This window comes from Chionomys nivalis, chromosome 11 (assembly GCF_950005125.1).
Source record: "Chionomys nivalis chromosome 11, mChiNiv1.1, whole genome shotgun sequence".
In the NCBI taxonomy this organism is placed as follows: Eukaryota; Metazoa; Chordata; class Mammalia; order Rodentia; family Cricetidae; genus Chionomys; species Chionomys nivalis.
In genome coordinates, this window is record NC_080096.1 from 19,331,882 (window position 1) to 19,475,047 (window position 143,166).

The 143,166-nt window shown below is 47.3% G+C and overlaps 3 protein-coding genes across 4 annotated transcripts; 1 reads left to right on the forward strand and 2 right to left on the reverse strand.

Annotated features, from left to right (window-relative positions):
* Positions 1-432: 432 nt before the first annotated feature.
* On the reverse strand, positions 433-3,344 carry Cd164l2 (CD164 molecule like 2). The gene is made up of 5 exons (XM_057785535.1): positions 3,257-3,344; positions 2,724-2,885; positions 2,551-2,622; positions 2,108-2,156; positions 433-577 (listed from the first exon to the last, which is right to left on the reverse strand). Exons 1-5 carry the CDS (start codon positions 3,342-3,344, stop codon positions 433-435), a joined length of 516 nt encoding a protein of 171 aa, XP_057641518.1.
* A 9,788-nt stretch (positions 3,345-13,132) lies between these two features.
* Positions 13,133-16,263, forward strand: Gpr3 (G protein-coupled receptor 3). Its single transcript, XM_057784897.1, has 2 exons — positions 13,133-13,238; positions 14,301-16,263. The coding sequence occupies exon 2, from the start codon at positions 14,306-14,308 to the stop codon at positions 15,296-15,298; it is 993 nt and encodes a 330-aa protein (XP_057640880.1). The 5' UTR covers positions 13,133-13,238; positions 14,301-14,305; the 3' UTR covers positions 15,299-16,263.
* A 10,409-nt stretch (positions 16,264-26,672) lies between these two features.
* Wasf2 (WASP family member 2) lies at positions 26,673-115,321 on the reverse strand. Of its 2 annotated transcripts, none has more exons than XM_057784740.1 (9): positions 115,301-115,321; positions 54,258-54,430; positions 42,200-42,334; positions 41,568-41,721; positions 38,816-38,933; positions 37,690-37,820; positions 33,949-34,104; positions 31,453-31,964; positions 26,673-30,797 (listed from the first exon to the last, which is right to left on the reverse strand). In XM_057784740.1, exons 2-9 carry the CDS (start codon positions 54,385-54,387, stop codon positions 30,640-30,642), a joined length of 1,494 nt encoding a protein of 497 aa, XP_057640723.1. In that variant the 5' UTR covers positions 54,388-54,430; positions 115,301-115,321; the 3' UTR covers positions 26,673-30,639. The 2 variants fall into 2 exon arrangements, with proteins under 2 accessions (XP_057640723.1, XP_057640722.1); XM_057784739.1 differs by lacking the exon at positions 115,301-115,321 and adding an exon at positions 103,794-103,962.
* Positions 115,322-143,166: the final 27,845 nt, after the last annotated feature.

Sequence of the window (143,166 nt, forward strand, 5' to 3'; positions counted from 1 at the left end):
AACACTTTAATGCAAGCTTCACAACTGGCCCCAGAACACAAGCAGGCACACCAAAGCCTGGCAAGGCCCCTTCCTCTGAGAAAACCACACTGTGCACACGGCCCTGGCTGCTGCTCATGGCTGCAGGGGGCTGAGGACTGGCCTGGGACTGGGACTGTCGCCTACTGGTTCTCTTCCCTTCTGGCCGCATGAGGAGGCAAAAACACAAAGGCTTAGCCGGACCCTCAGACACTGAACTCTGAGGGCTGAGTCCAGGTCCCACCCAGCATCTGGCAGGGAGAAGCTCAGTTAGAGAAAGAAGGGGTATTGCTCCCATGGGGGATGTTAGGAGGGTAGTCACTGTCTTTGTGACCTCCTCATAGAGAATGGTTGCCAGGTTGCCAGGCAGGAGGGAATAGGGAAGGTGGCTGGATTCCGCTGCTGGCCAGGTACTCACAATGTTTGGAAATTGTTGTTCTTGATCTTGAAGAAGCGCACCACAAAGAAGGCTGTGGCTTGCAGGCTCAGCACCAGTACAACACCCCCAGTGAAGCTGGCTGGGTCAAAACTTGGGTTGTGGGCTTCAGGGACTAGGGGACTCTCTGTAGGGTGAGGCAGAGTGGAGGTTACAACAGGCCTCCATAGACCCAGATCCCACATCTGACACCCCAAGGCGCCCTTCAGTCCTCAAGATCTCAAGATGGGGCCCATACTACTGGGCTCCATCGTCCAGTTGAGGGCTGTAGTTACAGTTCGGGCGTGGAGACCTTGCCACAGAGAGAGAGAGAGAGACAGAGACAGAGACACAGAGAGAGAGAGGAGGTCAGTCCATTTCAAGCTCTTTAAATCCTGCAAGCTGGTGGAAGGGATAGCTGAGGCTGGGCAGGGTGACCCTTGCCCAGCCCTGTTCCTGACTTGCTCCATAGCTTTGTCATGCACCCTCTCTGGGCCTCCTGGTCCAGAACCAACAGTGACCAAGTGCCACTGCACCCTTCCTGTCCCTCATTAGCCCAGTAGAGGAAGGATGACCTGGAACTCAGCCACCAGACCTCCTTGCAGCTAAGGCCACGGCTTGGGGCAGACTAAATTCACAGTCCCTCAGAACCTCTAGCCTGGAGTTCTCGCCAAGAGAGGAAGGAACAGGAGAGATGGCGGCCCAGGGATAGCAGCCTATAGAGGGGACAATGAAGACTAAATCATGAGCCAGACCTGGCTTGTCACCTCCCAGGCTCCCCTGATCCTTCCCTCTGCCCTTCCCCCTTTGCAGGGAAGGTCTTAGGACTGAGTTACTAGTCCAGGCTTTGGTAGCTACCAGCTAGACCACGTTACCCATTGATTCTGACCAGAGATCTGATTTCAGGCCCTGGGCCAGGTGCCCAGGGCAGGAAAACACTGGTAAGCGGAGGATCACTCTGGGACAATGGACAAGGGGCCCAACTGGGAACGGGGTCTCCATCCCAGAGGACGTGGACAGTGCAGAATCCAAGGACACAGAAGTGGGAGGGGTGGCCCCCCCACTGCGGCTGAAGCTGAGAGCTGCAGAGAAGGATGCTGGGAGAGAGGACAGAAAGGGAAGAACTGAGCTGGGCACAGCAGATCTGGGGCTCGAGTCGAGGGAGCTGAACCATCAATAATTTATCCTTTAAGATCAGTTTCCGGCTTTAATTAACCAAGAGCCTCTTCAGCCATCCTGGCTAAGTGTAGTGACCTCTAGGCCTTGGAAGGGGAGAGGAGACCTAGAGGTGGAGGGGTTCCTCCCCTGCTCTTCTGAGAACCCGCTTTGGGGCCCTCAGCCTGCAGCAGATGGTCTCCAAGGGCATCTCTTAGCACCTGGAGCCACACCTCCTCAGCTCCAAGCAGGGATCTGGAGGGGTCACCCTGAGTTCCCAGAACCTGTGACAGAAGCTGCCATTTCCTGACTGCTTTTGATCCTGCTGCATCAGACTGTGAAGTGGGCCTTACACAGCCTCATAAACCCTCACGGCTCTGTGAGGCAAGTGTCTGCCCAAACCCATCTCACAGGCCTGGAGAACTCAGAGGACTGAGGTCATAGAGCATGCCAGTGCCTGGGCCCCCAGGCTGCCTGCCCCACTGCCACCATCCTCGCCCCCATTCCCCACGGAGGAGCCTACCTGTTGTGCTTGTTTTCGGCTCATGGGTGGGATGGTGGTGGGATGCTGAGGAGACAGGGGGTCCAGGATGAAACAGCTCTGCCTGGGATCAGGAAGCCTAGTCCCACCTCCCACTCAGACTGCACCCCTGCCCATTCACGCCTGCTCATCCAGTCTCCTCCCCCAGCTGGGCCCCATCTCTGATGCCACTTGTTTGAGGAAGACCCCTCCATCCCAAACACCTCACTGTGCCTGACTCGCTCAACTCCTGGGCACACCTGGACCAATTTATAGGCTAGGACACCAGCCAGGGCAAGGTACAACTGATCGTGGACAAGGGCCCAGCTGTTCGTGGGTGCAGTCCGCTCCCTGAAATAAATTAGTGCCTCCTGGAAGTAGTCCGTGGCTGGGGACACCTGACTCCCCTTCCTTCCTGTGGGCTTAGAGTGAACACCCTTACCTGGGCATGACTCTGACCGGTTATAGACAGGGCAACCCTCCTTGTCCACTTCAGCTTGGACCACACAATGTCCTGGTGGGAGAAGGAACAGGGAAGAGGTTTGGGGAGAAAGCTGGGAGGTTAGGGTGCCATATAGACAGGAGGGTGGGCTCGGGAAGGGCCCAGCGACGAACCTGGCTCCTCTGGCCCGCATTGCTGCCAGACGCAATTGGAGAGGTTGTGGGCTCTGTCCACACAGCGTTCACACTGTGACAGGTGTTTGCAGCCCCCACGGACAGTCGACCAGAAGTTCAGGCCGATCAAGGCTCTCCGCCCAAAGCCTGGGGCTCCTTTACCTGGGAGTGGGGGTGGAAATGGGAGGAAAACCGCAGAGTGCTAGGTACCACGTTGCCCCACCTCCCCCACTGCTACTTGCCCCTCTGCAGAGGCCTGGAGCTTCCCTTGCCTCCCCCCAACTTCTTCCTTTATGTACTCCTCAAATCCCCAGGGGCATTTGGAATCACCTCCTCCACACATCCGCCCTCTCCTAGCCCCCCACACCTAGAGCCTGTAAATACGCACAGTGGTCTCAACACACTCCTGGAGCCCTAAAGACGTCGAAAAAGGTTCCCTCCCCCAAGCCTAGATGTGCATGAACAGGAAACCAAAATGTACTTGTTCCACCTGCTCCTGCCTTGCCCCCTCATCAGGCCCTGCCCAGCTTTACCAGCTATAACCAGCTGGGCACACAGGAGGAGGCAACAACAACCGCTGCAGAGCGCAGCACGCAAGGCGCGGGGTCCGGGTGAGGCCATGGGCGCCGGGGGCCGGGATTGGGGGTCGGCGGACCGGACAGCTGCTGTGGTGCGTCCTTTCTTGACTCCACTCGCCGAGCATGCCAGAGTAAGAACTGGACAACGGGGGCGTGGTCAGACAGGGGCGTGGTTAGTGGGTATGGCCGGTAGGCGTGGCTGTGTTCGACGATTTAGGGCGGGACTGAACAAAAGGGGTGGGGATCTGCCGGGTCACTAAGGGCAGCCGGACGCTGGTGGTACACAAATTTAATCCCAGCACTCGGAGGCTGAGGCAGGAGAATCTGTGAGTTCGAGGCCAGCCTGGTCTCCAGAGTAAGTTCCAGGACACCCACGGCTACACAGAGAACCCTCTCTTGAAAAGCAAAACAACAAGAAAGGAGTAGAGAGGCTCAATGTTGTGGTGCACTCCTTAATCCCAGCACTTGAGAGGCAGAGACTGGTGGATCACTGTGAGAACCAGGCCAGGCTTGTCAACATAGCAACTGTGTTTTGTTGAGTTTTTCGGGAATCACAATGTAGCCCTGGCTGTTCTAGAACTCACTATTGTAGACCAGTGCTGGGGTTAAAGGCATATGCCGTTGCCTAGAGACAGTCTTTAACCCTGCTTGGCAGGTGAGGCTCAGAATAGGTGAGTGACCAGTTTGAACCCACAGTTGTAAAATCTGGACTTGATTCGGGCCAGACCACACAGCACGCGCACTCTGGTCTTTTGACAGATCACCCAGGACTCAGCTACCCCACACCTTTAGCTGACTATTCCCACGGACCATGGTGTGTTCTGCCTCAACCTCATCACACTTCTGGGTATTGGTGATGCCATCACTAGGTCACTGGGCCTTTTGGGATCTTCCTGGTGGCTCTCTCCTGCCCTGGAACACATTCTTGGGGAGTACCTCTTCCTCCCCTGACTCCTCCTCAATCAGTTGTGGCTGTCTTAGCCCAGAGCCTGGATCTGTCCTCTCCTGGGATCATCTTCCTTGTTCTGCTGTCAGGTCCCACTTAAAAGCCAGCAAGTAGGACCAGGAATATGGCTGGTTTTGTAGAATGCTTAACTAGTGAGCATGAAGCCCTGGGCTGGACCCCAGCACTGCCTAAACTACTTATGGTAGTCCATAAGTGTAACCCCAGCACTTGGGTGGTGGAAACAGAAAGATCAGAAGTTCAAAACCACCCTTTGCTACAGAGGGACTTAGAGGCGCCAGTCTAACTAAAGCCCCCTGCCTTAAAAAGCACAGGGTCAACCCTGCATAGTGGCACTTGCCTTTAATCCCAGAGCTCTAGAGGCAGAGGGAGTCAGATCTCTCTGAGTTTGGGGACAGCCTGATCTACATAGAAAGTTCCAGGACAGTCAGGGTGACACAGAGAGACCCTGTGTCAAAACAACACACACACACACACACACACACACACACACACACACACACGGCAGGGGGTGAGGATGGTGCTGAAGAGATGGCTTAGTAATTAAGAGCACTGACTGCTCTTCCAGAGAATCTGGCTTTGATTCCCAGCTCCAAAATGGTGGCCCACGACCATCTGTAACTCCAGTTCCAGGGAATCCAGCGCCACCTTCTGGCCTATACAGGCATCAGGCATGAAAGTGGTGCATATTCAGGCAAGATATCCACCATATACCTTAAAAAAAAAAAAAAAAGAAAAAGCAGGGGCTGGAGAGATGGCTCAATGGTTAAGAGCACTAGCTGCTCTTCCAAGGGACCTGGGTTCAATCCCCAGCACCCCTGTGGCAGTTTATAACTGTCTGTAACTCCAGTTTCAGAGAATCCAATATCTTCTGGCTTCCAAGGACACTGCACATGTGGTGCACAGACATGCATGCAGGCAAAACATTCATACAAAGAAAAAGTAAATAAATAATTGGATTAGTTGGGCACACCTATAATCCTAGTACTTTGGAGGCTGAGGCAGGCATGCTGAAAGTTTGAGGTCAGCCTGGGCCAAATAGGAAACTTAAGGCCAGTCTGGGCTATGTGGTCAAACTTGTTTTTAAAAAAAAATAAGAAAAGAAGTACATGTCTGTGACCCTGTCACTTGGGAAGCTGGGGTAGGAGGGTTGTGGGTTTTAGGCCAATTTGGGCTATGTCACAAGACCCCATCCAAAGGGGGGGGGTGCCAGAGATGTAGCTCAACAATAAAACACTTACTTAAAATTGCATGTCCCTGAGTTTGAACCCCCCAACAACAATAACCGACAAATCTCTAATCTCCACCTCCACACATATCTGGGCTCTTCAGCTCTGACACACCTATATCTGAAAAACAGCTTGAATGACGAGTGACCCCCTTTTTAATCAAAAAAATAGGGGCTAGAGAGATGGCTCAGTGTTTAAAAACATTGACTGCTCTTCCAGAGGACCTGAGTTCAATTCCAACCCACCCGCATGCCAGCTCACAACTGTCTTTAATTCCCATTCCAGAGAACTGGCACCCTCACACAAACATCAATGCATAAAAAATAAATCTCTAAAAAAATTTTTTAAAATAAAACTAATTGCCGGGCAGTGGTGGTGCACGCCTTTAATCCCAGCACTCGGGAGGCAGAGGCAGGCGGATCTCTGTGAGTTCGAGACCAGCCTGGTCTATATAATGAGTTCCAAGATAGCCAGAGCTACATAAAGAGATTGTCTCAAAATAAAACAACAAAAGATGTAAAATATATTCTAATCAGAGTGACTCAGCTAATGTCCACCACTGCCTCATGGCATGGCTCTGCCATGTTCAGTTGGCAGCTTCTCAGAGGAAGTTACAACTCGGCTGGGCCTCCTGGGAGGGGGTCACTGATTCCTGTGCACCTCCGTCTGAGTGTCATTAAGCCTCTGTCTCCTGTCCTCCACTCAGGAGATCCCTATTGTCTCTGCTCGACTCGCTGCCTCCAATCACCCAGATTGGATCTCACTGTTGTTTCTACCACCACCAGTCAAAATCCTCAGACCCCCAGCTCCCCATGTCGCCTGGGCCCTGTCCCCCCTGAGCTGGCCCAGCTCCCCATGTCGCCTGGACCCTGTCCCCCCTGAGCTGGCCCTCACACAGATGTCATCATCTCTTTCAGTTAGCAACTTGTCGACATAACTTGTCCTCCACATGGAACCCTCCGACTCCTGACTCTGGGTTCATGTTGCTTGTCTCAGGCTTTCCCCATCATGTCTCCTGTCTTCGATAGCAAAGCATTCGTCTTGCTTTTTATTCATTCTTTCATTCATTCATTCATTCATTGGTTTTTTTGAGGCAGGGTTTCTCTGTGTAATAGCCCTGGCTGTCTTGGAACTAGCTCTGTAGACCAGGCTGGCCTCAAACTCACAGAGATCTGCCTGCCTCTGCCTCCCAAGTGCGGGGATTAAAGGTGTACGCCACCCTGGTCCAGTATTCTTCTTTATCCTGGCTCTCTACCCTTGGCTCCATCTAGCTAAGTAACCCACTTCTTAAAAGCCACCACTGAGGAGGAGTCTTGAAAAAGAAACACCCCAGGTCCTACCGCCCCCCAAGCCCACCAGCGCCTCCCAGCTCATGGCTCTCCATCACCCCCTGGAGTGTCTCCTGATGCGTTCAGGGCTCAGCCCAGGGCTCCCTTGGCTCCTCTGTTCATCCAGCAGCCTCTCTGGTCCTCATGCTCTTCCCCATTGCTGGGCCCTGTCCTGGAAAGTCCGACTCATCTGTTCCCTCTTTAAGTGACTCATTTCCTGCTGGAAAGACCTCTCCTAATCACTCTACGTGCCGGCACGTGCCTTCCTCTGGCGCATGTCCCCACTGCATAATTAACTGCCTGTTTGTTTCCTGGGCGACATGCTTCACGATGGCAGGAGTCACGGCTCTCTTCTTCGCGGGCGAATCCCCTGCACACAGGATGAAGTAGGGCTCATTAGCCCTCCTGTCCCGTTGTCTGTGTGTGTTTGCCCAGCCCACTGCTCTAGGAGACCCCAAGGACTCCCCATATACTTGATGTCCTATTTGGTATCTCTTTGTACATTGTCTGTTCTTCTCTACCAAGATAGTAATTCCTAGCCGGGCAGTAGTGGCACACGTCTTTAATCCTAGCACTCACTCAGGAGGCAAAAGCAGGTGGATCTCTGTAAATTCAAGGCCAGCCTGGTCTATAAGAGCTAGTTCCAGGACAGGCTCCAAAACTACAGAGAAACCCTGTCTCGAAAAACAAAACAAAGAAAGAAAGAAAGATAAATAGAAATTCCTGGAAGACGACAATGTTTTTTTGTTCACTGCCGTGTTTCCTCTGTGCTTGGCAAATAGCAGACACTCGGCATAAATGAAGGGGGAAACGCAGGAGTGTGGCCTGAGCATTGCTCTGTCCCCCAGCCCACCCAAGACCGGGGCACTGTTTCTGGAGATTGCTTGAATGAGGCTGGAGAGATGGTTCAGAGGTTAAGTGCATGTGTTGCTTTTTCAGGGGACTTGGTTTAATTCCTAACACCTACAGCTAGAACCTTCGATAATAGCTCCCGTTCCAGAGGCCTCAGAGGGTACCAGACAAACTAGTGGCACACAGGCATACGTGCAGATAAAAAAACCTACTCACGTAACATAAAAATAAATAAAAATTTTAGCAGGGCAGTGGTGGCGCAGGCCTTTAACCCCAGCATTAAGGGAGGCAGGGGCAGGGGGATCTCTGTGAGTTAAAGACCAGCCTGGTCTACAAGAGCTAGTTCCAGGACAACCAGAGCTCCACAGAGCAAAACACAAACAAACAAAAATTTAAAAAGAACATTGGCTCAGTGACTGGGCCTATACAAAAAAAATTAAAATGTGTTAACTGTCCAGACTCCTGAATTTTGGAGAAAGTCAGAATGGAGACTGATTCTCTGTGCTTCTCATACAAGCATGGGCAGACACACGTCCCTCTCCTTGGATGTAGGCCAAAGGTCTCTAGGCTGGTGGAGAAGAGACAAGTAAGGAAAGTTTTACCCCGGGTCCACGTGTGTAAGCTCACATGGTAGAGTGCCTGCTTGGCAAGCAGGAAGTCTGGGTTTGGTCCCCTGCACCACATAGAAGCATGTGTGATGGTGCCTGCCTGTGACACCAGCTCTCTGAACTTGGAGGAGGACGATCAGAAGTTCAAGTCTGAGCTCAGCTTTGGCTGCTTGAGATTCTGATCTCAAAAAAAAAAAAAAAAAAAAAGTTTTCACCTGGTCAGGAATGCCCGTAGCCATCTGGTGGTCACCTGAGGAACTGCAGGCTTGTCAGTGAGATGACTTCATTCAGTCCCTTTCTGGGAGAGGGTGCCTGCCACCTATGCTAGAGTGGGAAGCATCCTGGGCTTGGTCACAGCTTCACAGTCCAGTTTTACCTCACACGGTGTAGTTTGGGGAAAGTCCCTTGGCTTCTATGAAATGTGGGTTCTGTCTCTTTGTAGGGTTGTTGGTGGGAAAGAAGGGCACATCAGTCGGTGGTGGGGAAGAAGTAGCCGATAGGGGCAAGAAGGGTCGCCTTTCCCCTGGACAGAAGGTCTCAGGGAGGGGACAGCACATAGGAGTGACCTCAGCCAGGTATGGTGGCTCACCTCTAATCCCAGCTGAGGAGGATTCCCACAAGTCTGAGGCCAGACTGGCCTACAGATGAGACACACACATGCACACTTGTATGCACAAGTGGACACACATGCACACATATGTACACGCACAGATACACACACACACAATGCTCTCTCTCCAGAATGAGAAACACAAACACACACACACTTTGGTGCCTGAGAGAGCACACACGTGAAAGTCTATAGCTTCACGCAGTCTTTGAGTCCCCAAATGTTCTCAAGTTAGAAACACCCTCACGCTTTCCCTCCCTGGCAGCCAGATAGGCAACCTTCGCCTTAAAGCACGCAGTGACAGGCAGATGAGGAAGTTCACGACCATCTGCCTGCTTCAGCAGAAACAAACGGTCGTTAATGTCTTCACCTGGGATGACTGTCACCAAGACAGAAATTTGAAGAGGAAAACTAGCCCGAATGTCCAGGTCCATACAGGATGTCATCTTCATATTTAGATTCATAATCTATTTTGGTGGCAGGATGTTGGGGGCACTGTGGAGGGGCACACACAACTTGCTTAGATGGAGTTCATGATTATTCTATAAAGAAAAATCAATCCAAATACAAATTGTAGGATATGACCTGTAAGAACTGAAGATCTCAAGAGAAGGGATTAGGATGGGAATGGTGGGGTCGGGGTTAGGATGGGGTGTTGGAGTTGGGGTTGGGATGGGGATGATGGGGTCGGGGGTTGGGATGGGAATGGTGGAGTCGGGGTTAGGATGGGGATGTTGGGGTTGGGGTTGGGATGGGGATGATGGGGTCGGGGGTTGGGATGGGGATGGTGGGGTCGGGGGTTGGGATGGGGATGGTGTGGTTGGGGTTGGGATGGGGAGGGGGAGATGGCTCAGCAGTTATAAATAAATACTTGCTGCTCTTCTAAAGGACCCAATGCCCATCCAGACAGCTCACAATCACCTATTACTCCAGCTCCAAGGGATTTGATACTATCTTCTGGTCTCTGTGAATACCTACACTCAACCTAGAAACACACACATACACACAAATAAGAATCACAATCCTTTTGTGACATGTTTTCTCTGTGAAACAGCCCTGGCTTTCCTGGGTTTAGTTCCCAGCACCCACATGGCAGCTCACAACAGTCTGTAACTCCACTTCCAGGGGATCTGACCCCTTCACATCAATTAACATAAAATAAAGCTAAATAAATTTTAAAAATAAGTTTAATTTTTTTTAATTTATAAAAAAAGAGGAAGAAAATATCTGTAGGGACAGGTGGACAGAATGGAGAGGCCAAAGGTCAGTTTTGGAACGTAACAAACAGGAGCACCTTTGAGGACTTGACTCTTGACTTATAGGGACAAGAGTTTGTTTTTATTTTGGTATAGGGTCTCATGTAGTCCAGGTTGACTCTATAGCTTAGGAAGACCTCAAACTCCTGATCCTCTACCTCCCAAGAGCTGAGATTATGGGCGTGTATGTGTATGTGTGTGTCCATTACCAGCGCCGAGTCTCACTAGCCAGCGCACCGGTGAGCTCCAAATCAGCCACTCAGAAGGGCAAGTGTTTCTCAAATGCCGTTTCCATCCCAGCGCTGCCCTAGCCCTAGCACCTCGTTCCTGCCCCCTGTTCTGGGACCAGAACTCTGTGGGGGACTTGGCTCAAAATGGGGAGGAGTTGATGTCCAAGTCTTCTTTCTTGGACACACCCCCACAAGGACTATCGGTCTCCCTGTGTTTCTCTCTCTCTGAGTTTGTTTCTTTGTAATTTGCTTAGATATTTATTATTTTATCTACATATGAGTGGTTTGTTGTTGGTTTGTTTTAGTTTTCGAGACAGGGCTTCTCTGTGTAGTCCTGGCTGTCCTGGAACTCGCTCTGTAGACCAGGCTGTCCTGGAATTTGCTCTGTAGACCAGGCTGTCCTGGAATTTGCTCTGTAGACCAGGCTGTCCTGGAATTCGCTCTGTAGACCAGGCTGTCCTGGAATTTGCTCTGTAGACCAGGCTGTCCTGGAATTTGCTCTGTAGACCAGGCTATCCTGGAATTCGCTCTGTAGACCAGGCTGGCCTCGTCACTGCTCCATTTGTTTCTCCTTTTGACTGTTCTGTTGCCTGATGAAGGCAACAGACAATAGTTACTGACTGCCATTGTACGTCAGGCACTGTCCCAGCACAAACTAGACACAATCGCTGTTTGCCGATAGTGGGATGGACTCAGACTCCCAGCAAGCAGAAAGAAAAACCTGGATGAATATTGTAAGAGTTCCGCACACTTTAGCCAGGCGGTGGTGGCGCACACATTTAGTCCCAGCACTGGGAGGCAGAGGCAGGCGGATCTCTGTGAGTTTGAGACCAGCCTGGTCTACAGAGCTAGTTCCAGGACAGCCTCCAAAGTTAAATAGAGGAGAGGAGAGACAGGGACAGGATTAGTTGGCCATCTGTGACAAGGGTTCCCAGGAAGCCTGTTTGGGAAGAGGCTAAAAGCAGAGCTCTGGAGGGAGCAGAGGATTTGACACACAAGACCAGCCCACACTAAGAGCCTGCAACAGGAGGGTCTCATCTACCTGGTCTCTCAAAGGCAGAGATTCCTGTCACCACTCCTCACTTTCTGCCTTTTTTTCTTTCAATTTAATTAATTGATTTGTTTATTTTTTTATCACTTTTAATTTCCTTAGTGCCCACCTATGCTTCCCTGGTGTCCTCCACTGACCAAATATACCATTGACAGTCAATACAAAGCCAGTGTATTTGCCTCCCACTATTTTAGAAGTGAAAAACACAACAAAAAATTAAAATAAAAAAAAAGGCTCAGAGAGTTGAGAGATTCACTCCTCAAAATCACACAACTAGGAAATGGATCAGGGCTTGAAGCTGGCCTACTCCTACCAACTGAACTCACCATATCCGACCCAAAATATGCAATATGCTGTTGTCTTCAGCCCTGATTCCAACGGATCTAAGAGGGTTTGATGTTATATGCCTGTTGGCCTTCCTTCCCTCAGCCTCCTACCCTAACCTAACTCCTAATTCCCATCACCCTCCTTACAGTCTTGAACATTCCTGAGAAGATCAAAGGTAGAGGGGGCAGGTGTGGGTACTAGGGTCACAGGGGTCACTGATGGGGCTTTCTCTAGGGCTGGGGCAAGCAGGGCTGGGAAAGTTTTCCCCCTGCCCCACCCACTGGGGTACCTAAGCTGGGCTCTCAGAGAGGCTGCTCTGAGCATGGAGCTGCCCGGTCCTTCCCTTTCCAAGTTCTTCCCGGCTCCCTATCTCCTGCTGCTTCGGGGAAGTGACCCCCACCCCATCTCCTCGCACTGGCTTTCCAGATCTTTCAATAAATAATTCAGATTTTGAAATCTTGCCAGACGCACCCTCCCGTGCTGAGAGGACGCTATTGGGCCCACATAAGTGACGTCACCGAGTTCCTTATCCCAACCCCAACATCACGGGACCTGTCCTGGCAGCAACTTACCTGCTGGGTCACCGTCCTCCTACCCTATCCCCTCGCTCTGGGGGCCCACTCATAAGTCATTTGATCTTCATTCCAGGACCCCACAGTCCTCATCTAGCCTTGTCCCCTCGGTCCTTTAGCACTTGACAGGGTCACAGTGACCTGAAGTTCCTTCACCGGAATACTCATCTCCAAAGCCTTGTCACCACTTCCAAGACCCTGGGGTCCCGAGCTTCATCATGCTGCAGTCACCCTGACACTGCTCTGGCTGCCCTGACGAGCCCTACCCCTACCCCCACCATCAACATCCCACAGCCACCGTCCTCCAAGATCCTGTCACCACGCTCATATCGTCACAGCCACCCACCTCCCTACTCCCTCGTGCTCCTGTCACTGTCACCTCAGGGCCCTATCAGACGCAAAGCCTGTCATCCTCACCGGGGACGCCCATTCAGCTCCATCACCCGTCTTGTGTCAGCTTATTTCTGACACCCGAGGGAGCTCGTCACCCCCGCAGACTCTCCTGGTCCCTTGTCCTCTTCCCTCATCCTCAGTGGCTTCCCTGAGTTTTTTCTGAGGTCCTCACTAAGCTCCCCAAAAGCCCCCGACCCGCAGAGGGCGCCGCGTCAAGGACAGCGCGGGCCGGCTCCGGAGGGGGCGGGGCCGCGGCCACGGTCACTTTTTATGAATGGGGGAGCGGGCGGCGCGAGACCTCATTACTATGCCGCGCAGCGCGCGTTGCGCTCCAGCGCGCCGCGCCCATTGGTCGACTGGGCTTCTGACGTCACCAAACTGGTGGCCGGGGGCGGGGCGGGGTGACTCACGCCGCGTCTCCCGCGGCCGCGGGGGCTTCTTGGGGTCCGCGTACACCTTGCTCTGCCAGGACCTGAGTGGAGGTTCCCCGCGGCCCGGCCGCGCCCGGTCCTGAGCGGTGAGTAGCGGGCTTTGCCGCAGGTACCCAGAGTCTGGGAAGACACGCAGGGTTCGGGGCGCTGGGCCGGCGGATGGCTGCGTGTGGCTGCTCGGGGTCGGGAGGTCGAAGCTGGGATTCTGCATTAGCAGATTCTGCATTAGCATGCAGCTCCCCCAAGTGTTAAGGTGCTCGAGCGGTGTGATGGGGTGACCCGGCAAAGGGTGAACATTCATTCCTGCGGGACCCGAGGCCCTGGAGGGACGGGCAGTCATCTGATATTGAGGGGGCAGGACGCGTCTGGGGCGAGCACCTGGGCGTCCGAGTAGTGGGAGGTGTCTTCTTTAGGGATTCAACTCTCCAAGGCAGGAGGCGGAGTCAGGCCCAAGATCCAGGTGTCCCGGCAGAAGGAGGGGTCTGTCGGACTCAGGAATCCAGACTTCTACCATGGGGTGTCTGCGATGGAGACCCAGGGGTTAAGTGGAGAAAGGGGGGCGGGGGGGCAGTCTGTCCGGAGACAGAAGTCTGGAAGAGAGTGTGGGGGAAATGAGGAACACGAGTTCCCAGGTGTTACCCTGGGAATGTCGATTGAGGGCTGGCAAGGAGCTGCACCGGCTCTGCCCGGGGGCGGAGCCTGAGGCTGGCAGCGCTGCGAATCGTGAGGGGTCTGGGAGCTTCAGGAACCGAGTCATCTCTGACGGCAGGGAGCTGACTGCCGTCCTTCCTGACGTGTTTCCCTCCTCAGTCATGAGCCTTTAAGGTTCACCTTGAATCTCTGTGGTTCCCCATTCACTTACGGCAAGTTTTGATCCACTTCTCTGACCACATGTGGCAAAGAGGTCTTTAAGACTTAACAGGAATGGAAAGGAGGGTGAAGAGACACAGGGGAGAAATGGCCAGGAAAGGGGGCCCGTGTTTAGAGGCCCCAGGGCATCAGAGGACAAAGCATAGGACAAGAGCCTCAGGACATGAATTGGGGGACAGAGCAATGGTACCCTACTTGTTATCCAGAGAGGTATCTCTTCCAAGGACCTCTATCAGGACACAGGCCTGCCGGCATCTCATAGGACCTTTCTTCTACAGGTACCATGATTTGGGGTACAGGCAGCTCCATGGCCTGGCTCTCGGCTGGCTCAGGCAGCCTGAACGTGAGTGGTGTGGACCCTGCAGAGGAACCCACAGGCCCAGCTACACTGCTGCCCTCTCCCAAGGCCTGGGACGTGGTGCTCTGCATCTCGGGCACCCTCGTGTCCTGCGAGAACGCACTGGTGGTGGCCATCATCGTAGGCACGCCTGCCTTCCGTGCCCCCATGTTCCTGCTGGTGGGTAGCTTGGCCGTGGCAGACCTGCTGGCAGGCCTGGGCCTGGTCCTGTACTTTGCAGCTGTCTTCTGCATTGGCTCACAAGAGATGACCCTGGTGCTGGTTGGCGTGCTAGCCATGGCCTTTACTGCCAGCATTGGCAGCCTGCTGGCCATCACCGTTGACCGCTACCTTTCCCTGTACAACGCTCTCACCTATTACTCGGAGACGACAGTAACTCGGACCTATGTGATGCTGGCCCTGGTGTGGGTGGGTGCCCTGGGCCTGGGGCTGGTTCCTGTGCTGGCCTGGAACTGCCAGGATGGCCTGACCACGTGTGGTGTGGTATATCCACTCTCCAAGAACCATCTGGTGGTCCTGGCTGTTGCCTTCTTCATGGTGTTTGGCATCATGCTGCAGCTCTATGCCCAGATCTGTCGCATCGTCTGCCGCCATGCCCAACAGATTGCCCTCCAACGACACCTGCTGCCTGCCTCTCACTACGTGGCCACCCGCAAGGGCATCGCCACACTGGCCGTGGTGCTTGGCGCCTTTGCTGCCTGCTGGTTGCCCTTCACTGTCTACTGCCTCCTGGGAGATGCCAACTCTCCGTATCTCTACACCTATCTCACCCTGCTCCCGGCCACCTACAACTCCATGATCAACCCCGTCATCTACGCCTTCCGCAACCAAGACGTGCAGAAGGTCTTGTGGGCCATCTGCTGCTGCTGTTCTACTTCCAAGAGTCCATTCCGGTCCCGGTCCCCTAGTGACGTCTAGTTCCATCCTGGTGGTTCTGTGGCCTTGACTCCTACAGAATTCCAGAATGTTAGGCTCACCGGGGCTTAGTTCTAACCCCCCCAGCTCCGCACCCTTAAGACCCAGCTGGTTCTGGAGTTCTAAGACATTGGGTGTTTTCGGATTTTGTTCAAGATTCTTTCAGGGATCCAGCCCAGCTGGCTGCATGGTTCTAGAATGTTCCAGACGGTGGTTCCAAGTGGTTTGCAATTCCAGAATGCTGGGAATTTTACAGTACCATTCCAAGTCCTTGATCTTCCTTCCCTGAGTCTTGACCTTGACTACATCACTTTACTTTTGAATTTCGAAGCTCCAGAGTCAGAGAGGATAATCACTTAGTTGCCTAGATGAAAGATTTATTGCTATATATGTGAACATACAAAAAAGTATATTTATTTATTTATTATGTATTTATTTATAAATTTACTTATGGGGGGAAGGGGGAAAAAGAGACCCACACTATGAAATCTAGTATGCACCAGGGTGTCCCCAGCCAGCCTCCTTGTCCCCATTTCTGACCTCAGTTCCCGGAGCGGGAGGATGGAGAAAGAAAAACCACGTATTTTGTTATTTTTGCTTATTTTTTATCAGAGAGATCATAGAAACCAGAGCTTCCTCTCCAGGCCCGCACTGCTCGGGTTTGCAGGAGGAACACACCAGCCTCTGGTTTTTTTTATTTTTTTAAGAAGCCATCACCTGAGTAACCGAGAATTCCTCTGCGCTGAGGCCCGGCTTCCCTCTGGTGGCCATTTTGGGGAATTGCAACCCGGCGGGGCAGTCGGGACTATAAAACGCACCCCCATCTCCACTTCAGCCTGGCTTTCAGCGCCACAGCCATGGCCTGGGGGCCAGGCCTTACCCTGAGGTGCCCTAGAGGAGGCAGGGCAAGAGCCAATACCCCACCCCTCTGCCAATCGGGGTATGGTCCCCAGTGCACTCCTGTCCAATCCCCAAACCCTAGTCAATAAAAAACGATTTTTTGATAAATATTTGTGTTTGTGCATTATGCATGGTGTGGAGTGGAGCCAAGAGAGTGGGCTCCCTAAGGAATCCGGGAAACTGGAGACCCAGAGAAGAGTGTGTTTGGCACTACAAGATGTCACTGCCCCTCGGACCAGACCCTGGACACCAAGTTGCAAGAACCTCAGTACCCAGGGCCAGGAAGCAGGATATTAGACTCTTAGTGTGAGGACACCCACAGTCTGGCCACAGTAGCTAGTTCTTGGTTCAGGCATGCAGAGTGCTTCTAACATGGAAGTTCCCTACAGTGATGGTTTCCCTCTACCAGTGTTTCCTCTGGGCATGGCATTGTACCAAGGGTGCTGCACATGCCTCACCAACATCCCGGCACGGGTCACATCGTCCTCATCTTACAGTCACGAGGAAACTGAGGCTGAGGTCATAGAGCTAGGAAATACAAGACAATACTCGAACCTGGAACACCTGTTTCCCAAATCTGTGTTCAGTCCCCTGGGCAATGACTTCTCATTTCCATTTTTTCTTCTTTTTTAACTGACCCTGGAACTTAGAACTTTCCAGACCTTGCCTTAGATCCTCAGAGCCAGTGGCCCGCATTTGGGAGCTGGTCACGTGGGGTTTGGTCACTGTGGAGCTGGTAAAGCTGCTGCTTCTCCATGTAACGGTGTGTGCAACTGGGGTGGAGACTTGAACTTGGGGCTTAGGAAGGAAGGCCTGTGCTCACCCCAAGGGCAAAGGCAGCTTAGGAGGAAGCTCTGGGCTGGTGGGGTACATGCCTGTTGTAATCCTCGTGTTGGAGAGGCAGAGGATGGAGGACGGTGGGTTGTAGGCCAGCCTCGGCTACACACGTTCAATACCGGCTTGAGTTGTGTAGTGAGAGTCTGTTTCAAAACACCTAAGGGCTAGAGAGACGGCTCAGTGGTTAAGAGCATTGGCTGCTTCCCCAGAGAGCCTGGGTTCAATTCCCAACACTCACAGTGGTTCACAACCATCTCTAACTCCAGTTCCGGGAGACATGGCTCCCTCTACTGGCCTCTGCCGGCACCAGGCACAGATACACATGCAGATAAAATACCCATTCACATAAAATGGAAAAACGAAAGGAAGCAACAGTCAAGTGTAGCAGTACCTGTCTGTAATCGCAACACCTGGGGAGGAAGGAAGGGCAGGAAGATCAGGAGTTAAAGGCCAGCCTCGGCTCAGAGCAAGTTTGAGGCCAGCTACATAGGCTCTCTTTCAAAAAAAAAAAAAAAAACTAAATATATAAATAAGGAAGTTGGCCAGTTGGCCAAAGTCTGAAGGCGCCGTTAGAGTACTTCTGTCCACAATTCATTTCTATCATCACATAGATATAAAAACTGAGGCCCCAAGCTGGGTGGTTGATGGTGGCACCTGCCTTTAATCCCAGGCCAGAGAGTGGGGAACAGATCTGTAGTTCAAGACCAGCCTGTTCTATAGAGAGAGTTCCAGGACAGACACGGCTACACAGAGAAACCCTGTCTCAAAAATAAATAAATGAAAGAAGAAAAAGAAAATTGAGGCCCCAAGCAGCAACTTGGACAAGTAGGCCTGACTTGTTCAAACTCAGTTGTGTCGGGCCTGCTGGGCCTGTTCCGTACCCGTTTCTCAGGCTCCCATTCCTTTTCCTGGAGGTCAAGACCTCCCCACCCCAACAGTGACCACAGGAGTTCCAGGCTCAGGCAGGGGATGCTTCCCAGCTCAGGCCTTGGCTGTCCTCACCCTTTCGGAAGGTCACCTGGACGAGAGCTTCGCCGCACAAGCGCCTGCGCACCAGAAGTCAAACATTTCATATTCTAGCGCCATGGCGGCATCAGTCGGGCAGATGCTCTAAGGCTGGAGATGGATACTGGAGGTGGTAGTGCATCGATTCCCAGCACTGGGAGGTCAAAGCAGGAAGTCCAGGAGTTCAAGACCAGTCTCAGCTTTATTGAGTGTTCCAGGAGAGCCTGAGCAACATCAGACCCCATTTCAAACAGAGGCTTCAAGAGTTAAGTTGAGCGTGATGACACATACCCGTAAATCCTAAAGCATTGTGTAATCCCTGTTACCGAGGCAGGAGAATTTAAGTTGAAGGCTTCCCTGGACTACAGAAACTCTGAGAGTAATGGGTCATCTGCACCACGAATTCAAATTGTCCTAATAATAAAAACCTGGAGTCAGCCGGGCGGTGGTGGCGCACGCCTTTAATCCCAGCACTTGGGAGGCAGAGGCAGGTGGATCTCTGTGAGTTCGAGGACAGCTTGGTCTATAAAGGGAGTTCCAGGACAGGCTCCAAAGCTACAGAGAAACCCTGTCTCGAAAAAAACAAAAAAGTAAAAAAATAAATAAATAAATAAATAAATAAATAAATAAAAACAAACCCGGAGTCAGATATCAGGGGGTGAAAGCTGAGAGATCAGAGAAGCAGTGCAGCCAGCCACTAGAGAGACTTCTTCCCTCTACCAATGCTCAGGCCAAAGGGCCATCCTGTCCTCTGACTGAGTCCTCAGACCACTTCAGACTGCACTGAGCTCCCGGCTCCTCCTCCGGCCTTATTTTGCTCTCTCTGCCCAGCCACATCACTTCCGGGCTCCACCACTTCCCTGGTGCTGGGATTAAAGGTGTGGGCCACCACTGCCTGTTCTGCTTTGAGACTGTGTTGACCCAGTTTAGCCCAGGGTGGCCTTGAACTCACAGAGATCCCTTGGTCCGAGTCCTGGGATTAGAGGTGTGTGGCACCACTGCCTGGCCTAGTGGCTTAGCTCTGCACTCTGATCTCAAGCAAGCTTTATTTGTTAAAACACAAACAAACTCTTGCCTGACGTTCTTGCAGAGAGCTCAATGTCTAGTGGGGGAACTAGCAGTAGCAGAAAAGGTTCTCAATGGCTGGGCGGTGGTGGCGCACGCCTTTAATCCCAGCACTCGGGAGGCAGAGGCAGGCGGATCTCTGTGAGTTCGAGACCAGCCTGGTCTACAGAGCTAGTTCCAGGACAGGCTCCAAAGCCACAGAGAAACCCTGTCTTGAAAAACCAAAAAAAAAAAAAAAAAAAAAAAAAAAACCAGAAAAGGTTCTCAATGATTGCAGTTAGGGCTGAAAAATGGCTTAAGCAGTTAGGAGCACAGGCTGCTCTTCTGAAGGAACTGCTGGGCGTGGCAGTGCGGGTCTTCATCCCAGCAGTCTCGAAAGACCTAAAACAAGCAAGCAAGCAAACAAACAAACAACCATAGGCACTGAGTTCTCTTCTCAGGGCCCCCACACTGGGCAGCTCTTAACTGCCCATAACTTGCACTCTCTTGTTTCTAACTCCCTCCTCGGCCTCCACAGACACCTACACTCGCACATGTGCGTACCCACGCAAGACACTCATTCATACAAACACAAAGATAAAATATTTTAAAATATAAAGCAGCAGTTAATAAACAAAACAAAAACAGCCATGCAGTGTTAATGACTGGATCCTCAAATAAAAATAAAATAGGCAAAGAGAGACTATATGAGTAACCGTTAGATGGAAGTAGACAAAAGAAAGGCCTTTCTGCTGGGCGGTGGTGGCGCACGCCTTTAATCCCAGCAGTAGGGAGGCAGAGGCAGACGGATCTCTGTGAGTTTGAGACCAACCTGGTCTACAGAGTGAGTTCCAGGACAGGCTCCATAGCTATTAAGAAACCCTGTCTCAGTAAAAAGAAAAAAAGGAAGGGAAGGAGGGAGGGAGGGAGGGAGGGAGGGAGGGAGGGAGAGAGAGAGAGAGAGAGAGAGAGAGAGAGAGAGAGAGAGAGAGAGAGAGAGAGAGAGAGAGAAAGGCAGGCCTTCCCGGGGATGGGGATACATTTCAGTTGGTGGAGTGCTTGCCCAGCATGCATGCACACGAAGCTCTAGGTTCGATGCCCAGTGTGTGTGCTCACGCCTATGCGTGTCTGGGGAGGAGCACTCCGCCTCCTAGCCGTGCTGTCTCTGCCAGCTCTTGTAGCCTGTGTCTGTTTCTTCCATCACAGTAAACGGTGTGGTGACCACACCTGTAATAGAGGGACCGAGAAGGTGGAGGTCAGAGGGCTTCACCAAGTCACCCACAGCTACCAGGGGGTTTGAGGCCAGCCTGAGCTATATGAAACTCTCTCTCAACCAATTTAAAAAAGAAAAGGACAGCCTACCAGAAAAGCTACACTTACTGCCAGTTGAGCTGGGATTTGAACCCATGTCAGATCTGCTTCCAAAGGTGTTGTTTTATTTACTGGTTTAGGGAGTATCTGTTTGGGAACAGATCAAGAGAATCTGGCCAGAAAAGTGGGGCAGGAAGGCCGGTGCCCATGCTAGGGTGAAGCCTGGGCATCCAGGTTATAGTTCACCCTCTGAAGAGGCACGGTGAGGAAGCATCCCCTTCCCTACTCCTGAGCATCCCTAGGCAGCCCCAACCCAGGTAGTTTCCTGTTCTAACTGGGTGCAGCTGGACCCCATCCGTCCTCATTCTAGCTTCCTACCCTAGGGTCCACACAGGAGTCCACCAACTGCCATCTGAGTTGAACCTCAGCTGAGGTTCTTGCCCTGTCTGGGCAGTGTGCAGTGGTCTGGGCATCTGGAGCCTACATGTGTGGTGGGCTGGCAGAGTCTTCCTTTCTTTGGACATTTTTTTTTTTTTTTTTTTTTTGGTTTTTCGAGACAGGGTTTCTCTGTAGCTTTTGGAGCCTATCCTGGAAACTAGCTCTTGTAGACCAGGCTGGCCTCGAACTCACAGAGATCCACCTGCCTCTGCCTCCCGAGTGCTGGGATTAAAGGTGTGCGCCACCACCATCCAGCTTTTTTTTTTTTCTTATTATGTATACAATATTCTGTCTGTGTGTTTGCCTGAAGGCCAGAAGAGGGCACCAGACCCCATTACGGATGGTTGTGAGCCACCATGTGGTTGCTGGGAATTGAACTCAGGACCTTTGGAAGAGCAGGCAATGCTCTTAACCTCTGAGCTATCTCTCCAGTCCCATCCAGCTTTTTTTAATCTTTTACAGAGACAGGTCAGTCCCCCCCACAGCCCAACCAGTCTTCCCCAGGAAATCCCATAGAGCACTACTGGGTTTAGAAGCGACTTCTACAACAAACCATCTTCCTCCCCTGAGCCACAATGCAGAAGGTCCAATCAGACCCAGGATCCTTGAGACAGTACTATAGCCTGGTCTCCAACTGAGGGTCCCTGAAAGAAGGGACATGTCCCTTCAAATTGAAGGCTTATCAGAGCATATTTCTTTGTCTCCTCCTCAGAGCTAGAGGCTGCTGAAGACAAGATTCTACTCAGACCAGGAACTCGGCAAACTGAGCTTCCCCTTCAGCAGAGGGCCTCTAAGAGCCCTGGAGAGCGGGGCTGAATCTTTCTTATTGAGCCTTCTGTCTCTCTCAGCCTCCTCTGGTAATCAGCCCTGGGCTGCTCAGCCTGTGTGTCTGAGGGATATTAAACCCCCCCAGCCACTCTGTCTTGGCCAGCTTTCTTAGCTCCATGCTTGAGTCTACCATCATACAGGCCAGGAGAGGGTGCTGGGCAGTGGTCTCCCTGAACTGAAGGAGTCAGGGGCTCTCTTCTTGCTGGGCTGAGCCCTCGTACTTGTGGGAGGTGGAGCAGCCCTGAGTGCTGTGCCCCGCAGGGGCCATGACCGTCTCTCCCTGCAATAAGGGAAGAGACAGCAGCTATTAATATAAGATGAGTTCACGGGCTCACAGCTTCCGCAGGCTGGAAAACAGGCTCTCGGGGCCGGGGGCTGCAGCAAGGCTCGTCTGTCAGATTCTCTTCTGCAGCCTGGAGCCCACCATCCCCCAGCTCTTTCCATGCCAAGATCTCTGCAATCACAGACACATACACATAGGCACACACACGCGTGCATGCGCGCACACAGACACACACACAGACACACACACATGGGAATCAGGCACCTGGCTGTTCAGAGAGACACATACAAGCATGCACACATCCATCCCTGGATGCATGTGCACACTTGTGCAGGCACACTTGATCTACATACTAGATACACCATTCTACACATGAGCTTTATGTTTATGGGTACATGCTGGAACACCCACCAAATGTATATATTCTTGCACACGTGTATACAGACTTAACCTTGTATATACATAGATACACACAGATCTAGGTATGTTGTAGAAGCAAACCCATTTGTACACCACTGCAGCTATAAACACACATATAAAAACCTATATCAGTGTATAGAGGTGGCATTCACAGTCATGTAAACGCAACTGCATGCAGGACCACATTCAAGGACTTGAATGCATCTACATGCTACTTCACACACAGCCAGCACACACTCACACGTGCTCCCTGCTGTGAGCGCTGAGCAATCATGAATCCATGGCCCCACCTCTGGTTCTGCAGCACCTACAGGCCTCCCCTTCCTCTTTCCCCTCCCCCCCGCCTTTTGACAGGCAGCTCCTGCTCCTGTCAACCCCATGGTTGCCTTCAGCTTCCCAGCCCCTAGGGGTCCCCAGAACCCTGATTAACCCTCTCACTAATTGGCCACCAGCCCCTTGACTTTGCTGCAGGGCCTTCTTGGGAGCTGAGAGCAAGACTGCAAATTGGCTGAGCAGGCTGGGTCCAGGGAATTGTGTGCATGTTGTGGGGAGGGCGCCATGAGCCAGGGATCTGGCTGGAGCCCATCAGGGCTGCCCACATACCAGGGCTGGGGAGTGCTGGCATCATACTTTTCTCACAAGGGATTCCTGTTTTACATGGACTGTCATTTGTCACATATAAGCTATCCCTGTACACACACACACACACACACACACACACACACACACTGGCAGGCATATGCAGGCATGTCCCACCCAGTTCTATACACCAAGACAGGTGAAATGAACACTTGCACATTCCCAGGGTGCTCAGGGCACCTAGGGATCACACACCCAAGCAACACCTTACTTGTGCATTACCTGTCAGGCACACAGAAATCACTTGATCCTAGACAGGGTCTCAGGTAGCCCAAGCTGGCCTTGAACTCATTATGCAGCCAAGGATGACATCCAACTTCGGATCCTCGCCGGGCGGTGGTGGCGCACGCCTTTAATCCCAGCACTTGGGAGGCAGAGGCAGGTGAATCTCTGTGAGTTCGAGACCAGCCTGGTCTACAAGAGCTAGTTCCAGGACAGGCTCCAAAACCACAGAGAAACCCTGTCTCGAAAAAAACAAAAACAAAAACAACTTCGGATCCTCTTGCCTCTATCTACCAGGGCTGGAACTGCAGGCATGGATCGCCAACCCTGGCTTAATATGCTGCTAGGGATTGGTACTCAAGGAGTGGTACAATCTAGGCAAGCACTTTACCTGAGCGCAAGTGCTCGGATTCCCTGCAGCTGGAATTACAGGTATTTGCGAGCTGCCCAACCCGGGTGCCAGGAATCAAACTCTGGTCCTCTGCAAGAGTAGCAAATGCTCTTACCTGCTGAGCCGTCCTTCCAGCCCACAGACACTATTTACATATGGAAACTCATACAGAGGGCCAGAGGCCACAGCAAAGCCTTGGGTTCAATCCCCATTTGAAAAAAGAAAAGCCGGACATTGTGACACAGTGGCTTATATCTAGAATTTTAACACTTAGGAGGCTGAGGCAGGGGGATCACCAGTAGGTTGAGGCCAGCCTGGGCCATAGTGTGAGACTCTGCATCAAAATAAATAATAAATCTCCACGTAAACACAACTAATCACAGCCATGTGTAATGTGTGCAAGCTTATATGCACTACCTATAGGCACGCATAAACTAACTCAGGGGAGGGCGAACACTGATATTCCAGGCCTGTGTGCACATGTCACTCATGTGTGCATATTTTGATGACCAAGCAAGCAGCCATGGGCTAGGGAGAGGCGCCCTAGCTTGCTTCCTGCCTTTGCATAAAAGCAAGGCAGAGGTTTACCCTGTGCAGTAGGAAACGGAATCCACACAGATTCCAACTCCCAGCCTCCCTGCTGAATGCCTAAGCGGAGAACTTCCTTTGGGCTTCCCCTAAGTCTTCAGATAGCCATAGGGACCCAGTCAATATTTTCTGGGGGTGAGGTGGGGTGGGGAGAACAAAGCTTCCGGCTTTACCCCTCAGCACCAATCTCCTTAGCTCTGGGCCCCAGCTTACAAGGTGCTGTGTTCTCTGGAGCAAGTTACTATTTCAGCATCTGATGCCAGTTTGCTGTGTGACCCTGGGCAAGTTGCTACGCCTTTCTGTGCTTTCCACATCTGTGCAATAGGAATCAAAGCTTTCAGTGGGCAGTCCTTTCAAGTCCCTCCAGAGAAGCCCACCGAATCCTGCACGGATGTGCTCTACTCAGGCACATATCTGGGAGCGTTAACGTTTTGCAGAGACGGTGAAACACCATAGTGGAGCTGCCGTACCCAATACCGGGCTCAACCCCTTGCTGAACAGAGGAAGTGCAGGCCCAGACAGAAAACAGGGAGCTTTGAGCTCTGCTTGGTCAGCAAGGAAGTCCGCACCTCTGTGCCTCCTGTGAGCATGAGTGCAGCTCCCTAGGGTAGGGCGGGGGTGGCTGCTTGCCTGAGTGGGAGAGCATGGACCTCCTGTCACACAGGACTGCAATCCGACTGACTTCTCGGGATGTTCAGGCCCTTTGTGTCTTTAGGCTTCAGGAGCCTCCTCTGGTGCTCCCCCAACCCCCGGCCTTAGGGGTGGGCAGAAATTGTTCTTGACCCCCCCCCCATAATCTAGGTGGGAACTGGTTGCCAATCCCCCCACCCCAGCAGAACTTCAGGAAATGGTGCCAGGTTGCCCGGGTGGAAAGGTGGCCAGGAGGGGGCAGTGAACAACTGGCCCAGGCAGCCAGCCAGTACCGTGACTCTGGAGGACTGCTAGATGTGCCTGCAATTATGCCAGCTCCTGAGCTGGCTGGGTGCTGACTTGTGTCCTTGTTTTGCACAAGAGCAGAGCTCTGCACACAATGTGCACGGGTTCCTGGGTCTGAATTGTGTGCCACTCATGGAAAATGTGTGTAAATGAACACACGCACGTGTGAACAGGGCAGGGTACGCCCACATGGAGCCCATACCTGGGGAACCCGTGTTGTTCCTAAGTAGCCAAGGGCACAGGCTACTTCCCCTCCAAAGGTCGAAGACCGCTGGGCCCTCAGTCAAGCTTGCTTGACTTCAAAGAGCAAAAATAACCCTCACCTGTTATTGCACCTGTAAAACCCGAGCATGGGAGGAGTGGGTGAGACAGATCAGAGATGAGACCTTAGCCACGGGCACTCCCCGGCCTGCTACTAGCTGGCCATCGTAAAGCGGTGTAAATTGCATGGCAGGCAGGTGTAGACAACTCACTTCACCTCTCTCGTCAAACGGGTGACTCTTTAAAGATCAAAACTAAGCACATGCCGCCGATAGCAGGTAGTGGGCGCTCAGTAAATGCCCATTTTCCCTAGGATGAACAGTCCAGGAGGTAAAACGATTCGCACAGGGTCAGAGCTTCCGAGTGGTAGCAGCAGAGCCGGCATCCAGGCGCGGGCCTCCAGCTTCCCAGAACACTCCTTCCCTCCCTGTCTCTCCAAGGGCGGCTCCGACACCATTTTGTCTTCTGCCAGGGCAGGCGTCTGGCTGCCTGTCAGTCACCAGCTCTAGCAGCCAAGTGCTGACTAAACACAGGCCGCACGGGAGGGGAGCGAGGGGCTCCGCGCCCCCTCCCCGGCACCCCACCTCCAGCGATGAGCTCAGAGCGGCTGGCGCAGCACTTGCTGACAATTCAAAACTTCTGCCCCCTCTCCCGGGACGCCCGTGGGTGACTCTCTGTGAACAGCAGGCGTGGTGACCCACTGTGCCACCGACCCTTCTCCCTCTCATCTCCCCGGGGCCACCCCGCTGTGTCTGCTGGGCCTGGAACTGGGTGTCTGTTCATAAATTAGCCCAAGGGACAGTAACCCACAGCAGCTGTGCTCCAAACAACCCTTGCTTCCTGGGTAGGTCATTTTGGGGGGTCAGAATGCAAACTCAGCCCCCTCATTCTTCCTCAGGCAAGCAAGGGAGGGGGCATGGAGCAGTCTAAACCTTTTTTTTTTTTAATTGGATTCCATTGTATACCGTGCTATTTAAGGTAAGTTGCTCGGGTCTGTGAGGCAGACAAGATGCCCGCCAGATGTTGGGAGACAGCATCAGCATTCAGTGTGTGCACCTCTCCTGCCTGGTGCACAGAGCTGTGGGCAGCCAGCTCTGAAGCTGTCCTCACAGAAGGGCCCTGTGTCCACAAACCAACTGGAAGCCTCCTGCCCGTGAAGCCCACCCATGCCAGAGCCTCACAGAGCTCCCTCACCCACCTGCGGCCCTCAGGGCTGCCTCTTCTGATCCCTCTTTCCCATGAAACACACACAAACATATAGCAGAGGTGACTGAGTGGCTATGAAGAATTTATCAAATTATTGAAAATGCTGACATTTAAACTATTCATGTGCATACATAGAAGTTACATGGAACTTTCAGGTCACTGGAGCACAAACATGGCTCACACAATGAGCCCAACAGAAGCAAATGAAACCAGACTTGGAAAAAAACCTGGTTGTCCTGGCCAGGCATGACAGGCCTACAATTCCTGCATGCAGGAGGTTGAGGCAAGAGGATCAGGAGTTCAAGGCCAGTTTCAGCTACTTAGCAAGCCCAAGGCCAGCCTGATCTACCTGAAACATTGTCATACACATCCTTTTTTTTTTTTTTTTTTTTTTTGGTGGCTGTTCTTTTTGTTTGTTTAGAGACAGGGCTTCCCTGTGTAACAATAGTCCTGGCTGTTCTGGAATTCGCTCTGTAGACCACACTGGGCTTGAATTCACAGGCCTGCCTGCCTCTGCCTCCCAAGTGCTGGGATGAAAGGCGTGCACCCAGTGCACGGCTTGTGGATGCTCTTCCACCACTGTGACGGTGGCTTTATTCCACCACTCAGATCCCCTTCCCTACCTTTAGGGGAAAGGGGTCTATTTTCAGACAGTATCCCCACTATATATTAGTTCACAAAATCTTGATGTGGGAAACACACCCAAGAACCTATTGGAGTATGTCCTTATAAATATATTTATATCAGAGAAAACAAGGCACTTTGGGAGCATGACAGCTTTCTCTCCTATGTGTACATTGTTCTAGGCAGAAAGTAAAATTGGTTAGTTTCTCAAGTGAATTAACTGAGCAAAGTTCAGTAACAAAACTGTTCCCAGCCTTCGCTGAGGCCCTATTAAAGTGGACATGGCAGGAAGCACAGAAGGCACTTCCTGAGCGACACCTGGTCCCAGGTCGGATGGGCACTGGCCAAGCTCGAAGCTTGCTGCCCCAAGAGGGCTGACGTGTCTCCTGAATTGGAGCGCCTGGCCCTGGCAACTGCCTCCCTCCCCAGGCCCTGGGGTCAAGTAAGGGGCTGCAGCAGGAGGTAGTCCTAGCGCAGAGCAGGGACACGGTGGGAATGCTTAAGCAGGGTCACCAAAGCCACAGAGACCTCAATCTGTCCAAGCTGGCGCTGCACAGTCGGAGCATCGGCGCCACGGGAAGAGATTTCACATTAGCCCTGACAGCACTGCCTCAGCTCTGCGGTGACATTGGCCAGGGTCGTTTCTGAGGGCGCTCGAGCTTCCACTGGAGGAGCGCCGGAGCTTGGGCCAGCTGCTCTGAGCCTCCAAGGGATCCCCTCCCTGCCGGAATGAAATCATCTCAGGACCAAGGCAGCAAAGCCACAAGTCACTTCTGACACTACCGATTGCAAGCTGGGCCCCTGGGCCCCAGGAATGGGGGCAGGCCCCCTGGGCCAGGCAGACCAGGAAGGGAGGTGGCTCCCTGGCTTCAGCACTGAGTCCTTATGGGACACTGCTTTATATGCTTACCAGCCGCAGCCCAGCCTAAATAATCACCAAACTGTATTCCACAATTGCAGGATTCCATGAACACACCTATTTGCAATGGGTCCTTTCTTATTTGAAAGGGCTCTGGGCTTAAAGAAGCATGTTTTAATTTTCTGTAGACATACGCCTAAGTAGAGCCTAGAGGGCTTCTCAGCTGACTGGGTCCCCAGCCCCCCAAGCTGAGGAGGCTCCGCAAGGCCGGCTGCTACAAAGCGCAGAGCTTGGCTGCATGGATTTTAATGAGAGCGTCAGGCAGAGCTGTGCTGTTGCTCTCCGGGACTTGCAGATCATTACCAAACCAGCTGTAGGATGAGAACACAGCACATCGAAACCCTAGGAGGTCACTGAGCTAATGATCTAATCCTACCTTCCGCAGACAGGGCCCCTCCCCATCTCCTCCCGCCCCCAGTCTTTCCTGGTGGACTCTGTCCATTCCAGAAGCCAGGCCAATACCGCCCCTTCAAGGTCGGAACAGAACCATACTGAGTGGCTCTGGCTCCCCTTTCCCGGAGAGCAGGGGGAGGGAGTAATTTAGTCAAAACCATTAGGCACAGACCCTGCTCTGGCCGGGCCCCAGGACTTCTATCTGGAAGGACCACTGCCCTCCCCTGCCTCCCCGGCCCCTGCTGGGCTGCAGCGGGGTCAACAGCCATTTTAAGGTTCTGATGGAAACCCCTTTCAGCTTCTAAGACACAGGGTGGGAAACATGCACAGCATGGAGTGCCAAGCCCTGTGCCAGACACTGGCTGGGGGAGGGGACAGGGATGGACAGGGCACCCTGGAGGAGCCACAGCAGGGGGCCTGCTGGCACCTGCAGGCTCACCACCTCAGAGTTCAAGAAAGGAGGCAGAGGGGAGGTCCTCAGCAAGTGCAGGCGGCAATGCCTGTGATTGCACTCTCCTCAAGCCAGAGGGGTTTATGAGGGCTTTGGCAATTACTACAACCATTTGCTGTGCTGGGTAGAGACAGATCCTGTTTCTCTTTGTTTCAGGCTCTGAAGCCAGAGAAGGTGATTTCAGCACAAGAGCCACACAACAGTTGGAGCAGAGAGAAGAAAGCTTGCTTTTGGCCAGAGCTGTCCAGTGTTTTCCTGAATAACAGCACCTGTGTATTAGTTCTGGGAAGGGGGGTATACGGGGCGTCAACATCACCATGCAGTGAGGCGGGAGGCAGGAAGAAGACCCCTGTTCTCCTGCCTTTCAGCCTTCATGGCTGCCAAGCCCCCCCCAAGCAGGTACCTGCTGCGGCTGCCAGCCTGAGGGACTGAAGTTTCTACAGCTGGCAGAACCTATGCTTAAACTGGGGAAACAAAAGGGGAAGGGAGCGGCAGCACCTGCTAAGGCTGGCCGCCCCACTCCTCTCTACTCTGGTTCCCCAGCACAGCTCCTATGCCACACGACTGGCTGGAGATAGAAGGGGGAAATAAACGGTTACAAGAGAGGCTGTGAGTGTCAAAGTTGTACTAGTGGGGCTGGCACAGACTGTGAGCCCTGCATTCGGGAGGTCTGGAGTAGAATGGAGCCAGGGCTGCTTTGCCCACACTCCAGCAGGTGCTCATTATTTGGTCCCAGAAAACACAGGTGACTTGGAAACAGGAAGCCTGGGCTCTGCTCTATCACTATCTGTGTGACCTTGAGAGGGCAGGAGCCAAGGTATTCCAGCCTCTCCCAGTCCTGCGGTGCTCCCGACGGTCGGCAGAGGCCCAGGCCCGTGTCAGGGTTAGTTTGGTCATGAGTACCAGAGGTTAGAACTGGGCAGTGCAGTCTAAAGGCACATGGGGTGAGGAAGGGGCATGCAAAGGACACCTGAACACCACGCTCACCAAGGAGCATGGGAGGAAGGCAGCAGCCCAGCCTCCAGGAAGGCATCACTTCTGGGCAAAGGAGCGAGACATTCTTTAGGGGCCTGATGCCTTCTGGAACAAAGGCATCCAGACAAGGCTGAACAGAAGCAGCCCTACCTGCTTCAGAGGGCTGAGTGTGGGGCGGGGGAGGGGTGACAGTCTAGTTGCCAGGGCATGTGGCCTGCCCTATACTCTCAGGTATAGAAAAGGGACCAGGTGTGTCCACACAGGCCGCACCTATTGCTTTAAGACCAGGAGGCGGCATTATCTGAAGTAGCCAGGTGGAAGGGTTCTGAGGAAGGCCATGGGGTAAAAGGGTTCTTAGGAGAAGGCACTATCTCCAATTGAAACCCAACCAAAGGGATCTGTTGTAGGATTTTCCTTCCTTTCAATAGTTAATAGTCACTTGAGGAGAAGAGGGGTCAGCTCAGCTATGGACCCTCAGGAGTCCACAGCCAAGCAAGAGGGGAAGGCGTACATAGGGACTTGGAGGAAGCACTTGGCTAGATCTTTGGTTGCTCCAGGGAAGGCTTTGGCCCTTGCAATTCTCTGTCCTCCTTTGCTCCCCCATGAGACTGTTATGACATCAAGAAGGCAGGTAGGAAGGACAGAAAAAGGAATGTGGGCAGCAGGCAGAAAGTTAATCCGACCAGTCGTCTTCATCAAATTCAGAGGAATCGTCTTCCGAGTCGCTGTACTCAACAGCAATCCGACGTGACAGGATGGTGGCCACATCATTGCCCACCACATCACGCTTCTCTTGTTCCCGTTGCTCTTCAACCTTTCGAAGCTGAAAGCCTGGTGGGAGACGGAGCAGAGTTAAAAACCACAGCCCTAGCCTAGAAATCCTCATGAATGAGTCTGAGTAAGGCCCAGTGATCAGGACTGTAAAGAACAGAAAGAAGGAAAGACAGGGTTCAGGAAATCCACACCCTGGCTGCGGACATGTTCCTTTTCTCACCAGGCTTCTGAAGGTGGACGACCACCCTACCCCGTCAGGCAAATGTTCTGACTGCTCAAAGTCCCTAGCTACAGCAGGGCTCAGAGGGCCACCAACAGGACAAACCACACCAAACCCTTGGGACCAACTCCGGCCTCAAAGAGAAGGAGAAAGAGGAAGAAGGACATAGACAGTGGGGCAGAGAAGACGGCTGCAGCTGACTGGCTGAAAAGTCGCCCACAGTGACAGTGATTCATTTTCTTCTGGGGATCTTCCCCCAAGAAAAGGCATGTACGTAAACACACTCAACATGCTCATTTCAAGGAATCCCAGAGTCCCAGCTTAAAAATAATTCACGTTCAACAAATGTAGGAAGAACTCTCAATCTCACTATCTTAGGGAAGCCCCACCCCCACCTCCAAGGTCCCAATCGCTCAGCTGTTCAGGAAAGATCCTGTACCCTATCCAGCTTCAGAAAGGGTGCGCGTCCTCAGACCCACCACCGGGATTTACCTTGGCGGATGGCGGAAAGCAGGTCACTACGTGCATCGCTCACAGCAGGCAAAGAGGACTTGGGCTTGGTGGCATCGGAAAGAGGTGGTGGTGGTGGTGCAGCAGGCTGGGCATCAGCACCACTAAAGGGGAGAGGTGGGGGCCCTGGAGGGGGAGGGGGAGGGGGAGGGGGAGGAGCACCTCCAGCTGGTTGGGACAAGGGAGGTGGTGGCATTGGGTAGTCAGTTGCTGGTGGGGGGGGAGGTGGCGGAGGGGCAGCGAAATCAGGGTGAGGTGGAAAAGATGGAGGTGATGGTGGCGGAGGGGTCCCAGGAGACCCAAATCCTATAGGTGGTAGTGGAGGCGGCACACCCATTGGAGGTGGAGGTGGAGGAGCAGGTGGTGGAGAAAAGCCAGGTTTGGGGCCTGGTGGAGAGCTCAGAGGAGGAGCTGGGGGTGGATGGCTTGGGCTGACCACGCTGGTTCTTTTGGGTCCAGCCAAGACAGATCCTCTTTGGTTGTCTGCAGGGTAGCTAAAAGGCCAAGGAGACAAGACTCACCATCATTCTCACAACGCCAACCTGCCCAGAGGCAGGCCTATCTATAAACTCAGGCCCTCCTTAGCTGACTCATTTCACTGTGGCTCAAACAGAGGGAAAGGAACAGCACTGTGGGGAAAGAACTTTCTAGAAACTGAAGCAGACTATCAGAGGGCTGCCCTGGCAGGTAGGGCCAACGGATATCTCTTAGGTCCCTTTAGCCTTAGCTTTCCAGGAGATGGCCCCATTCTGAACCCTCTTAGAGAGAGGGGCCCATGGGTGGTTGCCAGTTTACGCCTAGAGCTAGACCTAAATACATACAGGAAAGAGCTAGAACAAAAATTCAAAGCTGGGCGGTGGGAGTGCACATCTTTAATCCATGCACTTGGGGGACAGAGAATCTGAATTCAAGGCCAGCCTGGACTGCAGAATGAGTTCCAGGACAGCCAGGACTACACAGCGAAACCTTGTCTAGAAAAACAAAAACAAACAAAAACCAAACAAACAACCAACCGGGCGGGCGATGGTGGCGCACGCCTTTAATCCCAGCACTTGGGAGGCAGAGGCAGGCGGATCTCTGTGAGTTCGAGACCAGCCTGGTCTACAGAGCTAGTTCCAGGACAGGCTCCAAAGCCACAGAGAAACCCTGTCTCGAAAAACCAAAAAAAAAAAAAAAAAAAAAAAACCAAACAAACAAAAAAATTCAAGCCCTATCCGTCTACTGGGTTCTGTTTCTTAGGCTCTGAATACTCACTGGATTTGGTGGATGCAAAAATCTATTTGAAGCTGGCCAAATGGAGGTAGGATATTATGTAGTCCAGGCTGGCCTAGAACACACGACAATCTTCTGTCTTGGCCTTCCATGTGCTAAAATTATGGGTTTTGTTTATTTGGAACAGTGTCTCACTATGTATGTTATCTCTGGCTGGCCTAAAACTTGCTATGTAGACCAGGTTGGCCTCAAATTGAAAGAGATCTCCGCCTCCTGAATGCTGGGATTAAAGCACATACCACCACCACACTACCAGGAATGCTGACTCAAGCCCTTAATCCTAGAGACAGGTGAATCTCTGTCCTTTGAGTTTGAGGCCAGCCAGGTCTACAGAGCAGGTTCCAGGACAGCCAGAGCTGTTACCCAGAGAACCCCTGTCTCAGGGGGAAAAAAAAAACACCAAAAACCCAGAAAGAAAATTATGCCTTTGGAGGGAGAAGACTTGGGTTTTAGCAATGTGAGGGCCCAGAACGGGGAAAGAGGAAGAGGCCAGCACTGTTTGAGGTCGCCATCTGATCCTTCACATATCCAGCCACAAATTAAGCAGAATCCAGGGAAAAAAATAGCACCTTTGCAGACCTAGTTCTCAGGCATAGGGAAGAAAAAGAACTAAGAGAACAGAGGAGCCTAAAGGACCCTCAGACCCGTCTAGCCACATGGGCAATCCTTTGTGAGACACCAGCAAACAAATAAGTGAAGGAACAGACCGCAAGTCGCTTGGTCGTGTCTCCCTTTCCAGTGTGCTGTTCCCCTTCCCCTGCGATATGTAGTCCAGGCTAGCCTTGAATTCTGCTGGGCTGACAGAAGTGAGATAAAGGTCTATTAGGTCCCCCATCCTGCTATTTCATCAAAGTTGATGAGTGTGGGTGGTGGCACGCCTTTACTCCTAGCACTTGGGAGGCAGAAGCAGGAAGATCTTTTTGCTACTTTGAGGCCAGCCTGGTCTATAAAATGAGTTCCAGAACAACAGGGCTACACAGAGAAACCTTGTCTTGAAATAATAAAGAAAAAGAAAAAAGAAAAAAAGTCATCACTCCTGTCCGTGAGGTAACAACAACACTGCTAACAGTTGACAAATGATATTCCTATTATCTTACACACGCTTGCCTCAAGTCACCTTAGTGGTCCTGGCCTAGACTCTGAACTCTTTACTTTGTTCTTGAGTGTTCTACTATCCAGGATGGACGCAGAGGTTCTGCCATTTACCTGAATTCTGCTGGTGGGGGAGGCAAGTTGTCTTCAGAGAAGGAAGGAGAAGGTGAGGAGGTGGAGTCTGATTGTGGTGGTGGTGGGTAGCTCCCTGTATCCACATTTTCAACAGAGCCAATGCTGCCATTCTGGTAGACCAAGGTGGATGAGTATCTGATAACATAACCAATGTCAGAGTGGTCGTTTAGAGTCTATTTCCATCCAAAGCATCAAACACAGTAACCCTCTTTTTTTTTTTTTTTTAAGATTTATTATGTATACAGTGTTTTTTTGTTTTTTTGTTTTGTTTTGCCTGCACACCAGAAGAGGGCACCAGATCTCATTACAGATGGTTGTGAGCCACCATGTGATTGTTGGGAATTGAACTCATGACCTCTGGAAGAGCAGTCAGTCAGTGCTCTTAACCACTGAGCCGCCAGGCGGTGGTGGCGCACGCCTTTAATCCCAGCACTTAGGAGGCAGAGGCAGGCGGATCTCTGTGAGTTCGAGACCAGCCTGGTCTACAAGAGCTAGTTCCAGGACAGGCTCCAAAACCACAGAGAAACCCTGTCTCGAAAAACAAAACAAAACAAAACAAAACAAAACAAAAAAACCACTGAGCCATCTCTCCAGTCCCAGGCTCTCTCTTTTCTTACTAAAAGATACCACATAAATACATTTAACACAAAAGTTACTAAGGGAGGAGCCAGGCAGTGGTGGCGCATGCACATGCCTTTTTCTACAGAGCGAGTTCCAGGACAGAGAAACCCTGTCTCAAACAAACAAACAAAAAAAACCCAATAACACAACAACAACAAAAAGTTATTAGGGAGGAACAAAATAAGGAGATTCTCCATGTATTTCTTGTTACACCAAAATCATATTTTAGGCTAGGTGTGGCAGCCTTTAGGTCCAGCACTGGGGAGGCAAAGACAGGTGATCTCTGTGATTATGAGGCCAGCGCGGTAGACACACCAAGTTCCACGCCAGCCAGGATCACAAATGAGACTTTGTCTCTCTATTTCGCTATCTCTCTATGTGTACATACATGTACATGCATACATACATATATATGTGTGTATATGTATATAAATATATAAGATAGATAGATAGATAGATAGATAGATAGATAGATAGATAGATAGATGATAGATCAAACCCAGCAGTTCTTTTAAATGCTCTCCCAAATATTAGGTACAGCTAAACCTGAATCCCAAAACCTTAAGGCAAAGAATGAAGCCAAATTCTAGAGGTTAGCTGCAAACATGTGACTGGCATGCAGCCTGATTTTGAAGTAGGCAAGTCCATGGAGTGTTCAAAGGCTAAGGACGCATTTGATTGCAAAATCAAATCAAAGATGAATGCAGGTTGCCATGTGGTAGCACATGACGAGTGGCTGCTTACGCAGGGTGCTAGAGCTAGCTGCATGAAAATCCGTTTCTCTGAGTGCTGGGCCCTGGGCGAGTTGGCTCTGGACAAACATCAAAACCTCATACAAGAGCCGGGCGGTGGTGGCGCATGCCTTTAATCCCAGCACTTGGGAGGCAGAGGCAGGCGGATCTCTATGAGTTCGAGACCAGCCTGGTCTACAAGAGCTAGTTAGTTCCAGGACAGGCTCCAAAACCACAGAGAAACCCTGTCTCGAAAAACCAAAAAAAAAAAAAAAAAAAAAACAATAAAAACTTCATACAAGCATGGACACACCAAGCAAGAAGCCGGCGTATTAGCATAAGTACACTGGACACCAGCTAGCAAAGCTGGCAACTCTGCCTCCTCTTCCTCTCCTCTCTAGCACTGCTGAGCTCTACAGAGCTTATCCAACAGGTCCCAGGAAGAGTTGTAGGGATGTAATTAAGGTAGACAATGCTCTACTGCGAAAACCCCCAAACCTGGGCACATTTCTTTGACAACTTCACCCACAAGCATGTTCTTACAGAGCGGCCAAACAGCCAATTCTAAACCTCCTGGATAACAGGAAAATGGGGGCGGGGAGAGCACTCCTAGTCCTTACTACCTAAGTCTCAAAAGGAAACATTTTTTTGTTTTGTTCTTTGAGACAGTTTCTTTGTCACAGCCCTGGCTGTCCTGGAACTAGCTCCGTACACCAGATTGGGAGACACACATTTTTGACAGTTGGCATTATGGCCTCAGAGTCAGTAATCCTGTGCTGCGTGACTGTCAGAATGGGGTGGGACTGGGGAACAAAACGGCCTGTTACTGGGTAGTGAGATCAGTGAAGGCACCCATAGTACTGGTTTCCTCCCACTGTCGTCATCGTGCTTATAAAACAAATCTCTGAATCCAGGAAGAATAAGTGTCACAGTGTCAAGATTTTTAAAAGTCGCCGGGCGGTGGTGGCGCACGCCTTTAATCCCAGCACTCGGGAGGCAGAGGCAGGCGGATCTCTGTGAGTTCGAGACCAGCCTGGTCTACAAGAGCTAGTTCCAGGACAGGCTCCAAAGCCACAGAGAAACCCTGTCTCAAAAAACCAAAAAAAAAAAAAAAAAAAAGATTTTTAAAAGTCAAGATTTTCATGGTAGAGTTATTCCTAAAAGCAAGAACAACTCAATTCTTTCTTTTTATCACTCCTCAACACCCAGTATGGGCTGGCATGGTTCTTTGACAGTCAGAATGAAATGACTTTAGAGGAAAAGCCAGGGTAACACTCATGCCAAGCAGTCATGGTGACTTGGCTTTGAATGTCACAGGGGTCAGACATCAGGATAAGCATCAAACCAAGCTTTAAATCCATTCTCCCCTTTAAACCTCCAGTGTGATTTGGTATTGGGAAATGGGTCAGGACGACATCCCCCACTTCCCACAGAGATACATAGCCTCCACAGTAGCCCAGCAACCTTTTCCGCACTGACTCTGAGGTCTGCGTTCAGTCCCTTTGGCTAGCCTCTCTCCCAAGACTGACAAAAACCAGTTGAAAATCTGTTTTGGTAACGAGCACAGCTTACCTACCCCCGCCCCTCTCGTACTCAACTCTTCAGCACAACCCTCTTGTGTGCTCTGGAAGCAAAGGACTCCCAAGACCATTTTTCCTGCTCTTTCAGTCTTCCCTCTGAGGCCTTACATATACTGGTTTCTGGCAGAATAACAGCACTAAAGCATGGGCCTTCCCTTTCAGCCCACTTTAGTCACCTCATCTAAATCGCTAAGTCTCTTGCCTTACTTAGAAATTTCATTAGCCGGGCGGTGGTGGCGCACGCCTTTAATCCCAGCACTTGGGAGGCAGAGGCAGGTGGATCTCTGTGAGTTCGAGACCAGCCTGGTCTACAAGAGCTAGTTCCGGGACAAGCTCCAAAACCACAGAGAAACCCTGTCTCGAAAAACCAAAAAAAAAAAAAAAAAAAAAAATTTCATCACCAGATGGACACTCTGAGTAGTAGGCTACGGCTGGTCTAAAGGCGGTGAGTTACTGCCATCGACTGCTCACAGTCACAGACTGACTCCTGCTCCACACGCCCCTCTCACTACCACACTTGACTAGTCAAAAAAAAAAAAGAAAAAAAAAAAGTGGTATTGGCCTAAACCCTACAGCTGGATTTTAAAGGGTGTGGAAGGTATCATGCCAGGCTGTGGTGGCGCACACCTTTAATCTCAGCACTTGGGAGGTAGAGGCAGGCGGATCTCTGTGAGTTCAAGGCCAGCCTGGTCTACAAGAGCTAGTTCCAGGACAGCCAAGGCTGTTACTCAGAGAAACTCTGTCTTGAAAAACCAAAACCAAAACCAAACAGAAAACCCATCACCTACCCAGAAGGTCCCAGTTTTTCTTTGGATTCGACAAATTCTTGTCCCATCTTCATTTTCTCCCACTCTTCCTTACGCGTCTTGATTTTGCGTGGGTTTACATTCCCTCTATTCGGATTATCTTTCTTTTCTTTCTATGATGAAAAAGGACAGAAAGCCTTTGTGAGACACTTTCTAAAGGGCTTCATTACAATTCTACCCATCTCCGTGGACACACTCATGAGATGTTTTGCCTAGACAACACATGATAACAGCAGAATTTACAGAATCACCAGGTTTGCAGTGACCTGAGGCCGTCTAATTCAAACCACCTCCCAGGCAAAACATTTGCTCAGTTTCACAGACAGGAACCCCGAGCAGAAAGGGGGGCTAGCCAGCCACCTCTCCGGTAGCTGCCCCACCTTGTTAGGCACTCTAGTAAACACTTATTTGTTATTTGCTGTGCCACAAAGGTCAGTCAAGGGACGAGGATTGACCGCTCTAGAGTTCTAGGGCAGACAGAAGGAAACAGTTAAAAAACAAAACAAAACTAAAACCAATGAAGGATTTTCCAGCTCCCACAGCTGCACTAGCCTCCAGTACTCTCTTGGGCCTGCTGACAGCCATGCTAATGGGATTGTGAGGTCTGTGCTGGCAGGTCACAAAGCACCAGGAGCCTAAAGAGAGAGAAGCATCTCTACAAACCAGGCAGCCCCTGGCTTCATCCACACAGTAGTGAAGGGGTTAATCTTCTGCTGTAAACCAAACATTGCAGAACCTGGGGCTTGTCACTGAGAAATGAGCTGCAAAACCGGCAGGGATGGGACCAGGCTAGCAGAGTGTCCAGCAGAGTCAGGTGCAAATTGCAAGAAAAATAAATGATGAATAGAAAAGTCAATTTCTAAAACTCAGTTCAAATATACTCAATTGTTAATAGTACTAGGGGAACGAGCACATTTTTGGTGTGATTTATACTTTCTCATCCTGCTGGTGTTTGGTGTGGACACATTCTTTTTCTTTTTTAAGAGTTTTAACTGGCATCCAAGCAAGCAGCCACTTGGAATTACTTCACATAAGACTGGCTTCCTTTTCATCCCCCCTCCACAATCGTGCCTACTGATGTGTAGAACAGAGGCCCCTTTCCCCTCACCCTATGCTTTCTCTTCTCTTTCATGATATCCTTGGTGTCCTGCAGCATCTTCTCCTTCCAAAGATCAAAGAAGTAGGAAGGGTTGGTGTAGAATTTGAGTGCCTCTTTTCCATCATCCCTGGATAGAAACGAAGACAAGTGGCTGTCAGTAGAGAGATGAGCTCCCACCTGAATCCAATATTCTAACACCAACCAGTTAGCAGTTTTTACGCTACGGAACCATGAAACCATTCACACTGATTGCATATCTCCTCTCCCGCACAGATTCTCAATGGCCCTGAATGGTGTCCCTCAACTCCTCACAGACCTTTGCCACACCTTCAATTCCCATACAGGAATGTGCATGGTCAGAGCGAGAACAGGCTAGAGCAGCAGGAACTCTGATTATTTTGATCATCTGCAAGGTCACAGACAGCTCCCTACATATATCTGGATACTGTGTACCTCTAAGGAGATTTCTATCACTGGTTCCCCTTTCCTATTCATTCCCCAGAACTCTGTAGGAAGCACTGAGGTCTTCTCCACCAACCTGAAACCTGTGCTCTCTACACACAGATAAGGAGCACACTGCTAGTTCTTGCTCCCTTCCAGAGCAGCTCAGTGCCCAATACCAATCCAAGGGGACCCACTGAGCACAATCGCCAACTCTTTAAAAACCACAAGGTCTACTCGGAGGCAGAGGCAGGTGGATCTCTTGAGTTCAAGGCTAGCCTGGTCCACGGAGTGAGTTCCAAGACAGCCAGGGCTACATAGAGAAACCTTGTCTCAAAAAACCAAACCAAAACCAAACCAAACAAACAGACAAACAACAATAACAAAAACAAAGTTGGAATCCAGGACTGGTGGTACACATCTATAATCCTGGCCCTCAGGAGGCAGGGAGAGATGTGTCAGGAGTTCAAGCCCAACCTAGACTGCAGAGAGAACCTGTTACAAAGAGATTATCCAAAAAACAAACAACAACAACAACAACAAACCACAAGAGGCTGATTCCGAGGCCAGCCTGGTATATATAACAAGTTCCAAGACAGCCAGGACTACATAGGGAGATTCTGTCACAAAAATAAAATACAAACAAACAAAAACTCCTAAAGGCAATTCTACTTGTCTCTCAAAATACACAGAATGCAGTTCTAAATCAAACATTAATAATTCCTTTTAAAAAAATGCCTGAGATTTATTTTATTTTCATTTATGTGTACACGTATCTCTATGAATGTATACACACGTGTGTAGGTGCCCACAAAGGCCAGAATCAGATCCCCTGAAGCTATAGTTACAGGCATTTTGAGCTGCCTGATGCAGTGCTGGGAACTGAACTTGGTCTTCTGCAAGAACAGTAAATTGTTTTTTTTTTAAAGATTTTATTTATCATGTATACAGAGTTTTGCCTGCACATATACATGCAGGCCAGCAGAGGGCACCAGATCTCATTACAGATGGTTGTGAGCCACCATGTGGTTGCTGGGAATTGAACTCAGAACCTCTGGAAGAGCAGCCAGTGCTCTTAACTGCTAAGTTATCTCTCCAGCTCCGCAGCAAATGTCGAGCTATCTCTCCAGGCTCTGACACTAATAATTTCTTTATGAACCAAATCTTGTGAGTTAGTGAGACCACTGTTTGTTTCTGTTAGGCTAAATCTAAATAACTAAAACGAGATACTAATTCTGGTATTTTGTGTCTAAAAAAAGAAAATACTGTTTTCAGAAGGATGAAATATCTCAATATTATCTATTTATCCTATCCCACCATACAAATGCTATATCATATCCCTTTCAGTATTATGAGGTATGTCAATCTTTTCTGTCATACAACTCTATCCAAACTCAATCAGACTAAGACATGGCAGCCACAGGGGCAAGCAAGACTTCATATAAGAGTAACAAAGGGCAGATACTCTGAGCCTCTTCTCTATCTGCGTTGAGAAGCTACCAAGTTCCTATCTGATGCTCTCTGAACAGGCCAATGTCCTTGATTCACAGAGGTCTCTCTCTCTCTCACACGCACACACGCACGCACGCACACACACGCACACACACGCATGCTGTTTTGCAGTGTACCCATGTCTGACAGACAACATCCACCTCCAGCTACTTGTAATTACTTTTACCTGTTCCAGAGTTATTTATGGATACAAGCAAAATAAATATTCACTTTCTACTTCTGTTTAGTTGGTCTGTCTTAAAGCCATGTTTAAGGCTACCTTCCTTTTCCCGTGTCTATCTACAGCAAGGTAGGTCCTTGCAGAAATATCGAAAGGGCGTACAAAATGAAGGACTGACACTCACATGGACGGACGCCACCTACTCCCCACGCTCTGGAAGGCCCTCTCTAGCCTAGAGCAGCCAGTCTGAGGCTGCTTCCACCAACTTGCCCAAACATCTGGGAATCTAGAGTTTTCCCAGTAAGTAGAAGCCCTGCTAGAATGTAGCCCTTGGGAATCCATGCTGCAGGACTGCCTGCTAACAAGTCCTTTTGCTTCTGGGATAACTAACTTCCTTGGATGGAATCCAGATGGAATAGCTTTTCCCAAATGAAAGTCTGCAGCCTGCACCACAACGGCGAACTCTCAGTCTACGCAGACGCAGCATGGCTTTCAGAGGGCAAGCGAGGGAACTCTGTCTCTGCCGTGAGCACCACCGGGGCAGACACCAAGCTCAGTAAGATTCTCTGATATAAACATTCTGATTAGATATGTTAGACAATGTAGTGTTTTTAATCACAGACACCCCCAACAAGGGAGAGCTATTACCTGTAAGGACTTAGATTGTTGAGAGGCGGGGGAGCGTCACAGCTGTTATAGGTTTCTAAAACAGGCACTGGTAGAGAATTTCTGTCAAAAAGCTTCTGGTCTTGGGTGGTAGAGCTTCTGAAGGCCTTCCGGGTGTTGATGCCTTGTAGTGACACTGAGAGAAGATGGAAGGCATTAGAAAATGGACGACAGGCTGTTTGAGCAAACCCTGAGTCACACCAGCCGGAGAGGCTTCAGCTGCTGCGTTTCTTGGCTGCAGCCAGGTTTTTCCCTCCCCCTCTGGGGAAGCCCCACAGGCTGTCAGCAGCCCAGCCATTTCACGACTGAACAGAATGAAGCAACACAAAGGTTTACTATGTGGCCAGATCTCGCAGGCCTCGCTTTAGGTGAACGAATCCTCCACGTACTTTTAAGGTAGCAAACAGTACTGAGGGAAAGGGGGTTAGAGAACAAGGGAACTGGGGAATGGGAGAAAGGGAGTGTGGCAGAGTTAAAAAGGTCTCTTTACACCATCTAGGCTGATGTCACTTCAAAGCAGAACTGTACCAGTCTCTCTGATTTCGCTCCTTGTGTTTTAACAAACCAGGGGCAGAATTCTCAGACACTGCTCAGCTCTGGCTCAGCCTCCTTACCTTCTTCTTCCTTGGGATCCAGCTGAGTGACTTTAACTTGTACTCGGTCAACTCGCTCAGCAAGGGAGTTTACCCGGGAGGCAAAGGCACTTGCCTGAGTACAAATCTCTCCGAAAATGTCCTCTGCATATTTACCTAGAAGAGCAAAGAGACCAAGTCACCTAGTGCACAGGAATGACAGAAACACAAACCAGTGACCAAAGAGTGTACCATCCACCAAACAGACACGCGAGACATTCGCCATGGCCTTGGCAGTCTGCGTGTATATTATAGTCCATAACTAACAGAACCTTCTTGGCAAATTCTCAACAAACACAAATTCAAAGCAGGCTGAACAAAATCAAAAGGTATAATGTCAACAAATTAGTCCTGGAAGAGCAGACAGTATATGCAAACATTTGTCCCCAGCTCTTAGCCCCTCCTATTCTGCAAAGTACCTTGTGAAATGGCTCGAGAACAGACTGAGAGTTAAGAGGAGCTACCAGGTGTCCATGATTAATACACTAGATAAGAAATTACTTCCTCAGTAGGATTTCAAAAGTCCACTGAAAACCAGGATGAGGGTATCTCTAAGGAGCCTGAACTTATCTGCACCCCACACAGAAATGCAGAACCGCTTCTAAGGGTGCAAAGGTCACCATACGTCCTCTAACCCACAACTTTCAAAGTCTTTGCTCTAGGTTACAATCCTTCAAATCTACACCCCAGGGAACAAGTGAAAAGCTGAAATGTTCAAGTCCTCCCTAAAAAACAACATACCACAGGTCTTTTTCCACAACGTATCGCTTTTTAAAACAAGAAAGAGTTCTGTACTTTCAACCCTGAATGCAAGGAGAATTTGCAGCCAAAGAAATAGCAATTTGGTACTACCTCCATATCGTTATTCCGAGCCACGAGGTCCTTTCTCAATAGGAATGGAAAGAGGCAGCAATGGACAAATTATCATCTCAGGTTTTTTTTTTTTACTCACAAAGCAAAGGCAGACATAAGTGACTGCCCAACCTAAAGATATTCAAAGACCTATTTAAAGTAAGATCTCACTTTTTGCTAAACTTCTAAGCTCAGTATATATTTGAGGGGGGAATTAGGCTAACTCAGTCTGAAAGGCCAAAACCACACCCTCAGGGTGAACTACAGCCAACCTTCCCAGTGGAGCCCAGAGAACAAGGCATGGGGAACTGGTGGTGAATTTGAGTTGATGAGGAGTTTCTAACCCTGTGTACTGCACGGTCCCATGCAGCAACAACAAAGGCAAATTCCTGCGCTCAAAGGACTCAGAATGGCCAACAAGCTGCATTTCTGCTCTGCGCGTAGAGAATCCTATTTGATCTCCATTGTTGATACGGCAGTGTTCCTGCTCCACCAAGTAATGAAAAGTGTATTTGGAAAAAAAAAAAAGCAAAGAAATATACAACATTATGCATAGAAAATAGACCAGCCTTAAAAATACCCAATGATGGTGGCTTACACCTGTAACCTGAGCACTTGAGAAGCCAAGGAAGATTGCTGTTAGTTCAAGGCCAGCCAGGGCTACATAGTAAAACCCTGTCTCAAAACAAAACAAAAGCAAAAATTCAACTGCTCTGGCAGAAAAGAAAAAACAAGTCAAATTGTCTTTCTGTCTCCAAGAGAGGACTCAGAATTTCTGTTCCTCAGTAGAGAGGGACATCAAATAAAATCTCAAAAAGGACTTCAATATACAAAATTGGCATTCTTTTTTTCCTCTTTTTGAGATGGGGGGGGTCCTCACTGTGTAGCCCTGGCTAGCCCAGAACTTGCTGTGTAGAACAGAACTTTGAAAGCCTGAGTTAGAGAACAGAAAGTGGCCTTTTCACCACTAGAAGCAGCTCTGCATCTGTGTCAGAAGTGGGTAAGTTCAGGCCCCTGAGAGATGTCCTATCTTGGTTTGAAATTCTACTAAGCAATTTCTCATCTAGTGTATTAATCACGGACAACACAAGATTGTTCCTCTCCGGAGCCATCGTACAAGGTCTTCTTGAACTCAAGAGATCTGTCTGTCTGTCTTTGCTTTCCAAGTGGGAAGATTGAAGGTGCGTGCCCAGTTCTCTTCTTCCTGTTCCCCACTCATCCATCCGCAGACAGGGTTTCTCTATGTAGCCCTGGCTATCACAGAACTCACAGTGTAGACCAGGCTGGCCTTGAACTCAGAGATCTACCTGCCTCTGCTACCTGGGTGCTGAGATTAAAGGTGTGTGGTACCAACCCCAGTGCTCCTCTTCCCGTTTTTAAAGAGCAAGTGAGGTAAGTAAGGTGAAGACTTTCCCACTGAAACATCAGGTCAGGCCCTGGGCAGACTCAGAATCACACTCTGAGAAATGGAAAGAGTAGTGGGATTCAAATCAGAAGACCTGGATTGTTATGTCTCAGAATTTTATTTTTAGACAGTGTCTCTCTGCATTCCACTGGTTGGTTTTTTTTTTTTTTTTTTTTTTTTTTGGTTTTTCCGAGACAGGGTTTCTCTGTAGCTTTGGTGCCTGTCCCAGAACTAGCTCTTGTAGACCAGGCTGGCCTCGAACTCACAGAGATCCGCCTGCCTCTGCCTCCCGAGTGCTGGGATTAAAGGCGTGCGCCACCATCGCCCGGCCCCCTGGTTGGTTTCAAATTCACATAACAGACCAGGCTGGCCTCAAACTTGCCAAGAGCTCATCCTTTTCTTCCCCAGTGTCCGATCACTAGTGCACACCACTATACCTGGCCTATGCCAGCGTACTTCCTTTTAATATCTATTTTTATTCATGTGTATGTGTTTCGACATGTTAGTATGCACATGGGCATGTGGGTACCCACAGAGGCCAGATGAGGGTGCCAGCTCTCTTGGAACTGGAGCTACAGGAGGTTGTAAGCCACCACATGGGTGCAGGGAAGCAACTCTGGTTTTCAGTAAGAACTGCAACTGCAGGCTAGGTGGTGATGGCACACACGTTTAGTCCCCAACTGCAGGCTAGGTGGTGATGGCACACACCTATAGTTCCTGCAGAGGCAGGTGGATCTCTGTGAGCTCAAGGCCAACATGGTTTACAGAATGAGTTCCAGGAAAGCTACTCAGAGAAATTCTGTCTCAAAAAACAAAAACAGAACCAGAAGTGTTCTATTTTGTTCATTCTTTTGTAGCTTTCTTGTGTAGCTTTGGTTGGCCTCAAATTCACAAAGACTCACTTGCCTCTACTTTGAGGGTGCTGGGATTAAAGGGGTACACCACCAGATTTGGGTGCAACAAACACTCCTAAGAGCCAAGCCATCTCTCCAGCCCCTGTGTACTTTGTAGGAAGTCACAATCTCTCAAATTTGGTCTCACCTGTGTACTGGGGACTGTGAAGTTACTAGAAAGATTAAATAAGCTGTTACAATGAACTTCTTTCTTATATCATTCAGCCACGGAGGCAATTTTTAAGAGTTCAACTATCTAAGCCAGCATGAATCCCTGTGAGTTTGACCTGGTCTGTGGGATATGTTGGGAGTTACTGGGGCATGTGGGAGGGGGAATCTGGGGCATAGTCGATGTGATCAAGATACACTGTTTACATACATGAAATTGTATAAGATAATTAAGACTTTTTTTGTTGCTTTTTCCTTGTTTTTTGTTTATTTATTTTATTGATATTTATTGAGTTCTACATTTTTCTCTGCTCCCCTCCCTGCCTCTTCCCTACTCCCTTCAATTCTCCCCCAAGGTCCCCATGCTCCCAATTTATCCAGGAGATCTTGTATTTTTCTACTTTCTACTCCCCATGTAGATTAGATCTATGTAAGTCTCTCTTAATGTCTGCATTGTTGTCTAAGTTCTCTGGGATTGTGGTTTGTAGGCTGGCTTTCTTTGCTTTCTGTTTAAAAACCACCTATGAGTGAGTACATGTGATAATTGTCTTTCTGTGTCTGGGTTACCTCACTCAAAATAATGTTTTCTAGCTCCATCCATTTGCCTGCAAAATTCAAGCTGTCGTTATTTTTTTCTGCTGTGTAGTACTCCATTGTGTAAATATAGCACATTTTTCTTATCCATTCTTTGGTTGGGGGGCATTTAGGTTGCTTCCAGGTTCTGGCTATGACAAATAAAGCTGCTATGAACATAGTTGAGCACATGTCCTTGTGGCACAATTGAGTATCCTTTGGATATATACCCAAAAGTGGTATTACTGGGTCTTTTTTTTTTTTTGGTTTTTCGAGACAGGGTTTCTCTGTGGTTTTGGAGCCTGTCCTGGAACTAGCTCTTGTAGACCAGGCTGGTCTCGAACTCACAGAGATCCACCTGCCTCTGCCTCCCAAGTGCTGGGATTAAAGGCGTGCGCCACCACCGCCCGGCCCCTTACTGGGTCTTAAGGAAGGTTGTTTCCTAATTTTCTGAGAAATCACCACACTGACATCCAAAGGGGTTGTACCAGCTTGCATTCCCACCAGCAATGCAGAAGTGTTCCCTTTACCCCACAACCTCTCCAGCATAAGTTGTCATCAGTGTTTTTGATCTTGGCCATTCTTACAGGTACAAAATGAAATCTCAGAGTTGTTTTGATTTGCATTTCTCTGATGACTAAGGACGTTGTTGTTTTTTTCAAGACAGGGTTTCTCTGTGTAGCTTTGGGACCTGTTCTGGAACCCACTCTGTAGACCAGGCTGACCTCAAATTCAGAGATCCGCCTGCCTCTGCCTCTGAAGTGCTGACATTAAAGGTATGTGCCACCACTACCCAGTCAATTAAAAGACATTCTAGTAAAAAACTGTAATTTAGTAAAAGAAACAGATAATTTGTATTATGGGGAGTGTAATGCTTTTATTTGTAAGAACAAGAGCATCTAGTACTCAGATAGGGACCAATACCACACCGATGACAACGGGGTGGACGTATCAAAGGATGTGGTCTAGAAGCCAGGCATGGTGGCACACGCTTTTAATCCCAGCACTAGGAGGCAAAGACAGAGAATTCTTGTCTGTGGAGGTCACAGGAAAACCTTTGAGCTGGTTCTCTCCTATTATGAGGGTTCCAGGAACTAGACTCAGGCTGCTGGTCTTGGCAGCAACCACCTTTACCCATACAGTCATCTCATTTGTCCTCCCTTCTCTACTTTAAAAAGAATTTTATTTGAATATTATAAAATGGGAGATGGATACAGAAGAATGGAAAGGAAGACAGGACTTGAAAAAGCCTTTACACAAGGCCAAAGAATTTACACACTATCCTATTTGGGAGATGAAGGCCAAGGTAAACCTGGGCAACTTAACAAGACCCTGTCTCAAAATCAAAAAGGTAAAAAATAAAAGAGCTATGTATGGATACAGCTCATGTATGTATGTATGTATGTATGTATGTATGTATGTATATATGTATGTATGTATGTATACAGCTCAGTGGTAGTAGGAGAGCAAGAGGAGGAGGATGAAGATGAGCAGGGAAAATTTTGTTTACATATTAATGGACAACTTTGTTTAAATTCCAAGGCTAGGTTTGGCACAGTGGTTTGCCTGCAGTCTTGGCACTTAGGAGGTGAAGGCAGGAAGATCCGGAGTATAATGTTATCTGTGGCTACACATCTAGATGACGGACAACCTGAAGACCTGCGCTGTCACAGATCCCAACTGTCAACGGATCAGAATGCCTGGCTGCTGGGAGGGTTTCTAAGTTTTCCCCCATTGTTAAATAAACGAGTCTGATGTATGTCTTCTACCTGACTCCCAGTGTCTGAGAAGTTGACTCTGCGCCTTCTCATCCCCTCCCCCAAGGAAGACGTTAGGACCCAGCAACATCTGGCACACGGAACAGGGACTTCTAACATAGGTTGTGAGCTCGCCTGGTCAGAGTCCTTTTTCATTCCAGCTATAATTTTTGTTTTGCCCAGAACAGGGTCTAGTCATCTTCCTCTCCTCACTCGCAGTTCTGCACAGTGACCCCAAGACAGTGTGTTTTGGGGAAAAGGTCCCTTCAGCAAGTAAGCACTGGGACCCCCATCCTTCCCTTCTTTTGTGTTGTCTGTCATGTTTGTCTGCCCATTCAGTTAGGAAGGCACATTTTTTTCTGTTTTGGTTCACTCGGTGTCTCCAAATAAGGGCTGACCCCTAGGATGCAGAAGCAAGGCTTGGCTCCCGAACACTGTCCCTCATTTGGAGACAGTGTGGGCATTCGGCTGTGGCCTAAAGAACCACAGAAGTCCCCTACTATCACTAGATATAAAAGTCTGATACAGTTTCCCACCCCTGTTCACTGTTGACTGTCTGCTGTCCCCCTCAGAGGGATGCTGACACGCAGGACAGAGTGACCTGTTATCTGTGGAAGTGCCACATTCACCACAGTGGGGAGAAGTGATCTGCGGAACACCATGGGAAATGAGGGCCCAGAGGCCGGTGCTAGCCAGGCTTGAGGTCTCAGGGGTGCTGTCTGAGCCGTGGGTGTAGGTGACACTCCTAGGTGTGGCCTCAGAGGTAATAGGCGACCTTCTGGTGCCTGGCGTCCCACATGTGAGCAGCACGGGCATCCTCCCTGGCGCAGGCCACAGCACACAGGCCACAGCACACAGGCCATAGTGAAGGCTCTCGCCCCTCTTGGACCTCGGCTGAGCTGTGTGCCTGACATCTGAGCCGCTGCTTCTTCCAGTGCTTCTGTGCTTCCAGATGGTCCTGACAGGTCTGTGACCCAGCAGACCTCACAGCAGTGCATGGAGGGAGGCCTCGGGCCGGCCTTGGGTTTCAGCAGCCTGTCCAAGAACAGTAGTGTATTGCTGGTAAAGTTGGGTCCCAGAGCCTGAGGCCTGAATCACCCCAGGGGTCTGAACCCACTGGAACCATCCCAGGTGCCTGCTGCTTCTGTGGGGCCTGCTGGGATTTCAGTGGGTAGTAGGAGAGGTGGCAGCTTGTGCCTGGTCGTCAGAGAGAAGGCTGCTCTGGTGTGTCCTCATAGCTCCTATCCCCTTTGACTCTCAGCAGCTGGTAGGTGGATGCAGCAGTGGTCACAGCTTTGTGCTGCTGCTGCTGCTGGTCTATGCCCTTGGCTACCAGGGGCTAATCTTCAGTTAGGTGCTTCTCATCTGACGCTGCGAGAGTCGTGGCCTAAAGGGCAGCCTCCTGAGTCGTGTGCTGGCACTTTGGATGACGAGGAGCAAGCCGAATGCTTTGGGGTGCATGCCTGCAATCTGCCTGCCTGGGTTCATTTTCCAGACACCGAAAGAGTAGAATGGCTAAGACGGTAAAGCACATGTGGCCTTTATTGGTCAATTTATAGAGACGTTCTTCCGAGAAACCATAGAGCCAGAGTTCAATGATTTAAGGTTTATATTGAAATGTAGACAAAGGAAAAATTATTTTTGACCTTCAGATTAGTATTGTAGGAAATTGTGAAATTGATTTGGAGATCAAATGATATTTTTGTAGAGCTGGGGTGAAAAGTGTTTGGATTCATGGGGCAATGTTGGTGATCCTAGAGCCCTTGACTGGTGACACGCCTTTAGTCGGAGTACCGTCCATCTCCTTCACATTCCTGGACTGGATGGTTTATCAGATACTAGCATTTTGGATATAATATCAAACTGACAATCACTTGCCAAAAAACAAGATCTTACCAGGGCTCCCTGCACTTCCAATAAAGATACAGCCCCATGCAGCCCCCTCCTCCACTCCCATCCCTCAAGCCACCCTGGCCTTTTCAAATTCTAACAAACACTCAGAGGACTGAGCTCAGGTACCTGTCACATATTAGATCTCACTAAACATCTATATCTCTTCTCAGAAAAGTCGTAGTCCCGACTCAATTAAAAATCAAAGCTGGCTTTAGATTTGGAGCATGGCTCTCTCCTTCTCTAAACCCAACATGTTGTTAGAAGAAAAATTCAGAGTTTCTATCTCACATCAGAAGAGCCACATGCTGTGGGACAAAAGAAAACCAAAAGTCTAGGGACTATTGTTGTCAAAACTGTTATCTCCCAAAATTCTATTTCTCTTTTTGACTCTTTAGTACCTTTCTTTGGTTAAGCAACTTAAGTATATATTAACAGACTGATAGGTAGGTAGGTGGGTAAGTAGGTAGATATGACATGTATATTTAGTAGAATATTATTACATTTTTAATATGTCTATGCATCTACATGTATGGCTCTGCCTATGCCTCTCAACAATTCAATAACTTTCTGGGTTCCTGGAAGACTTCCCATACCACTGGCAAACCCTACAATCCACAGGCACAAGCCACTGTGGAGAGACCAACAGAGCTCTCAAGGAGCTATTGGCCAGGACTAGGAGAGATCCTCATCTGTTCTTAACAGAGGTCCTTTTCTATATGAACTTTTTTAGATTTGATGACAAGGAGCTCAGCCCAGCTTACAAGCACTGGGCATCTCTGCCAAGGAACACACCCTAGCCCCTGGGGAGATGGAGAGATCCTATCTCCCTCCAATGGCAGCTGCCAACCCCCCTAACCCATAGGAGAGGGTGTGCTTATGTTTTTCCTCAAACTGCCACAACAGGTCCCAGTAAGAGATATACAACCAGTCATGGATCAGCACGCTTCTACCAAGGAGGGAATAACCCAGAATGGGTAATGCAGATACTCCCCTCTCTTGCTCTCATTGCCCCCCCCCAAATTGATTATTTTTAATAATAATTAAATAATAATTAAAAATAATTCCTCATTTTTTTAAAAAAAGTTTGGCGTAATATAGAAAGGCTATTGTGAGCTATTAATGCTCACATATGCATTAATTGGTGGGTGTTATTGTTAATTCTTATTCTCTTTAAATGTCTCATGCAGATCCAACATCAGGGGACAGAAACTAAGGTGACTTTTCAGGTGTTAATGGCTCTCTTGCAGTCCTCTACAGGAGGTTATGCATGCCTGGTGTGTGTGTGTGTGTTTTGTTTTAGTTTTTTGGTGTTTTGTTTATTTGTTTGTTTTTCGAGACAGAGTTACTCTGTGTAGCTTTGGTGCCTGTCCAGGAACTAGCTCTTGTAGAACAGGCTGGCCTTGAGCTCACAGAGATCTGCCTGCCTCTGCTTTCTGCATGCTGGGATTAAAGGCGTGCGATACCTCCACCCAGCATCATGCCTGGTCATTTGTAATTCAAACAGTTACTGCCTACTCCCCTAATCCTGACAGCTCTCCAGGAATGTATGCTCTTCTAGGGATGGCGGTCAAAGACTGGTAAGAGCTTGTTTGGCAGGACAGCCTAAGTAAGACAGGCACAGTTCAGTTGCTGAGCCCTCCTGAGACAGGGTCAACAAGACCTGAGCGAAGAACTATGACTCCACTGAGCACCTGTGTAATAAATAGAAAGGGTGGATATGTAGGAAGTTAAGGCCTATCAGACCAAAAGGAGAAACCCAGAGACCTCCTGTGCGCTCAAGAGGTCCTGATCACGTGGAGCCACAGGCACTGTCAGAGGTCCTGATCATTCCTAGCCATGCGATGTCAACTGTCAACAGGTCAGAATGCCTAGGTGTAAGATTCCCCCCCCCCCAAAAAAAAAAAAGAAAAGATTTTTTTCCCCCATTGTTGGTTGAGTCTGCTGTGTACCTTCTACCTGATTCCTAGCTCTTGAGAAGTTGACATTGCACCTTATATCTGCCCCCCCCTCCCGAGGAAGACATTATCTTCCTTATCTCAATAATAAACAAAAAAATCCAAATTAGAAACAGGAATGGTGGCAGCATTTGGGAGGCTCAAGGCCAGTCTGGGTTACACAGTAAATTCTAAACCAGCCTATCTCTAAACAAAAAAATTTCAAAGTTCAGAATTACAGAAGGAAACAGTGAGATGTATGTTTTAGGCACATCACTGCTGGTTACAGGACAGATCTAAGCAGACACTGAAAAAAGGAGGCCAGAGGGAGACTTGGGCAGTAGTTCACCTGAGACTTCACATGGCAGCTATAATGTTAGCACTCCAGAGCTGAGGCTGGAGGGTCACAAATTTGAAGCTAGTCTGAGCTACATAGTGAAACCCTGTCTCAAAAAATAAGTTAAATAATTAATTCAATTTAATTAAAAATATTTTAGGCTAAGTCAACAAAGTCCCGAACCAGGACACAACTGGTAGGAACAGAATTAGTGACAGAGCAAATAACTCTTTGCTAAGTTTAAATATTCACTTTTAGGGCTGGCGATGTAACTGTGCTAGAGCATTACCCAGCATGCGCAAGGCTCTGGGTTTGAGCCTTAAGATAAGTAAATACAAAAATAAGTAATAAATGAGTACTTTGAGTCTTACTGATTTTTCTTCAGGAAAGTTATTTCCTGTCTCTGCGCTTTCATTTGTTCATCTGAAAAATGGGACTATAACTTCCTAGACGTGTACAAGTATTTGGTGATATTAAATGAAATTATTCAACATTTCACTGAGAACTGGCATAAAACAGGTAATCAACAAGTATGAGTTCCCCTCTCAGGCTTTCTCCACTGTCCACTCAAAACTTAGTTCTTCTTATCTCTTTTGGTAGATTATCAGCTCCTGGAAATCAGGGGCCTTCTCCTCTTGTTTCTGTATCTTCACAATATCCAGCATATAAAATATATTCAATCCATGTTCGTTGGATGAATAAAGGGTCAGTTAGCACCCTAATGTGATGAACTCTTGTTTCCTTGGGTAAAAGCTGACCCTGGCCCTCAGATCAGCCTCCAAGATAGGAGTGGTTTAATCACAAGTGGGAAAGTTCACAAAAGCCTCCACCAGTGCTGGAAACCATCTGAGAGGGGGCAGGACTCCCGCTGAGTGGTTGACCTCCATGCTGTGCAGAAGGAAGCAGTGAGGCTCTGCAGCTTTCCTGTGCTACAGTGCTCCTGCAGTGCTCCCGCAGTGCTCCTGCACTGCTCCTGCAGTGCTGGTGGTGTCTTTGTGTAAGGCAGGCAGTGGCAACAGGTTCCTTCTCCATGATGTCCCATCCAGGGTTCACTAAGCCTTGGGTCAACTGAGACAGGCCCTCTCTGTGCTAGCTTAAGGTTCAGGGGTCTCAGACTCCATACATCATCTGATCACAGAGCTGTGTCTCCTTGGGTTCCTACTTTAAAGGTAGGCAATATCACTATCCAGGGGAATCCAGGCTTTCTGATATTTCTTTGCTGTCACTAGGAGCAGTGAGTGTTGGAAATAATTCATAAGAAATGCCTTTGCTAAAGAAGATCACTAAAGTGGCATTTCGACAGAGGTGCTTACAAGAGCTGGGATAGCACTAGACAAATGCAGGGCTAGTCCAAGCATCTGCCTTTTCCATACCTCAGCTTCAAGCAAATGTCAGCTTGACTCAGAATGGAATCATCCAAACTACATGCAAATACCCCACTCAAGGTAGTCTCATTAATTTAGCCTCTATCTATCTATCTATCTATCTATCTATCTATCTATCTATCTATCTATCTATCTATCTATCTATCTATGGATTTAGCTCAACTCTGAACAGACTGGACAGACTGGGCTAACTCCTGTTTTCCTCCTAGAGAAGAGTGGCTCCAGCTACCATTTGTGTCACTGTGTGTTCACACAGCTTGCAGAACTCTTAATACTCCAGAGACTGCAGAAGCAATTTGTACCCTGATCTTGGACCTGGGGGCTTGCAGCACAATTAGATGTGTACCAGGGTAGACACGCCAGCCAGAATCTCTATGAGTGCCCCCTTTGGGAAGATCACGGTGGGGTGTTGGGTAGACAGACTACTGGCACGTGTGAGGCTTCAACAAAGTCAGGCTCTGCGGAACAGATCGTCTAATTACAGGAGCATTCCTCGACCCAAGATGCTGCTCGGAACCTCCCACTGCACACAGAGAATTTCTGCTCTGTCACTGCATCTGCAGTTTCTGCTGCAGCCCCTGCATGCCACCCTTCCCTCACAAGCTTTTGAAGCAGGTGGAGGGGAAGATAGGACCTAGAAGGTGGTGGTAGATGACAAGATGGTTGAGGGGAAGAAGATGAACCAAAAAGAGAGGCTTTCTTTGAGAAGAGAGCAGGGGATACATTTTCACATCACCTAGGGAAGGCAGATGGGGGAGAAATAGGAACATGGAGGAGAGGGAAACTAAATAAAGAGCACCAACGACCCCTGAGGGCAAAGCACAGGCTCTCCAAGGCACTCACTCAGGCTGCCCAGCTGTCGGATGACATTTGCCAGGGTGATGTTGGTCCTGCATTCCAGCTCGCTTGTATCGCTAGGCAACGTCTGACGGCACAGGTGCCTTGGCTCGATGTTCCTGGTTACTAACGGCATGGTGGACCTGCTTCAGGCAATGTTCTCAATGATGAAAAACAACCTTAAAAAGAAATAACAGGAAAACAGTACTCAACCACAGATCCCAGGCACATTGGACCGTGTTGAGTCTTCTTTCCCTTTTCAGTACTGTTCTGATCTAAACAGTTTTGCTGTTGTTTTGTTTGTTAAATCTTTACTCCCCTGTCTGCCTTCTAGTTTAAGCATCTCACCTTCTTTTCAAGGGTTACTAAAGAGTCTTACTATATAAGTTTAGAAATTCTGAACTGGTGATGTCATGGAGGCAACAAAAACCTTCAAGCAGCAATTACTGCTCTAACCAATAAGAGCCCTCCAGACAAAGAGGCTCGGTCAGAAAATAGCAGGTACAAGACAGTGAGTGGTACAGATGCTATCCTTGGGGTATCCGCAACCAATACAGATCAGATCGTAGGCCACCAGTTACAAGGTTCAAGGCAAGGGATGCAACCATGGTACTTACCTAGCACGCATGAGACCCCAGGTTTGAGCCCTAACCCCAACATGGCCTGAACTAGACATGGTGGTGCACATAAGAAGCAGGAGTATGAAAGTTCAGTCATTCTCAGCTAAATAGAGAGTCCAAGGCCAGACTGAACTACGTGAGTTCCTTTTCTAAAGGAAAAATTTAAAAGGGGGGAAAGAAAAAAAAAGGCAGCCTTCCTCACCTTCACCTGATACTCTCCACATCCACAGATAAGCCTCTGTGTGTGACTTCTCTAGATCTTCCTGGATGATGACTGGTAACATACAACTAAATACTGGCTGCCAGGATCTATGAACACTACCAAAGTTTAGTCTGTAAATTGACAGAACGAAGGAAAATCAAGAAAAAATTTACATGTTCAATACGTCAACCAGGATGTTGAACCATCTGTGTTTTAAGACTCCCTGGCCCTCTCTTCCACTCAATTTTCCTCTACTGAATTCTATACACCTGGGCCAAGACCTGCAGCGTGTGTCTGGAACAGATGCAGAAACCTTCCCATTACTGTTTCTCATCCTGGTAGCTGAGCCTTTCCCAAGGTGTCCACCTGACAGGCCGGCACCTCAGCTCACATGGAGCTATTATTTAGATTTATCAAATTCCTACATTACTAATTCAAGGAGAAAATGGTTATGATCAGAGCAGTCAAGTCACAGCAGACAGGCCTTGTTTTCATATCTTAGGAAAATATAAAGAAATCTAAAATGTCTTTAACAGCATTTGTGCAAGGGGAAATGGAAAATTCACATCAAATGAAAAGGCACAAAGACAGGCAACTACAGAAACTCCTCAACCATAAATTCCTAAGAAGAAGAGGAGGAAAAGGAAGAGTCAGGTTTACTCACTTCAAATCCTAATACACCAGCTCATCACCAGACAGTTGTTTGCGAACACAAAATGCTTACGGCAAGCTAATTACTGCAGAGATTAAAAGAAAACCCACATTTTGTTTCACCCAAAACAAAAACCCCAAACTAACAAGTACACGGAGGCAGTGGAACCCTCTGGAACAGGCTGCTCCTTGTTATGGACATTTTGGTCTTCTACAAGTAAAAATAAAACAGGAAGCCAGCAGCCTGGGGAACAAGATTTCCTGTCACCAGCAGCAACAGCCTAGGGACTAAAAGAACCAGCTGTTTGCTTCTAACTTTGAACCTCCCTAACGGTCACTGTGTGGCAGCTGTGCCTATCTTTGGGGTGCAGAGGTGTTTCCTGAATACTTGTCCACTGCCTTAGGAAATGACTTCACTCCATATCTCTATTAAGACCCACCAGGTTTTTAACCCAAACTCCAGACTTTCGAGTTTAACTCTTTCCATCTTTTACTTAAAGCAAATGGTATCAGGTACAAAGAGAGATGCACACTTACACTTAATAACACATGTTGATTAATGAATCTAAACCATGGTAAAAAGAATCTAGAACAGGAAAGGAGGTGGGAGTTAAACACAGCTGAGCCAGTGCAATGGCTGAGTGAGTGAATACGTGCTGCCAAGCGTGACAGCCTAAATTCAACCCCAGGATCCGATCCACATGCTGCAAAGAACCAACTTCTGGGGCTAGAGAGTGGTGCCAGGGCTAAGAGCACTTAGTGCGGTTGTGGCGCACACCTTTAATCCCAGCACTCAGGAGGCAGAGGCAGGCGGATCTCTGAATTCGAGGCCAGGGTGAGTTCCAGGACAGCCAGGGATATAGAGAGAAACCTTTGTCTCGAAAAAAACAAAAGTAAATAAGTAAATATAAAAAGGACAGAGTAAGAGAAAATTATGTTAATATCCATCAAACAATCAGAAGAGCAGGTCTGCTATTTCTTTTAAATGATGGTTCTTCAGACTGGGTGTTCCAGGCCTTTAATCTCAGCACTTCGGAGGCAAGGCAGCTAACATCTGGGTTGGGGTCTGCCTGATCTGTAGACAAGTTCAGGATAGGCAAAGCTACACAGAAAAACAAACAGAAAAAACATTTTTTGTGCTTGCAATAAGGTTCAGCAGTTAAGAGCACTGGCTGCTCTTCCGGAGGACACGGGTTCTAACCCCAGCACACAGTGATTTACAACCATCTGTGCACTAGCTTTCAGGTGATCTGATGCTCTCTTTGCCCTTTGAGGACACTGTACTCAAATAGTGCACAGACACACATGCAGGCAAAACACCCACATACTTAAAATAAAAATAAATCTGGGATCCTAAAAAAATAAATAAATAAATAAATAAAAAATCTGGGAGCAGGGGGGGGAGCCTTTTTCAAAGACATCAAAAAGAGACAAGATTGTCTGCTATATGGAATTACCTATACCAACTCTATACCAACTGCTGATTTTTCTTCTAGATAATCAAGGATTGGTTGTCTTCTATATAAGAAGCATGAAATTACACATACCCTGAACCACACTAATAATTTGACAAAAGAAAAAAATCCTATATTTGAATGACGATAAATGTAGAAATGGTAAACAGATTTCAGCCTTTAGAAAATACAGGGAGCCCGGGAGGCGGTGGCGCACGCCTTTAATCCCAGACTCGGGAGGCAGAAGCAGGTGGATCTCTGTGAGTTCAAGGCTAGCCTGGTCTACAAAATGAGTTCCAGGACAGCAAGGATGGTTATACGGAGAAACACTGTCTCGAAAAGAACCAAAAAAGAGGAAAAGAAAAAAAAATACATGGGTTTTGGAGTTAGGGCATACATGAGTTGGTCTCTTGACTTTGTTATTTCATAATTGTGATCTTCAATGATTTTTCTTTTTCTTTTTTTTCTATTTTTGGTTTTTTGAGACAGGGTTTCTCTGTAGCTTTGAAGCCTGTCCTAGAACTAGCTCTTGTAGCCCAGGCTGGTCTCAAACTCATAGAGATCCACCTGCCTCTACCTCTTGAGTGCTGGGATTAAAGGCATGCACCACCACCGCCTGGCTAAACTTTTTTTTGAGGCGGGGAGGGGTTTTGAGACAGGGTTTCTTCTCTGTAGCTTCAATGATTTTTCTATAGACACTGAAAAATCTATCTAAAATTCCCTCTATAGAGCTTAAAGCAAGGGGACAGTTATTTGTAGTTCCACAGATCCTAGGCAAATCTTCCTACTGAATGAATTCTATTCATTGATAAATATTTAAAAACACTTTAAACCATAGACATATTACATAGTTGAATGCAGCATTCACATAAAAAATTTAAAGATGAAACTCTAGACTTCAATGAACTTGATGGGTTTTCCCCTGAAGCTGCCCCTAGCTATACTCTCAGACCTCCTGACATACAGTGCTCTCCTCCAGTCTCTCACAACTGTGCTCCTCATCTGAACCACAGAACAAAAGAAATGATTAGAGCGACTGTTTCTCAACTTCCCTCAAGACTGTACATAAGGAGCGCCACTGTAGATGCCCCAGAGAAGCTAACAGCTCACACACAACAGGTGCCCACAGCATCAGGTTTTCCAGTCTCCCTTCTCCTGTGGATACGGAGGCTCCTCTGTCATAGAAGTCCTGCTCTACTGGGGAACTGGGAGAACACTGGGTTTTGAAGAACCTCTGAGACGAAGGTTCTAATCTGCATTTTAGACAGATCATTCAACTATAAGGACAAAGGCTACGCAGGCAGAAGGCTGGAGGTAGAAGATGAACGGAGAAACCTCACAGCATCAGGAGGGTAGACTCAGAGACCCATCACACCCCAGCTAGCACTTATGAACTGAGAAGCCAGAGAGATTGCAGGAGTGAGTCTAGCCCATCAGTCCCACCTGTTGCTCTTTCTGTACTGTTCCATACAGTTATAGTAACAGAGTGATAACATGTATGCTCCTTCAGTAAAGGTGTCATTAAAACCTTAAATGCTAGTGCTAGAGAGAAATGTAAACAAAATAAGGAGAACCAAAAAAGTGGTTCTTGGTCAGGAAAAAGATATGAGGGCTAGGGATACAGCTCAGAGGCGGAACACTTGACCAGCATGCACTAGACCCTGGGTTTTAACCCCAATATCACTTAAAAAAAAAAAAAAAGGCTAAAGTTCTAAATACAGGAAAGAGTAAAATACCCTGTTTTTAATGGAAACAGTAAATGTCCTTTCCAGTCATATTTGATTTTTTTCTTTATTGTGGAGGTGTTTGTGTGATGCACAAGTAAGTGTACAAGTGTATACACAGATGCTAAAGGAGGGTACCGGGTATCCTCCCTTATTGCTCTCCTCTATTTCTTAGTACCTGGAGACAGGGTTTCATCAAACCTGAAGCCTGCTGTTGTGACTAGACTGGTTGGCCAGTGAGCATCCCAGGATCCTGTCCCCACCCCACATCACTGGGGTTATAGGTATACATGATCATATCTTAGCTCTTACATAGGTGCTGGAGATTTGAACTTGGGTCCTTACGCCTGCACAGCAAGAGCTCTTACCCACTGAGGCCTCTCTCCAGGCCTCTGTCATATAGTACTTTTGATTAGGAAAAGTTCATGATATAGCAGTGTTGCTAATCTGGGGATTTGAGGAGGTCTTATCTTGAGAGCTGTTACATAAAAAGTGAATTAGAACTGTCAAAAATATACAAAGTTACAGAGAAGTAAATTTCAATTTATCTAGTTCTTTATAACTAGAGCTGCTCTATATATGAGTACTCTTTTGATAAAATTATGATCTTTGAGCCTTCGAATGACCAGCTGTCGGGCATGCTGAGGGAGGAATTCCTAGACTATGAGAAGGAACTGGGAGGAGATTGGAATAAGGCGTCCAAGGCTGGGCTGGAGAGACTGCTTAGAGGTTGAGTGCATGTACTGCTCATGTGTGGTCTTTGAATTGTTCTCAGCATCCACATCAGGGGACTCAAAATCACCTGCAACTCCAGATCCAGGAGATCTAACACCCTTTTCTAGACTTTGTGGGCATCTATATGCACATATATACATATGCACATACCCACCTACACCCTCATACATAATTAAAAACAAAAACTTAGGGGCTGGAGAGATGGCTCAGCAGCTAAGAGCACACTGGCTGCTCTTCCAGAGGACTTGAGTTCAGCTCCCAGCACCCACATGGCGGCTCCTAATCATCTGTAACTCTGGTTCTAAGGGATCTGATGCTTTCTTCTGTCCTCTAAGGGCACCAGGCACACATGAAGGGCACAGACATTGCAGGCAAAACCCCCATACACATACTTTTTTTTCAATTAAAATATGGTTCATCCCCAGCTTCACAAAAGGGAAGGAGGAAAGGGAACTGAGAGGTCAAACTAGATAACATCTATGGTGCATCTAAGTCAGGGATGCAGGATGTGAGGGGGGTCTGGCTTAGACATCTGTCGGTCTCCCCACTGACTGCCAGGGTGATCTGGCTGATCAGGCTGGCTGGGCAGGTGTCCCCTTACTCCATCACAGCCTCATGCCTGTCCCTCCCAAAGCTGTATGCTCCCTCCTACCACACAGATAAACACCAGGACTATATGAGCTGCACTTCCCTGCTAGAAAGCCCAAAAACACTCTCAAAGATGTGGTTGGGGATATATCTCAGTGGTAAAGTGTTAAAGCACTTGTATAGCACGTACCTAAGGCACTCGGTTTAATCCCCATCACCACACACACACACACACGTTGTAATTCTGTAGGCTTCAGTCTCCTCTTCAACTACAAAATAAAGAACTAAGACAAATGATCTTTGAGAAATTTTCAAGGCCAGACATGTACACGCCAATTTCCAGGGGAGATGGAGGCGGCAAGGATAAACGGGAGCTCAAGGTCAGCCTGGGCAACAATGTAATAGTAGACCTGCCAGGGCTATATCACAAGACCCTGTCCCACCAACCCCTGCTCCCCATAGATCTCTGACTTTGAGAATGTCTGGATTTGCTTCTCAGTTGTTCTCACCCCCATACCTGGTCAACATCCACTTGTGCTCTAAACCAGGTAAGACGAGTCTAGCTGCCGTGACCAGGACCTATGAGATACACAACTGGTGCGGTGTATTCTAAAGAGAATACAGGGGTTAGGCTACTTATACTCTAGGAGGGTCCCAGACCAGTCTGAGAGAACAAAATAATACCTGAAGAAGTCCAAAAGAAAAAGGTAGCTCTGACCAGTTCTAGATATTCGGGACGGATCTAGAAGCTATCTCTATATCTACCCCTAGCAAGTTTCAGCCTAGGGGAATAAGTCCAACCACAAATAAAAAAAATCTCACCCATCCATCCATCCATCCCTCCCTAGCCAGGACTGGCAGTATACCAAAAGCAGTCCAGATATTGACACCATGATAGAATTTATATTTTGAAAGTTAAACTGGAGAGAAAGGCTTCCAGATCTCCCTCAAACAGAGAGACACTTCAAGTGTGCACACTAGAGAATACCATGGAATATTTACATATCACATTTGGTCAGGAAAATGTGCAGATCTGCTTTCTGATCTTCCACAATTCTGTCGGCAACACCACTGGGTAGTTGTGGGGAGATGCAGTGGTTAGGGGCAGAAGAACACTACGCTCTATGTGAGAGGAAGAGGAAGCAATAGTGTGTATTCCATACTCTGAACTCCTGTTAATTACTGCCAGTCCTTTTGAGCTGATATGATAAATAAACAAACAATGCTGCTCCGAGAGCCAAGGTCACTGACAACACCTACAGATTTCTACAGGCATATCCAAAAGTCAAGTATGTGTGAGCCACAACCATAACCATCACAAGGAAACGCTTCTCAAGGCAGTTCCTCTTTGAATCAGTCCTTGGTCCTGGTCAGCAGTCAGGGGACAAGACATGTGGAGATGCTGTGTGAGGCAACCAGGACTTCTGCTTTCACTTCTACTTTCCCACAGTCCACAGTTAACAGTGCTCTGAAAGGGGCAAACAAGACATTTACTTTGTATAGTTACCTCTCGCAAAAGGCAAATTTCCTTGTTTAAAATGTTTAAATCTGTTCAATCAGAATTACTATGTTTTATTAGCTGACTGTACTCTCAGCACTCAGAAGATGGAGGTAAGAATTCAAGGCTGGGACTGGAGAGATGGCTCAGAGGTTAAGAGCATTGCCTGCTCTTCCAAAGGTCCTGAGTTCAATTCCCAGCAACCACATGGTGGCTCACAACCATCTGTAATGACGTCTGGTGCCCTCTTCTGGCCTGCAGGCATACACAGACAGAATATTGTATACGTAATAAATGAATAAATATTAAAAAAAAATAATTCAAGGCTGTCCTTGGCTATCTAAGGCCTTGTTACAACACTTCAACATTATTATTATTTTTTTTTTTTTTTGGATTTTCGAGACAGGGGTTCTCCGTAGCTTTTTGGTTCCTGTCCTGGAACTAGCTCTTGTAGACCAGGCTGACCTCGAACTCACAGAGATTCGCAAACATTTCAACATTATTGAAAAAACAAATAATCATCAGACTTTAAGACAGTAGTCTTATGATAGTACATAGCTGGTACAATAAAACATCTAAAATATGACAATGGGCTGGAGAGATGGCTTAGTGGTTAAGTCTTCCAAAAGACCTAAGTTTGATTCCCAGCACCCACATGAGATGATTCACAACTGCCTGTAACTGCATGTGTGCACACACACACACACACACACACAATCTTAAAAGCACAACTGTTGACACAGCAGTCCTCTCTATCACGCAGCAAGGACAAGGAAGAAAGCTTCCTCAAAGGCTTAAGCATACACCCACTTCCTGCTGAAACACAGGGCGGAGCTGAACTGACAAATATAACCACTCTTTCCAAACACGAGGCATTACTGACAAATCAGGTTAGGTCACTAAAACAACGTCCAAAAGAGACAGCAGAACAGAGAAAACATGACTGTAAACACAAAGCAAGGGAGCTTGTGATCCAAAACTAAGAGAAATCTCCCACTTGATAGAGGAATGACCTCTGGCCTACATGCAGTCAATGTAAAGAAGTTTCCTGTCTTTTAACTTGGCTGAGACACCACCTAGGAAACAACTCCTAAATTTCACTAGCATATGCCTGAGCACACTGTAAACCCACCAAAGATCATCTTTGGTAATTCCAGAACTTCCCACCAGTCTCGGGGTGAGTCCACCTCTCAGCCTCACCTTCATCATAGCTGTATTCTCAAAACTAAAACTGGGGATTACCTTCTTCTTCAAAATTAATTTCATCTAGTAGCCGGGCGGTGGTGGCGCACGCCTTTAATCCCAGCACTCGGGAGGCAGAGGCAGGCGGATCTCTGTAAGTTCGAGGCCAGCCTGGTCTACAAAGGGAGTTCCAGGACAGGCTCCAAAGCTACAGAGAAACCCTGTCTCAAAAAACCAAAAAAAAAAAAAAAATTAATTTCATCTAGAAATTTTCTCATAAGTGAATTTTCTCATAATAAAATTAGACTTTATTTTCAGAAAAATAGAATTCACCTTGTATCCCAAAAGATAATGCATTGAAATTGTGAGTTAGAAACCTGGATCCCAGTTCTTAATCTAATGATGACTGGAAATTAGGAATAAAATTTTAGTTTGTCTGGTTAGTTTAGTTGTAGTGTACACTAAAAAAAATGTTCAGGAGAGGCTATATGGGATGGAGACTTGTATTCTCAGCTCTGGAAAAAGAATCTCTCTCACTTCTTTTATTTTTTATTAATTGTAAAAGGTTCTGATCATAGAACATTTCTCATATCCCCATTTTGGCCCAGTTCCCTTTTACAGAGCCACTGAACATCAAAATGATTCTCTGTTACAAAGTTCAGTTTACTTTCCTAACTAATGTTAATTTCCAGTAAAATCCATATTGTCAAATGGTATGGTCTGAAATACTTAAAGCTACCCATCACCTAAATTAGCACCTTTTTTTGCTTTGTGTGAGACCCTTAGGTGCTGGCCTTGACTGGCCTGGAACCCACTACGTCGACCAGGCTTACCTGAACTCACAGACATCCACCTGCCTCTGCCCTGAGTGCTAGGATTAAAGTTATGCACTACTATGCCAGGCCACAAATCAGTTTTAATTAAATAAATACATATTATAAATAATTTCCCTCATTATAATGAAGTCTTTTTCCTAACATTCGTAGTGATCAGATTTCTTTCATCACTTAAACATTAAATCACATGAGACTCCCATCAAGGCTCAGGGAACACTGTTTAAGAAAGAAAGCACCGAGCAGTAGTGGCACATGCCTTTAAGCCCAGCACCCAGAGAGCAGAAACAGGCAGATTTCTGTGAGTTTAAGGCCAGCTTGGTCTACAGACAGTTCCAGGACAGTCAGAACTACATAGAGAAATTCTGTCTCAAAAATCAAGTTTAAAAAAAAAAAAAAAAAAAGGAAAAAAGAAAGAATGTTTCCAGAGGTAGAAGGAAATGGTATGGAATGCTGACTTCCAAGAATAATCTGTCCAATGCACTCTGAACACACAGCAACTGAAATTGGACCAGCATATCTACTATCTGAGCTGGAGGCTAAACCCGCAGACACTTCCACATGTGTGCCATGGCACGCACAAGTCCCCACCCACTCACCCATCCAATATAAATAAATGCAAAAAAAAAAAAATATTTTTTTTTGAAACAGGGTTTCTCTCTACATAATTCCTGGCTGGCCTGAAGCTCACTATATAGACGAAGCTAACCTCAAACTCATGGAGATCCTCCTGCTTCTACCTTCCGAATGCTAGGGTTAAAGAAATTTGACGTCATGCTTCAGTTGGGGGAAAAAAGTAAGACATTAAAACAATAGGAGAACTAATTAAAAACAAGAAGACAATCAATTCAAGTGGGAGAGGAATAAGAAAGGGTACAGGGAGGTGAATATGATCAAAATCCATCACATGCATGTAGGGAGAAAAGTGGGAAGATGGCTTAGTTATAAAGCTCAAGCCTGAGGATCTGAGTTCCCTGACAGCCAAGAGCTCTTGCAATCTCAGCACTGGGGAGATAGAAGTGAGGATAACCCCAAACTTCTAATCTTCCTGCCTCCACCTCCCAAATTCCTGGATTGCAAGCATGTCACTGGGTCTGGTTTATGTGGTGCTGGGGATCGAACCCAGGGTCTTGTGCATATTAAGCAGACACTCTACCAACCTTGTGACATCTCCAGTCCACAGCCAGTGTTTACACAGGACTCATCTCACTTCCCACTTCAGAGCTAGAGAGAGTGCGGCTAAATATAACCTTTCTACCTCGGCTCACACAAGTGGCAGGGATAGTAGGGGCCAAACTCCCGACAGACAAGATGCTGAAGTGCCCACTGGTGGGTAAGGTGTGGAGACATGCAAAACTAGAGGGAAGGAGCTAATCAGGGCGGAACTGCTCATCAGGTACTGAGTGTCATCTCACCCACTGTCTAAGCACTCACTTTAACCTCCGTCTCACTTTGTATTTCAAACTTCTCTAATGCAGTAACTACTCCCTCTCTGGACATGAACAGCCAAAAAAGTAACTGACTTGACACAACTGAGAAAGGCCACGGAAAAGGTTGCAGAGCAACAACCAAAAAGGAAATTCAGCAAAATGTTTTGCTGACAGCTCAGGCAATACACAAACACACCGTGGTCATGGAGCAAGCAGATGCAGCAGTCTTGAGATGTGACTGTACACCAGGAGAGAGGGGGAGACCTAGCAATCACAGCTACAGCTGAGCAACAGGGAGCAGAACTATGAAGCAAACCGCCACGCAAGTCCATATCAATGATTCCATTCTGCCAGCTGCAACAAGAACTCATTCCTGCAGAAGTGTCACATACTCATCTGTCACAGACAGCTAAGCTGCCAGCAACTGACTAAGGGTCAGCAAAGGGCAGCTGTACATCTACTTCCCCTCATAAGGTCTAGTCACCATTCAAAGCATAGCGATTCTAAGAGCAGAGGAAAGTTTACTAGGAAGTAACCAAACATAATAACACTGGGGCAAAGCTGCAAGAACAAGAATCTTAAGAGTCAGGTGTGTGCATGCATGTGTGCATGTGCGTGTGTGTGTCTGTGGTGATTCACTTCATTCCCACCACACTCCACCACATTTTAGCCTTGGCTAAAATGGCAAGTTGGTCTAACCTCTCACTCTATTTCCTAACCTGATAAATTCGTATTCTCTAAGATTTTCATGAAAAATTTTAGCTGTCCTGGAACTCACTATGGAAATCAGGCTGGCCTCAAACTCACAGAGATCCAAACTGCTTCTGCCTCCAGGGTTCTGGGATTAAAGGCTTCTTAACTAGTTTCTTATATACCCAGAACCACATGCCCAGGGATGGCATCACCCACAGTGGGCTGGCTGGGCCCTTCTACATCATTTAACAATCAAAAAAATGTCCCACAGACAGGCCCACAGGTCAATCTGATAGAGGCAGTTCCTCAAGTGAGGCGTCCACTTCCCAGATGACTCCAGCTTGTGTTGAGTTAACATAAAAGTACTACAAGAATGCATTTGTACACACACACACACACACACATATATATATATACACATACAAATAAATGCACTTGTACACACACACATAAACATACACAAATAAAATGCGGTAAGTGTATTTAGAAAGAAAGAAAGAAAGAAAGAAAGAAAGAAAGAAAGAAAGAAAGAAAGAAAGAAAGAAAGAAAGAGAAAACAGTTATACAACACATGAAGCGGGGCTAGGGAGAGAGCTCAGTCACCAGCACGCACATAGAAGCCTGGTGTTACAGTGCAGCCTGCACCCCAGTGATAGCCCAGTGATGGGAAGGTAGAAACAGCAGAATTCCCTGGGGCTAACTGGCCAGCCAGTCTGGCCTAATGGTGAGCTCCAAGGAAAGAGAGAAGGAACAAGGAAAGAGAGAAGGGTAGTATACTTGAGGCTGTCCTTTGGCCTCTACGTGCACACAAGTGCACATATACCTTCCCACATGAATATAAATGCACGCACATACACAATTATAGCCAGATGGAGTGGTGCATGCCTTTGATCCTCACATTCAGGAGGCAGAGTAAGGTAGATCTCGGAGTTTTTGGCCAGAAATCTACACAGAGAATTCCAAGCCAGCCAGGACTCCACAATGAGAACTTATCTCAAAAAAACAAAACAAACAAAACATAATGTATGACACGGAATAGGCCACTGAAATGACAGCAGTAGTAGACAGGAGTAACCAGGGCAGTGTAAGAACGGTTAGCTTCTGTGGCTAAAGAGATAGCTCAGTGGTTAAGAGCACTCACTGTTCTTGCAGAGGACCCATGTTTGGTTCCCAACACCCACACTTGGCAGCTCGCAACTCCCTGTAATTCCAGCTCCAAAGGACCAAACAACATTTTCTAGTTTGTGAGGGTACCTGTACTCACATGCACATACATACACACAGGCACATAATTAATTAATTAATTGAGACCAACAATATGGCTCATCTGGTAATGACTCTTATCACCAAGTCTGATGATGTGAATTTGAACCCTGGAATCACCATGAAAGGAGATACCCAAGTACCAAAAGTTATTCTCTGACCTCTACATGTGTGCCCAAACACAAAGACAATTATGAACGAATAAGTATAAAAATCTTAAAGAAATAAGAATTAAAAAGAGGGAACTGGATAGACATAGTAGTGTGTTTCTGTAGTGATAGCACATGAGAGGCTGACCCTGACTTAGGAAGCAAAAACAAACAAGTAGAGGTAATACATTAGAAAACACCTTTGAACTTCATACTAAAATTAATTATGAAAAATATGGGAAGTAACTATTTCAGGGAACTTCAAATCTGAAGCTACTTATGGCAATATGCATCATGAGTCAACAAACAATAAAATGTGGTCAAAAGTACACATAAAAGAATGCATGAGATATGGCACTGGAAAGAAAAATATGGCTGCTGTTCTAGAGAACCCAACACTCATGTAAGAAGGCTCACAACCTCCCATAAAATCTAGCTCCAGGGGATTCTATACCCTTTTCTGGCCTTCATGGGCTCTGCCGCACATAGAGGATACACACACATAAATACATACATTAAAAAACTTTTTAAAATGCTTCATTTGGGGCTGGAGAGATGACTCAGTGATTAAGAGCACTGGCTGCTCTTTCTAGAGGACCTGGGTTCAATTCCCAGAACCCATACAGCAGCTCACAACTGTTTTTACTCTAGTTCCAGGGGATCCGACACCCTCAAACAGATATACATGCAGGCAAAATACCAATGCACATAAAATAAGCAAATAAATCTTTAAAAAAAAATAATCACTGACACATTTATTATAGATAAGAAGATAGAGAAGATTCCTCTGTGTAACAGACCTAGATTTCCTGGAAATTGTTCTGTAGACCAGGCTGACCTCAAACTCACAGGTATCCACCTGCCTCTGCCTCTCAAATGCTGGTAGTAAAGGTGTGCGGCACTACTGTTCGGTTATGAAATGACATCTAAAAGTTCTCCATTCAGAAGCTGCTATATGGGCTGGAGAGATGGCCCAGCAGTTAAAAGCACTGGCTGCACTTTCAGAGGACCTTAGTTTTGAGTCCTAGCACCCATACGGCATTTCATACTCATCTGTAATTCCAATTACAAGGAATCCAATACCCTATTCTAGCCTCTAAGGGCACCAGGCATGTACATGGTGCACAGAAATACATGTAGGCACAACACCCATACACATAAAAATAAAGGTTTGAAGGATTTTGTTTTTGAGACAGGACTTTACGTAATCCAGGGTGGCCTTGAACTCTCTATGTAACTAAACGTGACTTTTAAACTCCTGATCTTCCTGCCTGCACCTCCCAAGTGCTAGGATTAATAATAGCTGTCTTAATATTATTGTTTGCTAATTTATCATTTCTCCTCTGTTTTTTCTCTTGGTGGTACTGGGGATGGAACCTAGGAGCATTTGCATGCTAGGCAAGAGTACTACCACTAAATTATATACCTAGTCTTCTTGTTACTTTTTAATTTGACTTTTTAGGTATTCTTGGTTTTTTTCCCCCTGAGATGGTTTCTCTGCTTAAGAGCTCTGGCTGTCCTGGAACTAGCTCTGCAGACCAGACTGGCCTCTAACTCAAAGAGATTCACCTGCCTCTGCCTCCCAAGTGCTGGGATTAAAGACGTGCATCACCACTGTCCGGCTGATTTTTGTTTGTTTTGAGACAGGATCTTGCTTAGTAGATCCTTATGAGATCCAGGCTGGCCTGGAACTCCCTATGCAGACAAAACTGACCTCAAATTCATAAAGAACTGCCAGTCTCTGCCTCCCAAGTGCCGACTTAAAAGCACCACCTGCTCAGCTTACCTTTTATTATGAAACAGGGTCTTACTCAGTGCCATCAAACTAAACCATCTTTGTTTGAGTCCTGGAACTCACTGTGTAGATCAGGCTGGCCTCAAAGTCTGAGATCCGCCTGTCTCTGCTTCCTGAGTGCTGGGATTAAAGGCGTGTACCACTACCACAAGGCTTTTTAACTGTGTTGCCCGGGGTGGCCTCCTGCCTCCTTGAGCAAATCCTACGAGCATGTGCCATCACAACTGGCCGGCCACTTTTTTTTAAACTTTATTTTTTATCTAATTTATCCCAGGCTGGCATTGAATTTGCATAGGTTAAGAATGCAGAGAATGGGGCTGGAGAGTTAATCAGTTGAGCACTGACTGTTCTCCCAGGACTCGTATTCAATTCCCAACACCCACATGGTAGTTAGCAACTATCTGTAATTCCAAGATCTGATACCCTCACACAGACATACATATAGGCAAAACAAAAATGCATATAAGATAAAAATAAATAATTTTTTAAAGGATGCTGAGAATGTTTAGGGCTGAGAACTGAAACCAGGATTTCATGCAAACTCTCTACCAATTAAACTATGCTACACACACATACTTTAAATCTAGATTCTACATATGAGAGAAAATATCACATGTCTTTCTGAATTGACTTGTTTAACATGATAACCTACAGTTTCATCCATTTTCTACAATGTGTGTATTGCAACTTATTTTTAAAACATATTTGTGTGGGCCGGGCGTGGTGGCGCACGCCTTTAATCCCAGCACTTGGGAGGCAGAGGCAGGCGGATCTCTGTGAGTTCGAGACCAGCGTGGTCTACAAGAGCTAGTTCCAGGACAGGCTCCAAAACCACAGAGAAACCCTGTCTCGAAAAACCAAAAAAAAACAACAACAACAACAACAACAAAAAACAAACAAAACATATTTGTGTGTATGTTTTTAAATTTTATTTTGAGTTCTTGCAATGTGTGTCTGTGCACCACATGGGTCTAGTGCCCAAGCAGGCCCAAGGGTACCAGATACCCTGGAGCTGGGGTTACAGGAGGCTGTGAGCCATCATGTAGGTCCTGGGCATTGAACTTAAAGCCTCTGGAAAGTAGCCAACCAGTGCTCTTAAGCACAGACCTCCAGCCCCTTCATAACTTTGGTTGGACACTGGACATTGTGGTTTTTCAATGATGAGAGCCCAACATGGCAGTCTTTTTCAGAGTGTTGGCCTTTTAGCTAATTAAGTTTTTATTCTGAAGAATATCTTTCAACTTGGTTAGGCTACGACTAGGGTAGTCTTTCAAGATATTCCATCCTCAGTACTAAGACAGGGCCCTTCTGGGAGCTCCACTTCATGCCCCCAGTAGGTCACATGGACTGTACACTGGCTAATAAGTCTGAGAACAATTTTGTTTATAGCTTCCTGGTTACTATTTCACAAATGGCCTCACATAAGCATATATATGAACCCTACAAAGTGAACCCTACAAAGATTGTTCTAACTTGGCAGTGATGGTGCACTCCTTTAATCCCAGCACTTGGGAGGCAGAGGCAGCCATATCTCTGGGTTTGAGGACAGTTTGGTCTACAGAGCTAGTTCTAGTACAGTCAACCCTGTCTCGAGAAAAAAAAAGAAGAAACAAAAAAAGCTGTTTTAACAGATCCTGTGCATGGCTCCCAGCTACCTTAACTTCCCTTAAACTACAGTCCCTGTCTCTTTAGTACAGCAAAACCTTGTTTTGCTTTAGATCTCTCACTGCTCCAGGGTTCAGAAAATGCATCTGAATTTACAGAATAATCAGAATTTGTTGGGGAATATTATTTTAACGTGCGTTGCTTTTGTTTATGCTGCATTTGTTTAACTCTGTGAATCTGTGATTCTTTGCCTGTCTAAAACACCTGATGAACCGAGCTATGGTGGCCTTTAATCCCAACACTCAGGAGGCAGAGGCAGGTAGATCTCTGTGAGTTGAGGCCAGCCTGGTCTACAAAGAGAGTTCTAGGACAGGTTCCAAAGCTACACAAAGAAACCCTGTCTTGAAAAAATGGAAGGAAGGAAGGAAGGAAGGAAGGAAGGAAGGAAGGAAGGAAGGAAGGAAGGAAGGAAGGAAGGAAGGAAGGAAGGAAGGAAGGAAGGAAGGAAACATAAGTAAGACACCTAATGGTCTAGTAAAGAGCTGAACAGCCAATAGTGAGGTAGGAGCAAGGATAGGCGGGGCTGGCAGACAGAATAAACAGAAGGAGAAACAGGGAAAAGAAGAGGAGAATATTAGGGGCAGCCACCCAGCCAGTCATGGAGAAAAAAGTAAAGAAATGTATACAGAAATAGAGAAAGATAAAAGCCCAGAGGCAAAAGGTAGTTGGGATAATTTAAACTAAGAAAAGCTGGCAAGAAACAAGACAAGCTAAGGCCAGGCAATTATAAAAAAGAACAAGAATCTATGTGTGATTTATTTGGGAGCTGGGTGGTGGGCCCCTCAAAAAGCCAAAAGAGTAAAACATCAGACAACAAGGGTTCATCTTTATTTCCCTTTTCTCAGTATCATAGCCGTGTGCTTCCTGTTTAAGGCATGAATGATTTCCACTCTAGTTCTGGAATGCTCCCATCATAAAGAGGTACTGTTAAAGAGAATTTAGGAGCAAGATATATTCATGCGTATATATTATGCCCTGGAATTTTGAGTATTGCAACTGAAAAACAAAACACCTCTAAACCTGACAGCCAACTGAAGGCAAGAATGGGATCTCTCCTCCATTTGCAGACAGTCTCTCTGTAGCCCAGGCTGATCTGGAATCCACAGCCCTATGACCTCAGTTTATTTAGTGGTAGGGTTACAGGTATGCACATAAACCCAGCAGATGTGCTTGCTTCTATTAGGCGCGGGGTTTTGTTTTTTTTTTTTTTTTTTTTTGGTTTTTCGAGACAGGGTTTCTCTGTGGTTTTGGAGCCTGTCCTGGAACTAGCTCTTGTAGACCAGGCTGGTCTCGAACTCACAGAGATCCGCCTGCCTCTGCCTCCCGAGTGCTGGGATTAAAGGCGTGCGCCACCACCGCCCGGCTGTTTTGTTTGTTTAAGAGAGAGAGTTTTGCTTTATAGACCAGGCTAGCTATGAATTCATAACAATACTCCTGACTCGGCCACTTGCTGCTGGGATTGCAGGGATTACAAGTTCAGTATATGGTGTTTGAACAATAAAAATTTGTTAGATCTATAAAATGTGCCATATATTAAGGTACATCTTTTTTTCCTTTTTCTTTTCTTTTGCTTTTGCTTTAGGGTCAAGGTCTGATACTAAAGCTCAGTTAGCCTTCAAATTTGCAACAATCTAGGCCTCCCAACTTACTACAAGCATGAGAACCCAACCTGACTCACATTTTCTTGAGTATCTCAAACTCTCAAAAATAATCCTACAAGGAAAATAATAGTATTCAGATTTTAAAGATAAGAAAACTAAAATTGTGAGTAGTTTTATAACTTAAAAGCATACAAACATTTTAATTTAAATTAATTATTTGTTTTTGATTTTGAGACAGGGTTTCTCTGTGTAGCCCTGGCTATCCTGAACTTGCTCCATAGACCAGATCTCAAACTCAGAAATCTGCCTGTTTCTGCCTCCCACCGTGTGCCACCATTGCTGGGCTAAGCATTTTCACGATGGATAGATTCAGTCAGCATGCAAGCCAAGAGGCTTCACTATTAACATTCGCGCATGCATGTTATTGTGCATTGCTCACACTTGCCACTCATGTCTCCCAAGAGAGACAGAATTTTGGTTTTTTTTGTTTTTTAAATATTTATTTATTTATTATGTAGACAATATTCTGTCTGTGTGTATGACTGCAGGCCAGAAGAGGGCACCAGACCCCGTTACAAATGGTTGTGAGCCACCATGTGGTTGCTGGGAATTGAACTCAGGACCTTTGGAAGGGCAGGCAATGCTCTTAACCTCTGAGCCATCTCTCCAGCCCAGAATTTTGGTTTTTTGATTGTTTTTTGGTGTTGGACACGGTCTCACTGTGTAGCCTTGACTGGCCTGGAACTCACAGATTTGCCCAGCTCTGCCCTCCAGCCTCAAATGCTAAGACTAAAGGACTGACCACCATACCCAGTCCAGGCAGACAGCTTTTAACCTCAAATCTAGAGCCAGCCACATGGCTTACGACTATAATCCCAGTACGGAAAGCTACAGGTAGGAGGATCTGCAGCTGTCACCAGCCTGGGTTAAAAACAAAAACAGAGGGGGAAAAATAAATAAAAAATTCCAGGTCCACCAGAGGGTGGTGGTGCACACCTTTAATTCAGAACTTGGGAGGCAGAGGCAGAGGCAAGTGACTCTCTGAATTTGAGGCCAGACTGATCTACAGAGCAGGTTCTAGGATAGCCAGGACTACACAAAGAAACCCTGTCTTGAGAAACCAAAAAATAATGAAAAAAAAAAATTCATGTCCACCTGGGAACAAAGTTCACGTTCTTCTGCTAACACATCGCTAACCCCCTCACAAACTACATATAACCAACAGCTAGACAAACATGCTCAAGTTTCTCATTGCAGAGCATAAGTGCCCCAAGCCCAGACTAGAATCTTCTCCTTTAAAACTCAGACTGCATGCTGGCACAGGAGAGCTTCCTGACATTCTCATCCTAGAACGAAAGCAGTGCTGATGAGAATTACACACACCCAATTTTAGCCAGCTGCTCAGGGCTTCCCATCTTCCACTCTCGACACCGTGAACACTGGCTCATTTACAGTGCCAGCCTCAGACGACACGTTCAGATGCACTGCTTTTCAAAATACGTAAATAAAAATAATAATAATAAAAAACCGTAAATAATAACAGTCCCCTGTTTCAGACAGCGAGGCACTCGGGCCCTGTCGCTGCTGCTGGTTACTTTTATCTGCGGGTCCCAGAGAGTCACTTTAGGCTTCCGTCTTTGTCCACTGCTCAACTTGTCACATCTTTTCACCAGGAACTTCTAAAAAGCATCTAATCTCTCATCTTCTTTTAAAACAATGAATAAAAACATATTCCTGTGGGTAATTCTTAAACTACATATGTATATTTTAAAATAATATTCTTGCAACTTTCCTAAAAAACAGTTGTTTTAGCCCAAGTCAAAACACTAATATCAGAAAAGAGTTTTCCCTGATCTCTTATAGGGCATACTAAAAGATGTCTTTTTAAATTACTAAATGTAAATAGCTCATTAAATATAATCCAATTACTTTAATTGTAAAAAAGGAAGTAATCACAGTATGTACATGTATTCCTGCCTAGTACATTTAATATCTTAAATCAATCTTTTCAGCATTAATATTTTAAATTAACCTTTGACTCTGGAAAAATGTAAAAAGTTGTCTCTCTCTCTAAGCACATCTGTGTGTGTGTAAAGCTGTACTTTACTGGGTTTTGTTAGTTTTACCCACAAACAGTTTTGTCAGGAACAATTCACTCCCTCAGACAGGCCTAATTATACCTGCCCAAACTTAACTGGTATTTCCTATCTGCCATGAATTATGTCTGCGCAAAATTCCAATGTATAAGTGGGACCAACAGCCAAAAGATAAACTGTATAGTATTCCAATCATCACAAAACTTTTACTTGAAAAGATAATCCAAATCAGAATCTCTTATCAGAATGTGACAGCACAGTGCTCCACGCTTTCTCTGTCTGAATTCCTACTCTGTGCTCACCAGCTTTCTGGGACTACCCCCAGGCACTCTTCTTACGCTCTGGGCTCTAGACCCTCGGGTTTGCCATTATCACGTTTTCTCTGAGCAGCCATCTGCTTCTTGGTTTTTACTCTTTTCCAAAAAATAAATTGTATAGCTAAGCCTCTATGAACTGTTTTGAAAGTGGGCTCCGATACTGTCAAAGAACATCAATTAGAACAGAGGAAAGAAGATCATACATACACAAAAAAAGAAACTAACAAGTCTAATCCTGGGTCAAATGTTGTGTCTCACACCTGTAATCCAGGCATCCAGAAAGCTAAGGAGGGATGATCAGGAGTTTGAGGCCAGCCTGAGCTATATGACCCTATTTTAAAAAGTTTGAGGGCTGGAGAGATGGATCAGTAGATGAAGATGGCTTGCTACCAAACCTGATAATCTGACCCCCCACATGGTAGGAGAAAATAACCAACTCTCTCTCTTTTTTTTAAATTTCCTGTATATGAGTATATTACCTTCATGTATGTGTGTGTACCATGTATGTGCCTGGTGCTTGCAGAGGCCAGAAGAAGGCTTCAGATCTGTTGGAATCCTACAACAGACAGCTGTAAACCACTGTGTGGGTGTTAAGAATTGAACCCAGATCCTCCAAAAGAACAGCAAGAGCTATTAACTGATGAATCACCTTCCCAGCCACAAAAACTGACTTGCAAATTGTCCTCTGACCCCTACACATGGACTCAGTTAAATTACCATAATAGTTTTTTTTAATGCATATGAGAGCTCCATCAACTTCACGCCAGAAGAGGGCATTATAGATGGTTGTGAGCCACCATGTGGTTGTTGGGAATTGAACTCAGGATCTCTGCAAGAGCAGCCAGTGTTCTTAACTGCTGAGCCATCGCTCTGGTCCCTATAATAGAATCTTAACAGTTACTGAAAGTTAGTGGGTGTAAAGGGGTCTTGATATCTGATGATGACCACAGTGCTCCAGAGGACAGCATCATTAAAACACTACAAAAAGTCATTTCAGGGGCTGGAGAGATGGCTCAGAGGTTAAGAGCACTGACTGCTCTTCCAGAGGTCTTGAGTTCAATTCCCAGCAACCACATGGTGGCTCACAACCATCTGTAATGGGGTCTGGTGCCCTCTTCTGGCCTGCAGGCATGGAGGCTGAACACTGTGTACATAATAAATAAATAAATAAATAAATAAATAAATAAATAAATAAATAAAAGTCATTTCACAGAGAAAAGGTGCATCAGCAGCTAAAACTAAGCCCCATTCAAAATGTCAATGACTCAAGTTTCATCTTGATAACACTGGTCCAAAATATATCTTATTAGGCAGCTCTTGAAAGTTAAAAAGGTGTCTTTAAATGCCTGCTGACCTAAAATTGCCATGTTGCATACTTTAAAGGGATTGATTCTGTGCAGGACAATAAGATGCCAAATTCTGTTCAATGGAGATCAGAACACTGTTTGGTGAGCCTATTCTGCACCTGTAGAAGTAAAATAAGACTGGCTCGCACATCGCTAAGGGAGGGTGGTATTTATGTGGGCTCTCCCTATGACCTCTTGGCAGGAAATGTTAAGAAAGCCCTTTTCTGAGGCTAAGGGGCGGACCCAGGACTTCCAACTACCCATTCAAGCAGGGCTACAATTCCCCTCCTCCATAATTAAGTTCCCTTTTCACTCTCCATGCATGCATGAGTTGCCGTGACACTGACATGGAGGCCTGACATTAGCCTTTGAAGGTCATTTAAGTCTTTCCAAGCAGCCCTAAAAGCTATGCATCATCCATTCTACAATGCCTGAGTGTACGATCTGACAGTGCTCAGAGAGAATCACCTAAAGAATAAGAGGGCTCCAAATATACGAATTATAAATGAACAAATTATAAAAAGAACAAACTGAAGAAATAAAATATCATAGAACACAGTTACTAAAGAGACAATAGTAGGCTAGTTGAAATGGCTCATGCCTTTTATCCTGCACTTGGAAGACACAGGCTAGAGGGTCAATGCCAAGTGCAAGCCTAGCTTGGTCTACTCAGCAAGCTCTAGGCAGCCCGGGTTATGCAGTGAGACATAGGGAGAATGAACTTATCGATAAGACCAGCTTCACCCGACAGCAGAAACTATCACAGTACAGCTGCTCTACACGGCTCACACAGACCAGGCCACTGTTCACCCAGCTGCACCATTTCCTCACACTTGTGCTTACACCTGACCACCTCCCACACCATTGCCACCAGCTTCTGAGGTCTGCTGAGGCTGAGCACCAGTGAAACATCTCCACAGGCCTTGACAAGGACACTGATGTCCTTTTCTCCTCATATCCTACTGGTTCTCTTTTTCTTAGAATTAGAGGTTAAACCTAGGGCCTTCTAAGCACATGGCAAGTACTCTATCTCTGGCTACACTCTCAGCCATTTTTTTTCTTTTAAGATAGGGTCAAGGGCCAGGCGGTGGAGGTGCACACCTTTAATCCCAGCACAGAGGCAGGTGGATTTCTGTGAGTTCAAGGCCAGCCTGGTCTATAAGAGCTAGTTCCAGGACAGGCTCTAAAAACTACAGAGAGCCGGGCGGTGGTGGCGCACGCCTTTAATCCCAGCACTTGGGAGGCAGAGGTAGGCGGATCTCTGTGAGTTCGAGACCAGCGTGGTCTACAAGAGCTAGTTCCAGGACAGGCTCCAAAGCCACAGAGAAACCCTGTCTCGAAAAACCAAAAAAAATAAAAAAATAAAAAAATAAAAACTACAGAGAACCCTTTTTTTTTGGGGGGAGGGTCAAGTTGCCCAGGCTAGTTTGAATTCCATCTATCAATCTGACCTCAGCTCTCTGGGTAAGTATGATTACAGGCTTGTAGCACCAGGCTTAGGTCCACCTTGGCTCTCTAAATTTCACTATCCTTGTCCTAATCAGACCATCACTAAGTCACAACACTGACTTTCTTACTTGCTGTCCTGATAACACAAGAGGTTCTCTGAGGCTGACAATATGACTCATCTAAGTACCTGCAACCATGTTAGAAAGCAAGAGACTGCAGGAATTGAACAAATGAATGAAGCTCCCACAAAGATAAGGAAGTGGATAATATCTGGACATCTGCTCCTGTAACACTATGACAGAAGAGAGCCAATTTTTATAACCCAAAGTGTACAGCCTGCTCTAGGTTTTTTTGTTTTTGTTTTTTTGAAACAAGGCCTCCTCTTCTCTCCTCTTTTCTCCCCTTCCCTCCCCTCTTCTCTCTCACTCTCTTTAGACAAAGTCTCACTATGTGGCTCTGGCTGTCCTACAAATCCCTCTGTAGGCCAGGTTGGCCTCAAACTCGTAGAGACTCACTTGCCTCTGTCTCCTGAGTGCTGGGATTAAAGGCTTGTGCACCATACACAGCATCTGTTTTAGTTTTTTGTGGGCATTTATGTTGTTGGGAAAGGATCTCCTGTAGTAACCCAGGGCTGATCTAGAATTTGCTAAACAGCCAAGGATGGCCTGGAATCTTTCTATCTCCACATCCAAGATAACAAGTCCCATTTAAAGTGGTGCTAGGGATCAAACCCAGCAGCTTGCAGCACACGGGGTCTCACTGTGTATCCAAATGGTCGAGACTTACTATGTAGATTGCCTACCTACCTGACTCTGCCTCTGAGTGCTAGGATTACAGACACATGCCACCATGCCTAATTCAAGCTTTAAATTCAGATTCTCCCTCTTCCTTTCTTGTTTGCCTGTTTTCTGAGACAGGGACAATTATGTAGCTTTTAGCTGTCCTGGACTCATTATGTAGACCAGGCTGGCCTTGAACTCAGAGATCCATCTGCCTCTGCCTCAAGTGCTAGGATTAAAGGTATACACCACCAAACCCACCCTAAACCTCAAATTCCTGAAGCTTCCACCTCAACCTCTAGAATTCTGAGATTATGGGGATGGGAGGGAAAGGAAAGGTATCTTCAATAACAAGTAAGTTTAGCTTTGAGAGTTTCAGATGGACAGAGCAGCAAGTGCAGAAGCAATGTTCCAGGAACAGCAAGCAGCTTGGAGGGGCTGAAGTACAGAAATAATGAGTGATGAGCGAAACAAGGCAGACAGAAACAGAGACACGAAGGCCTTACATGTGAGGCTACAGCACTTGGAGTCTGCTAAAGGCTACTGGGAGCTATCTAAAATTGAGGGCAGAGAGTGACATGATGAGATTTGCATTTAGAAAGCTCTCCTTGGCAGCAGTGTGGAGAGTGCACATGAAGGGGTGAAAGACTGAAGCAGAAGTACTTCTAATTGACTGATAGGATCTACATAACCTAACAGGAAAACTTCAGCACACTTAGTAGGAAGCCAGCTTCGGCCACTGATAAGCCTCTTCCTTCCACAGTTAAAGTACACTGCTCCGAGTAGTAATTTTTAGGTGTTTTTTGTTTGTCTTCACACTGCCAGGCTGGCCTCAAACTCTTGGCGCAGTGGAGGATGACCTGAATTCTTTATCCTCTTGCCTCCACCTCCCCGAAGACTGGAATTACAGGCAGTGCCACTGTCCCCGTTTGTTTATGCAGTGCTGGGAATCAAACCCAGGTTTTTATGTAAGCTAGGCAAGCACTCCACCAACTGAACTACATCGCCAGCCATAGGTATGTATGCTTTTATGTATGTCAGTTTTTATATTCTGAAAAACTTACTAATGTATAAAAGCAGAATGAGAAAGAATATTGAGTATTGTCAAGAGTCACGGCTCTTTCTTTTCTTTTTTTCCGAGAGTTTTTCTGTGGAGCCTTAGCTGGCCCTGCCTCTGCCTGCCTTCTGAGTGCTGAGACTAAAGGTGTTCACCAATATTGCTCGGCAAGTTCTGGCTTTTTTTAATGACTTGCAACTATTTATCGATAATCTTTTTAAAGGGCCAGCAACCACTGTGGTGGCACACACCTTTAATCCCAGCACTCAGGAGATGGAGGCAAGAGGATCTCTGCATTCTAGACCAGTCTGGTCTACAGAATGAGTTCCAGGTCAGCCAGGGCTACATGGAGACACTGTCTCAAAAATAAATCAATAAATATAAATAAAAATAATTTAAAAAGCAAGCAAATAAAAGATGGACCAGATGGCATACACCTGTAATCCAAGCACTCAGAAGGCAAAGGTAAGCAGATCTCTTTGAGTTTAAGACAGCCTGTTCTACAAAGAATTCCAGACTAAACAGAGCTATACAGTGAAACTGTGTCTCAAAAACAAAACAAACAAACAAAATGACAGGTAGCTGGGCAGTGGTTGGTGGCACACGCCTTTAATCCCAGCACTTGGGAGGCAAACAGGTGGATCTCTTTGAGTTCAAGGCCAGCAGAATTCCAGGACAGGCTCCAAAGTTACAGAAAAACCCATCTCCATGAGTAAAATACACTAACAACCTTGATGACCTGAGCTCAGTCCACAGAGAAAGGAAAGCAATGACTCCTCAAAGCTGTCCTCTGACCTCTGCACACCATGGTTTGAGTGTGAGCATGCACATGCACATATAGACAAAATTTGCCTGTGTTTGTGTGTGTGTGTGTGCCTTGCCCTAAGGAAACCACCTTCGTGATCATGATATCTACCCTGCCAGGTAAAGTATATATATTTGTATACACACACACATACATACAAATATACATCATTTTTTTTAATAAAGGGGCTAGCGAGGTGGCTTAGCAATCAAAAGGGCACACTGTCCTTACAGGACTCAAGCTGGGTTCCCAGCACCCACAGACAGCTCACAACCACCTGTGACTCTAGTTCCAGTGGGACCCAATGCCTATGTCCTACACAGGCAGCTGTAGTCATGTGCATATTCTCCCAGATACTCATATACATAATTAAAATAAACCATAGGAAATGAATAAATACATACACACGGTATAAAGAACCATGATATATAGTAAATAGTGCTTCTATCCCTGCATGCCTTTTCCAAATCCTTTTACCCTAGAATAATAATTATCCTGAGATGTTTTCTTTTCTTGCTTTTTTTATGGCTTTATCATATTTCTGTGTCTAAACATTACTGATTTTACATTCCTGAATTTCAAGTATTTCTAATTTTAATTATATATATTCCTTTATTCTTTTGAGACAGGGTCTCATTTTTGTAGCCCAGACTGGCCTCTAGCTCCCTACACAGCCAGCAGGCAAAGACGATCTTGAACTTCTCATCTTCTTGCCTCTCCTCCTAAACACAAGGATCACAGGTGTGTACCATGATACTCAGTTTGTGTAGTAATGGGAATCAAATCAAGTTTCCTGCATGCTGAGCCACATCCCTAGTCCTAAATGAATGCACTCTTAGTAGCTTTTTCACTCTGTCATTTTTCTTGAGATAAGGTTGCTATAATTTATATAATTTATACTTGTTTCTTCTGATATATAGTATCCCATTATATGACCATACCATGATTTACTTACCAATCTCAATATACAGTTTTTTTTTCTTCCAATTTTTACTAGTTTTGTTAGTTTATTGCCAATATGGACGCTTCTGTAAATATGTCCTGGTACAATTGTATAATATAAGAATTCTTGCCGGGCGGTGGTGGCGCACGCCTTTAATCCCAGCACTGGGGAGGCAGAGGCTGGTGGATCTCTGGGAGTTCGAGGCCAGTCTGGTCTACCACCAAAGCTACAGAGAAACCTTGTCTCGAAAAACAAAAAAACAAAAACAAACAAACAAACAAACAAAAAAGAATTCTTTAAGACAAGGCTGGCAAGGTGGCTCAGCAAGTAAAGGCACCTGCTGCCTAGCCTGATGAACCGCATTCAATATCAAGGACCCGTGTGATGGAGGAAGAAAACCCCCTCATGAGTTACCCTCTGACCTCATGTCCACACTCAAATACACATGAAATAAGTTTTTAAAGAAAAAATTCCTTAAGGTAGACACCTAGGAATGGAATGCCAAGGTGCAAACCCAGTGTGCTGCACAGGTTAAGGAGATGTTTTAACACTGAGCTACATCTCTGAGCGCCACACTCCTATTTCTAAGGTTCTAGATGGTTTGCCAGCTTTTATTCATCTATTTATTTAGGCAGGATCATAAATAGCCAAAGCTGGTCTTGAATTCACTATATAACTTAGTGAGAACAACCTTAAATTTTTAATCCTCCTGCTTATGCCCACTTTTTCAGACAACAATTTTTGTTTTTATTTTTTGCCAATATGATTGACCAACATTTCCATGGTTTTATTCTGTACTTCCCTAGTAACTAATGATGCATGATATCCCCAATTCTTTTTTTAATAATTTATTTAACTTTCCTTTATGTGCTTTGGTGTGAAGGTGTCAGATCCCCTGAAACTGGGGTTGCAGACAGTTGTGAGCTGCCATGTAGGTCCTGGGAATTGAACCCGGGTCTTCTGGAAGAGCAGCCAGTGTTCTTAACCACTGAATCATCATCTCTCCAGTCTCCCCCCATTCTTTTTCAATGACTAACTTTTTAAATTTTCCAAAATGCTGAGACTGAAATGCAAGCACCCTTGAAAACCCAGAAAGTCATGGACTATGACAATGTGGCAGCAGCTGCCTCCCAATTAGCCAGAAATCCGGTCTGAACCATATGATCAAATCTAAACCTTGTTGAAATCCAACAAAAGGGCAAACCTGAAAATGTTTCACTGTGGTGGGTCAGGATAGTAAAGAACTGAAACAATTATTAGGCATATATGAGGAGGCAGGAAGAGCAAGAACTCAAGGACATCCTCGACCACTCAGAGACTAGAAGCTAGCTTGGGCTATACTAGACCCTGGCTCAAAATACCAAAACTGGTTGACCATGGTGACACATGGCTTTAGTCCCAATGCAGGAGGCAATACTATGCAGATTTCTGAGTTTGAGGCCAGCCTCTTCTACATACAGATTTCCAGGCCAGCCTGGTCACTGGGTAATGAGAGCATTTCTTTAAAAAACAAAAACAAAAACTGGAGCTGGAAAGATGGCTCAGCAGTTAATAGTAAGTATTTTTTTCCCTTGCAGAGGACCCAAGTTAGTCCCAGCACCCACACTGCAGTTCATCACAGTCTGACTCTAGTTCCAGAGATCCAACACTTCTGGCCTCCAAGGGCTCCTGAATATATATGGTGCGTAAGTATAAACCCAGGCACACACTTAAAATAAAATAAAATTTAAAAAATTATCTGGGGGGCTGGAGAAATGGCTCAGTGGTTAAGAGCACTGACTGCTCTTCCAGAGGTCGTGAGTTCAATTCCCAGCAACCACATGGTGGCTCACAACCATCTGTAATGAGATCTGGCGCCCTCTTCTGGCATGTGTGCATACATGGAGGCAGAATGTTGTATACATAATAAATAAATCTTTAAAAAAAAAATTATCTGGGAGGCAGCAAAAGAATTAATGACAAGGCATGGTGGCACAAGAGACAATGGCAGGTAGATGTCTAAGAACTCACAGTCAGCTTGTCTAGGTAGTGTATAGCCCTAGCTGTCCTGGAACTCGCTCTATAGACTGTACATCTTGTTCTGCCCTCAAACTTAAGAGATCCGCCTGCCTCAGCCTCCCAAGTGCTGGAATTCAAAGTGTGTGCCACCACTGCCCAGCTTATTTTAGCCTTTTTTTATGGCCGCACTTTTCATGAGCCATACCCTGCAGCCACTACCCATCACATATACTCTACCACATCTGTGATTTCACACAAAACATTTTCTATTTCCTGAACATTAACCTTTTTGTGGTGTGTTGTAACCTCGTTTCTTGAAAATTTTCAGCCCTTCCTTGTCTACTCCAAATGTAATGACTCCCACGAGGATCAGATGGCCCAAGTTCCCCTCTGCTATGCACTGAGTTTAAGGCCGATCTGGGCTACATGAGACTCTGTCTCAAAGTGAAGTGGGGCTTGGGAGGGTGCTGGAGAGATGGCTCAGCACTTACTGCTCTTCCAGAGGACCTAGGTTCAGCTCCCAGGACCCACAAGGCCTCTGTAACTCCAGGTTGAGGGAATCAGACATCCTCTTCTGGCCTCCTTGGGTAACAGATGCACATACATACAGACATGCAGAAAAACACTCGTATACCTAAGGTAATATTTTTTAATTCAGTGTACTTTGTACTAGAGTAATTTTCAAAGTTTGTTTAGTGATTGACCAAAACACAATATTCCACTCTTAGTGAGGGTCAACATCTAATTGGATTCAATTTTTGCAGAGTACTATTACAAATAACTAGGATTAGAAGAATAGCAGTGGACACCACTAGGCTGACAGATCAATGGGACCACACACATACCAGATTCCCGACTGGTATCTTCCTCCCTCCCTTCCTTTCTTTAAAGACTTATTTATCATGTACACAATGTTCCTCCTGCATTGTACACCTCCAGGCCAGAAGAGGGCACCAGATCTCATTACAGATGGTTGTGAGCCATCGTGTGGGTGCTGGGAATTGAACTCTGGACCTCTAGAAGAGCAGCCAGTGCTCTTAACCTCTGAGCCATCTCTCCAGCCTGGTATAATCCTTTCTAACAAACATTTACACAGTCTCAGGACCATACAATAAGGCTATTTCCAAATATCTATGAGAAGTTGACAATAGCACTAATTCTCTAACAATCTAGTGATAAAGATGATTTTCCCAGCTCCATTACTTGTACAAATCAGGTTAATAAAGATGTTTTGGGATTTATAGTTTTAAATGCCAATATTTTAAAAAACGGAACAAGTGTTACAAAAATTCCTACTGGTATTTTTTCAGACTTGGAGGAAATAGAGTTTGACAAAGAGTATTTCCCAAGTGGTCTGATAGGCAGCAAATGAATTAACAAAATTGAGAAAAGAAAATATGAAATGTATCAGGTAAAGGCCTGACTTCTATTGGCAGGAGAAAAACAAAAGCATCTGTACTGTATCAGCAAGAATCTATGGCAAACAAAATTCAATTATAATTAAAACTTATCGTGTCTTGTCAAATACATTAAAACTGAACTTTCCCAACAGGTATCCTTCTAGGGTATCCACTCATCTTGGTTCACATCAATGGTTCCAGTAGGATTCCTAATAGTATTCTCTCTGGCTTTTTTAATCAAAGAATTGTTTGCTGGACAGTCGTGGCGCCTTTAATCCCAGCACTTGGGAGGCAGAGGCAGGTGGATCTATGTGAGTTTGAGGCCAGTCTGGTCTACAGAGTGAGTTCCAGGATAGACATGGCAACGCAGAGAAACCCTGTCTCAAAAACAAACAAAAACAAAAACAAACAAAAAAGTTTTAGATTTATGTTTGGGAACCTGGCACAGTGCGTCACCCCTTTGAGCATGGTAAGCAGTACCCTGACTGTATGCAGGTACAAGTTCCCTTTAAGAGACAAGCTCCCTTCCTACTGTTCTTCTGAGGAGGCAAGCAGGTCTTTACCCCTCTCTCCCTCCCTCCTTTCTCCTCTGCTTCTCCCTGCCCTTTACCCCTCTCTCAATAAACTCCGCACTCAATCTTTGTCTGCATGGCTGGCATATTGGTTTTTCACCTTCCATGGGACCAGTTAAAGGTCCCAAATCAGCCATATTCATAAAAGGTTCCAGACAGGGTTTCTCAGTGTAGCTTTGGAGTCTGTCTTGGAACTTGCACTGTAGACCAGGTTGGCCTTGAACTCACAGGATCTGCCTGTGTCTGCCTCCAGAGTGCTTGGATTAAAGGTATGCACCACCATTGCCTGACATGTATGAGTGTTTTACATGCATGTATGTGTGTATACCATGTGCATATCTGTTGCCCGAGGAGGTCAGAAGAAAACATTTTATAGAAAGTTGTGTGATGGAGGAAGGTCATTGGTTAATTAAAAAAGAAACTGCTTGGCCCTCATAGGTTAGAACATAGGTGGGTGGAGTAAACAGAACAGAATGCTGGGAGGAAGAGGAAGTGAGCTCAGATGCAGGGCAGCTCCTCTCAGAGACAGATGCAATGCAGCTCATCTCCAGAGCAGACACGATGAAGCTCCAACCCAGGATGGACTTAGGCTAGAATCTTCCCGGTAAGCGCACCTTGGGGTGCTACACACATTATTAGAAATGGGCTAGTCCAGGTGCGAGAGTTAGTCAAGAAGAGGCTAGATATAATGGGCCAAGCAGTGTTTAAAAGAATACAGTTTGTGTGTTGTTATTTCGGGGCATAAGCTAGCCAGGCTACCAAGAGCTGCGGCAGCAGGAACACAGCCCGCAGCTCCCACTACAGTTGTGAGCCACCACATGGTGCTGGGAAAGAAAAACAGGTCTTCTGCTAGAGCAACCAGTGCTCTTAGCGGCTAAGCAATCTTTCCAGCCCTTTCTCTCTTGCCTTTAAAAGTGAACCAAGGGGGCTGGAGAGATGGCTCAGAGGTTAAGAGCATTGTCTGCTCTTCCAAAGGTCCTGAGTTCAATTCCCAGCAACCACATGGTGGCTCCACAACCATCTGAAATGAGGTCTGGTGCCCTCTTCTGGCCTTCAGGCATACACACAAACAGAATATTGTATACGTAATAAATAAATAAATAAATAAATGAATGAATGAATAAATAAATAAATATTTTTTTTAGGGAAGTGAACTAAGGGCTGGAGAGATGGCTCAGCAGCTGAAAGCACTTGTTGCTCTTCCAGAGCACCTGGGTTTCAGTCCCAGCACCCACACAGTGGTTAACAATCCCCTGCAATTCCAGTTCCAGGGGATCCCAAGCATTCTTCTGACCTCTGAAGGCACCAGTATATCTACTGGTGCACAAACATGCATGTAGGAAAGATACCCATAAACATAAAATAAAGGTAAATTAATTGTTTTAAATAAAATTTTAAAGTGAACAAGTCTTAGAACTAGAGAGTTGGCTCATTATGTAAGGACACTTGCAACACCCATCCCTCGGATCAAAATGGTGGAAGAAGCAACTCCTACAAGTTTGTCCTCTGACCTCTATACATATATCATGCTGCGTGCACACACACAGTGAATGAATGAACTGAATGAATAGTGCCTCTGGCTATGCTCTCCTTTCACCTACAATGAGCTTTCTCCTCCACCATACCTAGGAGCGGTCATGTCTTTTCCTTTCCTTTTTATTTATTTATTTTTTCATTCAACGTGGATTCTGGAAACAAATGGTCTGGGTTCAAATCACAGTTGTGTGACATAAAGAAAGTTGTTTTGTTTTTTTTTTTTTTTTTTTTTTTTGGTTTTTCGAGACAGGGTTTCTCTGTAGCTTTGGAGCCTGTCCTGGAACTCCCTTTGTAGACCAGGCTGGCCTCGAACTCACAGAGATCCGCCTGCCTCTGCCTCCCGAGTGCTGGGATTAAAGGCGTGCGCCACCACCGCCCGGCTGTATAAAGAAAGTTTTTATTTGGTCTTTTTTTTTTTTTTTTTTTAATACATTCTGTTTACTCTGTTTTTTGAAACAGGGTCTCACATAGCCAGGGTTGGCTTCAATCTTGCTGTGGACATGAAACCTTGCATGCCTGGTCCTCCTGCCTCTCTCTGCCTCAGGAGTAATGGGATATTAGGTTTGAGTATAAAAAGATTGGGTTAACAGATTGACTTTTCATTTTAATGTAATTCCAAATTTAGAGAAAAGTTCCAAACAGTACAAAAATCTCCCATCATCCTTTCCTAGGTTCACTAATTAGTACTAAGTCACACTTGTTTTCTACACACACACACACACACACACACAATTTTATTACTTTCAACAGTTTGATAATAGGCTGAAATACTACTCTTTTCTCTAACTTGGTGGGCCTTGAACTTGCAGGAATCTTCCTGTCTCACGGTCTCTATGCTTGGTAACTCAACAGGACAGCTGCTCATAAAACCAAACACTGCTGGACAAGGTGTTGCACACCTATTATAAGGCACCTGAGGGGTAGAGGTCAATGCATTAATTCAGTAAATACATATTAGGAGTTCATGGCTAGGCTAACATGAAAGCTTTTCTTATTTCTGTAACTTTTTATGTTATGTGTAGGGTATTTCCCCGTATGTCTGTCTGGGCATCGTGTCTGTGCCTACTCAGAAGTCAAGACTAAGAATCCCTGGAACTGAAGCTTGAAATCTACAGTACTAGAGAGATATGAAGGTCCAAAGTTGGATGTATTTGGAATTGTGGAAAATAGCCTCCATGTAGATAAAAATAAGGTAATGTAGTAATGGGAAAATAGTCTAAACTATAATTATCAGAAGATGAGCTCTAAAGCTAGCTGCTGAACACAGGAAGGGATTCAAAGCCCCCAATCTCAACCCTGAATACAGCTACGAAAGGTCAGCAAAATGCTGGATGTTATTACGGAAGCCTAGGAAACACAGGACACATTATTCTTCCTGTACAATCCACAGTGTGTCTGTACCTAGAATAGGACGTGCAGTGGTGGTCGCCACACAGAAAAGGTAAAATAAAAACAGTTTAGGAAGACAACTGAAAAGAACAGAGGACAGAAAGCTTCTGTAGACAGGAAGACTTTTTCCTGAAAAGAATAGACACATCTACAAGCAACTTTAATATGAAGTCATAAATGGAAGATATTTCTATATCAAATCTTTTTTTAGGGGTTTTCACTATGTACTGCTGGATGTCCTAGAACTCACTACGTAGACCAAGTAGCCTTGAATCCAGAGATCCTCAGGACCCTGCTGCGGCCTCCCAAGTGCTGAGATTAAAGGTATGTGCCACCGCTGCCTACCTCAATATCAAATCACAAAAGTTACAAAACAGAAGTCAAGAAACAATGTTTTTACATTTTTATCATTGCTGGTTAAGCCCAGACCCAACAGGTTTTTGAGGTAAAGTCTTATTATGTAGCCCAGCCCAGCCTAGAATCCACAATCCTCTAGCTTTAGAATTAATCCTGGAATTATCAGGATACAAGTATGTACCACCATGCTCAATTATGCAGAATTTCCAAACTCTGTTCTTTTCTTCTCTCTCTCCCTTTCTCTTTCTGTGTGTCTGAAGCAGGATGCCATTCACACAGTTTAAACTATCCTTGAGCCCACTACGTAGCCAAGGATAGCCTGGAACTCCTGATTCTGTTTAAGATACCACACTCAATGCCTGGTTTTTGATCCTTATCTATGGTACTCTGAAGTACTGCTGTGGGAACACAAAAATTCTACGATAACATCTTAGTATTTAATAGCTATTGCTTTTACTAAACCGAAAAAAAAAAAAAAAACAGTTCGGCCAGGCAGTGGTGATGCACGCCTTTAATCACAGCACTTAGGCTTTCTGGGACCCAGAGAAAAGTGGCGCAGCCCAGGTACCCTCTCTTTGTGGTTCCCTCGCAGCACAGCTGAACATGAACTTCTGAGGTTTCCCCTTATAATAAATAAAAATATAATTGTTTTATATTTTAGCTATTCACACTAATAATAATAGTGGGTAAGAGTAAATACTTGTGAACTATTATTTATGGATAATTTACATTGGTATAGCTTTTTGTATATTAATACAAGTTCAAATTATATTTGTTATTTCTGTTTACAATATTTGTATACCTATGCACAGTTATTCTGTCAGACTGTATACATGCATGCTTCTACTTCTATTTAGGATATTTTGTATATTGATACAACTTTTAGGATATATTTTCATATTGCATTATATATTATTCTTACCTCTATCAAGATACTTATACATTGTTTACATTTTGAGGTCAGTGTCCTCATTTGCTGCACATTTGTTTACCGATTATTTAATATTCTGACATGAAGTCTTAGTCTTTTAAGTTATATGTGTATTAAATATTATAGGTCAATAGTTGTTCATGTTTGTTATACATATACTCAGATTAATTAGGTTCTTTAAAAACATAGAGATTGTATTCTGCCTGGATAGGTAATCTTTTTTCTTAAAGATTATTATGTATACAGTATTCTGTCTGCATGTATGCCTGTAGGCCATACATGAGGGTACCAGGTCTCATGTGGATAGTTGTGAGCTACCATATGGTTTCTGGAAACTGAACTCAGGACCTCTGGAAGAACAGCTAATGCTCTTAACCTCTGAGCCATCTCTCCAGCCCCTGGATAGGTAATCTTCAACCACTTCAAGGATCTGTAGAACATGGCATTTAAATAACTTAGGGTTCTGTTGACATGAGACATGATTGTTCCTGACACCACCAATCTATTCCCGATAGGATGTTGAGCACTGAAGACAATCCACTTGGAGTTTGTTTTCTTCTTGGCACAACTGGCCTTTGGGCAAGGAACTGCTCATGCCTCAACCACTGACAAAGTACATGGTATCTGGACTGGATAAACAGGACACAAAGAAAAGGATTGCCAAACCTTGCCAAGACAGGGTAAGACAGTTCTAAAAAAATTTCCTGCCTCGATTATTATTGAAAATATGTTCTATTCCTCAAATAATATATTATGGTTATGTTTCTCCTCCTCTATATTTCCCATTCCGTTCAGGTCTACTCCCCTTCTCTAGTTAGAAAAGGCTTCTAAGAGATAATAAAATGTAACAAAATAAAATATAAAACAAAAAATTTCCTGCCTCTAAAAATGGTCTGTCAGTTACGCTAGATCTTAACCAAAGTTGGTTGCTTCAACATTGCAAATGAGACTTCAGGCAGCCAGTTGTCTGTTTTATACTGCTCACTTTAGAAACTGCCTGACTGCACTTCCTGCCTACTCAAGTAATATTATCTCAATTCTCAGGCCTAGGGTTAAAGATTGATTAGCTAGTCGAAGCACGCCTTTAATCCCAGCACTAGGGAGGCAGAGGCAGGCGAATCTCTGTGAGTTCGAGGCCAGCCTGGTCTACAAGAGCTAGTTCCAGGACAGGCTCCAAAACCACAGAGAAACCCTGTCTCGAAAAACAAAACAAAACAAAAAATTAAAAAAAAGAGCTAGTTCCAGGAAAGGCCCCAAATCTACAGAGAAACCCTGTCTTGAAAAAACAAAAACAAAAAAAAAGAAAGGAAAAAAGATTAAGTAGTCGTAGTTACCATCCTCTTATGGTTTAGCCAAGCTTATTTCTGATGCAAGACTTAGACTCTTTGGAATAAAATGTCTATTAAAACATTTGTCACTGGGCAGTGGTGGCACATGCCTTTAATCCCAGCATTCGGGAGGCAGAGGCAGGCGGATCTCTGGGAGTTCGAAGCCAGCCTGCTCTACAAGAGCTAGTTCCGGGACGGGCACCAAAGCTACAGAGAAACCCTGTCTCGAAAAACCAAAAAAAAAAAAAAAAAAAAAATTTGTCATGTGTTCCTTGGTTAATATTGTTTATATTGGTTGTAATTTTATACTTGATATCTGTTCCTATTGTATATAGTTTTGTATTGGGTTTGGATTGCTCTTATTTAGACAAAAGGGGGAGGTGATGGGGAATCTTTGCCAACCAATTATCCTTAAGAGGTGGGACCAAGTTAGGATGCGGCTTTCTGGGACCCAGAGGAAAAAACAGCACAACCCAGGTGCCCTCTCTCTGTATGGTTCCCTCATAGCACAGCTGAGCGTGGACTTCTCATTCTTGTTTCATGAGTTTTCCCCTTATAATAAATTAAAATGTAATTATTTTATTTTTTAGCTAGCCTGGTTATTTCCCAAATGAAGCTAGCTTCTACAAGGAAAAGCAGAGAATAGTCACCTGCCAGATGCAGAGGAAGCAAGATGAGAATACTGCACTGAAAAAAGATATCAAGCCACATGGCTAAACATAGACAAGAAATATGGGTTAATTTAAGTTGTAAGAGCTAGTTAATAATAAGCTTGAGCTAATAGACTAAACAATTTATAATTAATATAAGGTTCTGTGTGTTTCTTTGAAACTGAACAGTTATGGGGTTGGGCAGAACAGAAACTTCTGTCTATAAGAATGTAAGAAAAATATAATTCAAAGGTGACATAAATTCATAGGTAACATTTCCAAAAGAAATTCCGATGGGCAGTGGCAGTGCATAACTTTAATCTCAGCACGCTTTTAATCCCAGTACTTGGGAGGCAGAGCCAGGTGGATCTTTGTGAGTTTGAGGCCAGGTCTGGTCAACAAAGCTAGTTCCAGGACAGCCAGGGCTACATACAGAAACCTTGTCTCAAAAGACAAAAAATAAAACAACAACAAAAAAAAAAAGAAAGAAAAAGAAACTCCTAGAGAAATTATGAACTTTAGGCAACAAAGCCTTAATTTTGGAAATTGGCATTTTCATGCCTTCCCTAAAGTGAGTGAGCATTAAGTGGAAGTCTTCCTTTTTTTACCGAAATGGTGCCAAAGGAAAGTAAGGAAACTTCTGCCACTCCCACCCTCACCCTAAAGCAGACAAAAATAGTAAATGCAAGGAAGATATACTCCAAGGCATTGAATGCCACATCCACATTAAAGATCTGGACATCACCCACTTCCGGCAGCCCAAGGCAATGAGGCTCCAAATATCCTCAGAAGACCAAACTCAGAAGAAAAAAACTTGACCACGACGCCATCAAGTGCACTCTGACCACACAGTCTTTTACAGAGCAGACATGAGAGCGACACTTGGATGTCAAGGTCAACAAGCAGGCTGTAAAGAAACTGAACATTGCTCAAGTAGTCAATCAGGCCTGGTGGAAAGGTACAATCGGTGAATTCCTGACTACAGCACTTTGGATGTTACCAGCAAAACAAGGATCATATAAGTTGAGTCTAGCTGGTTAATAGTAACTATACTTTCTACATTAAAAAAAAAAAAATGAGGGGCTGGAGAGATAGCTCAAGCAGTTAAGAACACTGGCTGCTCTTCCAAAGGACCTACGTTCAATTCGCAGCAACCACATGGCAGCTCACAACTGTTTCTCTTTTTTTTTTTTTTTTTTTGTTTTGTTTTGTTTTTTTGAGACAGGGTTTCTTTGTGGTTTTGGAGCCTGTCCTGGAACTAGCTCTTGTAGACCAGGCTGGTCTCGAACTCACAGAGATCCGCCTGCCTCTGCCTCCCGAGTGCTGGGATTAAAGGCGTGCGCCACCAACGCCCGGCTTTCTCTTTTTTTAAAAAAAAGCAAAACAAAACAAAAAAACTAAAACTAAAGCCGGGCGTTGGTGGCGCACGCCTTTAATCCCAGCACTCGGGAGGCAGAGGCAGGCGAATCTCTGTGAGTTCAAGTCCAGCCTGGTCTACAAGAGCTAGTTCCAGGACAGGCTCCAAAACCACAGAGAAACCCTGTCTCGAAAAACCAAAAAAAAAAAAAAAAAAAAAAAAAAAACTAAAACTAAAGAACCAGGAGCCAGGTGGTGGTGTACACCTTTAATCTCAGCACTTGGTAGGCAGAGGCAGGCAGATCTCAGTGAGTTCGAGGCCAGCCTGATCTACAAAGTGCATTCCAGAACAGCCAGGACAGAGCAGAAACCCTGTCTCAGGGGGGAAAAAAGATCCAGCATGGTGAAACATACCTTTAACCCCAGCACTCAGGAAGCAGAGCCAGGCAAAAAGCCCTTGAATTCAATGCCAGCTTGGTCTACATAGTAAGATTCTGTCTTTAGGAAAAAAAAATCCAAATAATAATGATGATAATAGATAAATATGGTAGAAAATGCTAATAACCTTAGCTGCTCAGGATGCTCACAGGAAAATGAGAGTTAAGGCCACAGAGCCACAGAGCCACCAAGTTCCAGGACAGCACTGAGCCACACAGTGAGTTCTAAGCCAGCCTGGTTACATGAGGCCCAAAGGTCAGGAAAGAAAAAAATAAAAAGGGAGGAGGGGCATTTCAGTCTGAAGTTTGCTATTCATGAATAGAGTGGTTTTTGAAAAACGTATTTTGTGCCTGGAAAGATGATGTAGTGGTTAAGAGCACTCACTGCTCTTCCAGAAGACCCAGGTTCAATTTCTAGCACCCATATGGCGGCTCACAACTGTCCAGGTCCAGAGGATCCAACACCCTCACACAGATATACATTCAGGCAAAACACCAATGTACATGAAATAAATAAAAATTTTTAAAAAGTTTATCTCTGAACCATATACTTTATTCATAAAATATAAAAGGTAGCTACTAACATAATTTATCTCAAATGCTGGGGACTGACCATAACAAAATTTATCAAAGTAGGAGCTCAGTGAACCTAAGCTAGAAAGGGGCAAAGTGGATCTTCTAATCAAAATTCAATTTTGATTTTAGGAATCTATAGTTCTCAATGTGAATGGAAGGGGGTATCAACAAGTATGACCCAAGATCTTCTACACAGACACTTTCTGAAGATTTGTTTGGAGGCCGAGTGGTGGTGGCACACACCTTTAATCCCAGCACTTGGGAGGCAGAGGCAGGCGGATGTCTGTTGAGTTTGAGGTCAGTCTGGTCTACAAAGTGAGTTTCAGGACAGGTTCCAAAGTTACACAGAGGAACCCTGTCTTGAAAAAATTTTTTAAAAAAAGAAAGAAAAAGAAAAAGATTTGCTTTGAAGCCAGGCCTGATGGTACAGGCCTTAACCCTAACTCTGGAAATCTGAGGCAGGAGAACTGCAAGTTCAAGGCCAAACTGGGCTAACACAGTGGATTCAAGGCCAGCCTAGGATACTCAAGTGACTCCTTGCAAAATGAAAAAGCAAAAAGAGGGCTGGGTTCAGTTCAGTAGTGAAGCTCTTACCTAACATAAATGAGGTTCTAGGTCAATCCCAGTACCACAAAGAGAGAAGAAAAAAATCTGTTTGAGAAGAGTTGCTGATACTTGCTAGAACAATGGCATCGTGGGGAGAGGGGATAATTCTAAGTACTGGAGAGCAAAAGAATTGCTCTTGTTATTCAATTGTGTCAACTACCGAGCTTAAATTAGTTTAAGCTATACGAGATATATGTGTGTAATAAACAGGTGTGCATACACCCAAATTGAAACTAAAATCAACCATAACTCTCTCTGAAAAAAGACATCTATATCCTAAAATAAGAAACTTAATTTTATTCAACTGGAATTAATCTTACAACTAAGAGAATACACTTCAGATTTTCCTATATTTCACCAGAGAAGGAAAATCAGAGCTCAAAAATAAATATCATAAGCAAAGCTAATAGCCTCGTCCATCAATCTCCAACTGTTTATTTTTAGGTATCTAGAAATCATTACGAAAAGCAGATTTGCTCTAAGATATGCCTGTATCTGAACAGCATTCCCTCTGTACAATCCTTGTTTCTATTCTTCTCTTTTCTAATTCAATTCTGTTTGGTTTCTAAGTTAAGAAGTGTGTTTCATTTGCATAAATGGTAACTATTCTGAGATACTATTCATGACTATACATTTGAATTCTCTAGAGTACCATTCATAACTTCAAATGAAACAGGAAAAAAAAAAACATTCATTCAACTTTACCTTAATGGTGACTAAGACATGAGAGATGTAATGCTACCCTGCTGTAGAGCAAGGAGTGCGGTCCACAGCCCCAGGACAGCTATGGAAGCACTCCAGCACAAGATCACAGACATAACTAAACATCAGAGAAAATGCACACGCGCGCGCGTGTGTGTGTGTGTGTGAGAGAGAGAGAGAGAGAGAGAGAGAGAGAGAGAGAGAGAGAGAGAGATTGAGATCTATTACTCAGTGTTTCGGGTTTTTTCCTTAAGATGTTTGATTTTTAGCCAGGCGGTGGTGGCGCCGCCTTTAATCCCAGCACTCCGGAGGCAGAGGCAGACAGAGCTAGTTCCAGGACAGGCTTTAAAAAGCTACAAAAACAAAAAACAGAAACAAAAAAAAAACCCTGTCTTGAAAAACAAAAACAAACAAAAAAAGGGTTTTAATTTTTATTATTCACATGTATGTATGTATGTGTCTATAATTGTGTGTAAATACCCAAGACACTTAAGGCAGGTAACAGATTCTTTGGAGCTAGAGTTACAGGCAGTATGAACTCCGGATATGGGTGATGGGAATTAAACTGTGTTCTCCATCCTGTCGAAGAGCAATGAGTACTTTTTTGTTTTTTTATTTTCCGAGACTGGGTTTTTCTGTATAGCCTTGGCTGTCCTGGGAGGCAGAGGCAGGTGGATGTCTGTAAGTTTGAGGCCCAGTCTGGTCTACAGGACAGCCAGAGCTAATTATATTCTTTGTGTGTGTGGAGGTCAAAGGACAACTTGCAGGAGTTAATTCTCTCCCACCAAGTGGGTCCCTGTGATAATCAGTTTTCATTGTCAATTTAACACAATGTACAATCACCTCAGAAGAAAATCTCAATGAAAGACGATCTAGATTAGGATGGCCTGTAGGCACGTCTGTGAGGGACTATCTGTGGTGTGGGAGGTGCTTCTATGTGTTGCTTTTATTGGTTAATGAATAAAGAACTGCTTTGAGCCTATGGCAGGAAAGAACAGAACTAGGCAGGGGGAAAGTTAGGCTGTATGCTGGGAGAAAGGAGGCGGAGATAGAGGTCGGAACTTTAGCTGGTAAACCATAGCCACGTGGCCACACACAGATTAATAGAAATGGGCTAAATTGAAATGTAAAAGTTAGCCAATAAGAAGCTAGAGCTAATGGGTCAAGCAGTGATTTAATTAATACAGTTTCTGTGTGATTATTTCGGGGCTAAGCGGCTGGGTACCAACAAGTGGCCTCTCTCCTTCTACAGTTCTGATTACATTAATTAATGTGGAAAGCTCAGCCCACTGTGGGTGACAACATTCCCTTGGCTTTGGGTCCTGGACTGTATGAGAAAGTAGAGACTATGAGCTAAGCAACAGAAGCATGAATGCATTCATTCTCTCTACTCTTGACTATGTATGTGACTAGCTGCTTCAAATTCCCGCCCAGTGAATTATGACCTGGGATTGTGAGAGGAATTTAAACCTTTTCTCCCCTAAGTCACTTTCTGTCAGGGTATTTCATTGGAGCAACAGAAATGAAACATTTTCATTCAGAGGCTGAACTCCGGTCTTCAGACATGGTAGCAAGAGCCTTTCCCCAGGAAGGCCCTAAACCTGTGACTTTAAAGTTATAAAGTACTTAAGTAGGGACAGCAAAGATACATTTTAGCCATAAAGCTCAAACTTCAGTTAAGAGAAACCTAACAGGTTCCAGCAAGTTCTATAAAGGAACAATGCAGGTTGATCTGTAGGCCTAAAGCTTTTCTGTGAGTCTTCCATTCGGGAAAGTAATAGTCTACTAGCTCTTTACTCCATCTAATCTTAATCAGTGATAAGAAATTGAATTTACGTAGATCTGCATAAATAATTCAGCTATCTGTACTGCTCCAATATATTTTAACTTGATAAAATAAAATCTGAACAGAATAAAGATAACATGGCTATTTTAAAGTTGTCATTTCCTGATTCCCCACAATTTCTTTTCTCCTCAAAGACAGGAGACCTATAACCAGAAAGAACAGAAGCCAAGCATCCATCTCAGAACATCTGCACTCACTTCCTTCCATGCTAAATCAGTGGTTTTCGACTGGGGTAATCCAGCTCCTCAATGTCCATGTAACGATGTCTAGAGATATTTCTGGGTGTCACATTTCTGGGAGGATGTCACACTGCTATTGGCACCTAATGGACAGCAAACAAACAGGGGGCTGTTTAAATTTCTAATCTGACTATGGAATGGAATTAAGAGAAACCCACACAAATGAACCTAGAAAAGTCAGACATGGCAGTACAGGATGTCAAGAGGATGAGGTAAAAAAAAAAAAAAAAAATCAAGAATTCAAGACTGGCCTGGGCAACAGAGTGAGATTCTATTTCAAAAACAAAACCACAAGAACAGTATAGAACAGAGGCATTGTTACCATTTATTAAGCCTATATGGTACATTGTACATTGACCATACAAAAATCAACCAAAAAAGGCAGGGAATGCCAAGTGTGGTGGTGCATGCCTTTAAATCCCAACACTTGGGAGGCAGAGGCAGGTGAATCTGTGGGTTCGAGGTCAGCCTTGGTGAATAGTGAGTTCCAGGACAGCTAGAGAGTTAGGGCTATATAGTGAGACCCTGTCTCACAGTAAGGAAAAAAAAAAAAAAAAAAGGCTGGGAATAAGGCTCCATGGCATGACACTTGCCTAGCACGTATGGTTTAATCTCCATTAAAAAAAAATTTAAGGGGGCTGGAGAGATGGCTCAGAGGTTAAGAGCACTGCCTGCTCTTCCAAAGGTTCTGAGTTCAATTCCCAGCAACCACATGGTGGTTCACAACCATCTGTAATGGGATCTGGTGCCCTCTTCTGCCCTGCAGGCATACGCACAGACAGAATATTGTATTGTATACAAAATAAATAAATATTTTAAAAAAAATTTAAAAAAGAACAGCATTAAGGTCTGTCTTTAAGAAACACAGAGTGGGGGGGGCTAGAAAGATGGCTCAGTGGTTAAGAGCACTGACTGCTCTTCCAAGGGACCTGGGTTCAATTCCCAGCACCCTCAGAGCAGCTCAAAACTGTCCATAACTCCAGGATCCAACACCCTCACACAGACATACATACAGGCAAAACACCAATAAAATAAAATATAAATTTAAAAAAAGAAAAAGGACAGTAAACCAGGCATGGTGATGCATGACTTTTTTTTTTTTTTTTTTTTTTTTTTTTTTTTTTTTTTTGGATTTTTCGAGACAGGGTTTCTCTGTAGCTTTGGTGCCTGTCCTGGAACTAGCTCTTGTAGACCAGGCTGGCCTCGAACTCACAGAGATCCGCCTGCCTCTGCCTCCCGAGTGCTGGGATTAAAGGCGTGCGCCACCACCGCCCAGCTGATGCATGTCTTTAAACCTAGTGCTTGGTAGGCAGAATCAGTTGAATCTCCAAGTTCTACAACAGCCAAAGGCTACAGAGAAACCCTATATCAGGTGGGGAAAAAAAAAGGAGGAGGAGGAGGAGGAGGAGGAGGAGGAGGAGGAGGAGGAGGAGGAAGAAGAAGAAGAAGAAGAAGAAGAAGAAGAAGAAGAAGCAGCAGCAGCAGCAGCAGCAGCAGCAGCAGCAGCAGCAGCAGCAGCACAAAGTCAGGAAAAGCATTTTCTAACTTGTCTGACTTTGTGGGAATTTTTAAGAATTTCTTGATATTATAATTATATCATTTCCCCTTTCATTTCTTCCCTCCAAACTCTCTGAGGTACCCACCCCTATTATGTTCCCTTTTTTCTCTATTGCCTTTATATGTGTGATATGTATGTCTGTGTTGTGTTCCTAACTATAAAAATACAAGCGGCTCAGTCTGCATGTTACTTGTCTCTGCGTGTTTTCAGAGCTGACCACTTGGCACTGGATAACCAACTGGTGTGCTCCTCCCTGGGGAAGACATTTCCCCTGCTCTCAGTGTTCCTTAGTTTCTGTTGTCTGACTTAGTTTTGACTCTCTGACTAGTGCTTTAACAAAAAGGGGGGAGGAACAGGTGATGTTCCACCTTTTATCTCAGCACTCGGGAGGCAGAGGCAGGGGAAATCTCTGAGTTTGAGGCCAGCCTGGTCTATAGAGCGAGTTCCAGGACAACCAGGACTATTATAAACAGAAACCCTGTCTTGGAAAACAAAAAACAAAAAAACAAGAGGAGTAGTCAATGAGCCTTTCCCAAAGCAAAAATGACATCTTTTTCTTTTTTTCTTTTTTTTTTTTGGTTTTTCGAGACAAAAATGACATCTTAGATCTGCTCTAAAGGATAAGCAAAAAGCAAGTCGGGCTTAAGCCCAGCACTCGGGAGGCAGAGGCAGGTGGATCTCTGTTAGTTCGAGGCCAGCCTGGTCTACAAGAGCTAGTTCCAGGACAGCAGTTGTTTCTCATGTCATGCTGGAGACCCATTCAAACTACAACTTCCTTTCATTTTTTTTAATTTTATTTTTATTATTTAACTATGTGTATGTGTGTCTATCTGCACAAGAGAACAGGTGCGCACAGAGACCAGATGTGTCAGATTCCCCTGGAGCTGGTGTGAGCCACTTGACATGGGTATTAGGAATTGAACTTGGGTCCTCTGGAAGAAAAGTACATATTCTTAACCTCTGAGTCATCTCTGCGGCCCCTCAAACTACAACTTTCCGTGTCTTCTTCTGCCATCACTAGTGCCCAGAAGTCTGCCTCCTTTACCCAAATCCCCAAAAATTATGCATTTCTACCTATTCCCAAATTATCAATTGTCAGCCCACTCAATTTTAGTAAGACTAGTACTCAAGGAATAAACATAACTTTCAGTTGGCCAAAGCATGGTGGTGCACACCTTTAATCCCAGCACTGGGAAGGTAAAGGCAGGTGGATCTCTGTGAGTTTAAGGCCAGTCTGATCTACTGAGTGAGATCCAGGACAGGCTCTAAAGCTCACAGTGAAGCCCTGTTCCTCTACTCTCCACACCTTCTGTGGTGTGCGCGCGCGAGCACACACACACACACACACACGTGAGAGATATAAACAAATCTATGTAGTGACATCCGGGCTCCTGTGCCACTTAATAAGCGCATTTTTCATGAAGAATCCTGATACGATCAATTTGAAGCTCTGGTCTTTAGGAATTACAAACACCAAAGAAATATAAGACATAGTTACCCAACTTGAATTTTTTGTTGTTTGTTTTTTCAAACCAGGGTCTCATTATGTCACTCTGGCTGTCCTGGAACTTCTCTGTAGACCAGGCTGGCCTTGAATTCACAAAGATCCACCTGCCTCTGCCTCCAGAGTGCTGGGATTAGCAGTGTTTGCCATTACTCCTGACTCAGAATCCCAAGCATATGTTATGTTAGACTGTATCATGCTAGGTTGCTATTTTGCAGTTATTTTCAATAGTGGTCTAGGCAGGAATCACTTCTATTTCCTGGTCCAATCCCACCCACTACTCCACTTGCAACTTCTAGCCCACCATTCACACCCTCCCAGAGAAAGGGCTATTATCAGACACTGTGGAGCCATTCAAATAGAATGACCTGAAGTCTTTAAACACAGTGGTCCCATAGTCTTCTGAAGGACAAAATTCTTAAAATTTATGTTGCCATGGGTGTTCTTAGAAAGAGAAGAAATTCTTCACTGTCAAACAATGAACTTCATTCTATACTAGAGGTAGCTCAGAAAAGCTATAGCCTGTCTGAAAGTGTAGTTTAATTGGAAGAGTGCTTGCCTAGCATGCACTGAAGTCCTGGGTTCAATCCTCAGCACCACAAAACCTGGGTATAGGGCACAAGCCTCTAGACCCAGCACCTGGGAGGTACAGAGATCAAGAGTTCAAGGTCATCCTCAGTTAGTTTCCGGCAAACCTATGGAAAAGAGATCTTGTCTCAAAGGACTGGAAAAAATAAAAGGAAAATTTGACCCAAATTCCTCCTACTAGTGATTATCCCATATTACACTAAGCACTACCCTGAGGAAAAAAATCAGCTCTAAAATCCTGCAAGCAAATCTTTCTCTCCTGTGTACAGAAAAAGGTAGTGTTTCTCTCAATAGCTGTAGAAAACAAAGAGAGCAGAGAACCTATAAACTATTATTTATAAAAGGAGGGCAAAAAGGGCTGGTGATGTAACTCAGCTGTAAAGTGCACCTGCTTAGCAGACATTATTAGCACCATGAATAAAGAAAAGGTGGAGGGGTCATTTTAGCATCTAAAAACAAGTACAGAGAGAGTACTAAGAGATATTCTGGTACCCAGGAGAAAACGCATTATCAGCTATATTTTAACTGACGTAAAAGTTTTATAAAACAGAAAAGTTTCCCATAGAGCACGATTTCCGGATTCTGAAATCCACTCTGCTAGACAATGTTGATTGTATGAATGCTTTGCTTACATGTGTGCATATGCACCATGTGCGTGCCTGCTGCCTGAGGTCAGAAGAGGGAATCAGATTCCTTGGAACTGGAGTTATACACACTCACACACAGATATACACACACACTGGTAACTTAAAAAAAAAAAAAAAAAAAAAAAAGGCTAACGGGCCGGGATCGACGAGATTACTCAGCAGTTAAAGGCACTTGTTGCTCATACAGAGGACCCAAGTTACTAACACCCATATGGTGATTCACAGCCATTAAAAAAAAAAAAATTAAAAAAAAGAAAACCTTAAATGTCAAAAAACAAGCGGGACATGGTAGTGCCCAATGTCTGTAATCCTAACATTGGAGAATCAGATGCAGGAAGATACTGAGTTCAACTAAGTCTGAGTTACATAAGAAGACTCAGACTCGAGGGAGGGGGAGGGGAGTGGGAGAGGGGGAGGGAAATGGAAGGTAGGGAGGAGGCGGAAATTTTTAATAATAAAAAGAAAAGAAGACTCAGACTCGTCCGACAGAAAATAAGTAACAACATTAAAGAGACAATAATAACAGATATAAATAAATGTCCAAACATATCATATTTTTTCATGTGATGATGGCTCTGCATCCTCTAATAACAAAGTCAGATTATGTTAAAACGCGGAGTTAAATCATAGTTAAAACTTGGCCAAAGACTGGAAAGTACTGTGGGAACAATGACTCAACAGTGATAACTCACTAAAATGTTCTTTAAACAGTCTTCTGAGAGGACTTAAGACTTAAAGTTATTTCACTCTCCATTCTAGAAACTACAAGATCATTCTCAAAGTCCAGACAATTCAATTGCCTTTTCCTGGGCACGCAGTGCCTCCCACACCGCCGGGACAGCCCTCAAAGCTCCCTGACAGGAAGCAGCATTTAGAAGTTCTTTCCTTCCTTCCTCCTTTAGCTGCTGCTTTTCTGGTTTTAGAATTTCAAACAAAGAAAATAGATATTGGCTCCACAGTGAAGAAACGCCCTCCTTCTCAGCGACTTCCTCCTGTGATTTTCCTCCCTACCACTGACAGAGGAGGACAATACCCACAGCTGGACCGACTACTTTGATTAACCCAAGCTCAAGGGCTATGGTACCCAACTCCCTCCAAAGTCCACTGACTTCACTAACCTGATAGATAAGGAACTACAAAGAGAGACATGCTGTTGGAACCTCACCCTCAGGAACCCAAAGAAATTCGGAGGAACAGATGTGTGCCTCCCAATAAAAGGCAGCCTTCTTCCAGAGAGACGGGACTGGGATGGTACCACCCTGAACCAGAAGTCAAGTCTACACACCGAAAGCTGGTGAACTTTCTTCTGCATGAACTCAACCTGAATTCTCTGCTGTAGTGACATGAAGTGACACTCGGGAATGGCCCTTTCTAAGTCCCAGAGTGAGAAGGGGGGGGCTTAAAATAAACAACCCTAAGCTCAAAACCTAGCCTGTCCCCACACCAGAAGTGAAATCAAATCTCCGGGTTACACCCCTCCCTCCGTTTCCTACAGAGCAAAGTTCCCTTCGAAGCGAGCAGTGACTTACCCCTGCCCCCTCTGCCCCGGTGCTTCCCAGAGGAAACACCCTCACGCTGGTAAGCGCCACATATTACTGTGTCGACCCGAGCAAGTTACTCAACTTCTGAGACTTGCCTTCCTCACCCGTAAACTGGCAAGGGCAGCTGGAAAAACTAAACAAGAATGTATTCCTAAAATCTGGCACACAGTAGGACAACCATCAACGTTTCTCTTGGCTTTCCGCCTCCTCTTCAGTGCTGGGCTTAAATGCCAACAGTAGCCCCGAAGACTCCAAGGATTTATTTCCTCGTCATCTCTCAATCTCTGAACGACTGGATAAAACTTCCTCATCTCCGAGGACCAAAGGGACCTGGCCCTACCCCATCACGATCTGGTGGCTCCCACGCTCTGGGACAAGTGGTCCCCGTAAGCCAACCCTCCTCTCTCTACTGCTCATTCTGTGCACACGTGCGCGCACACACTTACACACACAGTGCCCAACCCACTCCCCAGCTTCACAGGCCAGGGGCCTCCAAGAGTTAGCTCAATCACTTCATGGCCCAAATATGGAAACTGAGGCTCAGGCTGGAGAAGAACTTGTCCCAAGAGCTCGGGAAACTGCTGAGACCCAATCCGCACACTTCTGCCAAGTCTTTTGACAAATGGTAAACTGAGGCCCAAAGATGGACGTGACTTGCCCAAGAGCACACGGGGTGCGGGTGGCAGGGCCACAGGTCGTAACACTTTCGCCGGGCCCTCCCAAGTGTCCGAAGGACACTCTGGGTCACCACCACCCCCGAAGTGTCGCCACGGCGCTGACAGCACGCGAACCGTGGCAGCGGCAGCCAGAGCGGGCACCGGCTGTCCCCCGGGACCCTTGCAGGGGCCGCCGGGCCGGCGCTGGCGCCTCACAGCCGGGCGCGCCCAGGGGGGACCTGTTGCTCACCTGACCTCGCGCAGTCGCCCTCAGAAACAAGGGCTGGCCGGCCGGTCCGTGTCCCCACGGAGTGTGCTCCAGCCCACAGCTTCGCGGGCTGCCACACAGTCGGAACCCCACTTCAGCGCGCTACGCCCCTAAGCCGCACTCCACCGGCCCGAGTCCGCCATTACGTGATTCCCCGCCCCGGGACGCAGCCACACCCCGCCAACCGTTCTGATTGGCTCCTTGTCCCACCCGCCCTGGGCTTCCGGCTATGCCATTGGTTCGAATCCAATGCCAATTAAATAAGTACGCAAAAGACGTATTCAAAGGTAGTGTCCCGGGAACTCCACCCGAGCGACTTCCGCAATCGGAGTAAACAGAGGCTAGGGCAAACCAAGTGAAGTGGAGGTGGAAATAAAGGGAAATTGACGCCCATGTTCGAAGAGAAAAATATCAGCTGAGAAAGTGCAAGACCTCGCCAAACACGTGCTGAAAGAGGAATTCTTTTTATTAGAGTCCAGAAACCCAGGCTTTTTGGTGGATGGAACAGGCCGAGCCTATAAACTTTCTAAGAACACCCCTCAAGTCGCAAATAGTTACGTCCCTTCACGCCTTGTCCCGGGTGGGGACTGTGAGTCATAGGCTGCAGCTCACCCCAAAGGCTAGGTGTCCTGGTGAAGCTTGGGTGCTGGTATTGGAAGCTAGTTCTGAGCGGCCACTGACACCTGTCACTTCGCTCTGCAACTTCAGACAACTCCTTCCTGCCTAGTTTCCAATTTGTTCTTCAAAGTAGGGGCAGTAGACCCAGCAGATCTTCCAGCCCATTTAGGTGGGAGCTGTGGGACGCACGCCCAGTGGCTTAGTGACTACAAAATGCTGCAGCTGGGTGACAATGTGACGGATCCAGTTTAGCTCATTTGGTGTTCTAGAGCAAGTCCGTGTAACAGGTATAGGCCTCTTACGGAAGAATGGATCTTAGACAGGTAGTCGCTCTGTTACTGGCGTGTCCGCTGTGCTCTTGGCAGTGTGCTGAACTTAAACTTTTTAAAAAGAGAGTCTTGACCCGGCGATGGTGGCGCACGCCTTTAATCCCAGAAGCAGAGGCAGGTAGATCTGTGTGAGTTCCAGGCCAGCCTGGTCTACAGAGCGAGTGCCAGGACAGGAACCAAAGCTACACAAAGAAACCCTGTCTCTCACGGCGGTGGTGGCGCACGTCTTTAATCCCAGCACTCGGGAGGCAGAGGCAAGCGTATCTCTGTGAGTTCGAGGCTAGCCTGCTCTACCAATACAGACTAATACTATAGTGAAACCCTGTCTCAAAAAACCAAAAGGAAGGAAGGAAAGGGAGTTGTGGGGGGACGACAACACAGCTGTCAGAAAAGCACAAGGACCTGCATTCTAGAACTCAGATCCAAAACAAAAAATATAACAGATACAGGTCTGTAAACCAGCTCTGGGGAAGCAGTGACAAGCAGATCTCCAGAGCTCACAGTCCCAGGCATCCTTGTCCAAGCTAGGCCAATAAGAGAACCAGGTCACAAAAAAAAAAAAAAAGAAGCAAGTTGCCAGAACAGCCCCTGAGATGATTCTCCGGCCAGCCTGCATGTATACACCCAGACACACAACATACACAACACCCCGAATTCATGAAATAAGTCTTCCCCATAGTCACCAGGTACTTAGAAATGACCCCAGGACTGAACCTATATCACTTAGCAGCTATCCCTGTTTTCCTACTCTTAGACAGCTTGTCACCTGACGGCTTTCCTCCCCCACCCCTAGCAGGCCAGGATAGCCCTAAGGGTGTCAGGTCAAAGCTCTTTCCACTCTGGCCACCGTAAACTTGGGCCCCCTTCTACCCACCAGCTAGAACAATATACTTATGGGAAAGTGACCCCAGGGATGTGGCCAATATTTTCCTAGCATTCTAGGGGTCAAGAGAGAAGAGATGACAAGATAAAGAGAAGCCAAATGAGATCACAACAGGGGGCCGTCCTTGTTGTTTGTTTGTTTGTTTTGAGAGAAGGTCTCTCTCTATGTAGCCGTTGGCTATCCTGGAACACTGTGTGAGCCAAACTGGCCTGAATTTACAGAGATATCCCCCTGCCCCTACCTCCCCAGTGCTGGAATTAAAGGCATTTGCCACCACACCTGGTGTTTCCAGGTCAGGTCTGTCCGCTCTTGCGAGCAGAGGTCTGGCCATCAAGGACTACTTTGGGTGTATTCCCAAGTCCTTTTCCCTCCCCGAAGCTTAAGACTTCAGAAAGGCCAACACTGCCAAGTAAGCAATGCCAACAGGGCCCCAGTGATCACTGGTGGCTCCCAGGCTTGGATTGGGTCACTCAGTCTGACATGTGACTGTTCAAATCCCACTATGACCAGAAAGTGAAGGAAGGCTGACGCGTGACTCTGCCACGTTCAGGCTGCCTGTGCCCCATGGACCAGTTCTCTACTGCACCACGTTCAGGCTGCCTGTGCCTCACGGACCAGAACCATGGACAACAGGCGGGAGCTAGAGAGATGACTCAGTCGTTAAGAGCACTTGCTGCTCTTATAGAGGATCCAGATTCAGTTCCAGCACCCACAAAGTGGCTCACAACCACCCATAACTCCAGTTGCAAGGGATCTGATGCCCTCTTCCGACCGCCAATGGCACTGCATATACATGGCGCACACGTATACACTGAAGAAAACACACAGATAAAATAAGACGAAAAGATGTTTTGATGTAGACAATGGAGCATTTGTGAGAGTTCAGAGTTAATGATGGAATTAATGAGCTCACAAAGCTCCCAGCAGCAAGTTATTCACTAGTATAGAAACTACTGAAACGGTTCGACAGGTAAAAATGCTTGCCGCCAAGCCTGCTGACCTCAGTTCAATCCCCAGAACCCACTTGGTCGAAGAAGAGAACCACAGTCCTTTGACTTTCACACGTGGGCCTTGGTATGTCCATGTTCTTTTACATGGTCACACACGCACACGCACTCAATAAATAAATATTTTTAGAAAAAAATGCTAAGCACCTACAATATGTAGAGCACCCTGGAAACGGACAGCTGCAGTGGTGAGCAAAGGAGCCGGGATCCTCACGGAGCTTAGAGTTAAAGTTAAATAGACAAGCAAAAGGGCAAGGAGCAATGTGTTTACCAGAATGAATGTCGGGACAGTGGGTCAGAGGTCGCATCCTGAACAGCTGGTATCCACGGTGAATTGATGAAAACTAGAGGGGAGAACGTCTGTCCAAAAATGAGTTCGCAGTTGGAAAAAGTGGTACAAGTCAAAAGATGGGCGCAGAAGGAGCAAAGCCAATGAGGTTACTGGCAGGGGGAGGCAGGGAAGAACATACAGGACCTTCAGATCCTGTTATTGCGAAATAAATAAGGATATTTATTCCAGGGGAGGGAATCTGGCATTGAAAGTGGAACTGTTCTCCAAGGATCGCTGCACTGTTTGGAGAGAACAGTCTCAATGTAGACTCTCTTGGGTCTGAACCTTAAGTTTACCATATCGCACGGTATGTACCACCTACGCGTGTACCACTTCAGCCCATCAAGGGTGATGATTTAATGAGGAAAAGTTGATTTGGCACCTAACAGAAACAGTATAAACGGTGCTTGATGGGCCCGGCATCCAGGGAGGTAGTCTGACGCAGCAGAGCCCGTCAATGGAGGTCTAGAACTCATACAGACATCTATACCATGGTCATGTTGCCGACTGCTCTTAAGACTTCGGAACTAGGGCAGTGGTGGTGTGCACTTTTAAATTCCAACACTCTCAAGAGGCAGAGGTGGGAGGATCTCTGTGAGTTCAAGGACAGCCGGGACTAGGTACAGAGAAACCCTGTGCTGGAGAAAGAAAAAAAAAAGCAAAACAACAACAAAAAGCAAACAAACAAGCAAACAAAGACTTTGGAGACAGACAAATCATTAAATCATTCTTTGACACCTTTCTCAATGTGTGATTTTTGTTTTTTGTTTTGTTTTTGGGCTTTTTGTTTGTTTGCTTATTTTTGGTTTTTGAGACTTTGGAACCTTTTGTGGCTTTGGAGCCTTCCTGGAACTTGCTCTGTAGACCAGGCTGGCCTTGAACTCACTAAGATTCACCTGCCTCTGCCTCCCAAGTGCTGGGATTAAAAGCCTGTGCCATTACTGTGATTTTGTTATTGTTGTTTGAGAGTATTGTCATTTATTTTGTTTGGCCTCAAACTCAAGGCAATCTTGCTGCCTGAGCTTTCTGAGTCCTAGAATTACCAATATGTACCACCAAGTCTAGCTATGGGCAAGGTATTTCACCTCTCTTCAGTTTGTTTGCTCATTTGAAAGATATAGATCACAGCTGGGCTTAGTAGTCCACACTGTTGTGTGTGTGTGTGTGTGTGTGTGTGTGTGTGTGTGTACCTGCATAGGACAGAAAATAGCAACAATGGTATTGTATCCCCTGCAACTGGAGTTATAGGCAGTCTTATGATGATTCGCCTTTCTAGCCAATGTAAGTCTAGTCATGGAACTCAGGTTCTCTGGAAGAACAGGAAACCTTTTTAACTGAGAAGTCATCTCCCCAGCCTGATACTTGCTACGTAGCCTACAGTAGCCTCAAACTCCTAGTAATTCTCCTGCCTCAGTCTCCTGAGTGTTGACATTACCAGTGTGAGATACTGTCCCTGGTTTGGTGGTGCACACATTATCCCAGTACTAATATAGTGTGTTCAAGGCCAACCTGGACTATATAGCAAGTTTGAATCTAGTTTGGCCTACAAACGGAGACCTTGTTTCCAAATAAACAGAAAGCAAGGGTTAGAATTGGTTTTGGCCTTGTGAGCAAGGAGAGGCAGGTGGGTCTCTCTCGGAGTTTGGGATCTCTCTGGTCTACATAGTGAATTCTCAGCTAGCCAGGCTACATAATGAGACTGTGTCTCAAAAAACAATTGGGGGGGCTGGAGAGATGGTTCAGAGGTTAAGAGCATTGCCTGCCCTTCCAAAGGTCCTGAGTTCAATTCCCAGCAACCCCACCGTGGCTCATAACCATCTGTAATGGGGTCTGGTGCCCTCTTCTGGCCAGCAGGCATACACACAGATAGAATATTGTATACATAATAAATAAATAAATATTTTTAAAAATTGGGTAAATTGTTTTAAATTGTTGTTTACAATTGTATCAAAAAACTGAGTAAAAAAAATAATTCCTATTCTGTTTCCCAGAGATGTAAAGGCCAACCAAATGAGGTTAAACTAGGTTTGAAATTGCAGCACTCAGAAGGTTGGAGCTGGAAGATCAGTAGTTTGAGGCCAGCCTGGGCTACACTGTAAGACAGTGTCTAGCCGAGCGGTAGTGACGCACACACGCCTTTAATCCCAGCACTCGGGAGGCAGAGGCAGGCAGATCTCTGTGAGTTCGAAGCCAGCCTGGTCTACAAGAGCTAGTTCCAGGACAGGCTCCAAAAGCTACAGAGAAACCCTGTCTTGAAACCCCACCCCCCAAAAAAGACAATGTCTAAAATCAATAAAAATAAATAAGTAAATAAATAAATTTAAGTAGACGTGGGGGTACCTCTGTGATCCAAGCACTCAGGAAGTGAAGGTAAAGGGATGAGAAATCTAAGGTCTCCGTCAACTACAGAGCAAATTTGAGACCACCATGGATGTCACAGGATCCTGTCTCAAAAAACTTTCCAGTAGGGCTGGAAAGATGGCTCAGTGGTTAAGAGCATTGCCTGCTCTTCCAAAGGTCCTGAGTTCAATTCCCAGCAACCACATGGTGGCTCACAACCATCTGTAATGAGGTCTGGTGCCCTCTTCTAGGCTGCAGGCATACACACAGGTAGAATACTGTATACATAATAAATAAATAAATAAATATTAAAAAAAAAAAACTTTCCAGTGCCACTGTAGATGTGAAGCACTTGGCACAGCGAGTGGCATCCACCAGCAGCTACTGGGGACAAAGATGGATGTAACAAGGATTCTGGTTACTAAGCCCAGTGCGGCGGTTTATTATTGCAACCCCTGTACTCGGGAGACAAGAGCACCATCTGGGCTACAGAATGAATTCAAGGACAACCTGGGCAAGACTTTGTGAGCCTGGTGTGGCTGGCCTTTGATCCCAGAACTCAGTCAGAGACAGGCAGTCTGGTGTCTGTCAGAGGAGGGCAACAGGCTGATGTCTGTGAGTTTGAGTCTTGCCTGGTCTACCTAGAGAATTCCAGGACAGTGCGGACTCCACAATGAGACACTGCCTCAGACACACGTAAAAATTATTGTTAACATGCTGATATCCTCAGTTTCTACCTGCATTAGAAATTAAGATTTGGGGGCTAGGGAGATGGCTCAGAGGTTAAGAGCACTGACTGCTCTTCCAGAGGTCCTGAGTTCAATTCCCAGCAACCACATGGTGGCTCGTGGCCATCTATGGTGAGATCTGGTGCCCTCTTCTGGCATGCAAGCATACATGGAAGGAATGTTGTGTACATAATAAATAAATAAATCTTTAAAAAAAAAAAAAAGAAATTAAGATTTGGGGCTTTGCTGACAGGTAATCCAATAACAAACTTAATATCTCCCGTGAGGGCGACGTGGTGAGACAACTTGCTTTCTGAGAGGATAATGTTGCATACATTAAAAATATTAATAATCACCAATTTAATGAGCACTTACTGTATGCTGGGCATGTGCTAATGCTCTCCATGTATGTATTCACTCAACCCTGACAACAAGCCTATGGGCTTGTTCCTGTTAGCTTCCTGTGACCCATGAGGTCAAGAAAGAACAGGAGAGCTAAAGGCCTGGCTCCAGGACATCCAGTCAGGAAGCACAGGCTAGAATTGAACCCAGCCTGGGCTAGCCTAGCCTTTCCTCTTCTACCCAGGGAATCAGTTTGAAAGTCTGCGGTGCCTGAGGCAGATCCCCGGGTTGCAAAGGCTGTGCCCTAAGCCTTTCTGGCTGGGAGTGGTGGCACTAGCTAGGATATCTAATGAGACCCTGTTTCCAAAACAACAGAGTCAACTGTCCATTTCCTGAGAACAGGAAACAGACCCTCTTCCTCGGGAGGGTGGGGGAGCGGGACGGGTCTCTAACCATACTCCTACGTTTGAACGTCAGTTTTGCAGTTTAATGAGTCTGTAATCTTAGCTGGGCAGCGACACCCATTCTCTCAGTCTCAGTTTCCTTATCTCTGAAAGAGGGGGGGGGATGATAAAGCTTCAAGGCACACAAGCAACAAGGCCTGCACAAACTCTAAAGTGCAGTCCACCCGGGGAGTTCCTGTCATCGTTGCTATGGGGACAGGAACCCTCTGGGAGAACAGCCCATCAGGCTGACAAGCAAAATTGCCACCTGTAGAAACAGACCAGGGATCAATTCCTAGATGTGCCTCTTCCAACAGTCCTGAGCTAGGTGCGGGACACCTATAATCCCAGCACAAAGAGGCTGAGGGAAGAGGATGGAGGGTTTGAGGCCAGTTTGGACTACCTGGCTAGACTCTGTCTCAAAAAAACATAACCACAAACCTATCCAGCCAGACAACCCAATGATTTCTGGTTTCGGTCAAGGTATACAACCTGGCCGAGCCTCAGTTTTTTTTGTCTATAAAATGGGGCGAATTATATGGATCTTGTAGGAAGCGAGAGAAAACGTGAGAAAGCTTGAAGAGCTGCGGGCCTGGGTCTGGTACCGAGCTAGCAGAGCCAGGTACAAAACAGAGGCATCAAAACGAATCACCTCTCCACATCCTGCATCCCCACCCCTATCTGTGTGGGGAGTGGGTGGAGAGTACTGTGCTCAGAGCCAGAAAGTCCTGCCACTCCCCTTCTTCTGGCATCAGCTCCTCAGCTCTTGCTGGGTACACAATCTCTCTCTCTCTCTCTCTCTCTCTCTCTCTCTCTCTCTCTCTCTCTCTCTCTCTTTCTCTCTCTCTCTCTCTCTCTCCCATCCAAACAAGTTCTTCTTCACTGAGCAATCCCAGGGGGCCCCAAACCTCGGTCCCAGCCTGGCTCGCAGGCTTTCCCCGCCTCCATATCCTTAATCCGCTGCCTTTGCGCTTGCCTTTCCTTCCACCTGGAATGCTCTCTCCTCCCCAAGCGCCTTTGAAGGGGAAGGAGCTGGAATGACGTTCCCCTACCTTCCTCACTCCGCTCCCCCCTGCGTCCCCAGCGGCATACCTGACCTCCCCCTCCCAGCGTGGGGGAAGAGGCAGCTGGGAGGAGGTGGGAAGTGGGGAATGAGAGAAGGGCCCTCTGTAGGGTTTTTCACCTGCTTGGAACAGACTGCCGGAAATGAAAGGCCTAGAAAGAAGCTGCCTGCTGCTCAGCTTCTGAGGCCTCAGCTCAGTGGAGCCCCCCTGCCTTCCCACCATGCCCCCCTCTTCTCTTCCTCCTCCTGCAGGCAGGTGCTGCAGTCAGGGAACGCGGGTGGGCGGCGGCGTTAGAGAGACCTGGGTTCAAATCCCCTTCCTGCCACTTACCCAGCAAGTGACCCCAGCAAACTGTTCGGCCTGCTTCTACCTCATTTCTTTAGGAAAAGGGACAGCAACCAAACATACCCTGGTTCTTTGGGCTGTAGCAAGAACTAAGTGAGATGGCAGATAAAAAATGTCGGGCATGACCATGACCAAAAGGCTCAGGACAGAGACAATAGCGACAGCAGTTAACACTGTGTTCACACGTGCCTTGATGAAGCCGAGGAGGACGTGTGTCTGTGTGTCCTGACTCGTATGTACCCTTGGCGACAACATGCTATGCTTTTTCTTCTTGCCTTCCAAAGCTTACATGTGGCTGAGGTATAACCCAGCCCTATCACATAGACAAAGCACTTAACCCCAGCAAGGCCTGAGTTCACTCCCCAGCGCCTATCCCCCCTCTCCCTGCCCTGAAAAGCCCAAATCCTGACTGAACTTAACCTCCGTTACCAGTCTATTCATTTAATAAGCATAGATTGCTGTCTGCTACTGTTGAGGCTGATGCAGGGCACCAGTGACCCAGGATCAATCTACCCAGCCTCTGCCTCCAAGTGCCTCTTAATGAGAAAGAAGCCATACATAAAAACTGACGTGGCGCTGGATGGGTGCAGTAACTCACACCTGAAATCCCTATACTTGGTGTGTGGAGGCCGGAAGTTCAAGGTCATTCTCCTCCATTTCTTAGCGAATTTGAGACGGGCCCGAGCTACCAGAGACCTGTATCAAAATCCAAACGGGGTGGTTCAGTGGTCAAAGGGACCCGCTAGCAAATCTGAGGACCTCAAATTGATCGCTGGGGTCTGCATGGTGGGAGGAAAGGACTCCTGCAAAGTAGCTTCTGATCTCCACCCAGGCCCCTTACACACACACACACACACAATAAATAAATAGGCAACAGAGCAGAGAATGCCTTGAACCCCAGTTGGTTCAAGGCCAGCAGCTAGGGATGAGGCAGGAGGATTACAAATTCAAGGCCAAGTCACAGGCTGAAGTTCACAGCCAACCTAGGCAATTGAATGAAACTTTAGCTCAAAATAAAAAGGAAAAAGGGTGGGGATGTCACTTTGTGGTAGAGTTTGCCTAGCATACCTGAGTACCCAGTACGCGCACACACAACAATGAGGGCGGCACAGGGAATTTCATAGGCAGCGGTCAGCAAGAGGAAAGAGAGCTTCCAGGGGAAAAGAAAGCCTCCCTAGGGGCTGGTAAATAGAGAGGTGGGAATGAAGCTGTGAGCTGATGAGAGTGTTGGGCAGGGGTGCAAGATTTCTCTTAGTTTTTATTTTGTCTCACATGTATTTATCATAAATGGGAGTGGCCAGGAGCCTTCTATCATGTGGGAATTGAACTCAGATCCTCAGGCTTGGCCCCAAGAAACCTTACCAACTGAGCCAGACTGATGGCCTGTTTTGTTTTGTTTTTTCATTTGTTTGTTTGTTTCTGAGAAAGAATATCACTAGTGTAGCTCTGGCTGGCCTGGTACTCACTATGTAATGCAGGCTGGACAATCCCACCTTGGCTTCCTGAATATTGGGATTGTGTGTGAGCATGACCTCACTCACTGGCTCGAAAAGGCCTTTAAGAGGGTCGCGCCATTGCCAAATGACCCTTCACAGGATGTCTCTCAATATTTTGGGGGATCTGTTTATGGTTTGCATTCATTCATTCAAGACACACTTCATTCATTCAAGACACACTTCAAGTGGCGCACGCCTTTAATCCCAGCACTCGGGAGGCAGAGGCAGGCAGATCTCTGTGAGTTTGAGGCCAGCCTGGACTACAAGAGCTAGTTCCAGGTCAGGCTCCAAAGCTACAGAGAAACCCTGTCTCCAAAAACCAAAAAAAGACACACATCCAGCAACATAGCTAAGCTATGGTCAGATGCCGAAGCAGGCATGGGAACTACACATAATTAAAGATTCTTCAGCCAGAGCAAAGGGTGGGACATTGGCTGCCACCACTGTGGCGGGTTCCAATGAATAAAGACTTAGAATGTGAAAGTAAATGGCTCTTAAAAAAAGAAGAAGAAGCCAAGTCCTATACAAGTCAATAAATAGCAAAGATATGGGTGATGGCCCTGGGGGAGCTTGCACTGGAGAGACCAGTGATTCAAGAAAACGGGCGACAGCAGGAAGAGGAGGGGTGGCTAGGGTCGAACAATCCAGATCCTGCAACTTCTGCTCTGCAGAAAATGGCCAAGAGGGCAGGGCAGTGAGGTTCCCCCGCCAGACCCCTCTGCAGCTCCCACATTTTCTCAGCCCTGCTGAGTTCTGCAGCTTATCTCCGGGTTCTAAAAAAGACACACCAAACCCAGAAAGAAAGAGGGGTAGTGCGGATGCGGGAACGCGGGCAGGGGACAGGTCTAGGCCTCTTGCTGGAGCACCGGCTTCTTTCCAGGGCCTAGAGCCAACAGGCTGGCTGGGGAGGCAGAGGTTGCAGGCAAGGATTAAGGAGCTGGTTGCTTTTCTACCCAAACCATAGCTGCATCTCTCTCTCTCTCTCTCTCTCTCTCTCTCTCTCTCTCTCTCTCTCTCTCTCTTTGAGGTCCCCCCAGCCCCTCCTCTTTTTTTTTTCTTTCTTTTTTTTTTTTTTTAAAGAAAAATGTTCCCGTACAGGCACCCGAGGCTTTTGCAGGAGGCAGCTTTTGGAGAGCTGGGAAAACCAGCCAAGAAGCAAGAGGGAGGAAAAAGACCACGCCTCGCCTGGCAGATTCCTAATGGCCCAGGAGACCAGGGCTTTGCAGGGGGAGCGCGGGGGTGGGGGCTGGCTCCAGTAGGGGGGGAGGGAAGGGCAGGCCGAAGGACAGCCACTTGCTGGCCGGTGACCTTGGGTGGGATGCTGCTGGTTTCCCTCTGGTGTGGATGGCGGAGGAAGGCAGGGACGAGACTGGCCGGCTGAGGTCACAGGAAGGCCCCTTCTAGCCTGAAACGTGATCTCGGGATGTGGAGCCTGCCAACCTGCCCCGACCCTGGGCCAGCTAAAGATGAAAGGCTGCCTGTCTCCAGCTTCCAGACACCACCACTACCACCACCAACCCCCACTAACCGCGCCCCCCCACCCCCCACCCCCAACCCAAGTACCTCCAACTTGGAGAGCAGTGAGGCTGGTTGCAGCTGGCTGGAGCTAGTTGCTGGACTTCCCGCCCCACTTATCTCATCCCGCCCGCCCTCCCTTCCTTCAGTTTGGAGGACCCAGAGAGGGCTGGTGACCTGCATGAGGTCACACAGCAAGTCGGAGGGGCTGAGCCAAGACTCACCACAAAGTCTGGACTCTGACTCCAGACTTCCTTGTCATTCCCAGAAACTCGCTGCTGGGAGGTTTATCCCGGGGACTTGGAGGCTCTGGGGCCAGGTCAAAGCTGTGTCTGTTTGAAGTCACAGTACAACTTAATGTTGACTCACATAGGGTTTTTTGGTTTTGTTTTTTGCTTTTTTTCGCTTTACTTTGTTTTGTTTTTTTAAGACCAGAAGAAAATTCCAGGCCCCTGCTTAAGCCTGGACTTGCCCTGCTGGCAGGGAAGGAATGCAGCTCTGGCCACCACAGCTGCTGGTGACCAGCTGCAGTCTCAGCTCTTGCTGGTCTTCTCCCAGCAGGCACAGGGACAATGGCCTTTTCTCAGGCCTATCCCTTCCGGGCCCCCTTAAGCCACCTCCTCACAGACAGACCTGCTAAGTCACTGTTGTCTGGAGGCCTCAGAGAGCTTTCTGTAAAATGGGGCCGGGATGTCTCCCTGACCTACTTCTCAGCACTGCTTGGAGGTTCAAAGAGTCACAGTGACCGAAACCCTGACCTTGTCGCCCGCCACTCTGCCTCCGGGGCCTACCTCCTCTCTGTCTCTCCTGCCTCCAGACCTGTGCCCTTCTTCTGCTTTCCCCGCAGTCCAGCCTAGGTCAACTGGTTATCAGTCTGGGAAGTCTGCCCCATCTCCAGCCCCCGCTGGCTGCAGCAGGATAACTTATCACTATTGGAATGAAATAGTTAAACTGTGTTTTGGACCTGGCTCCTTGTGAAAGGGAAACAATGGCCGCTAACACCGAGTGCTCACACTATTCCAGGTGTGTAGGTGCCATTAATCCATTAATGTTCCCATCTTACAGATGACAAAAAAAAAAAACCATAAAAGGTCCGAACACTCACTCGCCTTAAGTCACAATAAGCTGAAGGTCGAGCTGGGACTCACCGCAAGTCAGCTGCAAACCCAGACTTCCAATCCATACCCGAGGCTGTTGCAGTGAACCGCTAATGATGTCTCCCCAGCTCCCAGCCCAGCAGCCAGCATCCATTCAGTGATCCATTAAGTTGGCTGAACGCATACACAAATGGCTGCGGTATGTGCACAAATGTCTGGAGAATAAAGTATCTTCCTGGGTGAGCTGGGCAGGTGGCGGGTATGGGTCCCCACTCTGGACCATTTATTGTAAAGAACAATTACCAGATTCTTTCTGCATTATGGAAACCACCTGGGACATCACCTCTGACACTTCCCTCCTTTTCATCTGCCAGAGTCAACTGATCCCCACCAGAACCCCAGTGTCAGTTTGGTATCTCCCATAATACCTCTTCCCCCCCTCCCCCGCTCTTTTTAATTTTATTTTATGTGTGTCGATATTTTGCCTGCCTGTATGTCTGTGCACCATGAGCATGCAGTGCCCAAGGAAGCCAGAAGAGGGCATCAGATCCCCCTAGAACAGGAGTAATAGACAGTTGTGAGCTGCCATGTGGGTGCTGGGAATCGAAGCAGGGTCCTAAACCATCTCTCTGGTCCCTCCTCCCCAACTCTTAACCAGCTCAAATTTTCTTCATAGCAGAGGGAGGGTGACCTTGAACTTCTCTTCTTCCTGACTCCACCTCCTGCAAATCTCCTCAGGACTCCACACATCCTTTACCCAAGCTCCTATAAGGTACAAACAGGGAAACAGACAAAGTGGGGTTCAAATCCCACTCCAACAACCTGCCAACTGTAGTTTCAACCCTTTGGAGCATGGATAAAAGCACAGCATCTGACAGGGTCACTGTGACGGCTCCATGGTTGCTTTGGCCCTAAGCAGTCGCTATATTCTTAGTCTTCCCTCTGCCACCAAGAGTAGATCTTTCTTTTACAGTTAGTCTGCTTGTGATGTGTATGCCAGAGGCCTCGACTGGAGGTCAGAGAACAACTTGAGGTGGTCGTTCTTTCTCTCCGCCATGTGGGTCTCTTGTAGCACACGCTTTCCTGAAACTGGATCCAAAACCCAAGTATGGGGATCACAGGTGCGTGATGCCACGTCTAGTTGATATGTTGTTGGGGATCTAACCCAGGGCTACGCTATACTGAACACTCTGTTCTCTGAGAATCCTGTTTCTTTCTTTCCGTATCCTCTTCCTTCCTTCCTTCCTTCCTTCCTTCCTTCCTTCCTTCCTTCCTTTCTTTCTTTCTTTCTTTCTTTCTTTCTGGCATTTCAAGACAGGGTTTCTTCTGTGTAGCTTTGGAGCCTGCCCTGCAACTCAGTCTGTAGACCAGGCCGGCTTTGAACTCAAAGAGATCCACCTGCCTCTGCCTCCTGAGTGCTGGAATTAAAGGAGTGTGCCACCATCACCCAGCTATCTATCTATCTGTCTATCTGTCTGTCTGACCGTCTGTTCATCTGTTCGGTTCGTTTCTTTCTTTCTTTCTTTCTTTCTTTCTTTCTTTTTTTTTTTTGGTTTTTCCAGACAGGGTTTCTCTGTGGTTTTGGAGCCTGTCCTAGAACTAGCTCTTGTAGACCAGGCTGGTCTCGAACTCACAGAGGTCCGCCTGCCTCTGCCTCCCGAGTGCTGGGATTAAAGGCGTGCGCCACCACTGCCCGGCCTTACTTATTTCTTTGAGACAAGATTATTTCTCTGTGTAGCCCAGGCTGACCTAGAGCTCACTGTGTAGTTCAGTCTGTCTTCAAACCGCAGTCCACCGCAGCCCCCTGAGTGCTGAGATCGCAGATATCAACTACTGGGCCTGACTTAGCAAGGACATTTCATTTACTTATTTATTTTTGTTCTTTGACATTTTTGTCCATGTATATAATGACTTTAGGGTTTTTTCACCACTGTGACCAACTCTGGAGCATGGATGATGTCACACCGTTTCACAGAGTCAGTGCGAAGAATCAGTGGTTGCCTTGGTCTCAGCAAGCACTAGAATTCTCTCTCATTCTCCTTCCCTCTTTTGCTGAGGCCTTCTGTCCCTAAAAAGTTCCCTTCCTACTTTCTCAGGTCTTGTGTGTGTGTTGCTGACCTGAGCATGGATGAGAGGTTGCTTACTGGGGCCATGCTGCTAAGGAAGATGACGTCTTTCCCCGTCAACCACTGTCAAAAGTACCTCCAAGTGTGGCCTCATGAGCCGACCCTCATCCATGATAAAATGACCAAGAGAGCATTCTTCTTTTTTAAAAATTAAAAAAACAACTGTGTGTATATGTTTGTGTGTGCACACACACGTGTGCGCGTGCGAGCATGCATGCACGCACCATGTATGTACCTGAAGAGTCCAGAAGAGGGCATTGGATCTCCTGGAGCAAGAGTTACAAGTGGAATTGAGGTGCCTTGTGTAGGTGCTGAAACAGTACTTCTCCTCTGCCTCAGCCTCCTAACTGATGGGGATTATAGCTGTGAGCCATTATGCCTGGTCTCTTCCTGATTCTTTATGGTCCAGCTCACATGGCCCCCTGTGTAGGAAATTCTCCTTGGTCTCCACATACTACTCCCCAGATGAAATCAGCCTTGCTCTCTGGACTCCACTTTGTACCTCTGTAAAACACATGGGATGTTGCTGACTGTGGGTATTGTCCTTCTCAAAGGACACAGGGCCTGGTATGCAGCGGGTACTCAATAGATGCTAGCTGGATTGGGTACATCCAATCTAAACACCAACTTTACTGTTTTTTTGTTTATTTGAGACAGGGTCTCACTGTGTAGCCTTGGCTAGCTTTGAACTCACTATATAGACCAGGCTGGCCTCAATTCACAGAGATCTCCTGTCTCTGTCTCCTAAACCCTGGGATTAAACCTGTGCACCACTATGCCTGACTGGTTCTCTCACCTTAATGTGAATTATGGGGGTTGAACTCAGCTGGCCAGGCTTGCATAGCAAGCACCTTGCCAGGATGAGTTCTTGCTAGCCTTGTTTTTTTTTATGTGTTTGTTTCTGTGACAGGGTCTTGTTATCTAATCCAGGTTGGCCTTGAACTCTTAGGAATCCTCCTACCTCAGCACCCCAAGTGCTGGGATCACAGGCCTGCACCACTTCACCCGGTTCTGCCAGTGCCATTCCTGAGTGCCTGGCAGAGGAGGGGGTTCTGCAAGAATCTGGTGTCCTCTGAATCTGGTGCAGGTTCTGTTGTGTGGGAGTGGGAGTAGGTGGAGGAAACTCCCGGCTCCCCAGCTCTGCCAAGCTCTCTCTTCCCTAAGAGGAAGATGGGGAAGAAGAGGGGGAGCCCAGGTGCTGAGCACAGCAGGTGGGGCAGGAGCAGGAGTTGGGGCGTGGGTAGGAGCTGGCAGGCTGAAGCTCCTCTAAGACCAGGGCTAGGCCCTGCAGGACCGGGCCTCACAGCCAGTCCCCACCTGCAGTGCCCCACCTCATCCTGGCACCTGGATTAAGTGACTTTTCAAGTTGTAAACTGCATCTAGATTGCAGAGGGGTAGAACCCAAGCCTGGCCCTGTTTCTGCTGAGCAAGGAGAAGGGGGCGGGTTTCCTTGTCCTCCTCTTTGTGTTAGGCAACGCTTCGCCCAGCAGAGAAGGTAAGGAGAATTCATAAAGTCTGTGAGGTCACCTTAGCCCCAGCCTTTGCTTCAGTTGCTGTTCCTGTCACCCCTTCTTAAACCCTTTTCTTTCTTTCTTTGTTTTTTAAGACAGGGTTTTTCTCTGTGTAGCCTTGGCTGTCCTAGAATTCACTTTGTGGCCTCAAACTCATAGGGATCTGCCTGCTTCTGCGTCCCCAGTGCTGGGGTTAAAGGTGTGAGCCACCATGTCCAGTCAGCTCTTTAGAGCCTTTTCTGATGGCCCACTTCCCTCAGGATGAAGTATCAACTCCTATCAGCCCTCAGAGCCCAGGGTGGTCTGCTTCTTGCTTCATCTAATTTGCTTGTGTTTGTTTTGAGACAAGGATTTCACTATAACTCTGACTGGCCTGGAACTTGCTATGTAGACCAGGTGACCTGGAACTTGGTCTCCCCAATACTGTATTAAAGGTGTGTACCATCACATCCAGCTGCTTCATCTTTTCTTTTTAATGTAATTTTCTTTGTTTTTGTTGTGTTTTGTTTTTATCCAAGACAGGGTGTCTTTGTGTAGCCCTAGTTGTTCTGGAACTAGCTCTGTAGACCAGCCTTGTCTCAACCTCACAGAGATCGGCCTGTCTCTGCCTCCCAAGTGCTGGGATTAAAGGCACTGCCTGGATGGTTTGTTATTTTGACAGAGGGTCTCTTGTAGGAAGATGAGTTCAGGGGCTTCCTGGGCTCCCAAGTTTTGGAATTTCAGGCATGTGATACCATACCTGGCTCTTGTTTTTCCGAGACAGGATGCTGCTATGTAACCCAGGCTAGGTTCAAACTCATGATCCTTGGCTTCCACATGCTGAGATTGTAGCAGTCTTGTGCCTCTGGGTCAGATTGTGGTTAGTGCGTTGGAAACCTGCAAAAACCCGTCACCTATCGCAGGCCATGAAGGTTCTCCCACAGGTTTCCCTTTCCCTTCTTCCTCTCTCTCCTTCCTCCTCTCTCCAGCTACCCCCTCCCACTTTTACCTTGGTTTTTGCACATGCTAGGTGCAGACCTCATCACCAAGCCCTTGGATTTTTGAGATGGAATCTTGTTATCTCGTCCAGGTTGGCCTCCAACTTAGAATCCTGTCTTCACCTCTGGAGTGCTGGGACTGCAGGCATGCACCACCTTGCCTGCCTCCATATGTTATCTTGTAGCAACTATATCACGCTTCCACCCGTGATTCATGGCGACTTTCCATTGGTGCAGTGTGGGGAGGAGCTGGAAATCACCCGTACTCTTCCCACCTGTTCATCTCTTCCAAGCTCTGAGTATACATCACCTCCGGTACCACGCTTCCCCTTCCCTCCCTGCTGCATCTCCTGCCGTACCAACCATACCATGCTTCCCCTCCCCTCCCTGCTGCAGCAGGTCCCCTGGCCCACAGTCCACACACCCTGCCCTTTCTCTGCAGCTGTCCTCCTCCCAGCTGCGATTAGACAGTTTTCAGTGTCTTATCTCTTGCAGCTCAGTTTCCATGGTTGCCTGTTTTTTCTCCCTAGTGCTGTAGGTGGAACCCAGGGCCTTGTGTGTGCTAGGCGATTCAACTGAATTATATACCCAGCCCCTATAACTGTCTTTTACAAAAAAATGAAAAAGAAAAAAGACTTTTTAAAAATGACTTATTTTTTACTTTATTTTATTTTGAGACAAGGTTTCTCTGTGTGGTCCTGGCTGTCCTGGAACTAACTCCATAGACCAGGCTGGCCTTGAACTCAAACCTGCCTGCCTCTGCCTCTGAAGTGCTGGGATTAAAAGCATACACCTGCTTGATTTGTGGTATTTTGAGACAGGATTTCTCTGTATAGCCTTGGCTGGCCTTGAATTTACAGAGGTTGCCTTCCTCTGCCTCCTGAGTGCTGAAATTAAAGGCACGTGTCACTGAGCCCTGCTTGATTTTATTTTTAATTTTTTGTTTGTTTGTTGTTTTTCAATACAGGGTTTCTCTGTAGCTTTGGAGCCTGTCCTGGAACTAGCTCTTGTAGACCAGGCTGGCCTCGAACTCACAGAGATCCACCTGCCTCTGCCTCCCGGGTGCTGGGACTAAAGGCATGTGCCACTACTACCCAGCTTTATTTTTAATTTTTATTGAAAATTAAAAGGTGTGTGCATTTGTATAAGTGTATGCCATGTGTGTGGGTGCCTGGGGAGGCCAGAAGAGGGTGTCAGATCTCGTGGGGCTGGATCTACAGGCATTTGTGAGCCACCCAATATGGTGCTGGGAGCTAAATTTGGGTTCTCTGGAAGAGCAGGAAGGGCTCTTAACCACCAAGCCAAAGTCTCCAGGTCTCAGAAACACTTTTTTTTTTAATTTATTTATTTATTATGTATACAACATTCCTTCCATGTATGCTTGCATGCCAGAAGAGGGCACCAGATCTCATTATAGATGGCTGTGAGCCACCATGTGGTTGCTGGGAATTGAACTCAGGACCTCTGAAAGAGCAGTCAGTGCTCTCAACCTCTGAGCCATCTCTCCAGCCCCTCAGAAACACTTTTTGAGTGAAAGATATGTACAGAAGAACGTGCACATCAAATATTCATCAATACAAATCTTGATGAATTGTCACCCTCAAAGCAGAAGCCAAACCAAGATACTTTTCTTCACTTCCTGTACCCCAAAGCCCCCTCGTGTCCTTTCAGCTTTGACTGTCTTGGTTTTTAAAATTTGTTTTGTTTTGGGACAGGGTTTCACACAAGCTGGGCTGGCCCAGAAATGACTAGGTATCTGAGAATGACCTTGAACTTCTTTGCTAGTTAAGCTCTCTACCAAAGAGTTACCGTCCCGGTACATATTCCAGTCTTTTCATTTTTGTTTTCTCACTACCAGCACAGAGCCAGGAATTAGCAGTCTTCCGTGGGTTTATTGGATGAATGAATGAGTTGGAGATGCTCTTACTGTTTTAGGGACTTTTTTTTTTTTTTTGGTTTTTCGAGACAGGGTTTCTCTGTGGTTTTGGAGCCTGTCCTGGAACTAGCTCTTGTAGACCAGGCTGGTCTCGAACTCACAGAGATCCGCCTGCCTCTGCCTCCCAAGTGCTGGGATTAAAAGCGAGCACCACCACCGCCCAGCGGGACTTTTTGTTTTTGTAGGCCTTTTTCCCCACTCCCAAGACAGGGTTTCTCTGACTGTCCTGGAACTCACTTTGTAGACCAGGCTGGCCTTGATCTCACAGAGATCTTCCTGCCTCTGCCTCCCCAGTAAAGGGATTAAAGGCACACACCACCACAGCCTGTCCTTATTTAGGGATCTTTTGTTTTGTTTTGTTTTTTGTTGTTGTTGGTTTTTTGAGACAGCATTTCTCTGTTTATATTTGGCTGTCCTAGAACTCGCTCTGTAGACCAGGCTGGCCTTGAACCCACAGATCTACCTGCCTCTGCCTCCTGAGTGCTGGAATTAAAAGCCTGTGCCACCAGGCCTTGCTCTGTTTAGGGATCTGAATCAGTAACTTTTCTCTGCCATTTAAAGAATTTAAAAAACAGGAAAATCAAGAAATAAAAAAAGAAAGAAAGAAAAAAGAAAAAGAGAAAGAAGAGAAGGGAAAAAAAAGAAAAAAGGAAAAAAACCAGGAAAATCTGCCAAACAGGGAGGACTTCAGAAGCCAAGGCCTGGTCTCTCCTTAGGACTGAGTGTTTTTAAAGGGGGAGGGGGACGGTCTGTCTTTCCCCAATTGAGGATTGGCCAATTTGAAAAAACACAGGGAGGGTGATAGGTCTGAAAATTTGTGGTAACCACATCCTGTTCTGGCCTTGAACTTGACAGACTGATCCCATAGGCCAAGGGTCTCTACAGGTAACCCTACTGGGTGGAGAAAAAGCCCACTAAGCCTGTGACTCAGGACAAGATGGTGAAGAAGAAGAAGAAACCGGACATCTTGGAAATTCACCATCTTTACACTTAGTCACGCCCCTCGCCCTGACTGTCTGCCTATCAGAGACTCCATCTAACTCCTGGTCCCTGGATACTCAATTCATCAAAGGCCACATGGAATCCAGTGTTCTTCAGTCCTACTCCTAGCTTGGTGTGACCCCAAGGAGGTCTCTTCTGCTTTCCGGGCCTCAGTGTGTGGAAGAAGGAGGCTGGACTAATGATCTCCTTAGGGCTTTTCCAGATGTGGCATCTGGAGCAAGATTAACCCCTGGGGTTCAGACTGTACACCGCTGGGAGTCATTCCAGTTTCCTGCTTGAAAATGAGGCCTTGAGGGATTTGGAAACTTGATCTATGTACAGGGTCAGAACCTGGGCCTGAGAGTCAGGAGACAGAGGTTTGAGTGCTGGATGGGTCTCTGGGTGATCTTGGCTCAGTCCCTTCCCCTTCCTGGGCCTCCCAGGGAACTTCACCTGGGGTTATGGGAGAATGGCTGAGCTGGATCCAGGCCTCTAACCTCTAAGGCTTGGTTCCTGGGGTAGGGCAGCTTTCTGGCTCTGGGTTCAACTCTGCCAGGCAATTGGGAGTGGGGAGAGAGAGAAACACATGGTATGATATTGCCCAGGGGAAGGGAACTCGCAGCCTGGCCAGGGACCCAGTGTTCAGCCAGGAACCAAATGGAAAATGGAATGATGGTCCAAGTCCAAGTGATTCTCAGTGTGGGGGGCTAAAGGGAGATGCACTGGGGAGCTCTGAGTGAGAAGACCCCAGGGGTGGTTGTGGGAGAGACAGAAATGGCTTCCTGGGGGAGAAGATTTTTGAAATTGGCAGGGCATTCAGTCCAGTGGTGCCTCCCAGAGATGGGAGGAGGCAGGAAGGAGGAAATTGGGTCCAGGTGACCACAGAGCAACAGCTTGGCCTGGTCTAGGAGAGGTGGGGCTCGCCTGTGGGAGCTTGGACAACAGCCACAGCTGGGCCACAGAGGGAAAGGGGAGGGCCTGGCCTGGGCTCTGTGAAAGCACCATCTTCTCAGGCCACAGATCCAGTTACGAACTGGAGGGGGCCTCTCTCTGCACAGCCCTAGGGCCCCAACCTGGCTGTCCTAGGCCTGCAGGACAAAGGTGAGAAGCAGGGTTAAGTTCTGGTCCCCAGCCCCTCCTCAGCTCCTTCTATAGCGACCATGGAGACACCTTCAATTTGGATGACAGACCCTTTGTGGCATTCTAAACAGAGGCCACACAGAGCATATCTGTGTCTCATTCCTCAGACGGATGACTGAGGCCGGCCCCCGCGTTAGCCAGATTAGGCGACAGTCTAACGACGATAATGATCCTGGGCACCAGAAGGAGAGGTAAAAACTTGACTGCCAGGGTTTGACGCTGTTACTCAGAAACTGCAACCTCAGGCAAGACTCTCAACCTCGCTGCGCCTCCTCAGTTTCCTCGCCCGGGCACTGCATTAGGAGCTGGGTGTGTGGCACTGAGCTGTACGGAAGCATGACCAGCTCAGAGGCAGCTCAGTAAACAGACTCCCAGTGACTCTAGCCTGAGCACCGGTTCCTTTATCTCTAAAAGGGAGCTGGTAGTTCCTGCCTTCGGAGGCACTCAGAAGGACACCGTGTTCCTGCCCAGAGCACACTGGAGGCCCTTCTCCTAGGCCCCGCCTACCTACCCAGTGGCTTTCCTCAGCACCCCCTCCTGGTGAACAGCTGCTTTTGGCTACCCCGTAGGCCCAGGAATCTACCCTGGCAGTGTGGTTTGGACTAGGGAAGGGCACACCCACGCCCCGTCAGCTGGCTCAGGGTTTCTAAGATCCTTGGTATCCAGAGCTGTTTCAGAAGGGAGTGGGGGTAGACTCCGGCTGGGCATGAGTTCCAAACCTCTCTGATTCTTCATTCTGTGGGGGAGGGACCAGGGGAGGAGGGCTGGGGTGACCTTTTGAAGTACTGAGGCCCCATGTCCCTGATTGCCTGGACTTAAGGGTGGCACTAATTAAGAATCAATCAGGAACCAGGGTTACACAGAGAAACTCTCACTCAAAAACCAAACAAACCAGCAAACCTGGGCAGTGGTAACAATCACCTTTAGTCCCAGGATTGGGAGGCAGAGACAGATGGATCACTGGGAGTTCGAGCCCAACTCTGTCTACAGAGTGAGTTCTAGGACAGCCAAGGTTATACAAAGAAACAAAACAAAAGAAAAATTAGGACTGGAGAGATGGTTCAGACTACTCTTCCTTAAAACCTGGGTTCAATTCCCAGTGCCCACATGATCCAGTTCCAGAGGCTTCAACTCCCTCTTCTGAACTTGTAGCACCAGGCACATATGTGGTGCACACACACATGAAAGAAAAACACCTCTACACATACGAATTAATAAACTTAAATTTTTTTTGTTTAAAAAGGTAAATGAGAGCCGGGCGGTGGTGGCACACGCCTTTAATCCCAGCACTCGGGAGGCAGAGGCAGGCAGATCTCTGGGAGTTCGAGGCCAGCCTGGTCTACAAGAGCTAGTTCCGGGATGGGCACCAAAGCTAAAAAGGTAAATGAGGGCTGGAGAAATGGCTCTGTGGTTAAGAACACTAGCTGTTCTTCCGGAGGACCTGAGTTCAATTCCCAGAACCCACATGGCAGTTACATGTCTGTAACTCCAGTTCCAGATCTGCCGTCATCACACAGGCATGCATGCAGGCAAAACACAATACCGTATAGAATAAAGATAAATAGTTAAAAAAAAAAAAAAGTAAATGAGCAGGCTGGAGAGATGGCTCAGCTGTGAGGAGTTTGTGCTGCTCTCATGGAGGACCTGAGTTCAGTTCCCAGCACCCATCTCAGGAGGCTCACAACCTTCCTGTAACTCCAGCTGCCGGGGATCTGACGCCCTCTCCTGGCGGTCATGGAGAGCTGCACTCACGTATGCGCATCCCCACTCAAATAAACACACACAACTTCAGAAAAGGAAATAAGCTGGGCATGAGGCCTCACACATGTAATCTTAGCACTCAGGAGCCAAAGACAGGAGTTTCTGTGAGTTCCGGGCCAACCAGATCTACAATAGTGAGAACCTCTCTCAAAATAAGCAAGCAAGCAAGCAAATAAATAAATAAGCAATACAATTAATACACATAAAAAAAACCCTGCAAGCTCAGCGCTGTTCATAGACACTTGGGAAACAGCATGAATGGCTACATTGTTTACATCTGTGGGGTCCTGGGGTGCAGATACTTTACAGCTCATTCTAAGGATGGAGAACTGGAGGCTCAGAGAGCTGAAGGTACTCGCTTACAATGCTACATCCATCTAAGGGCAGAACTAAACTTCAAAACGAGTCTGTCTGATTCCAAAGGAGCTGCTAGACACGGGATGGAAATGCCAGCAGATCTTTAGGGGCCTGACTCAGGGGCCAGATCCTGGGCTAGACAGTGGGTCAATCCCAAGATGACCAGATTCACTCAGGACGCAGAGGGTGTTTCTTTACTCTTAAGAGTCTGTTAGCCGGGCGGTGGTGGCGCATGCCTTTAATCCCAGCACTTGGGAGGCAGAGGCAGGCGGACCTCTGTGAGTTCGAGACCAGCCTGGTCTACAAGAGCTAGTTCCAGGACAGGCTCCAAAACCACAGAGAAACCCTGTCTCGAAAAACAAAAGGAAAAAAAAAAAAGAGTCTGTTGGTGAACCCCTCTCCCAGCCCTCTGGTAGCATGCCACCTGTGTACCCTAACCTGTGAGGCATGCCACCTGTGTACCCCAACCTGTGAGTACAGTCATGTCCTAGGTTCTCAGGAGCCCAAATGCATCAGACTTGGACTGTGCCCTCCCAAGTGCTGCTAGTTTGGTGGAAGGTACTAGAAAACATTGCCACAGGTCTTAGTGGCAATAGTCAACCTGGGTTCAAGTCCCAGCTCTGCCACTTATTACCCTTGGTAACGAGCAGAGTCCCTCTAGCCTTTCTGAGCCTCAGTGTCGCCTGAGTAAAGCATAGGTGAAGCTCACAAGCCGGCAGAGTTTTACTTCTGTTTTTTTTTAAAAAAAATATTATGTATAGTGTTCTGCCTGCATATGTGCCTACAGGCCAGAAGAGGGCGCCAGATCCCATTACGGATGGTTGTGAGCCACCATGTGGGTGCTGGGAATTGAACTCAGAACCTCTGGAAAAGAAGCCAGTGCTCTTAATCTCCGAGCCGTCTCTCCAGCCCTTTATTTTACTTTTTCCGTTTATGTGTACGGATATTTATTCTGTATGTATGCCCACAGAGGGTAGACGAGGGCATAAGATCAAACTGGAGTTTGAGACCATTGCTATCTGCCATGTGGTTGCTGGCAATTGAACCCAGGGCCTCAGGAAGGACAGTGGGCGTTCTTAACTGCTGAGCCATTTCTCCAGCCCCACAGGCTGGAAGAGTTAAAATAAGGTCATCTCCGTGGAACACATCTATAAAGTCTCCCGCAAAGCAGCCCGTGAGCGTCAGCTGTCAGCTCTTCTGTGCACATTACTCCAATTGGTTGGGCAAAGGCAGAGAGGAGAAACTTACTGGGGTAGGCAAACTGGGATAAGGAAGTCTTCCTGGGGGAGGTGCATTCATGTTGGGCCTTTAGGGGAGGGCATTCCAGGAGGCCAAGAAAATGACCTGTGTTGGGTGTGGCTGGCTGGGAGGAGCAAGTAGAAAGGCAGCTGCTAGAGCCTTTCGGGTGCTTCAAGGGCCGTGCCGCCGGGCTTCGACTGTGGGTGCAGAGCAGGACTCTGACTGTTTTCGAGAGCCCTGACTAACTGTGGTGCGGAGAGCGAACCGGAAGGGAGAGGCTGGAGGTCATGCTGGGGAGGAGATCTGAGCAGACTCCCGGTGGGAGCCCCCTCCCCCAACCTCTGGTTCAGCTCTGACCTCTCCTACTTCCTGCCGTCCCAAGTGCGTACTTGTTCCCGTGCCTGGAACTTCTTCCTCCTCCCTTTGCCTGGCTCACTCCTTGCCCTTCAGGTCCCAGCTCAGCAGCTTGTCCTCCTGAAATGCTGCTAAGATGTCCCCTCCTAGGTGAGATCCTCCTCTGCGCTTACAGACCTGTGGCTTTCCTGACTGGACTCTGGCTTAGGGCAGGGACTACGCACTTGCCTTTTGCCGTACCCACGCGGCCTGCTGTGGCTCAGTGCCTGGCACCCAGGGTACCCCATGTAGGATTCAAGAAATGAGTGGCTGAGCCTCTTGGGGACAGCTGTGACAGTCGGAGTGCACATGAGAAGGTGGGCAGTGACAGAGAAAAGAGATGGGGTAGGGTGGACAGGAAGAGAGACTAAGGCGAGGCGCGCACAGGGGAGAAAGAGCGGACAGAGAATGACTCAGAGGTTTGGGTTGTCGTCCCGTCGTCCCCACCCCCACTCACTTGGATAAGCCCTGCCTTTCACCAAGATAGGAAGCATGAAGGAGGGGTTGGCAACCAGGGAGAGGAAGGAGAGGAGGCCAGAGGGACAGGAGGCTGGGGCCCTGGTGCATGCTCTCTAGAATGTTCCTGTCTGCCCACTGGTGGGGGACCCTGTCAATCCTGTCACTGTGAAAGTGTCTTCAGCATTATAGATCTTATCAGTTGGCAGCCTGCTTCCCTAGCATGCGTGAAGCCCTGGGTTTGATCCCCAGCACATCATTAAATTGAGTGTGGTGGTATGGTGTCCGCCGGTAGGTAATTCCAGCGCTCTTGAGGTGGAGGCAAGAGAACGAGAAGTTGAAGGTCAGCCTCAGTTACTGGTGCACTTAAAGACCAACATGCGGATACAGAACATTAGTGATTAAGAGCCATCTTGTGGGGCTGGAGAGATGGCTCAGTGGTTAAGAGCATTGCCTGCTCTTCCAAAGGTCCTGAGTTCAATTCCCAGCAACCACATGGTGGCTCACAACCATCTGTAATAAGGTCTTGTGCCCTCTTCTGGCCTGCAGGAATACATGTAGACAAAATATTGTATACATAATAAATAAATAAATAAATATTAAAAAAATATGATCAAGTTAAAAAAAAAAAGAGCCATCTTGTGTTCTTCCAGAGGATCTGAGTTCAGTTCCCGGTACCCATATCAGGCATCAGGCATCGCACAACTGAATGTCACTTCAGTTCCAGGGGATTTGATAGACCATTTTCTGGTCTCCTTGGGCACCTGCACAGGTGTGATAAACATTCACACCCGCACACACATGCATGCATGAACACATGCACATACACATGCATGCACATGCACACACACAAAAATAAAAACACATCTAAAACAAACAAACAAGCAAAAAGAAAAAAAAACCTGCCAAGCCAAACATGGTGGCATGCTCCTTTAATTTAACCCAGCACTGAGGAGGCAGAGGCAGCTGGATCTCTGAGTTCAAGGCCAGCCTGGTCTATACCTTGCCTCAAAAAAAAAAAAAAAAAAAACAGCCGGGCGGTGGTGGCGCACGCCTTTAATCCCAGCACTTGGGAGGCAGAGGCAGGCGGATCTCTGTGAGTTCGAGACCAGCCTGGTCTACAAGAGCTAGTTCCAGGACAGGCTCCAAAACCACAGAGAAACCCTGTCTCGAAAAACCAAAAAAAAAAAAAAAAAAAAAAAAAAAAAGTCACAACAGATGTGGAAGCATACAATTTTAATCCCAGTGTCCGGGAGGCAGAGGCGAGGCCGATGTCGATGTCTAGAAATATGAAGCAAGCCTGGTCTACACAGGTCATCTTAGGCCAGTCAGGGGATACACAGTGAGAACATGTCTAAATAAATAATAAAGCCGGGCGATGGTGGCGCATGCCTTTAATCCCAGCACTCGGGAGGCAGAGGCAGGCGCATCTCTGTGAGTTCGAGACCAGCCTGGTCTACAGAGCTAGTTCCAGGACAGGCTCCAAAGCCACAGAGAAACCCTACCTCAACCCCCCCCCAAAAAAATTAAATAAAATAAATAAATAAATAAATAATAAATAGGAGTACTTACTGATCTTCCAAAGGACCCGGTTCAGTCCCCAGCACTCACAACTTGTCCTGTCTCCAGTTACAAGGGCTCTGATGCCCCTGTCTCGCCTCTGTGGGCACCTCTGTACATGTGGGTGCATATGTACACAGGCATACACACAATCATAGATAAATACTTGAAAAGTAGGATGTGGGGAGATGGCTCGGTTGATAAAACGCTTGCCACACAAGGAGCAACCTGAGTCTATAATCCCAGGGACACGAAGACAGGAGGAGCCCTGGGGCTTGCTGGCCAGCCAGTCTAGCTGAACTGGTGAACTCCAGACGCAGCGAAAAACCCTATGTCAGAAAATAAGGTGGTGTTAGCTTCAGCAGCACAGCACGCTAAAATTGGAATGATAAGAAGGTTAGCACAGCCCTGGGCAAGGATGACACTCAGAGTCCCTTGAAGCATTCCAAAAGGGGGGAAGAATTATAAGGTGGGGAGTGGTGGAGAAAGGCACTTGAAGGCTGAGCTCTGGCCTCCACGCATGTGGATGTGTGTGTAGGCACGCAGATGCATACACTCGAATACAAAGCTGCCTCCTTCACACCGCTCGCCTGAAGAGGCTGACTCCTGTTACTTTGTGTTGTTTCGCTATATAACCCAGACTGGTCTTGAATTCAAAATCCTTCTGCCCCAGCTTCCCAAGTACTGAGATTATAGGCCTATGCCACCTTGCTAAAAGCTCTATTGTGTGTGTGGGGGGGCTGTGTTTGAGACAGGATTTCTCAGCAGAGCCCTGGCTGCCCTGTAATTTAACTCTGTAGACCAGGCTGGCCTTGAACTCACGGAGATTGGACTGGCAAAAAGCTCTTGATTCTTATTTATTTATTTATTTATTTATTTATGTTTTTCAAGACAGGGTTTCTCTGTGTAGCTTTGGAGCCTGTCCTGGAATTCCCTTTGTAGATCAGGCTGGCCTCCAGCTCACTGAGATCCGCCTGCCTCTGCCTCCCAAATGCTGGGATTAAAGGCATGATTTATTTTTATATGCATTGGTGTTTTGCCTGCGTATAGTCTGTGTGAGTGTATTGGATCCTGGAGTTACAGACAGTTGTTAGCTGCCATTTGCCATGTGGGTGCTGGGAATTGAACCTGGAGTCCTTTGGAAGAGCAGTTAGTGCTCTTTTTTTGTTCGTTTTTTTGAGACAGGGTTTCAAGCCCCTCCCCCCCCAAAAAAAAGCCGGGCAGTGGTGGTGCACACCTTTAATCCCAGCACTTGGGAGGCAGAGGCAGGCGGATCTCTGTGAGTTCGAGGCCAGCCTGTTCTACAAGAGCTAGCAAGAGCTAGTTCCAGGACAGGCTCCAAAGCTACACAGAGAAAGCCTGTCTTGAAAAAAAAAAAAAAAGAAGAAGAAAAGAAGAAGAAGCAGAAGCAGAAGCAGAAGCAGAAGCAGAAGCAGAAGCAGAAGAAGAAGAAGAAGAAGAAGAAGAAGAAGAAGAAGAAGAAGACAAAGAAGAAAAGAAAAAAGAAAGGGTTTCTCTGTAGTTTTGAAGCCTGTCCTGGAACTTGCTCTGTAGACCAGGCTGGCCTCGAAATCACAGAGATCCACCTGCCCTGCCTCCCAAATGCTGGGATTAAAGGCATGTGCCACCCTCACCTGGCAACAATTAGGCTCTTAACTGCTCAGCCATCTCTCCAGCCCTGTAGCCCTGTATTTTATTTATTTTATTTTATTTTTTGGTTTTTTTCTTTTTTTTTTTTTTTTTTTTTTTTTTTGGTTTTTCAAGACAGGGTTTCTCTGTGGTTTTGGAGCCTGTCCTGGAACTAGCTCTGTAGACCAGGCTGGTCTCGAACTCACAGAGATCTGCCTGCCTCTGCCTCCCGAGTGCTGGGATTAAAGGCGTGCGCCACCACCGCCCGGTGCTGTATTTTATTTATAATATATCCCCCTCACAAGATTGACAGGTTGCCTTCCTCCATAAAAGCAGAGAACTTGTTGTCACATTGACCTTGAACACCTGGCAGGCTCCTTGACCCAAGGTAGGATGCTCAAAAACCCTTTGTTGACATGCAGCTCAGTAGTAGAGTGCTTGCTTAAATGCACAAAACCCTGAGTTCAATCCCCAGCATGACATAAACTGGGAGTGTTTGTGTTCATCTTTAGCCTAAAGTGACTAGACTCTAGGTGCTTGGGAGGGGGAGGCAAGAAAAACAGCTCAGGATCATCCCTGGCTACATGTCCAGTTCAAGGACATCGTGGGATACTATGTGACACAGAGGATGGGGGGGAGGGGGAGGGTTGAGAAACAGAGAGAGAGAGAGAGAGAGAGAGAGAGAGAGAGAGAGAGAGAGAGAGAGAGAGAGCACTGAACTCAGCCTCCAGGGTGTCAGGAGCCATGGAATGCTCTTAAGCAAGACAGTGTCAGGATTCAGCTCGTGTTTTAGAAAACTCACCCTGGTGGCTGTGTGTAAGATGGATTATGGATTGCGGAGGGAAGGCAGGCGACGAGAGGAGGAGGAACTGAGGAGCCACTGGGGGAGACAAAGACACAGCACCTGAGGCTGGGCCTGAATGCCCCCTGCCTGTGAGGCTCTGAACCCCCTCCCAGCCCTCCCCTCCACCCCCCAGGCCTGTTGTCTTGAGCAGCAGTAGGAAGGACAGGGCTGGCAAAACTGACACTCACTAATCACGGCCCTCACCCCAGAGCCGCACTGACTGTCTGGTCTCCATGGAGACACGGCAACCTCCGGCCACTTGTTAATGGCAACTCAACAAGGCTGCAGCAATGGGGACGGGCCTGACCAGTGTGCCCAGCTCCGCACCATTCATTCCAGCTTGGGCCTCTGCAGAAGAACCCAGGGGTGCCGGAGTTGGGGCACAGGAAGGAGGTCTGGTGGCTGGGAGATGCTGCACCCCTCTGCGGCCCCGCCTCCCTTGGCACTGCCAAGCAGCGAGGGCAGAGGCAGTCTCTGCCCTGACTGACTCCTCCGCAGGGCTGCTGGGAAGCTGAGCTCATGCAGGTCACCCAGGCAAGGCCAAAGGGCTGGCGGGGGATGGTGAGGAGTCCGGAGGGGACCTGCCTGCATCCCACACACAGCAGAACGGAGGGGGATGAGTTTTTTCTGCACCAGCAACCCTCTGCTCCGCTAGCCTGAGGCAGGGGCCCAATTGGGAACCATCTGTCCAGAACCTCTTCCCAGAGCACTGTCGCTACAACGGAAATGCCACCATTAGCAATTCGTTCCATCAGGAGGCAGCGCGGCTTAGCACACAAAACACTGGCTTTGCAGTCAGGCCAGCCCAGCCTGGGTATAAAAGCCTGGCTCCATCCCTCCCATTGAGCATTGATTTCTCCATCTGCAGGATGGGGACGATAATCGCAAGCATCTACGTGCCCAGCAGGAAATGCTACGGACGTTTCCTAGGGACCCGGTGCCTTCTCCTCCACGAGCCATTCCTATCACCTCTTCTTTTCTCCCCTTTCTGTCTTTTTAAAAATATGTTTTGGAGACTGGGTATGTTGCGCAGGCTGATCTTGAGCTAGCTAAGAATGACCTTGAACTCAACATCCGCTTGCTTTCCAAGTGCCGGGATCGAAGGCCTGTGCTGCTGCGCCTGGCAACTCCAGGCCTTTCTTTGCCACCACAGACCATCTGGGTCCTCTTCCACTCTTCCCAGGATGATCCACAGATGCTCCACCCTCCTGTAACTGTCCCACATTTGTGGTCCCCATAGACTGGGTGGGTAGAGTGAGCATCAGGGACAAAACTGGTGAAATAAACAAGCAGGGAGAAGGGACATTCTCTTGCCTTTTTAAATTTTTTTTTCTGTCTTCCTTTCATTCTGCTAAGCACTCCATGGAGGCCTCTTTTCCATCTCCCCTTCATACCCTTGTCCATCTGTCTACCCACTCCTCCCACAAACAAAGACTGAACTCCTCTTTTATATGGGGGCCACCTGAGTCTCCCATGATGCAGAGACCGGGTTCCCAGATACCAGGCATCCCACAGTTGGCTGGGGTCCTGGATACAGCCACTTCCCCACACCGTGGTTTTCCATGTTCATTCCTTTGGTGATACTGCAAGCCAAAAGGGTCCTAGGAACTCATCTAGTCCAATTCATGGCAGCCATCAGGATGAAAACCCAAGGCTCAGGGTGGCCCATGATCCCACGGCAGCCTTGTTTTGAAGCTGACAATGTGGGCCTGCTTAGGAGGTGGTTTTTGGCTCTCTGGACCCTGCTGACAGCTGTGTTCCCAGCAGCAGCTGGAATGCTGGTGGGAGGCCTTGTCTGACCTTTACACCCTGACTCCCCAGGGCAGAACCAGGTGGTTCTGTTGGGGCCCAGGGTGAAGAGGTGGGGGTTAGGGGATGATTGAGAGTGAGCAGGAAGGGCATGGGATGGTTGGAAAATAACGGACATTGTTGATTCTGAAGACCAAAACAGGGGCTCCAAGATCCTGTCTCAGCTCTGCTGAGCACTGGCCAGGTAACCTGTTTTTTTTTTCCTTTTTTAGTTAAAACATTTTTTTTAAGGTTTATTTTATGCGTATGAGTTTTTCCTACGTGTATGTCTGTGCACCGTGTGCATGCCTTGTGCCTGCAGAGATTAGGATCGAGTGTGGGGTCCCAGGAACTGGAGTTACAGATGATTGTGAGTGGCCATATCAGCGCTAGGGACTGAATCGCGGTCCTCTACAAGGACAGTAGGTACTCTCAGCCTCTGAGTCATCTTTCCAGCATCCCCTTTTTCCTTTTTATTTGAGATAGACTGGGCCTTGAACTCATGGCAATCCTCCTGCCTCATTCTCCCATGTCCTGGGATTACAGGCATGAGTCACCATGCCTGCTTGAACTTGTTTTCTTTTCTTTCTTTCTTTTTTTCTTTTTTTGGTTTTTCAAGACAAGGTTTCTCTGTAGCTTTGGGGCCTGTCCTGGAACTAGCTCTTGTAGACCAGGCTGGCCTCGAACTTAGAGATCCACTGGCCCTCTGCCTTCCAAATGCTGGAATTAAAGGCGTATGCCACCACCACCCAGAAAACTTGTTTTCTTATTAATAAAATAGCTTTACCAAAGCAGAATGGGAAGGATTTGTCAATGGAGGCAGCTGTACAAAGGTAAGGAATTTGTTTGTTTGCTTGTTGGTTTTGTTTTTCGAGATAGGGTTTCTCTGTGGCTTTGGAGCCTGTCTTGGAACTAGCTCTTGTAGACCAGACTGGCCTCAAATTCACAGAGATCCGCCTGCCTCTGCCTCCCCCAGTGCTGGGATTAAAGGCATGTGCCACCACCGCCCGGCAGGTAAGGAATTTTTATTTGGGGGCTGAAAGAGCTGGAAGCCAGAGTGAGCCTCTACCTCCATCCTGTGAGTTGCCTTTGCAGAACTGAAGGCAAGGATTTGTCCAGTCCAAACTGTTCATTTGCTAAAGGAGGAGAAACGGAAACGAGACCAGAGATGGGGAACGAATTGCTCAAGGTCACACAGCCATTGTGGGACCAATGTGGGCCCAGAGCCCAAGCTGTGCACAAGGTCCCCTGCCCAGCTGCCTTGCTTGCTCACTCAGCCCCTTGGTTTTGTCTCCCCCAGCGAGTGGGCGCAGAATGGGCCCAATTTCCTTCCTGCCGCCCTGCCCGCCGTCTGCCACGTTGGCAGCCGCCTAAAGCCTTCTCGCCCCTGCTGCTGCTGCTGCTGATGCGGCATCAGCCAAGACCAACCAGCCGAGAGTTTGCCCAGAGCAGCCAGGGCTGCCTGAGCCTGAGCTGGGGCAGGACTGGCTGATTCTGCCAGATGGGAGGGAGCGAGGCAGCCAGTGGAGGGAGGGAACAAGAGCCCGGTCCTCTGCTCTCACCAGCCAAGGGAGGGAGGTAGAAGGCTGCCTCTGGGGGCCAGGAGGCTGCGGTATCTGACCATGAGGTTCAGACAGCTGGATCTGTCCCCTCAGGAGCACATACACACATTGCACAAATGCACACGAACCTGCACACACACACACACACACATGCACACACACATATACAGCATAAAAAAGCATACTGCAGGTGAATTTATTTGCTTCAAGTGTGCATGTTCTGCTGTGTGTACATTTGTGTTGCTCAGAGACCCACTGTGTGTTTGTATAAGCACAAGGGAAAGTCGTGGGTGTCTTGAGTTTGAATTCGGGCTATGTGCAAAGAAATGGTGTGTCTAGCAGTGTGTGTCCCTCCAAACCAGTGTATAACACATCGCTGACGAGGAATCCAGGTGTGCACACAAAGGGGTCAGTACATGTGCCTGACTTTATGTATGCCATGTCAGGGTGTGTCAGCGTCCCTACGAACTCGTTACAGTTGACAAGAGAATAATGAGGTCATTATGCACAAGGCATGGCCGGGATATCTGCATTAAGAGATGCTATGTGGGCTGGACCAAATGTCCAGGGGTAGGTATGCAGCATCTCTGTGGCTATTGATGGTGGCACAGGGGAACATTAGATGTCTGTATATATTTGGCTGTGTGCATAGGAGATTAGGAGGCAGGATGGTAGTGATGGCAGTGGTGGTGCTGCGCTGGGCGATTCGCACTTGTTTCTCTGTGGCAGGGCCTGTATGTGCCTGTGTGTGCGAGTCTCTATGTACCGTGTGATGGAAACCACGTGGGTCTGTGGTGAGCTGAGCTTGGAGAGGGAGGGAGTCCATGCCTGGGTTTGTATTTGTCTGTGCGCCCGAGGTCAGATTCGCTCCTACCGCCTGTGTGCACAGGTGGCTGCTGTGTCCAACGGTGTCTTTGTGTGTTTCAGGTTGCCTGAATGTGCACAGGAGGAGGACATGGTGGGAGGACTTGAGTGCGTGCCTGTGCGGGCCCCTTTAACGTGGCAAGTCTAAGAAATGTCGGCCTTCTTGGCAGCAGATCTGGGCTTGGTTCCACTGGGGGTGTCTGCAGAGAGGGGCTTAGAAGGGACGTGCTTGAGCGAGAGAGACAGGAAGGGAAGGGGGGGCAGCCCAGCTTGGGGTTTCCAGGAGGGAAAGCCAGACATTGGAACTTGTCAACGCTACCTCCTTCCCTGCCCCCACCTCCTTGCTGTTGCCTTCCCTCCTGGCGCCTGAAGGCTGTTGGCAGAGGGACAGACAGACAGACAGTGCACACATAGACTGGCTCCATGGCACAGAGCCCAAACCCAAGCCCCTAAATACACAAGCCTGGATATGGAGGTCCAGAGAGAGCAGAGGAAGTGGCTAAATCTTGGAAGAGTACATGTGTTTATGTGTATTGGGGAACAGGGGGTGCTGCTGGCCTCTGGTGCTTTAACCTAAACCAGCAGGCCTGGTGGGGGTTTTGAGTGCTGGGGGAAGCCTCTGGGGAGGGGGCTTTTATGGCTCAAGCCAGGCTCCTAGCCCTGCCCCCTGCTTATACAACTGCTGCAGTGTTTCAGAACGCCAGCGCCTCAGGAACTGTCTGTTACTGTCTGTTTTACTGAAGCAGAAGAGGACTAGGGAAGGTCAGCAACTGATCCCAGGGTCGCACCACAGAAGCAGAATCGGAACCCAGGGCTGCCCCTCCAATGGAGCTGTGTACTATTCTCACGGTTCATTTAGTTCTTTCTCCCCCTCGGGTCTCCAGGTTATGGCAATGACTTTGCTGTTATTATTGTCTCAATTGATGTGTCTGTCTGTCTGCTGTTCGTCCATCTGCTGATCACAGTGGCTCTCAGACTTTCTAACAGAAAGCTTGGGTGCTGCACCTAGGGGATGGTGGAGCAATTCAAGAAGAGAGGGAGGAGGATGGAGCAAGGAGCAGGGGCCGACTGGAGCAGCAGGCTCTCCCACCAGTCACCAGATCACACTGTGTTCTGAGAGCATCCTGTTCGGGGTGGGGGTTTCTCCATAAGTCCTAGGGACAGAAGAGCTGGAATCTTAGGGCAGTATTCAGAGATTACACCTATGCTGTATGCTGACCACTTGCCATGAGAGAGGGGGGCTGATTAAGGGTGTGGCCTCTTGGAACCTGGTCATGGGAATGGAAAAGGTCTCTGGGACTGGAGAGATGGCTCAGGGGTTAAGACCACTGGCTGCTCTTCCAGAGGACCCGGGTACAATTCTCAGCACCCACATGGCAGCTTCACAACTGTCTGTAACTACAGTTCCAGGGGATCTGACACCTTCACACCAATGCACATAAGATACATTTAAATAAATTATATATGTGGAAAGAAAGAACTCTGTGTACATCTGTGAGCATGGGACAAACAAGTTGGGACTGCAAAGGAGGGAGGAAAACTTTGGGACCGTTTGTAACAGGTGAGGAATGGCTGTGTGTTTTCCTGCTGTGGAAAGCCATCTACAAAAGTGCACGGGTGGCTGGGTCTGCATGTCTCCTGCATGAGTACATGCAAAGCATGCAATTGTGTATGCGTGCGGTGGTGTACAGAAGTCTGAGGTACACATGTGTTGTCAATGTGAGTCATTACATTTTTTTCAAGTATGTTATGTATTATTGTGTGTGTTGGGCCTGTGCCTGTGCCACTGCGTACCATATGGAGGTCAGAGGATAACTTTGGCAGTTGGTTCGCTCCTCCTTCCCTGGGACGTGATGATCCAACTCAGGTATTCAGACTTTCCCAGAAGTGCTTTCACCCACCAGCCGCCTCACCGACCGCTCTGTAGTTCCTGACTATGGGCCACAAATGCAGTTCATACATGTTTTTGGGGTACTGAGTACGAAGGAGTGTGTGTGTGTCTGTGTGTGCATGTGTGTATGTGTCTCTGTGTGTGCACGAATGTGCTCTTGGGCATCACGGGAGGTCAGGACGGTTTCGGGAGTCAGTTCTTTCCTTTCACTATGTGGGTTCTGGGATCCAGTTTAGTCATCAGACTTGGTGGTAAGTGTCTTTACCTGCTGAGTCATCTCACTGGCTCCCCAGCAGACTGACTTCTTATTTTGAGACCAGGTCTCACGAAATTGCCTAGGGTAGTGTGGAACACATTCTGTACCTAGGCAGGTCTTCAGCTTGCCGGTCTCCCTGCCTCAGCTTTCCAAGGAGCTGGAATTGCCAGGTCAGGCACAGATATGGCTGTTTTTCTGAGACCGGGTAACAGTCCCAGCTGTCCTGGAACCCTCTGTAGACCAGGCTGGCCTCAAACCCACAGAGATCTACCTGCCTCTGCCTCCCAAGAGCTGAGAGTAAAAGCATGAGCCACCTCCACCTGGCATATGCATGGCTCTTAAAGTCATATTTTATTTATTTATTCATTCATTTTGTTTTTTTCAAGGCAGGGGTTCTCTTTGTAGCCCTGGCTGTCCTGAAACTCTCTCTGTAGGTCAAGCTGGCCTTGAACTCAGAAATCTGCCTGCTTTTTCCTCCCGAGTGCTGGAATTAAAGGTGTGAGCCACCACCTTCTGGTTTATTTATTTTTTACTGTCAACCTCCCGCTATCGTCGACTCAGACTATGAGGACTGTAATTTTAATATTTCACTCACTCTTGAATGCATCCAATTCATAGTAGACACTGAGTACAAACTTCTTGAATGGCTGAGGATGATGGAGCGTGTGCTTGGCTAGGTGTGAGAAATACACATGCACTGCGTGTCTGGGTGTGTGAACTGACACTTTATTGTAGGTGTCCAGCTATGTGAGGTTTCTGTCCTATGTGACGTGTGAACCAAATCTGTGCTCGGATGCCTGGGTGTGTCTCAAAGTGGACTGCATCCCTGAAGCCGTGCCGCGACGTGAGCACTGCTAGTGTTGGGGATACGGCTGCGTGTGCACAGTTCTGTGTGCTTGTGCGTGGGGGCGGGAAGTCGCTGCCGGCTTCTCCCAGCCTTCAGCACTCACTCAGCTTCACCCCAGGTCGCCGGCTGTGAAATGTCAGTGGCAGAGAAGCTAAAAATATCCTTTCTCCTCCTTCTGCTCACTGCTGGGGCTGATGGGACTGTGGGGCCCCAGCCGGCCCCTTGGGCCCTGGGGGAGGAGGAACTGCTGGATGAGGGGTTGGGGCAGGGAAGGACAGGAGGCCCTTTCAATAGAGTACTCATCCTTCCTGCTTCTTTTGAGGCTCCAAAGTCAGACCCCAAGTTCACCTCTTTCAGGAAGTCCTTCTGGGTACCCAGTACTGACTGCCACATGCGTGTCTATGTGTGTGTGTGTGTGTGTGTCTGAGGTATCCCAAGCTACCCAGGAGGGAGATAATGGCTTCTTCAGACTCCAGGCTTCCTTTGTGAGTCCTGGGACTTCAGAGGATAGGGTTGTGCCTCCTTATCCCGATAGGGGGCTCCCAAGGGAATTGATGTCACTGTCTGCTCCCTAGGGCTGAGGATTAGGGGTGCAGCAGCCAATACATGAGTTCATCCAGCCCTGTTCCTGGGAGCAGAACCTTCTGACTTTAAGGCAGATGTGCTCCTACCGAGAGCTTCAACTTTGTCCACACCACACCCTGGGCTGGCGCATGTTTGTGCCTTGAGGACTTGTGTGGGTGCAGGTGGGACGTGTCGGGGCCTGTGGTCCTTTGGGGACCATGTCGTTTCATACGTTGGGCTCCTGGGTGTGTCTTCCTGTATCAGTGGTGCCAGTCACTGTCCGTCTTGAGCGCTGTGGGCAAGCAGTAAACGTTTGGGGGTTGTGTTTCCCTGGGTGCTGGTGTACACATGTGGGTGACGAAGGTACACAGACCCACAGACACTATGAGCTGTGTGCACACGGGAGTTGCTTGTGTGAGCATGGCGTGAAGATATGTGCAGGCAGGCAACTCTACGTCCATGTCTCCACCACTTGATGACTGCGTTCCTGTGTTTGTGTGTATGTCATTGTGCCTATAGGCGTTTCTGTGATGGGCTGTTTTCCTATGTCATGCTTTTTGCACGTTGCTTTGTGGCAGGGTCTCATGTACTTCAGGCTGGCCTTGAATCTTCCATTTAGCAAAGACTGACCATGGACTTCCAACCTTAGGGCCTCCACCTCCCAGATGCCAGGATTTACAGGCACATACCAAGTGGCATGTGCCTGTATCACTTCGATTTGGAGAGGCTGTGACCAGGTGTCCCTGTGGATGTCGGTGTTCTTGGTGGCACTGGCATGCGGCTTCCTTCTGTTTTTCTTTTCTAAAGATCCATGTTTTAAAATGTGTGTATGTGTGTCTGCACACCATGCGCATATCTGTACCATGTGTGTGCCCATGCGTTTCTTAGCTCTGTCATACGAAGGCATGCCAAAGAGGTCGTCAGATCTCCTGGAACTGAAATTACAGGCATTTGTGAGCTGCCACGTGGGCTCTGGGAACCACTTCTCCTGTGTCCACTGGACGAGCACCAAATGCTCTTCACTGCTGCGCTATACCTGAAGCTCCAATGTGCTTTCCATAGTCTCTCCCTGTTCTGGGTTGGAGGCTTCAGGGTTGTGAACCTGTAAGTACCTCTGCCCTTCGCAGCCCTGAGATTTCTTCTGCTCCTTCTCTGTGGGACTTGAGACATGAGATCGGAGAGAAGCAAATAGGGCAGGCAGTCATGGAGCCCACGAGCCCACTACAGGCAGGGCTGGGGCCAGGCTGCCGCGAGGGCCCTGCCTCAGCTTTGCTCCAAGCAAGCGCTAAGCCAGAGCCTCGGTTACATGTAAACACCAGCTGTGTCAAGACAGCACAGCTTCTTCTAGGTCAACAGACAGCTGTGGGGTTGCTAGGCAACCGCCTGGCTCCTCCCCCCCCCCCATCAGGCTCCCCTCTCACTGCCTCTACCTGCAAACTCTTTGCCGGCACCCCCTCCCCACAGGGCCTCCGGTCACTCCCAAGGCAGTTAACACAGTGGGGTAGAGAGTTAGAGCAGCATTGGGACCGGAATCCAGCAGGAGGTGTGATACTTTCAGTGTGCTTTCTGCCCAGGCCTTGGCACTCTTCAGTTCCCACCTCGCCCTATTAGGGCTGAACTAGAGGGCCGAGGGGCTGGTCCTGAGAGATGGAAGAGCTACCTAGCTGTGGTGGTAACTAACTACCCCCTAGCCCAAAGTCACGCGTGACTTGGAGAGGAGCTAGAAGCAGGGGAAGGGTGCCACTATGGTTGGCCTTTAATCAGATCGCATGGCAAGACAGACTGCAGGGCCTGAGTCTCCCCTTGTCTTGCCCTGTCCTGCCTTCCCTAAGGGTGGTCGCCTTATTTCCAAGGCTGACCGGAGCTTCCTCCTGTTGAAAAGTCCGCTTGGTGCCTGTGCCCGCCCAGGCAGGTAGCCCCGCATGGTCATGCTATCTCGCCCTTGGGCCTGGCTTGACTCAGTGCCGGAGAGATGAAGCGATAGTAGCCTGGAACCAAGGGCTCAGGATCCGTGTGGAGCGCGTGGGCCGAAGGCGCGCGCCCGAGTGACAGCGGAAGCTGGAGGAAGGAGTGGGAGGAGAGAGCGGCCAGTGGGGGGCAGCTGTGGGGGCAGTGCCCGTGGCCGCCCATTAGTA

Bases quoted from the DNA above. Each gene is read 5' to 3' on its own strand.
- Cd164l2 (XM_057785535.1), bottom strand. From the start codon at position 3,344: ATGGCCTCACCCGGACCCCGCGCCTTGCGTGCTGCGCTCTGCAGCGGT. The intron at 2,623-2,723 runs GTTCGTCGCTGG...TTCTCCCACCAG, and splicing joins ATGCGGGCCAGAGGAGCCAG to GACATTGTGTGGTCCAAGCT. The intron at 2,157-2,550 runs GTAAGGGTGTTC...CTGTCTCCTCAG, and splicing joins CCGGTCAGAGTCATGCCCAG to CATCCCACCACCATCCCACC.
- Gpr3 (XM_057784897.1), top strand. From the start codon at position 14,306: ATGATTTGGGGTACAGGCAGCTCCATGGCCTGGCTCTCGGCTGGCTCA.
- Wasf2 (XM_057784740.1), bottom strand. From the start codon at position 54,387: ATGCCGTTAGTAACCAGGAACATCGAGCCAAGGCACCTGTGCCGTCAG. The intron at 41,722-42,199 runs GTAAGGAGGCTG...ATCTTCTCTCAG, and splicing joins GGATCCCAAGGAAGAAGAAG to TGTCACTACAAGGCATCAAC. The intron at 34,105-37,689 runs GTAGGTGATGGG...TTATGTTATCAG, and splicing joins GAAAAACTGGGACCTTCTGG to ATACTCATCCACCTTGGTCT.